Consider the following 144,179-nt stretch of genomic DNA (forward strand, 5'->3'; position numbering starts at 1 on the left):
CCGAAAGGCCCACGCATTCCTCACACCGATCTTCCAATTGACAGGTTTTACCCCGACAATTGGAACAAACAGTGTGAGGGTCAAAAGAAGCCTTTGGAAGACGCCTATGACAGTCCCTAGCATTACATTTTCTGAACTTGGGAACTTGTGAAAGGTCAGCCATTTTGAATTAGTCAAGGGAAAATTCCAAAAAAACGATCTAAGTCATCAGCAATTAATCCGATCCAAAAAAGAGTTCAAGGATTTATTTGAAGAAAAACACCTGTACTGCGAAAGCTCAAACCAAATTAAAGTACTTCACCAAATATGATGTGAAAAAACTCCAGGTTCAACAGCGAGTAAAGTACGTCTTGTTGACACGTCAACAACCTGTACTGTATAGCGATCGCTGGCGAGTTTTTACTGTTTTTTGTCTGTCGAGCAACAGAGTTGCAGCTATTATATATTCACCGGCTAAGTTAAATATTTAAAAATGCAAATCTGGATCTGAATCATCTCCAAAATTTAATGGGATCGTCCATGACCTAAGATCTATCTGCGGTGAAAATTTCGTCAAAATTTGTCAAGTAGTTTTGACGTAATCCTGTCCAGACAGATACAGACAAAATATGTAAATCTGGATCTAGAATTTAAATCTAAATCTAGAATTCAGATCCAGAACTGAATCATCTCTAAAAGTTAATGGAGTTGTCCATGGCCAAAGATTATCTGTGGTGGAAATTTCGTTAAAATCCATCAATCTGTGTTAACGTTATCTTTAACATGGTGATAAATGCCAGTCTGGATCCGGATCATCTCCAAAATTCAACATTGCCGCCCATGACCCAAGATCTATGTGGGGAAAATTTCTTCAAAATGCGTCGGGTAGATGATGTAATCCTGTCCACAGACAGACGGAAACAGACAAACAAATAAATAAACCGACTAGATTTCATAACCACCTTGGCAGAGGTAAATATACAGTACTCCCTTTGCTTCTATAATGACTTTTTTTTTTTTTTTTTTTTTTTTCAAGTTGTTTAGAATTTTTTACTTTAGCACATCATCATCTTTGGAATATTGGTCAAGCAGACAAGTCTTTCTACCTTTTCAATGATATCCTTTCTTGGTTCTTTAGTGGTTCTTGAAACCTTCCTTATTGGCATATCACCTTTTAAGGAGACATTGTACTTAAAAACTAAACTAACTAAATTAATGAAAAACAGTGAAGAATGTTGTGTTGGTCTGAACTGGGCGAGAGCTACATGTAAAATGGATCCGTTGCCTTTGTCTCGGACGTGTCCTTCGCCTTGGCTAAGCGCCTTACACATAAAGGATCTTCCACAAAGTTGTCTGAATCCCAATTTCTTTTTTCAATCCCCGTGGCAAATGATGTTAGCAAATTTTGTTTGGTCACCAAATTGTTCAGGTTTTGGTGCAATCGATCTCTGAAACACAACTGTAATAAGTTTTTTCTTTAATATCTAGGCATTATATAATTGTGAATAAATACCAAAAAACTATTATTTTTAGGAATGGTAGGTCATTTTTGTAAATAACCAAATTTGCAAGTAGCAAAATCAGAATGGTAAGGTTTAACTGTGTAATGAAAATAAAATCCTAAGCTTACCACAAAAAGATATCATCCTGTCAACTTTTACACAATTTTTCACTGCCTAATATAATTTATATTCTATCCTTGCAGCAAATTAAATTCCCTCAAAATAAAATTATTGATAAATTAGGTATCAATATATGATAAAAACAGGTTTTATTATACTTTATAAGGTATACAATAGCAAATAGTTTTGCAATTTTCATAAATTAGTTACATTACAGTAATTTATTTTATAAATTTTCTGGCTACCAGTCAACTAACCTTGCAGAGCACTTGCCATTATCATCACTATATGTTAAAATTCATTAGTAATATAGACATTATTAGAGCCCCAACATTATCTATGAGAAAGTATGCTTAAACTCAATAAAATAACATGAAGAGTAGTACCAGGGTGCATTTCAACAACCTACTGATATTCAAGAAAATAAAGAGTAAAATTCCCATGGAAACAAACCCATTAAAATTAAATACGAAGAGGTTAGTGAACTAAAAATAAAGCTTTACTGCCCTCTACATTACAAAATTGGATAATAGTATTTTTGTATTGGATAAGTAAATGTATTTAGCATCCCGCTGGCAAACCAGCATGATGCCAAAGGCCAACAATGCCATTACTAGAAAAGAAACAAACTTGAAGAATAAAAGAAACAGACTTGAAGAATACCTATTCAAATAGCAAAGCATTACAAAAGTTAGCTGAATAGCACCCATAGAGTCCTGATGTGAAGTGTAAAAACTATATTTGCTTTCCTTTACAAGCCATTGGGATTTTCTTTATTAGTCATGGAGGAATTCACAACTAAATCTGTAAGGCTCCCTTTATTAGTGCTAAAAATATCATTATGACATGACCTGAAATGCAACTTCCTCCAAGAACTAGGAATAAAGAATGTGAAGAAGTGATAAGCTACTAATCAGTTTTCAATTAGTGCCACTAATTATAGGAACATTCCAACATTGAAAACATATCAACTGCTATATATCACATCCGAGTGTAAAAACCAACAAAAGTAAAGAGATACAGTACGGTAATGTACTATTCAATTTGTTATGTTTGAGTGTTAAGCTATGCAGCATATTAATAATTCAATAACTGCATGTTTTCCTGAAATGAAGTTTAAGTATTTCTTAAAATTAAAACTTAAGTGATTGAAGAATATACATCTCATATTAACTATTATATCATAATTAGAAATATAAATATCAAAAGTTAAAATTTGAAATTATCACAGGCTATCTAGCCTTTCTCATCAATATCTAGCTTCTGATTTTCTGCATCATAGATAATACAGCAAAACTTCAAACTACCAGGACTTAGGGCACATTAGATTACAGCTAAATATCCCCCAGAAAGATTCTCTTTTATCACCACCTTTAATTCAATTAATATAATGGACTCAATGTCTACTTTGTAAAATGCTGAACAGCACAATACAAAATTACAGAACAAGGATAAGGAACACGAAACTGAAGCATATACTGTACTAAGCATGAAAATTAATCTTCCCTACATTCAAAAGAGGGACCTCATGAAGTCTTCCAACTTAACACTAGGATATGAAAATAAATATAGTGATGGAAATTCAAATAATAGAATTTGAAGAGAGAAAACCAACAACTATACAAGTCTAAGCATTACCTTGCCAATATGCTTCACTTGTGGATAATGTACACTAATATGTCAGAGCCACCATGATTAACTTTAGATATGAAAGGTTGAAAACTTATCACAACAACCATCTTCCAAAATATTTCAATCTTGAATTTCATTTTACCCATAGGCAATAACAGCAGCCAGACCAATTTGGCGTTACAAGCTACTGTACTTTTAAGGCATGAAACAGAATACAGAGAAAATAAATGAAGAAATAAGACCGACTGTACATCAACCAAATCAACTTTAAAAGTTGCTTGAACAAGCACCTTCTAAAGAATTAATAGTACAAAAAACTGAAATATATAGTAATTATAAACATTGTTAATCTCATGAAATAGGAACAGAATCCTGCTTATCCAACACAAGATTATTTGTATTAAATTACAGTCTAATTTCCTATCAAAATTTGTACACTTTTTTTTTTTTCTTTTGATTTATAACAAAACATACAGTATGAATTAGTGATGTTTCCAAAATCTAGTTTTCAGCAAGATTTACTATACAGTATAAGACTGAAGTTTTCCATCTCTATATCTCATAAATCCAAGACTAAAGAAATATTACTGACTAGGATGCCTGAGTGTATTATCCCATGTAAACAACTTTGAAGCCCAATGGCATTTAGAGAAAAAGTTTAAAGGAGAAAACTCTTAAAAATTATTAGTACACTAACCTTTCCAAAGAAAAACTATTCAAGGTTCTGTTACTGACTTCACTAGATTGTTCTAAAAAGAAAGGCATAATCTGAAAGTGTGCAGAAATTAACAGTGAGTTAGCAATTTGAGGTGGGCAGTCATTTCTTATACTTAAAAAAATTCTTGTAATCAGTCACATTCACAGGTAAATATAGACTTTTGATCTACATGAAATTCATGACTTTAAAAAGATATTTAAATAACTATTTATCTCTTTTAACACCCCTCACATTCATAATTCCCATTTACATTACAGTGATGTATCGAAGTGTGTTGGTCATAGCCTCCTATTCCCAAAATAAAACCTCATTTCTGCCCCAAAACTATAAAAAAAAATTTTGTTTATACAATACACAAGTATTTCTAAAAATTCTTGTGTACTGTATACAATATAAAAGTACTTCTCATAAAGACTACTGTTATATAAACTACCTATCCAATTTTGAACCAACTATGGGATTGAATGCTTACGTGAATTTTAAACGTACTGTATATTGACATAACTGACACCTAACTTGATGAAAGACCAAAAATAATTTTCTCATTGGCCCAAAAGAAGTCCAAATCCACAACATCTAAATTTCTTGAAAAAAATGTTTTTAATATCTATACTAGTAAAGCTTAAATGATGCTCGAATCCTATTAAACTGTGGTACATTTGCTTTTTGATACCTGATATCTGACATGCAAGTCATTAAATATACTTTTTCTGCAACTGTATTGTAAAGATTTTGACATCTCGGCACATACTGTTCGCTAAACAGTTTTTAGCACAGTTTTCATAGCAATGTCTCCTATCTTTTGTACTTCTCTTAATCATTTTAATTTTGCTTCAGATAATCCAAAGTGCCTCATTTAACACCAGTTTAGAGCAACCCAGCAGATGCTAGTTTATCTCTTTCTCTGCTACCGGTGATGAGGTCACTATTGAGTACGGGGAGGGCATTACACAGTACATGTATTTACCAATCAAGAGATTTACTACTGTACTACATAATACCAAAAATACACTTTCTTAACTTGCTCCTACTTTTGGTACAGCATGGATACTGATCAATTATATAACAACACTGCTTTTGCATAATTAATCATGCTTCACTAAACCTTTTGAAAAACTTAATTGTAATAAAGATTATGATGATGAGTTAAGTTAAATTCCGTCATGTTCTAAGTGTCAAAGTTTTGGTCTGATGATATAAGGTAAATCTACATACCCTGAGCATGACTGAACTAAAGGCTGCTGCTCTACTAGACAGCTTCTGTTAAATAAAAGATAGCCTGTTCTGGAACCTTGCAATATGTAAGACTAATACTTGAACTAACTGAAATGGGTGTTGGTTGCCATTCTTTGTATAGATAATTAAATTTTCTTCCTCAAATTTTGCAAATAGTATTGTATAAAACAGCATAGACTCCATCCTGTCCCTCGTAAACTAATAAAGAAAAACATAGAAAACTGAATTACAGTATTTTAATTGTTTTGCACTAAACAGTCCTCCCTGATATCTCAGACCAGCCATCAATATTTCCTTTCAAGTTGAAAATAAAATGAATCATTGATTAACAGCAGTCTTAAAAATGCAATGAATGGTACATTATGGGACTAAAGTACCTTTAAAGTTATCACAATACAATCAAACAACTAAATTTGAAAAAAAATCTTATCTTATGTAACTGGAAAATTACCCGATATATATTTCATATCTCATATACTTTTCATTGCTTTCCAATAACAAAACAAAATAAAATCCAAAAAGAGATGTGCTGTTCTACTCCTATAAAAGGAATTTACTTAAGAAGAGACAAATATATTCTGAAGATGGCAGCTAAGTAACATACCTAATGCACAACTGTCAGACTGTACAGCATACAGTCAGTGAAACATCACACAAACACTTCTCTTCTCCAGATGCTATAATTACCATCTTCCCTGTAATAATTTATGATCAGTCACCAGTACTGTAAAGTTTTACCATATAATTACCATGACAAATTAAGTGGAAAGCAGAAATCCAGTCTGCAAAGCAACTGCAAGAGAATACACGTTGTGCATTCACTTAAATTTGTATCACACCTAACTAGACACATGAATGCTACTACATGGTAAAAGAGGCTGAAGTTCTATTCGGTGCAATATCAACCACCTTCAAAATCACCACATACAGCTTTCATGAACTTAAATTTAAAGAGCAAACATCTGGTCTTTGTCATCACGGGCCAACGTTCTTTGTCTTTGCCCAGAAGAGCCTGTGGCTGCCTGTATAGTTGGTAAGGAGTCAGCAGCTGCTGCTCTCTCTGCCAGGAAACGATCAAAGTCAGAGGACGAAATACTTTCTTCTCTTGGACCAGCACCAGCCCCATTTTCAGTAGACTGAAAATAAATGGAGGAGTTAAAAAGTATTTCATAATATTCTACGACTGGAAAATTAAAAATAAAACTACAAATCAAAGAATGGAGTGGTTTCAACATAAAACCAATTTCTTCATTCAAATCCATAAATCATAATTGGCCTAGTTTGCAATGTTCTCTCAGACATTTCTTACAAGTCTTATAAAAGAGAAGAAGTAAAAAGCTATTAGCCACAGCTCATGCACAAATTAAGGATTATTACACAAAAACGCATACAGTACATAATGAAAGCAATACGACTTGATAATGCAAGGACAATGAAGTCCAAACAATCATTCAAAAGTAAAAAGGTTACAATTACATACAGTATCAATTAGTATAGGAAATCCAGCTTAGCTCTTCATCTATAGAACAACTACTAAAGTACATATATCCTACCTAAGTTATCTAATGTTAGTGAGAATCTCCTTTAGAGCACATACTAAAGTAATTAACCACTTATTAGTTTAAATGAAATAAGCACTAAACCTAATTTGCTAATACCAAAAGAATATTAAAGGTGAAAAATATGCAAAATCCACAGAGGGGATGGATGGGATTGTTGCAAAAAGAAAAAAAAAACAAGGTCAAGCAGGTATCTGGTTCAAGTCAGGAATTATCACTGAGTAAATACAAATCATATGGCTTGAAAACACTTTTCAAGGGACCGTACCATATAAGACAAATCCCCAAAATATTGTTTCAAAATAGTTTAACCAGTACAGTTAGTTAAAATTCTCAACTCTTGTTGTCATAGCTCAAAGAGTTTGTTTTCAGTGAACTTGCACTTTATCTAGTACAGTATAGTATTTACCAACCCATTGAAAATTCAATGGCATAATAAAGATTTTCAAAGTTCAAGATTCTGACAATTAGCAAGGGTTTGTTTCCAATACTGTACTTTATATACGTTGTAGATTGAAAATGGGACACAGTCAGATATCATGTTTGATTGTAGGTGTTAATTTGTAATGTCTGCATTCTGGGATTAAGTTATAATGCATATTCATTAAATAGCCATGGGCTATCTGATCAGTGTCCGTTTAATTATTCTATAATGTCTGCAATTTATCTATAATGATGGATTTTAAATTCAGTAATAAATTACTGACAGAAAAAGGTGTTTTTTTATCTATTCATACTAATTACCAATCTTAGTGCTTTAAGAGCATCTATCTTTATTTCCTGAATAGTTATACACACACTTCTATGGGCCATGGTGATTCAAAACTTTGTCTCCATGGGATCTAAACATTTCTGCAGCTATTTCAATACTGTGTACCATCAGTATAGCTACCAAATGCCCAAGTGAAAATATTCAACGTACAGTAAATGAATAGACTTGTGCTCGAAGGGAACAGACAAATGCACATACTGTAAACTCTCCAAGAAGTAAAGACAATGCAATTATTTAAAAATTTTAAAGAGACTGTAACTCTTCTTTAAGGTGGATACTTTTCTGGGTGTAAATTAAAACCTATCACAACTAATCTCTCTCAGAAATGGCCAGGCATTAGCAAAAGTATGCATATATTTTCTTCCTGTTTATGTTCACCACAACAAAGTTGTGTTATGGGGTCCTTTGACTGGTCAGACAGTACTACAGTGGATCCTTCTCTCCGGATACAGTTCTTTCCCTTTGCCTGCACATACACCGAATAGTCTGGCCTATTCTTTACAGATTCTCCTATGTCCTCATACACTTGACAACACTGACATTACCAAACAATTCTTCTTCTCTCTTAAGGGGTTAACTACTGCACTGTAATTGTTCAGTGGCTACTTTCCTCTGGGTAAGGGTAGAAGAGACTCTTTAGCTATGGTAAGCAGCTCTTCTGGGAGAAGGACACTCCAAAATCAAACCTTTGTTCTCTGGTCTTGGGTAATGCCGTAGCCTCTGTACCATGGTCTTCCACTGTCTTGGGTTAGAGTTCTCTTGCTTGAGGGTACACTCAGGCACACTATTCTATCTAATTTTTCTTCCTCTTGTTTTGTTAAAGTTTTAATAGTTTATATAGGAAATATCTATTTTAATGTTGTTACAGTTCTTAAAATATTTTATTTTTCCTTGTTTCCTTTCCTCACTAGGTTATCTTCCCTGTTGGGGTCCCTGGGCTTAATAGCATCCTGCTTTTCCAACTAAGGTTGTAGTTTAGCAATTAATAATAATAATAATAATAATAATAATAATAATAATAAAATTTACACCCTTTTATCAATTGAGGCTATGGAACTAACAAATGAAGAAATCGGTGAACTTTAAGATGGAAAAATCAATACTGTACCAACTAGGAAACAATGGTAAGTGTTGAGATACCTTCAGGATCTCATGGCTTCCTTATAATGATAAGACGATATGGGAAACTGGATATCGTTTAAAAAAATCAACATTTAGTAAAGTGGAGCCAGTGTTTTAAAAAAGTTGTGTGTGCTTGGAAGAGAGAGGTGAACATGATGAAACTTTAACTGATTTGTCAATGGAAATTGAAGAGGATTAATAATTAATAACCGTACTTCTGTACCATCCCTATTCTCACCTTCCAACGATTAGTTTTTCGAATTTACTCATCCGCAACATAAATATCAGCCAATTGTGAATTCTACAGAAAAATGTACTTGTGAGTACAATACGTAGGGTACGACATGCACTGCACGAAGGTTAAGCAATGAACTTCTTTTTCTTTACTAAAAGTCATTATTTTGGTAATTAATGTAAACGCTTATGTAAATGTTTTATATTTGAATGGGATATCTAACGACAGTTGCTGATCACAGTTAATTGAAACTATGCATACTGGGATTAGTTTAATAGAAGGTCTCAGTTTAGAATATTTTTGGCTTACACTGTGGGTTTTCTGAACAGAACTTGATCTTAAGAATATCTGTATCAGAAAATAAGTGTAAATATCAATTAAATGTTTTATTAGTAAACAAATTCTGACCGCAGTTAAAGGGTATGAATCTCCTAAGGAGTTGGTACAGCCAAGTCACCAAGCAATATCAATAGTTGTTAGTGAATCTACTAAACAATATTTTGTAATTCTGATGTATTATAACTTACGTTTAGTCGGTTATACTAAACAAAAACAAATACTATAAAAATCATTGAATGATTTTTTTTGTCCGGAACATGCAATGGTATGGCAAAATATAGAAAAGGAGGACTTGCGATTGTTACTTCAATGTAAAGATATTGTTAAGGACATAAATTGATTAGCTGATTGGAAATTTGTTTAATACAATGACTGGTGTGTTGCAGTAAAAACCTTGGGATCATCATCAGCATCATCATCATTACTTATTATTATTATTATTATTATTATTACTATTATAATTGTTATCATTATTATTTGCTAAGCTACAACCCTAGTTGGATAAGCTAGATGCTATAAGCCCAAGGGCTCCAACAGGGAAAGTAGCCCAGTGAGGAAAGAAAATAAGGAAATAAATAAATAAGCTAAAATGAACAATTAAAATATTTCAAGGACAGTAAAAACATTAAAATAAATCTCTATAAAAACTTCAAATTAACAAGAGGAAGAAAAATATATAGAATAGTGTGCCTGACTGTATCCTCAAGCAAGAGAACTCTACCCCAAGACAGTGGAAGGCCATGGTACAGAGGCTAGGACACTACCTAAGACTAGAGAACAATGGTTTGATTTTGGAGTGTCCTTCTCCTAGAAGAGCTGCTTACCATAGCTAGAGAGTATCTTCTACCCTTAACAAGAGGAAAGTGGCCACTGAACAATTACAGTGCAGTAGTTAACCCCTTGGATGAAGAGGAATTGTTTGGTAATGTCAGTGTTGTCAGGTGTATGAGGACAGAGAATGTGAAAAGAATAGGCCAGACTATTCGGTGTATGTGTAGGAAAAGGAAAAATTAGCCATAATTTTTTTTATTTTCCTTAGTTATACATAACCATGACCCTTTTATATACTACACTTTGGTATGAAACTAGGTACAGGTAGTTTCAAGATGGGGGAATGAGTAGGGGTTGCCATACAATGCTGCCACTGAACAAACCTCACTTGGACCTATAAAGGGTGGTGATGGGGTAGCTAGTTAAAAGGACTTTGGTTTGTACAGCTATGAAAAAATCAAACAAAGAATTTGTGATTTGTTCACACCTGGTAAAAAATCCTCATCCTTTCAATATAGGAGATTCACCTATGAATTGTACTGCAAGGTTCTTTCCATTTTTGGTAATGTGCTTAACCTGGTCATGATAAAGAACAAGGTTATTGACTCCAATCACCTAATTGGAAATTGATGCGAGATGAGGTAGCTGTTAGGGCCTGAGCCGAGGTTCGTTTGGTAAAACGTCTTGTTTAGACAGATGACAAAGGTCAATTGACGGTGAGCCCCACATCTTAAAAGCCTTTATGCTATGTAAATATCAAGAGACTCCTCCGTCATCACAACCTGGGACTGGCAGCAGACATGGTCTGCCTATTTATCCCTTTTGCCTCATCATGTTGTGGGAAAATTTATCCCCTGCCATCAAACTTACAAGCCCTACGCAAAGCGTCACATACCGAAAGACCTACACACCGCAATACACCTCTTCATGTGCACAAATGGTCTCAAGCCACTGCTAACACCTCCACACACAGCAAGGGAAGAACTCTTCCCTCCTGTAGGAGAGTGAGCTCATCAGTGTCAACACCTCAAAAGGACATATGAAAAAATGTTTAGCATATATAAATAATAGGTTTGAGTATACCCAATCTATCCTCTACTTTGATGCAAGAGGATAGTGGGTTGCTTTTTATAAACACTGAGTTTGTAAGAGACGAGCTCATGTGCATAGCTTACTTGCATTTCACACTTGGGGTAGCAAAAGGCTTGAATGCTGCATCCAAAGGGTGAGGGAAGAGAGAATAAAAATAGCCAGTCATTCTACCTTTTAGCCTAGTCTTAAGTCAAGAAATTACCTTGAATGAGATGCCTGTCTGTTCCTAGAGAAAGACCTTGAACTACACAACTTATTGAACACCCTTCACATTACCAATTAAGGAGGTGTCCAATGACTTGTGGGTTACATCTCTAAGGTAAAAGAGAGTTGATATTTTTGTCACTTCCATGTGCCAACCTTCAAACCTTATAAAGCGACATGTTCTGCACGAAGGCAAATGAAGGAGCAATGCTTCAGGGTAAACGACCTGGCAAGAGGGATGGACTCACCTCCTCCATTAGATGAGGCATAATCAAATTTATTTATTTTACAAAACAAGAGAGAAACTGCTCTTGCAACATTTTTAGTCAGGCCTGATGGGTCAAGTCCTCTTCAGGTAGTCCTGTACCAGCTTCACCTGAAAAAGATAACCCTATCGTCTTGATCATTACCAAAAAGATGTCAGAGGGATAGAATCAAGAAAGGCTTAAAATTAAAGTCGAAACCATAGGGTTATGGGTTTTTGCTAAGAACCCTGGAACAAAATGATGTACAAAAGTCCATGGAGTTTGCCTACCCTCTTTGCTGAAAAGCGAGTTAGTTTGACAACCTCCTTTAGTTTGAATGGTGGATAAATGAGAGTCCCCATTCCAGGGATTTGAGTTCCTCTGGGAATGATTGTTTGAAGCTTCTCATGAGCATCGATAACTTTCATAAGAAGAAATTCACACTCTAGGTTTAGCTCAAAGACAATCTGTGAACTTTCACAGCTGTGACAGAGAGGAGCCTCTCTCGGTTAAGTAGATGATGAAATCTGTGACATGTTGAATATTTACTTTGATGATGTACCATTTCTACAACACCAAACACTGAAGATAACCTACTTTCCTTAATAAACAGCTGCTGAGGACTATTGATGACATCAAGACATTTGCCAAGAACAGCAAGAAAAGCTTTTCATTCTTAATAGATGCTGAATAATCTCCAGCCATGAAGCACAAGTTTTTCCATGAATTGGTGGAACAACTGTAAGTGCAGAAGATGGAAAATAATGGATCAGAGTAATATCTCCCTTGGGACCTCAATGACATAGCAGATTGGGATACTAGTCAGTTTAGTGTCATCTGGGATCTATCAGGGTTATAGTGAGATTTAAGAATGACAATATCCAATTGATCATCCAGGGAAAAGACAGAATCGGGGAAAGACGTAAGCACTTAAGTTGTCACATGGATGCTTGAAGGCATCCTCAAATATAGCTCCAGGGTCTGAAATGGGGTATAGAACACCAACTTACTGTTTAGACAGATGACAAAGGTCAATTGACGGTGAGCCCCACATCTTGAAAGCCTTTATGCTATGTAAATATCAAGAGACTCCTCCGTCATCACAACCTGGGACTGGCAGCAGACATGGTCTGCCTATTTATCCCTTTTGCCTCATCATGTTGTGGGAAAATTTATCCCCTGCCATCAAACTTACAAGCCCTACGCAAAGCGTCACATACCGAAAGACCTACACACCGCAATACACCTCTTCATGTGCACAAATGGTCTCAAGCCACTGCTAACACCTCCACACACAGGCCCATTCCTTGTCATCCATCGTACTCCAAAACCTTTCCTCCTCAACATTTGTGGCAAAGAAGATAGGATTACAATTAATGTCTTAAAACCTGCATATCTACAGCAATACAACTCTTTAGGGTGGGTTGACCTCTTTCACATGCATGTCTGCTTCAGAGGGAGAGGGTGGGAGCCATGTAATGCATGTGCAATAAGCAATGAGTACAAATAAAGAAGAATGCTCTCTCCTCTTCTTCTATGTAGCGAGCATAGTAACTGCCATCCGACTCCAATTAACTTAGATGACAAAAGTCGTTAAATGCAACACACGCTAATTTCAACTCTATTTCTATTACTTTTATGACCTTGTTGATTTTTATGCCAATTTCAACCTTATTGACAAAGCTGCTAAATTTATACATGCAATTGACCCCTTATATGATCATTTTGGGGCAAATAGGTGTACAGTTTGCTAAATTAAGTTAAGTTATTTGGGAGCTCTTCATGGATTCATACCTCCTTCAGGAATGTCACAGGCTTTTTTTCTACTTATCCCTCTCCATTGTTTGGTAATATTACTGTGGCTTACATGCTATTCATCGTATGATGCTCAGTTACATACATACATGCATATAGCAAGGCACTTCCCCCAATTTTGGGGGGTAGCCGACATCAACAAATGAAACAAAAACAAAAAAGGGGACCTCTACTCTCTACGTTCCTCCCAGCCTAACAAGGGACTCAACCGAGTTCAGTTACTTTTACAATAATACTTTATACATTTGTATCACAAGACAGTTCACAGACTGGCTTTTATGGAAGTTTCAATACACACTGGAACTTCGATATGCAAACGTCTCGAACATCGAACAAATTGGTTTTCGACCAAAAAATGCCCCTGTTCTCCAACAAATATTTGGTGTTCGACCAGTGTGAGACAAAGCTCGCCAAGTAGAACGAACGCCATCAGTTATGCGTTGATGTGGTTGTGGACGAGTACAAATATGAGCTCTGTACACTCTGCCTCATTTTCCATGTTTCACTGTGCTATATCTTTGTTTTGGATCCTTTCTTTATCTATTTTAATTCATTAGCACTTAAATACGGGTACAAAGATGATTATGAGTGAAAGTGGTCAAGAAAAAAGGAAAACAGAGCGAACAACCATTGAACTGAAAAAGGAAATCATTGCCAAGCACGAAAATGGAATGCGTGTTTTGGATCTTGCTCTCGAAAACTCTATGGCTAAGTCAACAATATCAACCATCTTAAAGAATAAAGAAATAATAAAGGGAGCTAATGTTGCTAAAGGAGTGACTACTTTGATAAAGCAAAGACTTCAGATACTAGAGGAAATGGATTACTCTAACTTATTCTAATAAATGAGAAACAATTATGAGGTGATACCATTAGCAAGGCATTTATTTGCAAAAAGGTGCTAGAAATCTATGAAGATTTAGAGAAGAAAACCCAAGGTAAAAGTATTACCAGCAATTTTGTATTCAAAGCTAGTAGGGGGATGGTTTGAAAAGTTTAAGAACAGAAGTGGAATAAACAGTATAATAAGGCACGGCTAGGCAGCGAGTTCAAATAAGGAAGCAGTCAATAAATTTGTTGCCGAGTTTGCTAACTTACAACCAAAGGTTATAAACCTCAACATGTGTTCAATGCCGATGAAAATGGGTTTTGGAAAAAAATGCTGAAGAGAATCTTTATTACAAAAGAAGAAAAAGCATTACCAGATAAGCTTAGTCTTCTGCTGTGAGGTAATACAAGTGGAGATTTTAAGGTTAAGCCATAGTTAGTTTATCATGCCGACAACCCAAGAGTGTTCAAAAAGAACAATGTTATAAAGAATAGATTGCCTGTCATGTGGCATGCTAATTCAAAGGTCTGGGTGATCCGTCAATATTTCATTGAGTGGGTGCATGATGTTTTTGCACCGAGTGTGAAAGGCTATTTGCAAGAAAAGAACTTGCCACTAGAATGCCTTCTCTTGTTAGATAGTGCTCCTGCTCACCCTCTAGGCTTGAATGAGGATTTGGTTAATGAGTTGGACTTTATTCAAGTTAAATATCTGCTGCCTAACATAACTCCTTTGCTACAACGATGGATCAACAGGTTATATTTCTAATTTTAAGAAATTACATACAAAAGCCTTGTTTCGGAAGTGTTTCAAACCCACTAATGGCACTCGGCTAGCTTTGAAAGAATTTTAGAAAAATCCTTTTCATATTCTTAATTGCATTTAGAAAAATCTTTTTCATATTCTTAATTGCATTAACTTCATTGATAATGCATGGAATCAAGTGACATACAGCACTATGAATTCAGCCTGGAAGAAACTCTGGCCTGATTGTGTACCAGAGAGAGATTCTGAGAGCTTCAGTGACGAAATTGTGAATGACATTGTTTCCATGGGACAAAGCAGGGGCTTGGAGGTCGACAAGCTATTGGAAGACCACAGTACCGAGCTTACTACAGAAGAGTTGGAACACCTTCAAAATGAACAGCCAAAGACTTTGGCTGAGGATATGTCTTCTGGGGAGGAGGATGGGAAAGAGGATATCCCAAGTTCAGCCACGTATTAAAGAAATGTGTGCAAGGTGAGGTGGGGGGGAGTTCAAACTTTCGTTGAAAAAACCCATCCTGATACTGTAGTAACAAACAGGACTGTAAACCTTTTCAACGAAAATGTAAAGAAGGCAAAAGCAACTAACATTGGATAAGTTTATAATTAAAGAAAAACCAGCCCAAATCGACAGAGAAGGGAATAAACCCCCCGAACATCAATTACGAGAGGTTATTTTGGAAGGGGATCCGGCAATAACTCCTCCCTTCCTCCTCACACTGCCATCCATTTATGTCGTTATATCGCAACTAAAAAGGTAAGTTTTCTTAAATTAAAATGACTTAGGTTTTTAATTTCATTGAGATTTTTATGTGCTATTGTATTTAATGTTTGTGTCAAAACTACATAACTGCATCACTTTTTTATGCTAATATGTCATGCCACTAGCGAATTATTCACTTCTACATTATTTGCACTGGGAAATAACAATTCTGTATTCGAACGAATCGGTATTCGACCTCCTTTTAGGAACGAATTATGGTCGAATACCGAGGTACCACTGTATTTAAGAGGTAATTATCTAGCAATAACACTGATATTCTTTTATCTTTTTATTTTTTTTTTTTTTAATACGTAGAACCAAGACCAGTTTTCAATGTTAAAAGGAGAATTATAGTGGACTAGAGTTGGGTCATGTCTAAATTTTACTTTTCTCCACTTTTTACAGTAAAGCCCTACAGTTTTGATGTACAACATTGTACATTCTTTCCTATTATTTAAGGTTTTTCTTTCTGTAAGAAGTGGTGAAAATTCTGAGGGTTATCAGTACGTGAAGATCAAACCCAAAACTATAAACAGAGCCTGAGATCAAATTTCTACTAGCTCGACCAATGCAGCTACTTGAATTTCACATGTGAGGAGGTATCATTTAAAGATCAATCTGGAGAGTGCAAGGAGAGAAAATGGAGACAGTACGAAGTAACAGAGCCTATCAAATTTAGTTTACAGCAGATATTTATAGTTAAGTTATGAGTTGTAGACAGACACTCTCTGGGGGAAGCAAACTTTAGCGCACTTTAAATAATTCAACATACAAAAATACTGAAATAGAATTTTGTGAAAATAATAGTGTAATCTAGCACAACTTCACTCTGTTAGAATAATTTGGAAGCATAACCAATTCAATGTACAGTAAGTTTACTTTTTTCTAGTAAATGTGCTCACATTTAAGACTGGAGAAAAGATGCTTTATATATGAACTCAGCCACATAAAATCTTTCCATAAATTCATTACTGTACTATATTTGCACCTTGAATAATAAGACACAGCAGTCTGGTTAATCTACTAAATAATGTTGATAATAGGGTTAAATATTTAGAACCTTTGTTAAATGAAAAAGAAAGCAGTAAGTACTGTTCAATACATACCTGTTGATTCAACCACTTCTCCATCTCATCAAAGTCACTGTCCTTTTGTTGCTATAAGAGAAGAAAAAAATGATTAATTTTTGGATTCAGCTGTACAAGACTAATGAATGCTGTAGATTACACACAGTCCGATATGGAAATATTACACTTTTCAGCATTACATCATGAACATTTTATAGTAACCCTGTAATAAAATGTTACAGTTTTAAATGATTAATAAAGTTCTCAAATAAAAGTATTTTGACTTTTAAACAATATAAAGTTTAATTTTAGAACAATATTTTTGTTTTATCTTAAAAGACCCCCAAAACACAACCAAAGACCCTAGAATAAACATTGGCACAAAATATGTTGAGCACAGTATGACAATATGGCAAAATATATTTACAAGGTACCAAGGGGAAAATCATAAAGAAGCTTAAAAACTCAATAAATATTACAAAATCTTTAAAGAAAATGTTTTTAAAATAACAGCTGCTTACTAATTAACATGCTCATGAATCTTGTATAAGAATGTAGAATAGAACCTGTATCAACTTATGCAGTTAGTAATGGATTAATGAAATATGAGATAACTATTCTTTAACTAAGAACTAAGTTATTCTAGCATGCTCATAAAATTTAGCCAAGATAATTTAATCAGTACCAGATTTTTACATCTAAAATACACGGAGGTCATCTCCAATAACAAACAAAAACAAAAACTTTTAAAAGTTCTTGCATGTAGAAATCATGTTTCCCTGCATGAAGAGTTGCAATAAAATTGATGTCTTGGTCTTAAACATCATTTTTATTAAAACAAAACACTACTGTGCGTACTTCTGTCCTACTTTTGAAACATAGCTTTTTTTAAATTCTCTCAGAAAATCATATACTGAAAATAGTAATCTAAAAAAATATTCAAACTAATACCTAAATTTTTTTTCTAATCATTCCTCTATTCAGTATGGGCTTCTGGGGGTTTCAACGTAACTGAACAGTTTTTATTAAGGAAATTTTGTTTTCCATATAGACATCACAAGCAAATAATTACAGTACCCACATCTGCAGTATCAAATGTCCCCAGTCTCACATTCTTCAGTCTAACTGACTAAATGAGTAATGTATTTTCACAATGCTACATAAAATTACAGGTATGTACCATTCAGCTTCCAAACTTCTGTCTGTAGTTGGGAAATACGGCTGAAATATTCATGGGTTTGCATGAAAAAAAAACTAGTTTTCTATTGAAGGTCTTTCTGTTTCATCAAAGTCTTTTTCTGAATAGCGATTAAGACTACATCAGTGTAGAGTATTTGCATATATCTCAAGAACCAGGAAAGTATTTGGATATAGTTAGAAGTCGGGTAAAAAAGAGTAAAGCATGGTGCTTTTACTGGGGAAGTTTCCTAATTTTCAGTATAGAATCACCCTTACCATACATGTGCAAAAGAGATGCTAGCAATTCCAAAAATCTGTCTCAAGTTACCACAAATGAAAAATATTATCTGTTAGTGATTGCACTACCTTAAGTGTGACAAAGGTAATATCTGGTCTTGCCAAATAAATATAATTCCACCCATTCACACATTAAAAACTTGAGAAAATGTAAAAATTTTATAGAATACCTTTAAAATGCTGAAAAGCTCACTTGGCTATTTTCCCTGATGCAAAGAAGGATAATTCTTAAGAATAAAAAAACAACTTCTGTGCTTACAGTTTGCTATAACCAAGCAGCTAGAAAATCTGGGGAAAACATCAGTAACAAAGTACCTGCCAAGGTGCAAAAATTACTCTTCAATCACTTATTTATCACAAATAAGGAAAATGGATGAAGAAAATAGCAAATTAGCCAATGAAGAGAAATCTATGGGAATTATTCTGGGAAATGCAAATCATGCAAACAAGCATGGAATTTCAGGACAGTGTTAAAATCACTGAAGAATAAATATTAAATGAGAGGCTGATATAGCTTTAGGGTTTCAAGTGGCATATGCAGTATTAGACTGTCATACTTCAGTCTAGAGAGAAAGACTGTGAGAAGAAGGATATTCGAGACTGCAAATAAGGGCTGATATATGACCAATGGGTTGTGATGTCACATATGGAATTTTATTTTAACTGTCTCACTTAACAAATTATAACATTACACCCTTTATAATTATGAATCATACATGAAACTTCCTTATACATCTACCAATCAATTAGACTTCTTACTAAAAAGTACAAAATAGTAGCAGCTTTACTGTACATTGCCAGCATGTGATATCTTTCTACAAAATACTCAAGACCAAAACAATTACAAAACAACATAATTTACCACCAAATTTCTCTGCATCAGAGACTTCTATAGAAAGCTAATAATAATAACCTTGACCTACTCCCAAACAAGCAGAGTTGATTAAAACAAAACTAAATGATGGTGCTAATATCCAGACAAATACTAATTTCCCTACTACAAGGGTAAAAACTATTTCATGGTGGCAATGATAAGGAAAATCATCGTGGGTATAATATTCTGAATGATGTTACTCTTTTTTGAAAGAGTTACGGCCTTGCTACGTGGGTACTGTATAAAATTCTGAACTGTGGAACTATATTTCAAAGGGATCATCTTCCCCATTTCACTACAAAAATCAATTTACGGCATTCAGTACAGAATATTTTGTACATAGAAATACCAAAGGTATGTCTAAAGCTTTTTTAAAGCTCTACTAAAATCAGACTATATGCATATATACACTTCATACAGTGTCTGTAGCTCTGTTAGTTGCTTCTAAAGCATTTAAAGTTACAGTAAACTATAAGAATTTCTAAAGATTATATCTACTTACCTTTACGATGAAAGATACAAAGAACATAATTAAATAGTGCAAAGCCTCAAAGACATAATATTTTTGGCCACTGCAAACAATTATAGAAATATTCTATGTGATCTCTCAAGTGCTATGATAAAATCAATAATGCATGATAGGAGATGATGTACTCACCAGATGTTCATAAAGTTTATAATGCTTCTCTCTTGAAGATGGTTAGTTGTTGACAACTACCCTTAAACTGACAAAATCCCCATTTTCTTTCCTTATAATAGCCATGCCCTTATAGTGGAGTATGAGTTCATACGGTGGTGTATGGCAATACTTACTCATAGGTACAATATTATCTCCTTTGCCTTTTCAATCATGAAGTCAAAAGTTGTATAAAAACCTCTTGAAATCACTAATCAGTGAGAAGGTGAGAGGGGGAATTTTATAAACATGGGGCTCCCAAAACTTATTCTAAAAAAAAGATTCCAGGGGAAATTCAGAAAAGTAGCTGCGTTTTAATATTATGAAATCTTAATCTTCTAATCCTTCATTTGAATTTAATCAAATCTGTGAGCTTCTATCATTATTATAATTATTATAATGATTATAATAATCATTATTATAATTATTATTATTATCATTAAAAGCTAAGCTATAACCCAAGTTGGAAAAGCAGGATAATATAAGCCCTAAGGCTCCAACCAGAAAAAATAAAGTGAGGAAAGGAAATAAGAAAATATATAAACTTCAAGAGCAGTAATGAAAAATTTAAATCAAATATTTCAAGAATAAAAACATTATATTAGATATTTCACATATAACCTATAAAATCTTCAAAAAAGAGGAGGAAGAGAAATAAGATAGAACAGCATGCCGAAGTGTACCCTCAAGCAAGAGAATTCTAGCCCAAGACAAAAAAAAAAGACCAAGGTACAGAGGCTATGGCACTACCCAAGATTAGTGAACAATGGTTTGATTTTGGAGTCCCTTTCTCCTGGGAGAGCTGCTTACCATAGCTAATGAGTAGCCAGCGAACAATTACAATGAAGTAGTTAGCCCCTTGAGCAAAGAAGGATTGTTTGGTAATCTCTATTGTCAGGTGTATGAGGATGGAGGAGAAAGTGTGAAGAATAGGCCAGAATATTCGGTGTATGTATAGGCAAAGAAAAAATGAGCCGCAACCAGAGAGAGGAGTCCAATGTAGTACTGTTTGGTCAGTCAAAGGATCCTATAACTCTCTCGCAGTAGTATCTCAATTCATCAAAGCACGGTCTGACTCCTAAGAAAACTTTAAATTCTGGGCTACTTTAAACTCTTAATAAGAACCGACTCAAAATGCCTTGCAGAGGATGCCCAGGAATATCCAAAACAAATTAGGAACCTTTGCCCTAGTAGTCTCAGTTTTGTATGGATAAAACAAAGCTTAATAGCTTTCACGAGACAAAGAAATCTATTCTTGCACATATTACAAACTTTTGCCTCCAAAGAGGGAATGTGGAAAAACAGAGGCAAACTTTTCATCTTAAAACAATTTTTTTGTCTAAGACAGGTAAAAGACAAAATCATTTTCTTACCACACTAATAAGACCAAAACTAAAATTAAATAGATTTAGTCTAGAGATCTTTAAAGGATTTTCCAAAAGCTCAAAACAAGTCCTTTATATTTTTAAAAATTACATTTATATCTAATATTAGACTGAAAAAAGGAGGAGTAAGCAAAAGTGTGTTTTTGCCGGGAGAATAGGAGGGCCTTTGTGAGAGAGATCATATTTTGCATTCTGAAGGCCATCCGAGTTACATTATGAATCCTATTTTGAGCTAATATCAGACTCAAAAAAAAGAAGTAGGCATAGTGTGTGCTTTTGCCAATCAGACAGTTCTTCCTTATGCTTTACAAGAAAAATTTACAAACACTGCAGAAGCCTCAATAGACCCATCCATAGGTGTTCTATCTAGACAGGTACAGCATGAATTTCACTGCTATGCGAAACATGATCCACTCCTTATACAGCTGCTGTTGAAAAGAATTATTCAAAATCCACCTTTCCTGTTTCACAGGAACATACAATACGCTCCATTATTATTATCATTATTACTAGCCAAGCAACAACCATAGTTGGAAAAGCAGGATGCTATAACCACAATGGCTCTAACAAGGAAAAATAACCCAGTGAGGAAAGGAAATAGGGAAATGAAATTCTATATAAAATGTAGTAAACAACTAAAATAAAATATTTTAAGAACAGAAAAAAAACATCAAAACCGATCTTTCATATATAAACTATAAAAAGAGACTCGAGTCAGCCTGTTCAACAGGAAAATATCTGCATAGGTTTGAACATTTGAAGTTCTACCAATTCAACTACCCAATTAGGAAGACCATTCCACAACTAGGTCATAGCTGGAACAAAACTTCTAGAATACTATATAGTATGGAGCATCATGATAGAGAATGCCCGACTATTAGAATTAACTGCATACCTAGTATTAGGAACAGGATGGTACTGTCCGTGATGATCTGAATGTAAAGGATGGTCAGAATTATGAAAAATCTTATGAAACATGCATAATATACTAATTGAACGACGGTGCCAGAAATTGATATCTTGATCAGGAATAAGAAATTTAACAGACCATAAATTCCTGTCCAACAAATTAAGATGAGAATCAACAGCTAAAGACCAGACAGAAACACAATACTCAAAACGAGGTATAATGAAAGAATTAAAAATTTCTTCAGAATAGATTGACCACCGAAAATCTTACACAACTTTCTCAATATGCCAATTTTTTATGCAGTTGAAGATGACACAGACCTAATGTATTTCTCAGAAGCAGATTTGTTGTCGGTAATCATGACAAAAGTTTTAAGTCATACGAAGTAAGAGAAACATTATCAATGCTGAGGTCAGGATGTAGAACAACAACTATCCTCGACCTACTTGCAATCATAATTTGAGTTTTGGTTAGATTCAGCTTTATGCCCCATAATTAGCACCCTTCACTAATCTTAGCTAGATCTCTATTAAGGGATTCAGCAACCCCAGATCTATATTCAGGAGATGGAATTGATGCAAAGCAAAGAGAGTAGCACCATCTGCAAATGTGCTTATTTTTTCTAGGCCAAACCACATGTCATGTGTTTATAGTATGAAAAGTAATAGGCCAAGAACACTGCCCTGAGGAACACCAGATATCACATTTTATAAGTAGAAAGTTGGCTAGGGCACCAACCCCCCCGTTGAGATACTACCGCTAGTGTTATGGGGTCTTTGACTGGCCAGACAGTACTACATTGGATCCTTCTCTCTGGTTACAGTTCACTTTCCCTTTGTCTACACATACACCGAATAGTCTGGCCTATTCTTTACAAATTCTCATCTGTCCTCATACACCTGACAACACTGACATTACCAAAAAATTTTTCTTCGCCCAAAGGGTTACCTACTACACTGTAATTGTTCAGTGGCTACTTTCCTCTTGGTAAGGGTAGAAGAGAGACTTTAGCTATGCTAAGCAGCTTTTCTAGGACACTCCAAAATCAAACCATTGTTCTCTAGTCTTGGATAGTGCCATAACCTCTGTACCATGGTCTTCCACTGTCTTGGGTTAGAGTTCTCTTGCTTGAGGGTACACTCGTGCACACACTTTTATCTAATTTTGCTTCCTTTTGTTTTGTTAAAGTTTTTATAGTTTATATAAAAATATTTATTTCAATGTTGTTACTCTTCTTAAAATATTTTATTTTTCCGTTTCCTTTCCTCACTGAGCTATTTTCCCTGTTGGGAACCTTGGGCTTATAGCATCCTGTTTTTCCAACTAGGGTTGTATCTCAGCAGGTAATAATATACTAAATATGGTGCCCATCAAGAACTCCTCTCTGCGACCTATAACTGTACTTAGAATTTCAATAATGATGCTAAGAAAAGGCCCACCCACTCCCCACTGTTTTAGTTTGAAAACAAGGGCAGGACTAAAATCAAGACCAATCATACAAACTTCCTGACCACAATGAAGGATTTCTGTACAGCATTGGAGATTGTAAGAAGGGCATCACATGCTCCAAAGCCTTTATGAAAACCAAATTGCAAACTAGGGAACAGATAATTGCCTTCAGCAAACCTATTTAGACATTTTGCCAAAAGACATTAAAAAACTTTAGATAATATGGGTTATGGATATTGGGCGGTAATCAGTTGGACTTGAGCTACCATAAACATATTTACATAACGGAGTAACATTACAAGTTCTCCGACAAATACTAAAAGCTCCTCTTCTTTCTAGCTTGCACAAAATAACAGATACTCTGGAGCTAATAAATCTGCATTCTTTATAAAAAAAAAAAAAAAACAATACAAAAATACAATTTGGATCTACACCTCCATAAGCATCAAGGTCCATCAAGAAAACTTTAATTTCTTCAACCAAAGAGCTAAACTAGTTAGTTTAGCCTCAGGTAAACAGGAATGAGGAAGATCAAGTTTCTCATTACGATGCTTACTGTCAAAGACATCATCTAAAAAGGTTGCCTTTTCCTTTGGACAGTGAGCGACTGAGCCATCTGGTTTAAGTAGAGGAGGAACTGTTGCATCCACATCAAAGAGTGCAGATTTATGGGTAGCCCACCACTTCTGTTCTTGAGCTGTACCAAAAAGGGTTTCTTTTATGATTAAATTTTATTCCTTTTCAGTTGAAGCATAAACTCTTTGAGCAAAAGCTCCAAGATGAGTATAGTGATTTCAAGTCAAATCTGATTGGTTACCCTTTCACAGATGATAGGCCTCTTGCTTCTCCAAATAAGCATGTCCACAATCATCATTGAACCAGGGTTTGCCTTTCACTCGGTACTTTAGCACACAAGAAGGGATACGCCTATCAATTATGTTAACTAGATTCTCATTGACAGGAACAACAGCATCAACACAATTGTGACTAATTCAAGGCCAAAAATCCCTCAAAAGGCCATTCCATTCGGCTTGAGATTTTATATAAATCTTTCACGAGTATGATACATTAGGGACAGGTTGCTCAGACTTCAATACTAATGAAATCAAAGCATGATCACATGTCCCAACAGGAGATGCAAACTTACTTATTATGACGCCAGGGGAGTCGGTGTATACAAGGTCCAAGCAGTTACTAGACCTGAGTAGCTTCACTTATGATTTGCTCACAGTCTGATTCAGAGGCAAGGTCCAAAGCTCTTAAATCATGGCGATCTGTAGAAGAAACAATTTAACCACTACCTATAGTGAGCATTGAAATCACCAACAAAAACAAAAGAGGCCTTTCTATCATCTTCTTGTATCTTAGCCATAATGGTAAGAAGACAGTCAAAGATTGAATCACCCATGTCAGGACTCCAGTAGATCGAAGACACACAGTTGTTTTACCTGAATCTCATGACAGCCATATTCATAACAGGACTTATGAGAAGCAGGGTACTCATAGTCCTAATATACATCGCCAATCCCCTGGAACTAGGAATGACATTCCGTTTCAAAATTATTGGGTTCATAAAACCAGTTATAAGTAGCTCAGATGAGTGCCACATATTAGAAACCAAAGTTTCTGAGCACAAAAGAACATCATACTATCAGGACGCAACTGTAAGGTCCTGAAAATATGCATGCAGACCATGAATATTGCAATACAGTCGACGACACTAAGTCTAGGATATATTGGTCGAGACAGGATAAGAATTAATGGCAATAAAAAAGATGCATCATATTTACAAAATAAATTAACAATAATGATAAAAAAAACTATATACTGTACATGAATACAAATAAAGTGATTGATAAAACCCATAGACTATTGATAAAAAGTCAAGAGAAACTGGTCAACATAGCAGAGCAGATACACCATGCAAGGCTAAATACCTTCCAGGATAGCCACTTCAACTGAATGAAGGACAGTAAAGATGGTTTTGAAAAGAAAAAGAAACAGATAAGGAAAAAACCTCTTGATAAACCAACAGGCTTTCATGGCCCTTCTTTTCAGCCTGCCTGACGCACCAAAAAAAAAAAGAAAAAAAAAAAGATAGGATAGTGAGCCCGAGTGTACCATCAAGCAAGAAAATTCTAACCCAAAACAGAGGAAGACCACAGTACAGAGGCTATGACACTACCCATGACTAGAGAACAATGTTTTGATTTTGGAGCTGCTTACTATAGTTAACAAGTCTCTTCTGCCCTTACCAAGAGAAAAGTAGCCACTGAAAAATTAAAGTGCAGTAATTAATCTCTTCTGTGAAGAAGAATTATTTGGCAATCTCAGTATTGTGAAGTGTATGAGGGCACAGGAGAATGTGTAAAGAATAGGCCAGACTATTCTGTGTACATGTAGGGAAAGGAAAAATAAGCCGTAACCAGAGAGAGGGGACCAATATAGTACTGTCTGGCCAGTCAAAAGGACAAAATAACTCTCTAGTGGTATTATCTCAATGGGTGGCTGGTGGCCTGGCCAACCTACTAACCATAAATTGGTTAGTCAAAAGTACTTACTTCAGCAAACAGAGAGATACTGGGATCTAAACTGTCAGCCCAGTTTTCTATCTAGGAATCCGGTGGTCATACTATATAGAGCTGGCCGGATCACAAAAAGTGAGGGTTTTGCAATACGTACTTAAAGGACCTGAAGTAATTTGAGACAGAGAAGCTTAAGGAGACTATCAACTCTATAACGAGCTTGGTACTAACAATGCTGCCTTTACCCGAAGGCTTGCTGGTCTCCTTAGATTACACAAGCATTAAAACCAGCGATAAGCTATCAACCCCAGCAAGTTTAGTAATACAGAGTGGCATTAGCATCATCCTCCCCACTGTAATCAAGTAGCCTAGTCTTCTCTAGAGCTTCTTTAGAACTAGAAGTTAATTCCTTAAGAACAACTGTTAGTGAACTAGATTCCTTCCAACAGTTACTCAAACAACACTTTTGTCACCAGCATGGGGCACAAATAGAAAGAGGATCATTATTGTCCAGTAATAAATTCCATGAATAACCTATAGAAGAATGCATGGTAAATCCATAACATCTAGTAATCTGTCACTAAATAATCCCATACAAACAAAAAATCACAATCTGGAGCTCGGGTAATATCGATGCTTAAAAAAGGAACACGATTATAAACTGAAAAGACAAAAGAGATATGGCATACCCACCAGCAAGTATTACTATACACCACTATATAAATGCAATAATCCACTAGAGGGTGCCGGCTATTACAAAGCAAATGGAAAATTCTCTCGTTTTTAGGTAAGCATTCACATTTAAACAGCTTTGAGAGAGAAGCATTATGAATATCAGGTAAGGTTAGTAGAAATAAAGAACATTGCTATGTGAATAAATATCTGAAATCTCTTCAACTGGTTGAGTTACTTTCTCCTATAATTTCTATTTGGATTATGTATGCCCTGTAAATTTTACAATCTTGGGACAAGAGGAAACTTCCCAAAAATTAACAATACAATCAGAACTACAATGACAAATGACTAATACTGTATCATACTACTCATACAATGAATAATAGCTTAAAACACTAGCCATGGGTTGCTATTATGATAGAGGCTGATTCAAGGCTACATTGTCTTACCTACAGAAATGCTTTCCTTGTTTCAGCCTTTTCTTTATGTTACATTGTATGAAACCTTCTAAACCTATTCCTCATACAATCTAAACTCTTCTTCAATACAGCAAAGAACACATTTAAACTTCTTTTATATTTCTATTATGAGATATTCATAACTTTTTCCTTCAGTATGGTAATGCCGTAATGGTAACAATATTCTCTTAAATTTTCAGTTTATTATTTCCTTTTCTGAGATATATTTCCCACTGAAAGCCTAGAAGCCCAAGAGATAACTAAAGAGAAAATCTATCTTAAAAGTCACACACCAAAGACCAAGGTCAATTCTATATTCCTGTGCACCAATGTGGCTAGGCAATGGCCAATCTTCTTACTAGAATGAGTGTAAATCATCAGGGGGAATGAGAACTTCTTTTTCACTCTATTCTGTTTTATATACTAAGGTTTTCTGTGGAGAGCATATAAAGAAAGGGAATGGAGAAGTTAAGACAATGAGGAATTCACAATACTGTACATAGACCTGTTAAATGGGACTACCAGACTAAACCTGATATCCTATTTCTATCTGGACCATTCTTCAACCAAAATTTATCATAAAATGTATTCCTACTTTTGCTGAAAATTAATGAGAATATACAATAGTACATTTTTGTCATTCAGGAACAGAACAATAACAATAAGGTATTTCAATAAGGTATATATATGTAAAACAAAGATCTAAATGTATCTCATGCACATCCAAGTGCCCTCAAAGGTAATTTCCCTTAATATCCTCTATGCTAAATTTGTATTTTAAAGTGGGTTTACCTAACTTTTAATTCCACTGCCTCGGATGTCCTTTGTCTTCCTGAGACATTACATTACAACACCAACTGTCTGCCATACCCATGGAAAAATCCACTCCCTGCACTGTTTACTTTTCTTTTTATAGATTTTAGCACAAGCTACCTGTCAGGTTCACTCATAAGATTATATAGTATTTATTTCCCTTGTCAGTATAATTCGGATCACAAAAAAATTAAAGGAAGTCTTTCACATATTTTGAAAAGTGTATGGAACTTAAAACTTCAGTTGGGTAGTCAATGTTAACCCTCAAAAGGAATTAAGGCTGTTGAATATTCTGGAATCAAGTGAACTTTATAATGGTATTCCTGAGGTGTTCAAAATTTACCATAAAAGTCATATGCTGTACTGTGAGTACATCTAACAAAAAGTGCTGGTGTCATTTTAACAATTTTATGAACACTTTATAATACTGTGCCAAAAACCAAAACATCCGAGTGCAAAACTCTTGAAGGATTCACTTGAATCAGATACACTTACTGCATACAGCCATATACACAAGCTTTCACATAAGTGTGCAAGGTGGCTACTAAAGCTATTAGCTATGGTAATTAACGCCATTTGTTATGGTGGTTACTGAAGCCGTTTGTTAGCAAAACTAAAAAAAAAAATTACATATGATGGAGGAAACCTTACCCACAGCTCCTCCTGTTCTTCCATAATGCCAGGGAACATGGAAAAAGGAACATCAGAAGCACTGGAATAATGACTGGTACAAAAAATGCCAAGGACCTTCTCTTCATCATGCTATATCTCTAGTTTAAAACTTTTGAAACAGAAATATCAAGACTTGCTTGGAATTTAGCCAGTGAGGGATCACATTTAGGTTACATTTATGTGTGCTGAGCAAATGACGCACATGCTACGAAATAATATGGAAAAAGCAATAAATAAATGGATAATCAAATAAGGGACATGGAACAGGTACTTAAAAGTGATGCTTAGAATGCCAAGTGAAAAACAAAAACAAATTAGAAATACCTTTGTATTTAGTATCTTACTGAATATCCTGGAAATATATCATCAATGTTTACTGCAATGCACTTAATTAGATTTTGCATAAACATTATGTACAGCGCTGAAACATTTTAAATATTAATAAGTACTTTAAATAAAATGCTGATTAAATATTTAGCTCAGTAAGGAGAGCTGAAAGCAATATCATTGGACCTGTAATCTCAGTACAGACCTTTCATCTAATGTTACATAAAGAGTGTAAAATCAAGTTGAACTTACATATCAAACTATACTTCTGGAGGCATTTATCCATTGATTACAATCAAATATATTTATATACCATGTAATTAAACTTGGAATTGCTAAATTCTAAATCAATGTTTGTAAAATTTAAGGCATAAATTAAAATTTCAGCATAATTTATTGTCTTAGATAATTTTCCCTTGTTAACAACAGTCTGGATATCACTTTCACATTATCTTAAAATATTAAGCAATTCTTGACCACTGGCACTGGAGTGCTTAACCTGATTCTTAACCAGTGACAACAGCTGCTTGAAAATATCTTATTAAATTCCTTTTTCAACAACTCAAAACAAAAATTTTAATAAACAGGGGACAATCACACTATGTACAATTTAAATTAGTACAACGAATTAACCAAAAATTAAAAGCGTGAGCCCTTGGCACAGTAAAAAACTGCAATACACAAAACTTAAATGAATCTGTATGAAATTTCGCATTCAATGATGAAAAATACTGTAAAATTATATATATGTTCCCCCAAAAGTTCATTAAGCTGTGACAAACCAAGACACAAATACCTTCCATAGCTCCAAGTAAAGTATGCTACATAATAAGAACATAACCCGAAAAAAAGGTACCATTAACATTTCAAAACACACTTAAAAGGGCATCAAATATACTGCAGCATCAGTCGTTAATTTCACAGATATGTAGTAGTAAGAAGTCATGCTTAATTTCAAAATACTGTAAAAGGAACACCAAAATGCATCAACTATATCACCAGCTGGGATTAGCTGTTTTAAACTTATTCAAAAGAGACAAATTTAAGGACACTATATATCTTATTGCAGAGCTGATGCAGCAAAAGTACACCACAACAATTCACTTTTGCATAAGATAGTTTATCATGAAACAGGCTCATCAGACTTCAGAATATACCAAATTCTAAAAGTAATTTGGATTTTACCTTGCAATAAAAACCTAATTCCTTTAAAATAAGGATATGTCTTCAGCGGCACTGAAGTGCTATTGAATCATTAAGTAGGTACTGTAATTGGTACTGACAAGTAGCCTAAGGGGAAAGCCATGCCCACGTGCCTGTCATAGATTAGCCACTGTTTTCCTAAAGAGGGGTGGTTGATTACGAAATTTAATTCGCATGAAGGCTAGAAAAAAACACTAATTTTTAAAATTAGTTATTTGTTCTTATGCAATTAGAAACCTTTCGTCCTTCAAAACAGGTAGACACTCATTGGTGGGATAAAAGTCTCCAAGAACCAAAATGGGTTCTTATCTCCCCTGAACAATTCATCCTTTCTGATCCCATATACGAGTGATAAATTTTACTCTAACAACATCCTGACAGCTAATCGTGACAAATTTGAAAGTAATTTGTACTGTAATTTCCCCAACTCTACCAACCAGAGGTCTTTACTATGAATACAGATGTTAGCCCAAGGTTGCAAATGTCCAAAAATATTTTAACAAGGTCTCCACGACTGTTTCGGTTGTTAGTAGTGGTAGCGGGAGAGGTACCACCCATCGCGCTGACTTATACAGTACCTTCTTCACTTTGATCGCAGACGGGACTTTCTCTGGCAGTAAGTGATGGCTGGTTAAGTATGAGTAACAGTTTAGGGTTTGCATAATAAGAAAAAATACAAATTACTTCCAAATTCGTTCTTGTTCCGAAACTAAGGCAAACCCTTTGCTCTTTACAATGAAAATTCACTTCTTAAGTGGTGAAGTCCCTTCAACTGACTGAAACTTTTTGACCTGGGATTGCTGCATCTGAACATGATAATGCAAGGTATGAGCATCGTTTAAATAATTTCACTCACTCACTCACTCACTCACTCACTCACTCACTCACTCACTCACTCACTCTCTCTCTCTCTCTCTCTCTCTCTCTCTCTCTCTCTCTCTCTCTCTCTCTCTCTCTCTCTCTCTCTCTCTCTGTATGTGAGGGACCTAGGGGAACCCAAACATAGAATAAGGCAATAAGGCTCTCTCTCTCTCTCTCTCTCTCTCTCTCTCTCTCTCTCTCTCTCTCTCTCTCTCTCTCTCTCTCTCTCTCTCTCTCTCATATTATAAGCACATATAGGAAGGAGTACATATCGTCTAAATAATTTCTCTTTAACTTATTCAATTCAAAATATCTTCATAATGAATATTACATCAGCACCAATATGTTAGAAGATATAGTTTTATTTTGATTTTTAATTCACTATAAAATCATATTTCTTTAGACATTAGCAATTTTTTTTGCATCATTACTTGATAACACATCGAAAGGAAATCACTTGATTTGCTACTCGCCTTCGCCAGAAATAGGACGCCATCAAGCTTTTTTTCTTAAATTTACATTAAATAGTACTATTCTCATAACTGATACGGACCACTGCAAAACTTCATATCGTTACTCAATGTTTCAACGATGGGAATACAGTAATAAGATTACTCGGTAACGCACCGAAAGGAAATCTTTCAGTTTTCCAGCTCGTCTTCCACCAGAAATACGATGTCACAGTATGTGACATGAACTCGACAAAGAATGACTTGCAAAATATGTAAATCCCTTTTCTTTTTTCTTGCAAGAAATGAAAGAAAATACCAACTTACAAAGCAAAAGTATTAAATGTTTATATTGTAAAAAAAAATATTTCTAAGGAAATATTTGTCCACTTAGTGTACTTTCATTAGATAAATTTCGATTTATCAGAGATGAAATCGGTCTCAGTGACCTTAGATGTCAGGATGCCAAAAAACAGTACGTACTCAAAACAACTGATACAGACCTGCGAAATACTTGTATTGTTACTCCATTTCTCGATTAATGGAATACTAATACTAATGGTTAGCCTATTGGAAGGAAATCGCACGATACCCGCTCGGTTTCTGCTGGAAATATGAGATCACCAGACCTATATGAACTTGAAAGATGTTAAAACTTTTCTTAATGTATTTTTACTAAAAATGGATACTGTATATTATCAATAAAAGATAATACTAACTTACCAAGATAGAGGTTAGTTCACTTTTATACAAGAAAATAGATTATTACCAATGAAATATTTGTCCTAATACTGTACTGTTTCCAACATACTTGCAACGTCATCACAGTGAAAAAATTGGTTGCAAAGTCGAACAGTTGTAAGTCGCATAGGTCGTAAATCAACGACTACCTGTATAAAGTTAGGCAGAGCCAGTGTCTGCCAAATGGTTTTAGATTTGTATCTTCTCTTTTACTGAATACACGATTACAATCGTGCATTCAACTCTATCTTAGTGAAAGCAACAAGAATTCATACATGCTCATGTAAGACAGTAGCCTTCCCAGAGTTTAGAAACAATAGGACATACTAGTCCAACGGTAAAGTGAACGTTCGCCTAACATTACGCATCACGAGATCTATCCGACTCTGGATCGTATTACCTTTTATACATTTCCTCACTCGCATCCAGTTTTCTTGAAAGCTTTATGCATGGAGATTTCTTTTGAATGAACTATTGTTTATATATCAAAAGTTAGCTGTATCAGGGAAGTAGATGTCAGTTAATAAGGATCAAACGAAAGAAAACAGGAGTGTTTTATTTTGTTTAAGTATGTAGTCTTTAAAGACCATCCAGTTGGATGTTTGATGAATACTCCTAGAGTTAAACGGCCCTTACACAAGGACAAAGAAATTACAATAGTTGAGCACTATTGACTTTTCTTCTTAAACAACCCTTAATTACGATCTTTCCAGCCACTGCCACTCTTGCTCCAACAGAGCAAACGTTGGATCAACACCCAGAGACAAGCAGCTCCAGAAAGTTTACACGCAACAGATGTTACGACTTCAGAATGTTTTTGACCTGTGCTTGTTTTCACCGATCTATTTCTCATTTTTTTAGTAGCTCTTTCCCTAGTTTGATCTCTCAGTAGAGCTACACTAGATGGACTGCTAGGGATTCGCACGGTTTTAAGAGAGTGGCACAACATGAACATTCGTAAGTTGTATTCCCTCCCCTTTCTGCCCATGGGAGACACATCTTACACCTCAAAGTGGGTTGGTTAGTGGATGAAAAGTATATGAATCCTAAATATACAGATCTGAGGAGGTACTCAGGTTAGTACTGCATTATTATAAATGTATTTACTTTCCAAAGGACTCTAACAGGCAGTGTGCCAACATACTGTAGTAACACCTGCAGATCCTCTTCCATTCGAGGATCTGCTATTAAGTTCTCACAAGAACGGTTTCCCCATTATACCCTCCTCTCAGAACGAGTGCATTCACATTCCTCACCCTTCTTTCAAGCCAGCCATCCTGCTTCGGACCCCAGCATGAAAGACAGGAGGCTTTATGAAGAGTCTTACAGGACTTTTTATGATTAGTCTTCCTCTGAGAAGAATTATCAGTATTAGAAGGAAGAAGAAAACGCCAAGGAGGATAACTTCAAACGGCATCATATCCTTACCCTCAATCTCTTAGGAGTTGGTGTTCTGTCCAGAAGGACCAATCACCAGATACTAGTGCAAAAAGTGGACATTATTGCACCAGTTTCACCTATGATAGTGAGAACATTTCGTTGCGGCTTGAAAGTGAAAAGCGATAATGGTTACCCCAAACATATGATCACTAATTGACCCCACAGGTACCAGCAGGCATGAGAGCTTCAGTTTGTACTCTCCATAAAAGGATGAATAGTACCATAGATGATATCCATATTGTAAACAATACCCATATCGGTATACCAAATGGTGCTGGAGATCGGTCTTGTTAGAACCATTAACCTACACCTGATGAAACAGCAGTGGCTGGCACACCAGGCTCACGATTCCTAACCGACACCAAGGGTACCAGTAAACAAGTGAGCTCAGTATCAGCATGAGGCAGATGCGTAAACGACACCCCTATTAACCTACCATACGTTGCTGTAGATCAGTCCAGGTAGAACTGTTCACCTGCAACTAATGAAATGGGTGGCTGTAACACTATGCTCACTATTGCTAAACAAAACTGAAGGTAATGGGTGGTGGGAAAGTTTCATATAGGATAAAGCATGAACAAGGGTAAAGAACAATCCTCCATGTCGCAATACGAACGAGAAAGGTGTGTGCATACACTCCCACCATCCCCTGACCTACATGTTGATGTTCGGTCCAAATAGGACAGTTCACCTACACCTGGTCAAAAGCGCTAACTGTAACACCAGTTCATGCTTGCTTGACTGACCCTCAGGGTACCAAATAGGTGAGTACTATCACACCCTCCCAAAGAAGGAGAGCAATTGCTTTAAGTTTTAGGAACTTTAGGAGAATGCTTTCCCCTGCAACTACTGTATCTTCCTCGTCATTGTCTTCTCAAAGAAGAATTGTCTGACAAAGGGAAAGGAGGAGGGAGAAGAGATTGGAGATTAGTTAGAGATAGGGTTTCCTCTCCATTCCCATGCCAGTCATTTTTCCTTCATAGAGAATTCATGGTCTGGGCGACAATAATGTCTGAGTTCTCTCTGAGAATGAAGCCGCAAGAGCTCCCTCTGAAATGGAGGTAACATACCTTCCTCCGCCACAACACAAAGCACTATACTGTGGGCTTTGTCACAATGCGCACTGGAAACTCTCAATGACAATGCAACACAGGAATCACCATACGGGGAACAATATCGGCATCAGGTGACCCCTTCAAAGAAATATTTTCATTAACGGGCATGCAGCCAAGGCGAAACTCACTCCATGATGGGTAATTTCCTCCCGAGACAGAAAAACTAGAGTGAAGCAAAATGAGTTACCATCTTAGTTCATCATCTCTCTTATCATAAGAGCAAGAACACAACTCAAAGGGAGTTGCTGCTTAGAGTCACCCTTTCAGAAAGATACACAACACATAGGGTTTCCAAGGTTGTATCCTCATTAGAAGGAAATTAATTTCATTCCACTCTTATCCTTTGGTGTGATTCTGCTTAAAAGTGAAAGGGCTCTCGAAAATAATAATAAAATCAGCACTCATTAGAAACAATTGTGAGAAAAGATCCAACAGTCGAGAGAGAAGCACAATGGAACACCTGCATCTTTTGTGGACAAAGACAAAAATGGGCTTTATGTTACAAGTGGGTAGGCAGGGCTTGCCACCTTGTGCTACCTGTCGTAAACCTACTACCTTGTTAGCGATTCAATGGCTGTTCCAGCACAGCTGAAGACATCCTTATTTAAAAAACAAAAGGTTTGTATATGCGTAGGAACAAATTATGCTGATGCTTACAATTTTCAGTCCATAAAATCTAAATCTTATAATTCAGCAATAACTTGCACATACATTTTCAAGTTGAAAAACTGAGACTGGTATATCAGCTGCACGCTGAATAAAATTTGTAAGGATTAGAACTTACTCTGATTCCTTCACTGGCTTTTCACCTACTTTATATCTAGTGCAACAAATAAAAACTTTCAAAATCATAAACATGCAATAACCATCAAAGCTGAAACTAAATTATTTCTCAAAAGTCTATTAAAAAAAAAATTTAAATTTAAAAAGGCCACTTTGTTAACAAAATTAACTAACACATCATCTTCAAAACATGCAGTACTGTACAGTAGTGGCATGAGCAAATGGTAAAATTCTTACTAAGATCTGCATGATATAATGTTCACTACAAGAGCACAATTTACCCAAATAATAACTAATTTGTAATCTATTCATTATACAAACCATTCCTAATTCCAAAAGAAAAAACTTATATAGGATATGAAAAGGGAAAAAGTAAAATTCAAAAAGATTGATAAATACTTTCACAAACAAGTCCATTATTTCATAGTAGCCTTTTATTTTGTTGCACAATGTCCCAAACATAAAATTTCTGTGGGAAGAAGAGCTATTTCCTACTGTATATGACTACACCACTGACTCTGATTCTTAAACCCTTTAACCCCCAGGCTATTTGGAAATTTCCAACCCTTAACCTCCAGGGTTATCTTTTTCCCAGCACATTTTGCAGTATATTTTTTTAAAATTGCTCTAACAGCCTTAATTTTTGTCATAGAGAGGTCAGGTTGGTCTCATTCTCTTGTAAAATGCCTTAATTTTTTCAGAAAATTATCAAAAATATGAAAAAAGAAATTTTTATAGCATTTTTTTGCAAGGACGTACCGGTACGTCCATGGGGGTAAAGGGATGGCTTTTTTGAAACGTACCAGTACGTCCTTTGGGGGTAAAAGGGTTAAGATGGCAGTGAAGTGGTTCTAGTTTGGCTACAAGTAAAACCACACATAAGAAATAAGGGAAACTGATTTAGTTAATCTCTATGGGTAAGGCAGCTAAAAGTACTGCTCTGATCATAGATTAGATCATTCTGTTTCAGCAGCAATGGTAATTGTAGAGCGGAATCCTCTCTTCTTTGGACAACAGAAACAGAAGATAAACTTGTGGATCAAGTAAAAGTGTTAGGAGTGACAACAGGGTGCACTGGTGATAGCCAACCTTGATCTAAGTTGATGTATCATTGAAGGAGTGGTACTTCTTAAGGCAATTGAAGAAGACCAGTTTAGGAAACTGGCAGCAGAAATATAACTAATACCAAAATAGGATATTTCTTTCTAAATAGATTCTTCTATATGTGATTTATACCTTTGCACAACTTGTGTATAGCCTTCAAGCTTTCTGCAGATTGAGAAGTTGAATTGAGCGAACAAGTCCACCATTGGCAAGCATAACAAGTCAAGAGAGTTTATGTTTGTAAGATACATTTTCACTAATACCCTTAAGACACTTTACTACGGCAAATTTAAATAAATAAATAAAATTCACATAATGATTAAACATTAATGGAAAAAATTTTCATATGTAGTGGATTATCCCAAAAAGCAAAATTTTTATCTGTGAAGAAACATGCAAAACAAAACTTTTACCATGATATATTGTTAACAAAAAAAAAAAAAAAAAAAAAAAAAAAAAAAAAAAAAAAAAAAAAAAAAAAAAAAAAAAAAAAAAAAGGTCAATAATGACAAAGCTTGCTCCATACCTAACATAGAAAACAGTACACACAAAAATCACGAATAACTAAAAAAGTTCACAACAACAAGGTCAACAAAATTATCAAGAGCAATAAGAGAAGTTTGCTTACTTCTCAGACTTAAACCTAGAAAAACCAGAAGATAACAAGGACTACAGTTGGTGAAACTATCAAGTGGATGCTAAATGCTACAACACCGCAAAACAGATAGCTTGCTTTAACAGCAGAATCCAGCACTGTTAATAAAAGCTAATCCAACTGGAAAATCAACAGGTGATCTCGACTAAATAGATACTATTGATCTCATACTCTTGACGCTACCGCCGTTAAGTTAATCAACACTAATGACTAAATCAGAACAATTGAACATATGATTCAAGCACAGAAAGCAGTAATTAGGGAGTGATATTAAATGCACAAATATCATAGCAAAAAGGCTAATGTAAAAGAAAGTGAAACAAAAATGCATGAAAGTTGATGAGGACATAGCTGGACAAATTGAGGAAATAACGATGGAACAGCAAGACAAAAAAATGAAAAAAGAATCTGGATGATAGTAGGAACTCATGATTCATTCAGCTTTTGCCTATTGAAAGTATGTCTTCTTCCTTCAGAAAATTTTGGCTGGAACATTTAATGATGAACAATGTGGACAATTTAAGCAACTGGTTTGTGAAACTAATGAACTATGGTAGAGATGATGACTATTACTCTACTACCCACTCTTCCTACACTGTCATTGAAAAAAAAAAATGAGGGAAGCATTTCCTTACTTGCTGCATTAAGGAAATACTACTGATACACAGTAGCGTTACACCTAATACTGTACAGTACTGTAAAGCAGACTCATTCATATACAAGTAACTCTTGCTATAAAACTGACCAATAAATGATTTATAGTTTACTTTATATTAAATTTTCTCTGCATATAATCTATATTAGATCCACCTTCGACAATACTATCGCCACAATTTTATTTTCCATGTCAGAATTAGAAAACAGTAATGTATACTGTACTAAGCTATGATGTAGTTGCCCTGTCTTCTAAGATACTTCTATGTACATGTATTGTATCTTATCAGTATCATTATTTTGTCATTATTATTATGGGATCTGTTTTTCCGTATACTGTGCTGTACAGTACAAAATTTCATAAACTGTAATACTATAGTGTACACTACTATACACTTACAGCAGTAGAGCTTAAGAGTTGTGATCTTGTTAACCTTGTGGTATTTGTAAATAAAAGACATGACATTTATTTTCAAGTACTATACCCCAACTTATCCTAAAAGTTAATTCCTATGAAATAAACGACAAAACTAAGATAAATCACTAATTATAAACGAGAAAAGTGTATCCCCTGCAAACTCAAAACATATTTGGTGTTCAGCATGACTATAAACAATGAATGCAAAATTATACTTTTCATAGTGTTAATAAAACTAGCAGTAAAATGCTCCACTCCAACAAATGAAACCATCACTGAAAGGCTAAACAAAACATATACGAACCGGATTATGCCTTAGTTGTGCTGTGCGAGCCAAGGAAGACGAAGTCACATCCACTTCACTGTTATCTTGGTAAGTACTTCCACTTTGAAAAATGTATAAAATTGGATCAAGTTATGATAAACATCTTATAATCTTTACCATTAAATGAAAATAGAGAACAAATTATTAACATATATTTACTACAATATTAAATTATCACAAATTAATAAGAATATGGTTCAAGTTAAAGTCACAGTAATACTAAAAAAAAAAAAAGAGAGAGAGAGAGAGAGAGAGAGAGAGAGAGAGGAGAGAGAGAGAGAGAGAGAGAGAGAGAGAGAGAGAGAGAGAGAGAGAGAGAGAGAGAGAGAGAGAGAGAGTGTAAACATACTGTATATAAAATTGTCCTGACCTGGTTTTAGAGTTTTCATAGGTAGCTGTGCGAGATTGCGCAAACATATCAAAATCGGCATCTTCATTTTTCTTGGCTTTGGGCGAATTTCCCACGGCTGTAACAGGTCAAAAGAATAAACAGTACTGTATTAGATTATATATACAAGGCCATTACACAACACTCTACTTTGTTAGTTTAGATCACAGTTCTGATTTTAATCCCTCGGATTGTTGGCCGAAAGGGTTCATTTTAATTGGAAGGTGAAAAGAAGATTAAGAGGGAGGCAGATAATTAGATGGCAAGATAAAGCGAAGGATGCTATGGAGAGAAGAGGTTTGATGGAAGAGGATGCCTTTGATAGAAGGCATTGGAGAGGGTGCATCAGGCAACCAACCCCTTAATGTAAGGATAACAGTGGGCAAGAAGGTGAAAATAAGAGCAAGAAGACACATCCAAAAATAAAGATTTGAGTGAATGCACCTCACAACTAGAGGTACAGTGTATATGAAAATGGTAAATAAAAATGTCCAATTAATAGAGAGAACAAATATTTATGATGTGTACGCAAGGCTTGCATTACTCTATGCAGTAGAAATGGGTACTGGCAAAGAAAATGTAGGATATGTTGATAAAGCGTTACCTTATACTATAATGCTAAGACCCATGGAGTAGGGTAAGAAGTAATATGGACAAGCAATTACAGGAAAAGATGTGGTGTCCAAAAGCTGTCCAAAAGCTGTTAAAAAAGGTAGAAAACTCAAATACTGAGATCATTAGGACATGAAATGAGAAGGGATGAGGATAAGTTAGTCATAAAACAGTAAGTATAAAATTATTTAAAAGGGATTTGTATTTTTTCTAGCTATAGAAACCTGAATCCTTTAAAATAAAGGTCTTCAGTGGAGCTGAAACGGCTGATGAAATCATTGACAAGGTAGTTAACGGCAGGTGGTGAGTGTGGGCGCGTAGCCCTGACCACTCTCCTGTCAAAGACTTCACTTTTGACCTTTGGCTCAGGACTTGGAAAGATGGTTGGGGTGGGAAGTTTAATTTAAGAGGCCTCAGGTTTGTATGGATAGGAAGAATAAAAATCTCTTTCAAAATTTGTTATTTGTTCCAACATGTATAAAAACCTTTTGTTCTTTAAAATGAGGAGAATCATTTATTTGCAAGTAAGAAGTACCCCTAGAACTGAAGTGGTTGCCTTTTTTCTCCCCTGGCAATGCAAATCTCCCTGGTCCCAAACAAGAATGAGGAAGATGTCTCCAGCAACCTTCTATCATCATATCATAGGAATGACTAGGCTGATAAGGCTTGGCTAGAACTTGGTTATATAAAGTACCTAGTACTAGTCAGTGAAGGACTCTGTCCCTCAGATGGGAGACGCCATCCTCACCTTCACCCTCACAAGGGAAGGTGAGTAAGAACTACTACTAACAGATCTAGTCTATAAGAATGGTTCTTAGAAATATGTATTTCCAGCATCAATATCAGATCAAGCGCATAACTGAATGAATAAATCATCCCCAAGGGAGGGGAAGAAAAAAAAAGCAGAAGAGTAAGCTATTTTACCTTTCATACAGACTTATATCAAGCACATTACAAGAGACAAGATGCTTCCTGTCCTGTATGGGAGCTTAGCTGGCTACACAAGGCCAAGAAAAAAAAGAAGTTTTGAGGGGCTTGTAGGTATACTCCATAGAAAAGAAGGCTGTGAAATATGTTAGGAGCTTCCAGGCTACTTCATCACATGTCTGACTAGAAGATGGAGTAAAAAATTGGATCACTACCAGACATCATGAGTGCTAGTTCAAGCTGGTACCTTGACCGCCTCAAAGATTGAAGCCTATGCTCTTGACAGTCTCATGAAGCCAGAAAGAGACTGTTCCAGACCCCACCTTGGTTTTGCCAGCGCTAAGGAGCAGTCGCTGATACTTAAGCCTGAGATGTTAAGACATCTTCAAGTAGCACCACAGACCTCTTATGGGATACAAAAGCATATCCTTTTGATTATAACCAAACTCTTCATGATTCGAGATGATGGAGGTCTTGAACTTGGATCATGTGTTGACGGGATGAGTAATTGGCTATGAATTTGGGTCCAAAACTAAGAGACTTCTTCTAACATACTTAGATAAACGAGAGTCTGCAATTCACAAACTTTCTCCACCAGAACTCTTATCTGATAATCTTCTCAAAGGCTCATACGGGCCACATGTAAGAGACCTGAGAACATGGAAAACATCCCACTCTAGGGCCCTTGGGTCCCGAGGTGGGCAACACTGCTCAAAGCTTTTCACAATGCAAAGACAAATTTCAGGAGGAGGAGAGATTTTAGATCAAAGCCGAGGAGTATTCTTCCACAACTGTGGCTGTGAGGCTCTTCTTGATAAAGGTCAATGATTAAGTCTCCAATCTGACCTAAGGATGCTAATAGATCAGGATACCACTCAGCTTGTGGCCATCTACGAGCAACCGGGTTCATCTCTGACCTGGCATGCAATACAATCAGTTGGTCAGCTGTCAAAATAGACTGAAAAGGGGAAAAGGTATAGGCTTCTGTTGATGTACCTGGTTGACAGCTCTTCAGCGTGATTCGCCGACCAAATGTGCTTTAGCTTTGACAACTTGCTATGAGGTGGGGAAACCGTGCATCCTTGCTTGTTAATGTAAGCTACTGTGTCAATGTTGTTGTTGTTTATCGAGACTGCCAAGTGCTTTCTCAATCATTCTTGGAATGCATATACCACCAAAGTGATGATGCAGATGCACTTCTGCTAACCAACCACTTGACAAGACCAGTTCTATGCCCCATCCCTCCCACGATACATCTGAGGACTGTTGCACATCTGGTGGTGGGGAGTCAACAGTTGAGATTTCTTTTGACGAGCCACCAGGAAAGATCAGCTAATACATCTTTTCCTAACTAGAAAAAGATAGAATGGGGAATGGGGAATCTCTTGAGGCCTACCAGTGATCCTCAAACACCACTAAAGGAACTTTATTGGAGAAACCAGTGACTCCCGAGGAAAGAGCTTCTCTAACGAAGAAGGGTACCTAGAAGACTTGCTAATGGAATGGTCACTCTCTCTCTCTCTCTCTCTGAGCTTGCTGATGTGACAGTCTGATGGAAAGGCTCTTGATGCTACCATGTCTATCAACATGCTTCGATACTTCCATCCCTGCTTGGGTGTGAGATTTGACTTCTTCCAATTTATCACGAACTCCAGATCATGACAAAAGGCAAGAAGGTTATCTCTGTCCTGTAGCAAATGCCTCTCTGAGGAGGATAGGCTCAACCACTCTCGGGATATATCAATAGTAGTATCCCGTACCAGAGAGGTCCAAGCTGCAGTCAGCATAAACAACTGATTGAACACTTAAAAGCAGTATACAGTTAAAACACTGAGTCTTGAACTGATAATCCATTCCAGTGATGAAGCAGCAGAGGAATTTCCGAGAGAAATAATAAACGGGTACTCTAAGTGCTCATTCTTCAGATCTACTGAAAGCCTGAAATCTTCTCCTCTGATGGAACTCGTACTGTTCCCTCCTGAACCTGACTACAGTACATACTGGTTCAGTGGAGACTAGTTAATGACCAGTCTCCACTTGACTTCTCCACCAGTTAAGAGTCTAATGGAAAATTCCAGATATGTCTCTGACATCTCAGAATGTAATCCTCTCTTATATCTCCTTTTGCCTCTGCAACAATACTAAACCTTTCGGTGATATTGGAGGACAGTTACAATCGCTAAAGATCTCAAAGACAGGAGCAGGCCCACAGTCCAAAATAAGTAGTAAGTACCTGTCCCAACAGGACACTCGCTACCTATGGTTCGGTCCTGTTCTTTGCTAGGTTGCCCAATGGTATGCCAGGACTCCCCAGACTTGCAGCAGTTGTAGAGGGGGGAAATTCCCTTACTGAATTGGTCAGGCTGGAGGCCTTTAAAGGGCTGTATAGGATCCTTTTGTTTGGAAGACATTCAAAATAGTCCCTTCTGAGTGGAATTTTAAGGTGGTCCTAACAGGGGTCAACAGATGGTTAAGGCAAACTTCTTCCCCACTCATCTGGCATGAATGGCTGTACCTGAATGTGTGTCTGCATATGCCCTCAAAGAGCCAGAGCCATTGAAAAGCAATAGCCCTTGAAGTAGATCAGGGAGTTCTGCAGAGCACATCTCTGCCACTTGTTGACGACTCCTCGACAAGAGTAATATGGCTGCGTCCACATGAAGTTTTCATGTAAAACCTTGCTATCCTAATGTGCATGGTGGGAGATCTTGGACTGACAGGAAGAAATATTTCTCAGATCAAAAGAGGAGTGATATCAAGAGCCCTATTCTAGCAACTACAACTGGTCTTCCTGGACTTTTCCTTGTCCGTCTTGGAAGATGGGGTCAGACTCTGAAGAGGAAGAGCTGGAAGAGAAAGATGAGTGACACTCACTTCTACCTCTTGCCAACGTTTGAATAAGGTTCTGCAATCAGAGAAGTCATCTGAACAACCTTCGATGACAAAGCTTACGAAAGGGGTTGCACCAACAGGAACCAAAACACTGCGACACTGTCGCAGGAAAAATGTGTGACCTTTGAGCTAATGGACCTGTACCAGGGCGATCATACTCGCAGGTTTACTGTCCGAGCCTTTTTATGCTCTTTCAGCTCTCGCACTTCCCCTTCCACAGTAGCAGAAGCCTTCTTAACTCCCTTTTGGCTTAGGCTGCAATGTGCGGATCACCACAAGGATCACTAGCATTGGGGACAAAGTAGCCTTAGCTACCTACTCCCTCAAAATGACATTGAAGCCTACCTGCAAGACATAAAGAAGGCCAAGCTTTCCTTAGGTCACTCATTGTCAGTGATCTGAAAGGAATAGGTTCCAGAACGTGTTGTAGTGCAGCGATCACCTCACACACTACTAACCCGGGAAAAGCTCTCCAATATAGATCCAAGTTATCCCTGCTCCTAAAGCACACTCCCACAGACCAAGTGAGGGGCATATATCCAAAAGCTTAAAGGAAGGGCAAACTCAATGAGGGGAGTAAAGTATTGTCATGGGCATTGCCAAGAATGATGCTGGAGAAGACTTGGCATTACTGCCCTACAAAGAATATGACTGCCTTTAACGGGAAGCCTTGTTCTACACAAAGAATATGAAGATAATTGCAAACAACCATGCCATAGTGTGCAGAGTAAGATCTATCGCTGGTTTACCCCCCAAAAACTTATGTCATGTCATCCTTCACTCGAATGCCTGCTTTTTTTAATAATCATCACAAAGCCAATATCAACTAGAAAGTATGAAAATATTATCAAACAGCCTTGGGTAGGACACAAAAAAAACAACCATATTAGTTGCGGTTGAAGACAAATGATGAGCCTTTGCCAAGAGAGAGGCTGAGGCTACTCACCCAAGCTCACCACCTGTTATCTACCTTGTTAAAGATTACAATGGCTATTCCTTTGTTAAAGACATTCCAATCTTAAAGGACGAAAGGTCTGTATATGTATATGAATAAATGAAGGGGCAAGACAGTAAATTGAGGACAATGGTGATAGACAAAGACCTAATCCTGACAGGAAAACACGATGGAAGAGAATTGAAGAACTTTTTCTATGTTGGACTCCTTATTTTGGGGTTACTTCAAAGTCCTACTATCATTTTGTATTTTGGAAATTTCCTTGGCATTTTTATTTTTTCATATGTATCATTTTATCAATGTATACAAGTACCTTTCAAAGGTGACTATTTTTTTGTCTCTTTGAAAAGTGAATGTACAGATTATAAGCTACAAAGCTATAAGATCCCTATATTTTAATGTTTGAATGACAAAACTCCATCCATATAAAAACGTAATAGAAATGTTTCTCTGGAAATTTCATGTTTAGAAAAATTGGGTTTCAAAGTTCTCTCTGTGGAGATAGATAGAATAGATTTTAGTATGCAAAAGTATGCGCTTTTATCAGTAATTTTTCTTGCCACTGAGGGTTATTTACTAAACAGTGGCAAGTCCTTTTCCTCAAATCCAGAAATATATATGTTACATTTACCAAATGAGCACAAAAGAGCAAGACATGGCTAATATGATATATACCATCCTCGTCCACTTATTTTTCAAGGAAAATTGTACTTTTCACATATTCATTATCTCTGATACTCTATGCATCTTTTGGCATAATCATAACAGAGATTGTAAATATATTAATGAGCAGATAAAGAAATACTGTACAATTAATATAACTAGAGAGATCTGTAGCAAACATTTATTTATATTACCAAAGAGAATATATGAAAACTGATATCTATTCCAAAGTTAATTATAGAAAACAGTGGTGATACTGTATATAGGACACTAAAATATTTTTCCCTGGAATTCTTGAAGAAAAAGTAAATAAATAGGTACCCAGGTCAGAAAAGGGTTGCATACGGGACAGGAAACAATTGAGCAAATATATAAAAAGGAGTTTTTAAACATGAAACAAATTGTTTTTTTTATTTAAAAAAACTATTTGAAACATGAAATAAGGATGTTCACGCATTTCCAAAATTCCATGAGTCACACCCTACTTACAGGAGCAGACGTAAAGATATTTATGATGATGATGTATGAGGTAATAGTTTGATTAAGTCCTACGAGGAAATAGTGGTCTTGGTAAACTACAGTATTTTATGCTAAAATAAAATGGATAGTGGAAAGAACTTTGTCACTCCCCACAGTGCTTTTCACAAAGTATATTGTAGGTGATATACTGTACCCACAATGACTACACAACTCCATGGCAATGAATTGAAACATTTGGCGAGTGGGTGTGTATAAGGGTAATAGAAATTTCATCTTTATTAGATTTTTCAGAACTCCACAACAAAGACAAGGTGAATTATAATACTGTATTGAAATACTTAAATAGGGTAAGGGGTCATTTGGCATAGAATTATAATGTCTTTTGATTTAAATGATAGCAACAGTGCCGAAGGTTCTTATTGCTTCAGTATTTAGAAAGTATGGAAGACTAAGGCATTATTGATTAAAATAAACAGTTCTTATTAAACACTCATTAAAACCTAAAACATTAAAATTTTATCATCCCAGACAAGATACCATATAAATAACAATTGTACAAAATGCATATTAAACTTACACAGATTTGCTAATTGAGCTGATGGAGATTCATCTTGGAAGTCTATCAAGGAAACTTCTTGCGTTGCCTGCCTCTGAGGTGGTGGTGGCTGAACCTGTGGCTGCGCTTGTGACTGGGGAGAGTTTTCCTGCTGTGGAGATTTGACTGGACTACCAAGCCCTCTCACTTTGCCCATATGACGATCGTACCTAAAACATTTGAAGGCCTTAAATTATCATATGCTATACAAAGTATGTAAAGATATATCAGTTACTAAATCTTTCCTAAAATGTTATTTTCATTAGTAAAATAAATTTTTGAATATACTTACCCGATGATCATGTAGCTGTCAACTCTGTTGCCCGACAGAAATCTATGGTCGGGATACGCCAGCGATCGCTATACAGGTGGGGGTGTACTGTACACAACAGCGCCATCTGTGAGTAGGTACTCAAGTACTTCTTGTCAACAAGAACTCAATTTTCTCCTCGGTCCACTGGTTCTCTATGGGGAGGAAGGGCGGGTCCTTAAATTCATGATCATCGGGTAAGTATATTCAAAAATTTATTTTACTAATGAAAATAACATTTTTCAATATTAACTTACCCGATGATCATGTAGCTGATTCACACCCAGGGTGGTGGGTGGAGACCAGCATACATGTTAACAAAGAAGCTAAGTATCCCGTATCTTATTTTAGCCGTTATTCAAAAATAACAAACATAAAATAAATAAGTACCTGGTAAGGAAGTCGACTTGAACCATTACTCTGCTTTTTTTAAGTACGTCTTCCTTACTGAGCCTAGCGATCCTCTTAGGATGCTGAGCGACTCCTAGGTGCTGAAGTATGAAGGGCTGCAACCCATACTAAAGGACCTCATCACAACCTCTAATCCAGGCGCTTCTCAAGAAAGAATTTGATCACCCGCCAAATCAACCAGGATGCGGAAGGCTTCTTAGCCTTCCGGACAACCCAGAAATATTTCAAGAGAAAGATTAAAAAGGTTCTGGAATTAGGGAATTGTAGTGGTGGAGCCCCCCCCCCACTACTGCACTCGTTGCTACGAATGGTCCCAGAGTGTAGCAGTTCTCGTAAAGAGACTGGACATTCTTAAGATAAAAGACGCGAACACTGATTAGCTTTTCCAAAAGGTTGCGTCGAAAATATTTTGCAGAGATCTATTTTATTAAAAGGTCACGGAAGTTGTGACAGCTCTAACTTCGTGTGTCCTTACCTTCAGCCAAGCTTGGTCTTCCTCATTCAGAAGGGAATGAGCTTCTCGTATTAACAGTCTGAAAATAATAGGATAAAGAATTCTCTGACATAGGCAAAGATGAATTCTTAACTGAACACCATAAAGCTTCAGACGGGCCCCGTAAAGGTTTTTAAAATAGAACTTAAGAGCTCTTACAGGACATAATACTCTTTCTAGTTCATTTCCAACCATACGATAAGTTTGGAATAACGAACGATATTGGTCAAGGCCGAGAAGGCAGCTCGTGTTTGGCTAAAAAACCAAGATGTAGAACATGTAGCCGTTTCGGATGAAAATCCGATGTTCTTGCTGAAGGCATGAATCTCACTGACTCTTTTAGCTGTGGTTAAGCATACCAGGAAAAGAGTCTTAAAGGTGAGATCTTTCAGGGAGGCTGAAAGAAGTGGTTCGAACCTGTCTAACATAAGGAATCTTAGAACCACGTCTAAATTCCAACCAGGTGTAACCAAATGATGCTCCTTCGTGGTCTCAAAAGACTTAAGGAGGTCCTGTAGATCTTTATTGTTGGAAAGATCTAAGCCTCTGTGACGGAAGACTGATACCAACATGCTTCTGTAACCCTTGAAAGTGGGAGCTGAAAGAGATCGCTCTTTCCTCAGATATAAGAGGAAGTCAGCTATATGAGTTACAGAGGTACTGGTCGAGGATACGGATACTGACTTGCACCAGTTTAGGAAGATTTCCCACTTCGATTGGTAGACTCTAAGGGTGGATGTTCACATTGCTCTAACAATCGCTCTGGTTGCCTCCTTCGAAAAACCTCTAGTTTTCGAGAGTCTTTCGATACTCTGAAGGCAGTGAGACGAAGAGCGTGGAGGCCTTGGAGTACCTTCTTACGCGTGGTAGCAGGTCCACCCTTAGGGGAAGAGTTCTGGGAACGTCTACTAGCCATCGAAGTACCTCGGTAAGTTATTCTCTCGCGGGCCAGAGGGAAGCAACTAGTGTCAACTTTGTCCCATCGTGAGAGGCGAACTTCTGCAGTACCTTGTTGACAATCTAGAACGGAGGGAATGCATCTAGATCTAGATGAGACTAATCTAGTAGAAAGGCATCTAAAAGAACCACTGCTGGGTCCGGGATAGGTGAGCAAAGTATTGAGAGCCTCTTGGACATCGAGGTTGCGAAGAGATCTATGGTTGGCTGGCCCCAGGTGACCCAAAGTCTCTTGCATACATCTCTGTGGAGGGTCCAATATGTTGGAATTATTGTCCCTTCCTACTGAGACAAACTGCTAAGACATTCAAGTTGCCTTGGAAGAAATTTGTAACTAGTGAAAAGTCTAGACCTGTTGAACAGGAGAGGAGGTCACTAGCGAACTCGCACCATGTCAGAGAGTAGGTCCCTCCTTGCTAGGAGATGAACATCAAAGCAGGGAGTTGTCCGTGTTGACCTCCATTACTTTGTCTTGAAGGAGAGACCTGAAGCTTTTCCAGGTCAGACGTACTGCCAGAAGCTTCTTGCAGTTAAAATGCATTGTCCTTTGACTCGAGTTCCATAATCCCGAGCATTCCCTACCGCCTAATGTCGCACCCCAGCCTACGTCCGATGCGTCTGAGAAGAGAACGTGGTTGGGGGTCTGAACAGTCAGGGGAAGACCCTATAAAAGGTTGATAAAGTCCTTTCCTCAGGTTAGACCAGACTTATCTTCCGGAAACCGGGATCGAGACCGCTTCTAGCGTCTCATCCTTTTCCAGTGAAGAGCTAGATGAAACGGAAGAGGACGGAGGTGAAGTCTTCCAAGTGACACCAATTGAACCACGGATGACAGTGTCCTAACCAGACTCATCCACAGCCTGACAGGGCCGTATTCCTTCTTCAGCATCTTCTGGATGGATAGCAGGGCTGGGGATTGATCTTCTTGTTCAGCCATGTCCTCATCAGAGGGTTCCTCATCCGAAACTGATGAGGAAACGGCAACGGAGTGGGCAACGTCTGACTCGCTGAATCCGGTCGCACTGGTGGATGCGTGACGGAGCCGGACACAAGATCATGGTACTGCTGCACAGTCTGTGAACTGTCAACCATGGGGATGCGAGGAAGTACAGCGACAACCTGAAACTGTCTAGACTGTCTGGGTAGTACAGACAACCCCTTATCGGGTTGCTGAGGTTGCCGCACTGCGTCACAACAAGTCACCCTGCTGGTTGTTGAACGTCTTCCCAGTGAAACACTGAACGTCCACAACCACCTCCGAGAGTAGCTTAACGTCAACGTGCGACTGGCAACCCACACTGGGTCGCACCGGTGGAGGAACCATCTCAACTGGCGGACGTGAGTAGGATACCTCAGCGTCAACAGGGCGTACAACCAACCGGTAGGAAGGTCGTTGGCAAGAAGGTTCTTCTCCGTAAAAAATCCTCTATCAAGGACTAAGCTTGGACTGCATGTCTTGCAACAAAGCCCAAGGTCTATGGGAGCAGGTGTGGCAACAGACGGGGTTAGCGACTGAAGCGGAACCATTTACCCTCCCTGGAAGCATGTTATGCTTAAATTAAAGTCCATAGGAGGCTAAGCAGCTTAAGGCTCCTCTCCAAATGACAGAGTCCTCAAGGGAATATCAGAAGGAGGGAGAACAGCACTTTCTCATCTACAGGAACCATATCCGAGAAAAGCTAGGTTCTCTCAGTGAGGGTTTCACTGGTGCAAAAGCAGCAGACCAGAAGGCAACGTTATGAAACTGCTTGACAGTCTGTGAACTGTCAAAAACTGAACTGTCAACCACAACAGGAGCGTGAGGACATACAGCACTGGTGTATAAGTAGCAGACCAGAAGGCAACGTCATGTAACTGTTTGACAGTCTGTGAGATGGCAACAACCAAAGTTGTGTGGGGAAGCCTCAACTCCTGACTGACTAGTTTGCTGCGGGCGAGTGGCGGTAACCACAGTGTGTTGCGGAGGCTGACACACCGTGTCAAAACACGGCAGCTTGTGGTAGCTCACGCACGGCAACGGAGTGCTCCGTGTGTGGGAGTCATCATACATCTGGCAGGGTTGACTGTGCATGGGTGGAGGAGCTCTCACAACAAGAGTGTGAGAGCAGGAAGCCATGCCGAGTGCACAACCGTGGGAGGTGTAGGCCCACGGGTGCATCGTCAACCTTCTCCGCAGTCGGAGTGTGGGAGCTGGCAACAACAAAAGCAGAGTGCTGGAGCGTGGGAGGGGCTGCGGTGGGTTGCGGAGCATGCTGTATGGTATGCGGAGCATGCTGCATGGGTTGCGGAGAAAGCCGCATAGTGCTGGAACCCGGCAGCTCTACAGCACCTTCCCACTGCTGATGCGGAAGCTCACGCATGTCAACGGATGGAGCAGCAAGAACATGCGTCTGGCAGGGTGGACTGCGCATCGGTGGTGGAGCTCTCACAGGTGGAGTGTGGGAGCAGGCAGCCGCAGTATCTGCTGAGCGCACAACCTCGGCGGGTTGTAGGTTAACAGGTGCAGTGTTAACCTTCTCAGCATGATACTCCTGCATGAATGCCGCAAGCTGAGACTGCATAGTCTGCAGCATGGACCACTAGGGTCAATGAAAGACAACAACAAACGGAGCTACTGTCCGTTGTGACTGAGGGTCTAAAACAGTTGGTGCGGCAACAGACGGAGTTACTGCCTGTTGCGGTACCACCTTGCCTCTCTTGGGAGGTGTGCAGTCGTCGGATGACTGGAGCGAGTCCGAACTGACCCAGTGGCTACACCTAGGCCGTTGGACTTGCGCGGAAGGGACCGACTTGCACTTAAAAGCTGCAAGATTTGGTCCATGGTTTCTGCGAGAAACCTCTTCCGCAGACGAGGAATAAATGGGCTCTCTCGTCTTTGTGTGGGTGGGGTGATCACGTCGGCAACGTGTGTAGATACACCCGAAACCACGGAGGGAAAAGTCTGTTCGTATATCAAGCCTGTGGAACCCATAAGTCCTTCGACATTACTTCTCCCCTGGGCTTGGGAGCTTGTAAGAGGTATCGGACAAGGTGAACAACTGGCACGAACAAACGAACCCTCGAACGCAACACTGTAACACTTTGCGCATATCACTTTATCACTTTTGATTTTCTGTTTGCACTTATTTCACTGAACTCGAAACTTTAAGTGATTTGTACCCGAAACAGGCAATCCTATCCTTCATTAAAAGGTAGTAATTGCGAAAACAGTTTTACAATGTAACAGAAAAACATAATGAAAGATAAAGAATTCAGTGGCTGGAAAAGAGACTAAACACTAGATCAAATAAACTACGTTTAAAATCTCTCACCGCATAAAGCCTGGGAACAAGAATAAAACTCTAGAAACGTTTTACCTTCTTCCCCTATAGCGACTAGGGAGAAGAGTAAAAAACGAGAACAACGTTACCCGCTTGAACGAAAAGTTTATCCTCCTCTCTCTCCCTCCGTCTCCATCTCTCTCTCTCTCTCTCTTGACTTAGAACCTGAGAGAAGAGCCCAATTATATATCGTTAAAACATATTATTTGTTAAAGGAAAAAAACTGAAAGGTTTCCCAAATAAAAAGTTCCTTTATTAGAATTAAAACCATTTAAGCTAAGAAAGAATGAACAAAACGCTAGAATCGGTTTACTCTTACTGCAACGTGAAACCGTGAAATACTCTCTCTCTATCGTAACGATAGAGCGCAAGTTGAACGTTCTGAACGTCAACAACTGCGGAGACTAAACTAAACGTTAGTTCATCTTTGAAAACAGTACGAGACTATCAAAGAAATTCTTTCAAAAACATTAAAATTAAAAAAGCATAAATTCTTAACAGGAAATACGATATGACGGGCTCAATGTTAATTAACTTCGGTTCCAAGTAAGGACCGCCTACTATTAGGAAAGGTCGCATATAAACAAACATAAAAATTAATTTTTATAAGTTTATAATAAATGGAAAGTTAATCGAAGAGGCCTATAAATGGTGGAGAGATATAAAATAAATCTATAACTTTGTAAAGCAAAATTACCAAAAACCTAAACACACTTCCGTCTAAGGGAAGGGTCGGTCATTAAAAGTGAAAGAGAGTCTATACTCTCTTCGACACCAACACTTCCGTCTAAGGGAAGGGTCGGCCATTTAAAAGTGAAAGAGAGTCCATACTCTCTTCGTCACCATAATTAAATCTATCCAAAACGAGTTCAAGTTTTGAAATGAAGATAAAACCCCTGCATAGCGAAAGCTCAAAACTGGAATAGTGTACTTCACCAAAAAGTTGTGAAAACAAATCCAGTTAGGGACGGCGTATTAGTAGGTCTTGCCGGTGGCACGACAGAGGAAAAATTGAGTTCTTGTTGACAAGAAGTACTTGAGTACCTACTCACAGATGGCGCTGTTGTGTACACCCCCACCTGTATAGCGATCGCTGGCGTATCCCGACCGTAGATTTCTGTCGGGCAACAGAGTTGACAGCTACATGATCATCGGGTAAGATTAATATTGAAAAAGAAAAAACACCAGGCAGCATAAAGTCATTATGGGATTATCTGTAAAAAGCTTTTAACTACAGAAGGTTTAACTTCTGTACCTATGAATCCAAAGTTAAATTGACCTCTCATATAATGGGAAAAAAAAAAAAAAAGAGAGCATTGTGCTATTATTCCAAAACTTTATTTGTTGGATGTTGACCATGTGCAGATGAGCTACTTTCTTGATTTGAATAGGTTGGTAAAATTGGGGTTCTGTGGTATGAAAGCAAAGCAAAATGAGGAACAGCTTTGTACAAGATATGTGTTTAATGTGAGAGTAGCACAATTATTCAACAGAAAATTATGATTATCAAACTATCCCTAAAACAATATTCTGTAATTGAAACAAAATAAACAGAAGACTCTACCTGAAGAGAACTAAGGTACTGTATATAATTACTAATTATAGAACATTTCTACAAAATACACAAAAATTGAATTTTCCTACAAAAATTATTTCTATACTCTCCTGAGGTTTACACTATTTCCTTTTCGAAGCTTGTTAAATGTTGACAGTGGATACTACTGCTGAAGAGTTATGGCATAATATGACTGGCTAGACAGTATTACATTGGATCCCTCTCTCTGGTCACGGCTTATTTTTCCTTTCCCTTACATACACCGAATAGTCTGGTCTATTTTTTCCACATTCTCCTCTGTTCTCATACACCTGACAACACTTGAGATTATCATACAATTCTTCTTTGCTCAAGAGGTTAATTACTGCATTGTAATTTTTAGTGGCTACTTTCCTCTTGGCAATGGTAGAAAACTCTTTAGCTATGGCAAGTGGCTCTTCTAGGAGAGGGACACTCCAAAATCAAACCATTGTTCTCTAGTCAGGTGTAGTGCCATAGCCTTTGTACCATAGTCTTCCACTGTCTTGGGATAGAGTTCTCTTGCCTGTGGGTACACTCGAGCACACTAGTCTATCTTATTTCTCTTATTGTTATTTTGAAGCTTTTATAATTCATATGTAATAGATTTATTTTAATGTTGTTATTATTCTTAAACTTCTCTTATAGTATATTTCCTTATTTCTTTACCTCGCTGAGCTATTTTTCCTGTTGGAGCCCCTGGGCTTACAGCAGCCTGCTTTTCCAACTAGGGTTGTAGCTTAGCAAGTAATAATAACAATAATAATAATTTACCATAAAATCTAAAATTTCCCACTTTCTTTCACTAATTAGCAATGCCCATCTAGTGGAGTATCATATTTATATGACAGTATATGGCAATAAGAGCACTTGGAAAAGCCAAATAATAACAGTCACTTGAGTTTTAAAATCGAAACATGTTCAACATCCTCTTTACTTGAGTCAGGAGGCAGAGAGGCAGGATATGATCAACACTGATGACGCCAATTTTTTATGGAGTTTGGATAGTGAAGGAAAAAAGCAGTCAAACTAATAATCAAACCTAAATAATCATATCAATTAATCGAGACTCATCTTTGATAAACATAAGCTATCTATAATTCTCTAATAATTAAGATAAAACCCAGCTGTAATATCATATCTATCCAAAACTAACTAGCAGTACAATGGTTGTGTGAATTAAAAAGCATACATATACTATATTCTAAATTTGCCCTGAAACTAGTAGAGGTGTTAGACATCCACTTTCACTCTTAGAATAACACCTTAACCCTTTTACCCCCAAAGGACGTACTGGTACGTTTCACAAAAGCCATCCCTTTACCCCCATGGACGTACCCGTACGTCCTTGCAAAAAAATGCTATAAAAAATTTTTTCATATTTTTTGAGAAAATTCAGGCATTTTCCAAGAGAATGAGACCAACCTGACCTCTCTATGACAAAAATTAAGGCTGTTAGAGCAATTTAAAAAATATATACTGCAAAATGTGCTGGGAGAAAAATAACCCCCTGGAGGTTAAGGTTTGGAAATTTCCAAATAGCCTGGGAGTAAAAGGGTTAAGAGTTGAGTCATGATCGGAGAACTGAGTAGCAGTAGTATGAAGCGCTCCTTTTCAAGAATGGTACTGTGCAAGAACTACGCTCCAAGGAGGTAGTCTAACTTCTGTTTGGGGGGACCAGTAGGCTCGACGCTCTGCATAAGGAAAGAAAGTTTCTTAGAGGAAACATCCACCATATTCAAATGAAAGACGAGGCTAAAAGCCTAGCGGTATTCTGTTATAGTCGAGACCGAACAGGGTCTTTTCCCGCGAGGTACAACAAGCTTCGCTGTCCCAGGGAGAGAAATATTAAGTGGTGCCAGGCTTCTTTCCACACCTCAAACTTAGCAGGTAGACCACTTCTCCTGATAGGAGCCAAACGACAACCTTCAGTATAGGGGTAGCCAGCCATCCATTTTGTTATTGCTTATAAAAAGCCTCTCGGAGAGATGTTGAACACCCTCCAGGTGAGAAGTCGTAGGGACACAACTGACAATGGTGAATCTCTGAGTGAGGTTGTAAGAAAGGTTTGGCAAAGGAGAGAACAGCTCTCTCAATACCTCTGCAGGCAGAAATAGAGAGACTGGGTGCTATTCTGCCTGCTGCCACTGCGGAGCTATCAGGGTTATTGACCGATCTGTTGATGCCCTTCTTACTTTAGGTCATGAGTCCTCCAAGACAAACATCTTGTCCTCAACACCAACCAGGGTCAAAACTTAAGAGGCTAATTGTAGGAGAGAAAGGTTCCTTGAGGACCATTATCTGAGTTCACCTGCTCATAATGACTGGTAGGAAGTTTTCCTTGCCCAAGCTGAATAGGGTTGTAGAGGGGAATTGAGTTGTCTCACGCCCAACTCCATCTTCTAATGGCTAGATGAAAAGTAGTCATGCATAGAATATCCTTGTCTGGGTATTCTACCACCATAGTTCTTTGATAAAAACACTATGTTGTGACAAGAAGAGAGTTATTGGAAGAGATTAAAAGCATGCAACACTATACTTAAATCCAGGAAAAATTGTGTGGCATGGCTGATTGTTGTTGGAACATAGCTTAAAGGCCATAAGTCATGACAGGTGAGCGGCCCCCCCGCCCCCTTCCCCTTTCCTTTCTTTTGATCTTTTGATGTATCGCCAAAGAGCATTGAATGTGGGGAAGGAGAGAGAAGGTTTGCTCCACTGAGGAGGTTGGTAATTTACCTGCAAATTCGGGACTCTCTTTTGCTTTTATCTTGGAAGATTCGTTAGTCCGCAGAATCCTGCTAACATAAAAAGGTTTTCAAATGTCACTGGAGGGAACTAAAGCTATGACTTTCGCCAGGGGCCAGAAAAACTCGGAAGTTCAGGTACCAATGCAAGAGCGGCCATCAGTGCACCCGTAAGAAGTCTCGCTTGAGGAAGGGACATACTGTATCCCTGAGACTTTATTTCCTAATTAGAAGGAGCAACTTTGTCTCTTTTAGAGGTTATTTGCCTTTCTAAATATGCCACTTCTCATGGAGGTTGCCAGGATGAATTCTAGCGGACTTATCGCAAACGAGGCAAAACCCAAAAGGTTGACTCGGTGTCGGAGAAACCTCCACTGTGTCTGCTAGAATCAACCACTTGTATATGGGATGAGGAGGGCGGATGCATTGGCATTGACCCCAGTTGCAACTAGAATGAACATTCTTGTGAATACTTGAGGGGTTGAGTGTATACAGGAGTCTCCCACCCAGTACTGGCAACTGGCAAATCATTTCTCAAAGGATGACTGTGGGTATATCATTGGCAGATAACTTCCAGTGAGAACCAGTAATCGAAACCACTGATGTCAAGTCAACGGAAGCATAGAAAAAAAGAAGCGGGACTTGTCACCTCGAGTGGAGGATTAGGGCCGTGCAAGTATCAGACTCTATGGTCTCTCATTTATCCCCTGCTTCCGTGGCATTCTCCCCCAGCAAGATGGGCGAGAGGAATACCTTTCCCAGAGGGAGCAATCCCAACTTCCACTTGCCCTTAGTGCAGATAGTCCCACTGACTTAACTCCTTAGTGTGCAATCCTAGCATGGTATAGCTCGTATCATGACTCGAGGAATTGGGAGATAGGTTGTAAACGCAACCCTTTTAGGTGAAAACTAGAGTTCTCTTCTGACTCCATTGGAAACTGGGACAGGCGACTGAGTACTCCCCAAAACTCCGCAGTGTTTTCAGGCTACCTGGTTAGTCAACTACTGTACTCAGCAGGGCAGCTAGCACTGCCCGAGGATTGTGTCTGTTGAAAACCTTGAAAGGTCGCATGGTTCAACAGAGGAACAAGGATCATTTGACTCTTAACCAAAAAGCCAACTCCCATCTGAGTAGCCGAGGGCGCCGAGAGGTTGCTTAACAGCTAAAATTTCAAGTTGATCGCCAAAGAAAATAAGTGATGTCATATCACCGGTGTGTGTGTGAGCGGGGTGGCTGGTCTACCCCTGTTAATCAGTGGTGGGTTGTTATACCTTGCTAAAAAGCTTTAGGGCTAGTTTCAGCTTTGCCGAAGAAATATATCCATAGTAGAGAGAGAAATGGTTTGTATTAGGTGTTGGAACAACTAAACATTTAACTCAATTCTTAAGTATAAAATATTGACATGAATTACAACCATCAAGTCTACCTCAGATATGTAAGAATGGCTAAAAGATAAAGAAGAATTCCATTATTACTGTAAATCAGATTTGGTATTAAACTGGAACTACAGTACATGATAGGCTTTGGGTGAAATTTATTATCAATGAAGCTCTCATTAGTTGCAATATCATATCCAGAATTCAGATAAGGGCTTTGTTTACAGAAGTTGCTACAAAATTAACAAAATTCTTTTTACATAATAAACAACCATCCAACACTTACCTAACGAAAATGTTGTTGAGATTGTCATTGATTCGCAAAATGTCAGCAGTAAGTAAGTCGTCATTTACTCTCCCAACTAATTCAACTATGCGGTCCTGCATTACCCCACAAGTTGCATGTAGTTCCTGCAAAAAACGATAAATCCAAGTTACAGTCTATCACATTAAAATCAATATTTTTACAAAATAAAAATTTTGCAAATTTCTAACATGAATGCATCTTAGTACAATACTCAACCTGAAGCAACTGAAGATCATCAGGATGTTCCTTTCCTGGACTTAATTCAGACAGCATATCCGCCAACACCTTCGCATTTGATTCTACTACATCAAGTTCACTGTGTAGCTTTGCTCGTTGTTCAGCTGTTAATGCAACAGGAGCAACTGGTGCGGGAGCAGTTTGGTGAGAAGCCTGACGTCGGGGTGAGGTAGGTCCACACGGGCGAGGAGGTCGTGGTTCTGGAGTGGTCACTGTCTATGAATAAAATTCAAAATTAATTGTCACGGATTAATGTCGTCCTCAAAATTTTCAATCATCACCTAAACAAGATAGACAAAATGGTATTACAAGTTACTTTATTTTGTAGTAAAGTATAATTAGATTAGGAGTTCAAAAGTTTGTAATTGTAAAAGAAAATTTAAGGCAACATAGACCAGCACTACAGTACTGCTCACAAAACATACCCTAAACTAAAATGTATGTACAATATTGTTAATACGACTTCACATAAACAATAACATTGAAAGAATAAACACTGAATGCTTGACATCAAGTTATGGGTTTCATACAGGTACCATGAACACCATGAAATAATATATGAAAAGAGTAAGCAAATAGAGAAAAAAAAATCTTCCAGGAACAGAGATAGCAAATGCAAAATATTAAACAAATAGTAGAAAATTATGTGCCGAGGCAATGAAAGTGTCAAACTAAGGCCTGTGAAGGATAACTAAAAAATAAAAAAGGAACTTCGAGGCATATTTGATACTAACCTACTATCACCAGGGGTCTCAGGGAATTAGTCTAAAACAATTTGTTTAAAACGTAATACATGTAAAATAATTTGCCTAAAACGGCTTGGCTAAAGTGCAATTCATCTACAAGCAAATTGTCCAAAATACAGTTTATTTAAAATTTGTTTGTATCAGCCGTATATACACTACATAAACATGGTGCCGCCAGAGTTTCTTCCCAGTATGATATTTACAGACAAAACTTGTTAATGGTGGAAAGGAATAATTATGTACTCTTTACTATGCTACCGGGTATAAAACTGATTGGAATGCATTTATTGTTGATGTAGCCTGATGACGTATTTTTGACACAATTTCTTTTGCTGAAACTTCAGCCGCATATATTATATGGTTGTGATCAGTAGAATACAGTATTTAACAATTTGATTATCTGAAGTAATTATATGAGCATGGCATTTTATCATAGGATATTTATTGCATGTCTAATAAACACGTTTTCTACTTTCACCATTCTCATAAAACATACGACCTTCATAAACTAACTTCTTTCAAACCTTTTCTGATTCCACAAATTCAAGAGGCATTGTGGCCCTGGTATAAGCACTTTGAATGTATCTAGAATAGCAGAAGTGTTTTTAAGTAGCTTGAATAGTTCCAGAATAAGGGAAGTGTTTTTCAAGTAAGGTGAAGCAAATAATTGTATTTTAGAATGCAAAAAAAAAAAAATTATAAAAATCAACAATTATAATAAACGACCATTACAACAGCCAACATTCTAACAAGACTTGATCTTAAAATTCTTCAATAGGAACATCTTTAATGTCTTCAGTAGCATCCTCAAATGTGCTGTGGTATTCGTAATTTACACCCATAAAAGTATTTAAGTTCTTTCAGTAAATTATATATCTTTTTTGCATTAAGAATTTAATAATCTAAATGTATATATAAATAACAGAGACTTACCAATTTTTATCATTGGTTGTATATATTCAAATTCATCAAGTCATACAGTAAATAGTAAACAAAGTTTTATTCCTAAAAGTACAGGACAACTAGTTCTGTTCCATATATTATATAGCAAACAACTATTTATACTCAATAGCATAGGTAAAGCGAACGTAACTATTCCCTTCCACTGTTAACAAGTTTTCTCAGTATATAACACACTGAGAAGAAATTTTGGAGCCATCATGTTTATATATATGGGACTAATACAGATAAATTTTAGACAAATTATATTCTAGACAATTTGCTTGTAGATAAATTGTACTTTAGACAAATTGTTCTAGACAAAATGTTTTGAACAAATTCACTGGATACCATCACCAGATATGACAAAGAAATTTTACTACTAAAGGGCATGAGATTTTGTACAAATGAAGAAAAATTAACATCCCCACAGTGAGCAGGCATGTTTGCGTACTGTACAACAAATAATCATTCTCAACAGAATCACACTGTACATCCAGACATTCATTATGTTAACCCAAACTGAGACCACATGGGGACACAACCTAAATAATATATCATAGAATTGACATTTATACGATTACTCTTACCCGTTGTGGTGTAATAATAGGAGCCATGGTGTCAAGATTGGTCATTGGGAATTCAACTCCTTTGTGTTTTAAATCTGCATAAACCTGAAATAGTTGATAAAATATTCACATTATACAAATACTGTACATAACATTTGATGTACATTCTGTACATCCATTGACATTCAAATTGAAAACAATTGCAGTACATCCATTGTTATTAAAATTGAAATCAATTGCAGTACATTCTGAGAGAGAGAGAGAGAGAGAGAGAGAGAGAGAGAGAGAGAGAGAGAGAGAGAGAGAGAGAGAGAGAGAGAGAGAGAGAGAGAGAGATATATATACCTGACTAACTCCAGAAAGCTCTGGTTGGTGACGGAATGCATCGGCCCACGCTTGGATGAGAGATAAGACTTTCTCTTGGACTGCAGCTGGGGGCTCGTTCTTGGGACCTAAATACAACAATAAATATGTATAATGACAACCAAATTACAACAGTATCTCACACTTAAATCCAACAACTGGGTTACATTTCTAGACTCTCACAATGCAGACCTGAAGGAGAAATAACCAATGATTTTCAAACATTCGAGACCAAGGAAAACAGGTGATAAATTAAACTGAAAACTATACAGGTGTAGAACATAACGATACTGCTAAGTTCTGTGAAAACATTGACAACAGATCAAATTGTAAAAGGTAATCACTTTATATCAAAGTAAACTATACAACTTCATTAACCTTCATGGAAGTTATCGTACTCCAGCAATAAACTAGAGTTCAACAATTCTCACCAATTTTCCTTTTATACCCAACTAAAGAACACAAAGTAAAATTTCATTTTTAAGAATAAACTTACTATCATTTACAAAATTATTTTTTAATTTATATTGAGCACTTGTGCATCTCCTTCAAAACATCATCTCCATTAGATAATAACTTCCTGAAATATTAATTATTCCCTAATAACCTTTTTAAAGAATAAAGTATATAACAATGAAATGCGTAGAGCTATATTTGTTTTAACCCATCTTATTCAAATTACCTACCACCCTCCAAATCTTACCAGCTCAGCAAAAAAAAAAAGTATTATGGAAAAACAAAATACTGTAACACAAATGAGCAACCAAAGTACAAATTGCTTTATCAATAGTACTTTCATAGCAATATGATACACCTAAAGTACTTTCTTTTAGATTTAAGTGTTATTCTGGGATAACTCTTTTATACTAAGTGAACAGACATGATTAGCAAGAAGCAAAATATATATTATTCTTAACACAAGTTTTTTCCTGCCAACTAATTAAGCAGTCTATGGCTTAGGAAATACCCAGTCACACCATGATTGCATCAGTAAAGATTAAGAAGCCACACCAACACATAATCAATCTTTCGTATGGTACCAATCAAGCAGTTGTCCATTGTTTTCATCAATATTCTCAACTTCACAATGACCTGTCCAAAATGAGAACAAAATTATACAATGGCAAGCAAAAAAGCAGCAGCAGTTTGCTGTTCATGAACAAAGCAAACAGACTGACAAGTGGAGTTTGTCATTTTTATATGAGGCACTAAGTAGTAGGTTGGCCAGGGCACCATCCACCCATTGAGACACTACTGCTAGAGTTTTTGGGTACTTTGCCTAGCCAGATAATACTGCATTGGATCCTCCTCTGGTTACGGCTCAATTTTTCTTTGCCTTCACGTTCAGTACACTGAATAGTCTAGTCTATTCTTTACACACATTACTCTTTCTTCATACACCTGACAACTCTAAGCTAACCACACAATCTTTCTTCGCTCAAGAGGTTAACTACAGCATTGTATATGTTCAGTGGCTACTTTCCACTTGGCAAGGATAGAATAGACATTTTAGCTAGGGTAAGCAGTTCTTCTAAGAGGACACTCCAAAATCAAACCATTGTTCTCTAGTCTTGGATAGTGTGCCATAGCCTCTTTACCAAGGTCTTCTTGTGGGTTAAGGTCTCTTGATTGAGGGTAACACTCAGGAATACTATTTCCTTTCCTCACTGGGCTATTTTCCCTGTTGGTGCCCTTAGGCTTACAGCATTCTGCTTTTCCAGCTAGAGTTGTAGCTTAGCTAATAATAATAATAATAATAATATTAATAATATAGGTTGAAAGAAATACAGTACACTTGGCAAGAAAATCAGGGATGAAACCCCAATATTTTGACACAAAATGTTATTTTCCTTAGTAAAATAAATTTTTGAATATACTTACCCGATGATCATGTAGCTGTCAACTCTGTTGCCCGACAGAAATCTAAGGTCGGGATACGCCAGCGATCGCTATACAGGTGGGGGTGTACACAACAGCGCCATCTGTGAGCAGGTACTCAAGTACTTCTTGTCAACAAGAACTCAATTTTCTCCTCGGTCCACTGGTTCTCTATGGGGAGGAAGGGAGGGTCCTTAAATTCATGATCATCGGGTAAGTATATTCAAAAATTTATTTTACTAAGGAAAATAACATTTTTCAATATTAATCTTACCCGATGATCATGTAGCTGATTCACACCCAGGGTGGTGGGTGGAGACCAGCATACATGTTAACATTAGAAGCTAAGTATCCCGTATCTTATTTTAGCAGTTATTCAAAATAACAAACATAAAATAAATAAGTACCTGGTAAGGAAGTCGACTTGAACCATTACTCTGCCTTTTTACGTACGTCTTCCTTACTGAGCCTAGCGATCCTCTTAGGATGCTGAGCGACTCCTAGGTGCTGAAGTATGAAGGGCTGCAACCCATACTAAAGGACCTCATCACAACCTCTAATCTAGGCGCTTCTCAAGAAAGAATTTGACCACCCGCCAAATCAACCAGGATGCGGAAGGCTTCTTAGCCTTCCGGACAACCCAAAAATATTTCAAGAGAAAGATTAAAAAGGTTCTGGAATTAGGGAATTGTAGTGGTGGAGCCCCCACCACTACTGCACCACCACTACTGCACTCGTTGCTACGAATGGTCCCAGAGTGTAGCAGTTCTCGTAAAGAGACTGGACATTCTTAAGATAAAAGACGCGAACACTGATTAGCTTTTCCAAAAGGTTGCGTCGAATATATTTTGCAGAGATATATTTTGTTTAAAGGTCACGGAAGTTGTGACAGCTCTAACTTCGTGTGTCCTTACCTTCAGCCAAGCTTGGTCTTCCTCATTCAGAAGGGAATGAGCTTCTCGTATTAACAGTCTGAAAATAATAGGATAAAGAATTCTCTGACATAGGCAAAGATGAATTCTTAACTGAACACCATAAAGCTTCAGACGGGCCTCGTAAAGGTTTTTAAAATAGAACTTAAGAGCTCTTACAGGACATAATACTCTTTCTAGTTCATTTCCAACCATACGATAAGTTTGGAATAACGAACGATATTGGTCAAGGCCGAGAAGGCAGCTCGTGTTTGGCTAGAAAACCAAGATGTAGAACATGTAGCCGTTTCGGATGAAAATCCGATGTTCTTGCTGAAGGCATGAATCTCACTGACTCTTTTAGCTGTGGTTAAGCATATCAGGAAAAGAGTCTTAAAGGTGAGATCTTTCAGGGAGGCTGATTGAAGTGGTTCGAACCTGTCTAACATAAGGAATCTTAGAACCACGTCTAAATTCCAACCAGGTGTAACCAAACGACGCTCCTTCGTGGTCTCAAAAGACTTAAGGAGGTCCTGTAGATCTTTATTGTTGGAAAGATCTAAGCCTCTGTGACGGAAGACTGATGCCAACATGCATCTGTAACCCTTGAAAGTGGGAGCTGAAAGAGATCACTCTTTCCTCAGATATAAGAGGAAGTCAGCTATTTAAGTTACAGAGGTACTGGTCGAGGATACGGATACTGACTTGCACCAGTTTAGGAAGATTTCCCACTTCGATTGGTAGACTCTAAGGGTGGATGTTCTCCTTGCTCTAACAATCGCTCTGGTTGCCTCCTTCGAAAAACCTCTAGTTCTCGAGAGTCTTTCGATACTCTGAAGGCAGTGAGACGAAGAGCGTGGAGGCCTTGGAGAACCTTCTTACGCGTGGCAGACGTAGCAGGTCCACCCTTAGGGGAAGAGTTCTGGGAACGTCTACTAGCCATCGAAGTACCTCGGTAAGTTATTCTCTCGCGGGCCAGAGGGAAGCAACTAGTGTCAACTTTGTCCCATCGTGAGAGGCGAACTTCTGCAGTACCTTGTTGACAATCTAGAACGGAGGGAATGCATATAGATCTAGATGAGACTAATCTAGTAGAAAGGCATCTAAAAGAACCACTGCTGGGTCCGGGATAGGTGAGCAAAGTATTGAGAGCCTCTTGGACATCGAGGTTGCGAAGAGATCTATGGTTGGCTGGCCCCAGGTGACCCAAAGTCTCTTGCATACATCTCTGTGGAGGGTCCAATATGTTGGAATTATTGTCCCTTCCTACTGAGACAATCTGCTAAGACATTCAAGTTGCCTTGGAAGAAACTTGTTACTAGTGAAAAGTCTAGACCTGTTGAACAGGAGAGGAGGTCACTAGCGAACTCGCACCATGTCAGAGAGTAGGTCCCTCCTTGCTAGGAGATGAACATCAAAGCAGGAGTTGTCCGTGTTGACCTCCACTACTTTGTCTTGAAGGAGAGACCTGAAGCTTTTCCAGGTCAGACGTACTGCCAGAAGCTTCTTGCAGTTAAAATGCATTGTCCTTTGACTCGAGTTCCATAATCCCGAGCATTCCCTACCGCCTAAGGTCGCACCCCAGCTTACGTCCGATGCGTCTGAGAAGAGAACGTGGTTGGGAGTCTGAACAGTCAGGGGAAGACCCTATAAAAGGTTGATAAAGTCCTTTCATCAGGTTAGACCAGACTTATCTTCCGGAAACCGGGATCGAGACCGCTTCTAGCGTCTTGTCCTTTTCCAGTGAAGAGCTAGATGAAACCGAAGAGGACGGAGGTGTAGTCTTCCAAGTGACACCAATTGAACCACGGATGACAGTGTCCTAACCAGACTCATCCACAGCCTGACAGGGCCGTATCCTTCTTCAGCATCTTCTGGATGGATAGCAGGGCTGGGGGTTGATCGTCTTGTTCAGCCATGTCCTCATCAGAGGGATCCTCATCCGAAACTGATGAGGAAACGGCAACGGAGTGGGCAACGTCTGACTCGCTGAATCCGGTCGCACTGGTGGATGCGTGACGGAGCCGGACACAAGATCATGGTACTGCTGCACAGTCTGTGAACTGTCAACCATGGGGATGCGAAGAAGTACAGCGACAACCCGAAACTGTCTAGACTGTCTGGGTAGTGCAGACAACCCCTTATCAGGTTGCTGAGGTTGCCGCACTGCGTCACAACAAGTCACCTCTGCTGGTTGTTGAACGTCTTCCCAGTGACACACTGAACGTCCACAACCACCTCCAAGAGTAGCTTAACGTCAACGTGCGACTGGCAACCCACACTGGGTCGCACCGGTGGAGGAACCATCTCAACTGGCGGACGTGAGTAGGATACCTCAGCGTCAACAGGGCGTACAACCAACCGGTAGGAAGGTCGTTGGCAAGAAGGTTCTTCTCCGTAAAAAATCCTCTATCAAGGACTAAGCTTGGACTGCATGTCTTGCAACAAAGCCCAAGGTCTATGGGAGCAGGTGTGGCAACAGACGGGGTTAGCGACTGAAGCGGAACCATTTACCCTCCCTGGAAACATGTTATGCTTTAATTAAAGTCCATAGGAGGCTAAGCAGCTTAAGGCTCCTCTCCAAATGACAGAGTCCTCAAGGGAATATCAGAAGGAGGGAGAACAGCACTTTCTCATCTACAGGAACCATGTCCGAGAAAAGCTAGGTTATCTCAGTGAGGGTTTCACTGGTGCAAAAGCAGCAGACCAGAAGGCAACGTTATGAAACTGCTTGACAGTCTGTGAACTGTCAAAAACTGAACTGTCAACCACAACAGGAGCGTGAGGACATACAGCACTGGTGTATTAGTAGCAGACCAGAAGGCAACGTCATGTAACTGTTTGACAGTCTGTGAGTTGGCAACAACCAAAGTTGTGTGGGGAAGCCTCAACTCCTGACTGACTAGTTTGCTGCGGGCGAGTGGCGGTAACCACAGTGTGTTGCGGAGGCTGACACACCGTGTCAAAACACGGCAGCTTGTGGTAGCTCACGCACGGCAACGGAGTGCTCCGTGTGTCTGTGGGAGTCATCATACATCTGGCAGGGTTGACTGTGCATGGGTGGAGGAGCTCTCACAACAAGAGTGTGGGAGCAGGAAGCCATGCCGGGCGCACAACCGTGGTAGGTGTAGGCCCACGGGTGCATCGTCAACCTTCTCCGCAGTCGGAGTGTGGGAGCTGGCAACAACAAAAGCGGAGTATTGGTGCGTGGGAGGGACTGCCGTGGGTTGCGGAGCATGCCGTATGGGATGCGGAGCATGCCGCATGGGTTGCGGAGCATGCCGCATTGTGTCAAAACACGGCAACTCTACAGCACCTTCCCACTGCTGATGCGGTAGCTCACGCATGTCAATGGAGGGTGCAGCATGAACATGCGTCTGGCAGGGTCGACTGCGCATCGGAGGTGGAGCTCTCACAGGTGGAGTGTGGGAGCAGGCAGCCGCAGTATCTGCTGAGCGCACAACCGTGGCAGGTTGTAGATTAACCGGTGCATTGACAACCTTCCAGCACGATACTCCTGCATGAAGGAGCAAGCTGAGACTGTATAGTCTGCAGCATGGACCACTAGGGTCTATGAAAGACGGCAACAAACGGAGCTACTGTCCGTTGTGACTGAGGGTCTAAAACAGCTGGTGCGGCAACAGACGGAGTTACTGCCTGTTGCGGTACCACCTTGCCTCTCTTGGGAGGTGTGCAGTCGTCGGATGACTGGAGCGAGTCCGAACTGACCCAGTGGCTACACCTAGGCCGTTGGACTTGCGCGGAAGGGACCGACTTGCACTTAAAAGCTGCAAGATTTGGTCCATGGTTTCTGCGAGAAACCTCTTCCGCAGACGAGGAATAAATGGGCTCTCTCGTCTTTGTGTGGGTGGGGTGATCACGTCGGCAACGTGTGTAGATACACCCGAAACCACGGAGGGAAACGTCTGTTCGTCGATCAAGACCTGTGGAACCCATAAGTCCTTCGACATTACTTCTCCCCTGGGCTTGGGAGCTTGTAAGAGGTATCGGACTAGGTGAACAACTGGCACGAACAGACGAACCCTCGAACGCAACACTGTAACACTTTGCGCATATCACTTTATCACTTTTGATTTTCTGTTTGCACTTATTTCACTGAACTCGAAACTTTAAGTGATTTGTACCTGAAACACGCAATCCTATCCTTCATTAAAAGGTAGTAATTGCGAAAACAGTTTTACAATGTAACAGAAAAACATAATGAAAGATAAAGAATTCAGTGGCTGGAAAAGAGACTAAACACTAGATCAAATAAACTACGTTTAAAATCTCTCACCACATAAAGCCTGGGAACAAGAATAAAACTCTAGAAACGTTTTACCTTCTTCCCCTATAGCGACTAGGGAGAAGAGTAAAAAACGAGAACAACGTTTCCCGCTTGAACGAAACGTTTATTCTCCTCTCTCTCCCTCCGTCTCTATCTCTCTCTCTCTCTCTCTCTTGACTTAGAACCTGAGAGATGAGCCCAATTATATATCGTTAAAACATATTATTTGTTAAAGGAAAAAAACTGAAAGGTTTCCCAAATAAAAAGTTCCTTTATTAGAATTAAAACCATTTAAGCTAAGAAAGAATGAACGAAACGCTAGAATCGGTTTACTCTTACTGCAACGTGAAACCGTGAAATACTCTCTCTCTATCGTAACGATAGAGCGTATGTTGAACGTTCTGAACGTCAACAACTGCGGAGACTAAACTAAACGTTAGTTCATCTTTGAAAACAGTACGAGACTATCAAAGAAATTCTTTCAAAAACATTAAAATTAAAATAGCATAAAGTCTTAAAAGGAAATACGATATGATGGGCTCAATGTTAATTAACTTCGGTTCCAAGTAAGGACCGCCTACTATTAGGAAAGGTCGCATATAAACAAACATAAAAATTAATTTTTATAAGTTTATAATAAATGGAAAGTTAATCGAAGAGGCCTATAAATGGCGGAGAGATATAAAATAAATCTATAACTTTGTTAAGCAAAATTACCAAAAACCTAAACACACTTCCGTCTAAGGGAAGGGTCGGTCATTAAAAGTGAAAGAGAGTCTATACTCTCTTCGTCACCAACACTTCCGTCTAAGGGAAGGGTCGGCCATTTAAAAGTGAAAGAGAGTCCATACTCTCTTCGTCACCATAATTAAATCTATCCAAAACGAGTTCAAGTTTTGAAATGAAGATAAAACCCCTGCATAGCGAAAGCTCAAAACTGGAATAGTGTACTTCACCAAAAAGTTGTGAAAACAAATCCAGTTAGGGAAGGCGTATTAGTAGGTCTTGCCGGTGGCACGACAGAGGAAAAATTGAGTTCTTGTTGACAAGAAGTACTTGAGTACCTGCTCACAGATGGCGCTGTTGTGTACACCCCCACCTGTATAGCGATCGCTGGCGTATCCCGACCTTAGATTTCTGTCGGGCAACAGAGTTGACAGCTACATGATCATCGGGTAAGATTAATATTGAAAAAAGTAAGTTACTAATATTATCAGGTACAGTAGTCTAACCAGTTTTGTGAATCACTTATTCAAAGAAGCATATTACTGAAAAAAATCTAATTTAAAATAAAAACACCAGAGGTATAAAAATGATAAAAAATCAACTCAGTACTATATTGAAGGCAATCTACAGCGTATTTCTCTGTTTTTGAGACACCCAAGTTGATTGGGTTTGGGACTCCTTTGTGAGTGTACTGGTATTCTGGAAGCTTTAGATGCTCTTGCGAGGAATGTAACAAAATGAACGGCGGAACTTTTGCATATTCTAGTATTTTGGTTTACGTTGATTTGGCTTATTAGTTCTGACTTTACGTTGGCCATTCTTAAATAACAAAGGGAAAAATAAAATACGTGTTACAACATTTTGTACGAGCTTACGTTGGTCTGAACGTTGAACCATTTTAATTTTTTTTCAATTCTATTCATTAAATGTGTTTTTTATAGAATGGTATCAGGTTGCATGTACTTTTTCATCTATATTAGATGTATAGGGAGCGTATAAGTCACTATATAGGGATAAAATCTGACCTATAACAAATATTGCCTTACGTCAGGTCTCTTAGAACCAATTAGAAAATTAGGGCGGAGTATTACTATACTGCCAAAACGCACCAAGAAGTTTCATGTATTTGTGTTAGTAAAAGGTGAAGAAAATTGGGGTAATATGTGCAGACATTTACATTGGCCATTTTAAACAATTATCATATGAATGAAGTGCAGCAATCATGTTGAATGTTGGAGTTTTCAATATAAAGGATATACACGTGGTAAATCTAATGCCAGTATGGATCTTAATTAGTGCTTAGAACATTGAGATATCTTATGATAAAGATGTGTGTATAACATACAGTAGTTGGAAACATAATTGCCAGAGAAATAAAGATGCCTCTATTGAGTGATCAATAATTTGTAGTATCACATGAATAACTCAATTATATTATCATTATGTTATACAAGTTATATTTAGGTTTTGGCGTAAGACATCTGTGTGAAATCTAATACTCTAAGTTTATTGGATTGAGGATTAATGATATTTATTACACATTAAGTTCTGTTTTTTTTATATTTCACTCTGTAAAATATAGGTGTAATAGCTGATCTATAAAGTTAGTATGGAGGTCAATCTAAAGTAATATTTGAGGTAAAACCCTGGGTTTACTACGAATGAATTGGAATTGTACATGAATAAATAACAGGATTAAGTAGAAAATAAGTCAAAGTGCTTGATTCTGGTCAATAGTGCCCCATACACACCATAACATTAACATATCGGACTTTTCTTCCAGCTTCCTTCCTCAACCTTTAACGACATCTCCACCAACTCATCTCCCTAAACTGGTTAGTGAAAGGTGGGATTGAGCCTGACAAGGGATCCAGCCTAATGTCTCAAGGTTGGTTTAGGTGAAACTGTAAGGTTTTCAACCTCAGTCTTGTATGAGGGAAGAGCTTTTCCATGGATGCAAATGTCCCCAGAAGGCACATTCACTTGTGGGCTAAGAGCTCCTTGGCCCTTTTGAATTCTTTCAGCAGACTCATAAACACATAGATCCCTCTTACTGGATGATAAAACTCAAAAGAAATTAAGGCTAAAGAATCAACTTAACTAGATAAAAGAGACTTTTTGAGGTTGATCATATCCCCCAAATCCCTTGAAAGTTTCAAGAGCCAAACATCAATAAGAGGACCCTTATACCTAACAGATACAGCCACCTTCCCATAAGTGCAATAACTATTGTAAATACATATTGTGCTATACTTACACCAAAGCAAAGGCCCACAAACTGAAATAGCTTGCTCTTGCATACGAACCTTAGAATCAGAATGTAGGGATACATGAAAGTACTATAAGTATCAAAAACATACCGTTAACCTTGCAAACAGTTGCTAGGTCAGACTATATGGGGTTTCCCTGGAGAACGTTCTGACCACCACGAACTAGTTGAGTCTGAAAACATTTAACACTGAAAGCATTCACCCTAACAATTCTGAAACCAGAAACAGGTGATAATAAAATAATAGGGAAGATGCACCTACTTCTTCCACTTCCCCCTTTGCCACCAAAATTTGGACCTCCTGTACTTTCCTGGTAAGATTGCAGAACAATTGCGTAATGGAACAAGAGAGGGTGCAAGTTGAATGCCAGTCGGTAGACCTCTCATATCCAAAGTTGAAACCATTACTTGTAAACTTAACTGATCCAAACTTGCTAAATTGCATCAGGTTTGATTGAACAGTCTTGTTTCTTGCCTGATCTTGGCCTATAAAAGACCAGTAAAAAAGGCTTGATATTGAACAAAAAAGAAGTCAAGAATGAAGACTTCTACAAGTGCATTGTTCATCCTCTTGGGTAGGTGGTTAATCTGCAGAGTGGAAAATGTCCTTGACTGTGAAGAGGTAGGTCTTTGTCAAAAAGGCTTTAGTTATTTTTGAGACTATTCCAAGAAGAAACCTATTCTGTAACCTTAGCACTTTGCTTCAAGGACTAATACTAACAATGCCAAGATTATTAGAACTTATTTCTAAGCATGTTTGGTGGAACTACTCAACAAAAAGCACACATGGTCGTATTCCTTCAGTACACAGCTGCAGTAGATCTGTGTCAAGTCTGTGGTGCAAAGTAAGGTCCAAACACTTCAGATATTCTAGTGTAAAATGTTATTTTTATTAGTAAAATAAATTTTTGAATATACTTACCCGATAATCATGTAGCTGTCAACTCCGTTGCCCGACAGAATTCTATGGAGGGATACGCCAGCTATCACAATACTAGAAGGGGGTGTATTTACCAGCGCCACCTGTGGCCAGGTACTCAAGTACTTCTTGTTGACACCTCCTCAATTATTCCTCGGTCCACTGGTTCTCTATGGGGAGGAAGGGAGGGTCGATTAAATCATGATTATCGGGTAAGTATATTCAAAAATTTATTTTACTAATAAAAATAACATTTTTCAATATTAAACTTACCCGATAATCATGTAGCTGATTCACACCCAGGGGGGTGGGTGAAAAACCAGTGTACAAGACTAAAGGATAGCTAAGTATCCCGTATTTCATATAATCAGTTATCCACAATAACAATGAAATAATAAGTACCTGGTAAGGAAGTCGACTTGAACCGTTACTCTGCCTTTAATAAGATCGTCTTCCTTACTGAGCGCAGCGTTCCTCTTGGGAGGCTGAATCAACTCAAAGGTGCTAAAGTATACAGGGCTGCAACCCATACTAAAGGACCTCATCACAACCTTTAACCTCGGCGCTTCTCAAGAAAGAATTGACCACCCGCCAAATCAACAAGGATGTGGAAGGCTTCTTAGCCGACCGTACAACCCATAAAAAGTATTCAAGAGAAAGGTTAAAAGGTTATGGGATTATGGGAATGTAGTGGCTGAGCCCTCGCCTACTACTGCATTCGTTGCTACGAATGGTCCCAGGGTGTAGCAGTACTCGTAAAGAGACTGGACATCTTTGAGATAGAATGATGCGAACACTGACTTGCTTCTCCAATAGGTTGCATCCATAACACTCTGCAGAGAATGGTTCTGTTTGAAGGCCACTGAAGTAGCCACAGCTCCCACTTCATGTGTCCTTACCTTCAGCAAAGCAAGGTCTTCTTCCTTCAGATGAGAATGTGTTTCTCTAATCAGAAGCCTGAATAGTAAGAAACTGAGTTCTTAGAACTTGGAAAAGAAGGTTTCTTGATAGCACACTATAAGGCTTCTGATTGTCCTTGTAAAGGTTAAGACCTTTTTAGATAGTACCTAAGAGCTCTAACTGGGCAAAGTACTCTCTTCAGATCCTTCCCCACCAAGTTGGACAGGCTTGGGATCTCGAACGACTTAGGCCAAGGACGTGAAGGAAGCTCGTTTAGCAAAAACCGAGCTGCAAGGAACATGTAGCCGTTTCAGATGTGAAAACAATGATCCTGCTGAAGGCGTGGATCTCACTTACTCTTTTAGCTGTTGTCAAGCACACGAGGAAAAGAGTTTTTAATGTGAGGTCCTAAAAAGAGGCTGATTGGAGAGGTTCAAATCTTGATGACATAAGGAACCTTAGGACCACGTCTAGATTCCAGCCTGGAGTGGACAACCGACGTTCCTTTGAGGTCTCAAAAGACCTAGGGAGGTCCTGTAGATCTTTGTTGGTGGAAAGATCCAAGCCTCTGTGGCGGAAAACCGCTGCCAACATACTTCTGTAACCCTTGATCGTAGGAGCTGAAAGGGATCTTACTTTCCTTAGATATAACAGGAAGTCAGCAATCTGGGTTACAGTGGTACTGGTTGAGGAAACTGCATTGGTCTTGTACCAGCTACGGAAGACTTCCCCTTGAGACTGATAGATTCTGAGAGTGGATGTTCTCCTTGCTTTGGCAATCGCTCTGGCTGCCTCCTTCGAAAAGCCCCTAGCTCTTGAGAGTCTTTCGAAAGTCTGAAGGCAGTCAGACGAAGAGCGTGGAGGATTGGGTGTACCTTCTTTACGTGACGTAGACTTAGAAGGTTCACTCCTAGAGGAAGAGTCCTGGGAATGTCGACCAGCCATTGCAGTACCTCTAAGAACCATTCTCTCGCGGACCAGAGCGGAGCCAACCAACGTCAGCCGTGTCCCTTAGTGAGAGGAGAACTTCTGAAGTACTCTGTTGACAATCTTGAACGGCGGGAATGCATACAGGTCGAGATGGAACCAATCCAGCAGAAAAGCATCCACGTGAACTGCTGCTGATGCGTCCGAGAGGAGACGGCGGTCGTGTTTCTGAACAGCCAAAGGTAGCCTTCCTTGAGAAGAAAGCTGTTCTTACACCACGCGAGAGAAGACCTCCTCTCTTCGGAAATAGGAACTGAGACCGTCTCTAGCGTCATGTCCTTTATCCAGTGAGCAGCTAGATGATACTGAAGGGGGGGGAGGTGGAGTCTCCCTAACACGATGAACAGGGCCAGCGATGAAAGTGTCCCTGTTAGACTCATCCACTACCTGACTGAGCATCGGTTCCTTCTCAGCATGCTCTGGATGCATTCTAGGGCTTGGAAGATCCTTGGGGCCGACGGAAAAGTCCGAAAAAGCTCGACTCTGAAGATCCATACCCAAGGAGACAATGGTCTGGGATGGAACGAGCTGAGACTCCTCAAAATTGACCAGGAGGCCCAGTTCCTTAGTCAGATCCATAGTCCATTTGAAAATCTCCAGACAGCGACGACTTGTGGGAGCTCTTAAAAGCCAGTCGTCTGACGGAGCCGGACACAAGATCATGATACTGCTGCACAGTCTGTGAACTGTCAATCATGGGCAAGCGAGGAAGTACAGTGACAACCCGAATCTGTCTAGACTGTCTGGGTCGTACAGACAACTCCTTAACGGGTTGCTGAGGTTGCCGCACTGCGTCACAACAAGTCACTTCTGTTGGTTGTTGAACGTCTTCCCCGTGACACATTGACTCCGTAAACAAAAAATCCTCTAACAAGGACTAAGCTTGGACTGCATGTCATGCAACACAGCTCAAGGTCTAAGGGAGCAGGTGTGGTAACAGACGGGATTAGCGACTGAAGTGGAACCATTACCTTCCCTGGAAGCATGTTATGCTTAAATAAAAGTCCATAAGAGGTTATGCAGCTAAAGGCTCCCTCCAAATGACAGAGTCCTCAAGGGAATATCAGAAGGAGGGAGAAAAGAACTTTCTCATCTACAGGGACCTTATCCTAGAAAAGCTAAGTTCTCTGAGTGAGGGTTCACTGGTGCAAAAGCAGCAGACTAGAAGGCAACGTTATGAAACTGCTTGACAGTCTAGTGAGTTGGCAACAACCCAAGATGTGTGACTGAGAAGCATGCGGTAAGGTATGCAGAGCATGATGTATGCAGAGTATGCTGTATGCAGAGCATGCTGTATGTAGAGCATGTTGTATGCAGAGCATGCTGAATGCAGAGCATGCTGTATGCAGAGCATGTTGTATGCAGAGCATGCTGAATGCAGAGCATGCTGTATGCAGAGCATGTTGTATGCAGAGCATGCTGTATGCAGAGCATGCTGTATGCAGAGCATGTAGTAAGCAGAGCCTGCTGTAAGCAGAGCCTGCTGTAAGGAAAGCAGAGCGAGTGCATGGCGTTTAACATTTCTCAGAAATTCCATGACCAGTGCTAGAGTGCTTTATGCATGCTTGCATGGGGTTTAAAAATCAACATAATGTTTACCTTACATTCATAACTCATGATTCATATTTTTGCCATGGTTTGAAAATGGAGGTAAGGTATGCAGAACAGCAGAGTCAGAACGAGCTGGAACAACAATAGTTGTGGTTTCCTCTTCAAGACTCTGTTGAGGGAACACCTGAGGCTCAGTCTGCAAAGGCTGAATAAAAGACAAGCAGAAGGAAGGCGCATGGGTGGAGGAGGCTGACTCCTAGCATGAGTGGTTGAACCCAAGGGTTGCGCTTGCTGAGCGGTTGGCGGAAGCGGAGTAGCAAGTTCCAGTTCCTGTGGTGTGAGCGGAGCGCGATGAGGAAGAGGCTGCGCAGAACAAGGTAAATGTCTCGCAAGCTGAGGCTCCTGAGGCGCAAGGCTAAGGTGTTGTGGTGCTTGCCTTGTGGAGGGTTGAGCTCGCTGCAGCGAGAGCTGAGGAGACTGACTCATGGACGGGAGAGGTTGTTGTACCTCAACCGAGTGTTGCATCACTGGTGGAGCAGCAAGTGGAGGCGGAGGAAGAGAGGTATAATCCTCCTGATCCCATTGTAAAGGTTGCTTAAGGAAGGCGGAGGCTGAACACCACAGGGAACAGCCAACTCAGCACGTGGCTCAACATCGTACGCCTGGCAGGTGGTACTGCGATCAGGCGGAGCGAGCGTAGGCGGAGGGAGTGTAGGCGGAGGCGGAGGAGCAACACTCTCAGCCCGACACTCACGCATCAAGTCCGAAAGCTGTGCTTGCATGGACTGTAGTAGAGTCCACAACATCGTACGCCTGGCAGGTGGTACTGCGATCAGGCGGAGCGAGTGTAGGCGGAGGGAGTGTAGGCGGAGGCGGAGGAGCAACACTCTCAGCACGACACTCACGCATCAAGTCCGAAAGCTGTGCTTGCATGGACTGTAGTAGAGTCCACAACATCGTACGCCTGGCAGGTGGTACTGCGATCAGGCGGAGCGAGCATAGGCGGGGTGAGTGTAGGCGGAGGCGCAACACTCTCAGCCCGACACTCACGCATCAAGACCGAAAGTTGTGACTGCATGAACTGCAGAAGAGTCAACTTGGGGTCGGCAGACACTAAGGTCTGCTGAGGTAAAGCCTTAACAGCAGAGATCTGTTGCGGCAGAACCTTACTCCTCTTAGGCGGAGTGTATTCAACTGAGACTGAGGAGAGTCAGAGCTAACCCAATGACTGCATCCGGGTTGTTGAACTTTAACTTCGTACGTCTGGCATAGGTCTGGACTTTACGTTTAAGAGGTCTTGAGACCTGAGACCAGCGTTACTCTGCCTTTATTTTCTCCCCTAAATCTCTTCTGCAGACGAGCAAAATAAGGGCTCAATCGTCTGCGGGTGGGAGTGACGGTCTCGGTAAGACACGCCCACAACCACCGAGGATACTTCTGTGCGCCGATCAAGGCCTGCTGAACCCTTATGCCCTTCGACATTGCTTCTCCCCTGGGCTTGGGAGCTTGCAAGAGGTCCCGGACTGGGAGGACGACTGGCGCGCACAAAAGTACCCTCACGCACAACACTGACATACTTTGCGCTAATCACTTATCACTTTGATTTCTGTTTGCACTTATTTCACTGAACTCGAAACTTTAAGTGGTTTGTACCTGAAACACGCAATTCTATCCTTTCTCAAAAGTTAGTAATTGCGAAAACAGAATTACAATGTAACAGAAAAATCTAATGAAAGATAATTCAGTGGCTGGAAAGAGACTAAACACTAGATCACTCTAGAAACGATTAGTTTCTTCCCCTAAAGAGACTAGGGAGAAGAGCAAAAACGATAACGACGTTACTCGTACGCCTGGCAGGCTTGAATGAAACGTTTATCCTCTTTCTCCCTCCGTCTCTATCTCTCTCTCTCTCTCTCTCTCTCTCTCTCTTGACTTAGAACCTGAGAGAAGAGCCCAATCATATATATCGTTAAAACATATTATTGTTAAAGGAAAAAACTAAAAAGTTCCTTTATTAGGATCAAAACCATTAAGTTAAGAAAGAATGAACAAAACGCTAGACACGGTTACTCTTACTGCAACGTGAAACCGTGAACAATCTTTCTCTATCGTAACGATAGAGTGCAAGTTGAACGTTCTGAACGTCAACAACTGCAGAGACAAAACAAAACGTTAGTTCAACTTTGAAAACAGTACGAGACTATCAAAGAAATTCTTTCAAACTCTGTGGCGGAAATAGCATAATATGTTAACAGGTAAAACCGAAATGACGGGCTCAATGTTAATTAACTTCGGTACCAAGAAAAGACCGCCTACTATTAGGAAGGTCGAATATAAACAAATATAAAAATTAATTTTAATAAGTTTATAATAAAAGGAAGTTAATCGAAGAGGCCTATAAGAGGCTGAGAGATATAAAATAAATCTATAACTTTTGTTAAGCAAAATTAAGAAAGAGAGTCTATACTCTCTTAGACACCAACACTTCCGTCTAAGGGAAGGGTCGGCCATTGAAAAGTGAACGAGAGTTCATACTCTCTTCGTCACCATAATTAATCAAATTAATTGCAAAAGCTAACTAAGCTAAAATAGAAGATTCCAGTAAAGCGACAGCCGAAATCAAAGAGAAATACTTCACCAAAGTCGTGAAAATACTCCAAGAACATAAGCGTATCCCAGAACGTCTTGCCGGAAGCACGACAGAGGAATAATTGAGGAGGTGTCAACAAGAAGTACTTGAGTACCTGGCCACAGGTGGCGCTGGTAAATACACCCCCTTCTAGTATTGTGATAGCTGGCGTATCCCTCCATAGAATTCTGTCGGGCAACGGAGTTGACAGCTACATGATTATCGGGTAAGTTTAATATTGAAAACTTTATATTTGTCATCTCCTTATGTATCTCAGCAGATTCCTTCTAGATTTCAAATAGGAATCTAGCCTGCAAAGAAGTGATTTCAAAGCACTGACCTAAGCTATAGATCACACACTTGGTCTTTGTTGTTAATAAAGAGAGACAATGTTCTAACATCAGTTTCCTATAGGGATCACCCAATAAATCAAGATAGGCAGTCAGGGTGAAATCCATCCCAATACTGGGAAGATCCTTTGTCTGGAAAGCTGAAACACTCCTTAACTTAACAGGAAGCATCAAAAAGAGAGGAGAGTAACACAGTAAAAAGAAACCAAAAATATAAGGGGAAACGACAAAACCAAAGAGAGACAAACAGTGTAGGTGCGAGTCCATTAGGCAAAAAGAAGAGAACAACTAGCTAGAATTAAAGAACCCTCAAGTTTGCCCGTCACTACCATAAGGAGACGATACATGCATGTATGGCTTAGGTAGCATTAGTGGAAGCGGGAATAATGTACCAGATAAGGAAAGAGTTCATTTTTCCTTTCAAATTAAGAAAGATTTCCAGAAAAGAACTTGAAGTTTTATTGAAATAAGTAATATCTTATACTATTTTAAAATTCAGTTAACTGCGTTACAGATATATGAGAATTGTATATCATATAAGGCCCAATCACAGAGAGTGTAAAACTACCCGACTTCCATCTCTTTCAGCTTACTTCGTAGCTTTTATGAAAATTTTGTTCTCTTGTGATATACACTGTACACTGATCATGTCAAGTCATCCAAATTCTATTTTTAAAAAAAGTAACTGTTAAAATTTAATACATAAGGAAAATCTTAAAATATGTATAATTACAAGCATGATTTACAAAAATACTTTGTCTTTTAGTAGGTTGCGAAAAAAAAAAAGAAATAAAAAAAAATTCCTTAACCCTTTTACCCCCAATGGACGTACTGGTACGTTTCACAAAACTCATCCCTTTATCCCCATGGACGTACCAGTACATCCTTGCAAAAAAACTGCTATTTACACTTTTTTGCATATTTTTGATAATTTTGTGAGAAACTTCAGGCATTTTCCAAAATAATGAGACCAACCTGACCTCTCTATGACAAAAATTAAGGCTGTTAGAGCAATTTAAAAAAAAATATATTGCAAAACGTGCTTGAAAAAGAAAACGCTTGGGGGTTAAGGGTTGGAAAGTTCCAAGTAGCATTGGGGGTAAAAGCGTTAAGCAACAACGACCTGTCAAGTTTACATTATTACAAAATAATTCAACAAATCTCAGTATCCTCCGGGCACCAGATAAAGTTACTGTATTTTATCATGCATTATTTTTCTGACTTTACCAACACAAAAAATAATAAACCATGAACATGTAGATATATAATTTTCTATAAATTTCAACAATTACCTATCTAAATAAGATACATACCTGTCAAGATTATTTTTCTAACAAAATACAGTACCAAGCTGTAAAAATACATTAAAAAAATTTAGCAAGCCGATTATGCTCTACAATCTTATTCAATTTCTACAAAATTCCAATATTTCAGGCTTTTATGAAATATTCTGACTTTTACACTAAGATCAAGAGCAAATTAGCACAACAGTAGATCTGTAAGTAAAAATATAAAAAGAGCAAAACATAAACTTCACACATACCTTAACTTAAATAAACACAGGCTAGCAACAATCATTCATGCAAAAATGGTTGCAATTAAAAGCAAAACCTATCATACACTATTCCATCCAAATCTGAGCTCCCTTTGTAAAGCAGTAAATCCCCAAATAAAATTAAAATCAAATTAAGAAAATACAATAACCACAATATATATATGGTATTGTATATAAGGTACCACAACACCATTTCTACTCTCAATATTCTCAAACGCTCGGAGAACAGAAAAATATAAAATAAGTGCATGACTAGGGTACTTACCAATGAGTTTTACTAGTTCTTGCACAAAGTCTTTACTGCAAGCAACAATGTGAAACCTCTTGCCACAATTTTTTACACAAGTTTCCAGTACCTGAAAATAGGTACACTGCTGTATGCTACAGAACTAGTATATATGATTTTCATGAAATCTAAAGGGAAGTGAAACAATGTGCCATTTGTAAGGTATTAGCTATGAAATGCTTAAGATAAAGTTGCTTATGGAAATATTTGAACATATATTGTACTCAAGGAAGGTTAACAAAATGTTCCTAGAAAGACTTCAACATTGAATAAGCGTGGTTCTGTGACATCAGTGGTTTAGGCACTTGTCTTCTAGTACTGCAGGATTTCCAATATAAAATAATTTCCTTTTAATAATTGTAAATCCCATTAATACTTCACCAAACAAGAAAAGACAAATATAACAAAGTCAACTCACTAAAACAAACTGTACAGTATTGTAATACTGTAATTTATTTAAGAAATATACTGTTCTCTCTCACTTAGTCACACTATTAAATCTAAATTGGCAGAATGGAGTGCAATGCTATATCCTATCCTATACTATAGTCCTATCCCATTAAGCTACACAAGCTTCCCTCATATCTTAGCCTAACTTTGGAATTTACTTAGCCTACCCCATCTACACTCCCAATTATGAATCAAAAGATAAACAATATCAACTTGTGTAAATTTCAATGTATCTGAGTAATGAATGTGGGTGTGAAAACTTGGCACACACATTGACAGAGGGATGTGATAACCCCACTGGCCACCTTTAAAAGATGCAAGCATACTTGGGTGATGTTGGGGTCGAGTAGTACAGAACTAGGATTTGAATTGCTAGGTCTGTGAAATGCTCCTAGTTTACAGCCCTTTAGTTCAAAGAGCTGTAACTGGGTACCAGCATCTGCTAAGGTAAAGAAAAAGGGTGTATATAGCAATTTCACACCTACAGACTTTCTTAGACAGGAAAGCTATACTCTTCTAGTGAAAATCCTACCAAAGGAGAAAGGCAAAGGCAAAAAAAAAAAAAAAAAAAAAGGCATAAAAAAGCCCAGCAACATTGGGTGTAGTTAGTACTCTGATGTAAGACCAACAACAAAAAACAAATACAAGCCAAATACTGTTAGTAAATAAGTCCCTAGAACTTCCAAATAGCAGGGAATAGGACCAGCAATCTCACTCCATAATCCATTGCGCAGAACAGAAGCGACAAAGTCTTCTGATGCCACCAACAAAGATAAAATTACACAAGTCACTTTCACATCCATACTTTAACTACAGAACTGTGGATTATATTCAGTGCAGATATTTTCCACATTACTAAGTACTTTACATAACTGCCCAAAAAGCTCATTAGAAACATACCAAACCACCTTCATCTCTCTAGCAAGCAGTCTCTCTGTTTCCTGGATATTGGGGCCATTCCCTCCCATTACCTACTTCATGTTATCTAGCTAACCATTTCTAAACCTCCCTCTCCTTTCTTCTAAATCTTCTTTATTATACCCTATATATAAGTGTTAACAATGAATGTACAGCAACTCACGATTACTAATACTATCACTCAGAAGTGCCTAGATATTTTAATTCCTATTGCTGACTTCAGCTAAGTGTGTACAAACCAGTGATGTCAAATTTTCTGTAGCCACTGATGACTTTAATCAACCTAGAGGTTAGAATGTTACTGCAATACTAAAATAAGCTTTACAACCCAACAAACATTGTAAATATATTAAAACATTGACAAAATGAACAGTTTCCTGATAATTCATGCTGCAAATAAAATTATGTATTTCACTTCCCTTTTAAGTATTTAATGGCTATATTTTAAAGGCAATAGCACAGAATTCACTTAAAGATAGCCTACTAAAACTATACATATATCAGTTATTAGCAGAAGTAACTTATTAACATTTACAATTGTCAGCAAGTTAGAAAGCAGTTTCTAAAGAAGCATTATATTGTATAATCAGCTCACATAAGCTCATTGGTAGATAACTCAATAAGGCCAGTAAGTTTATAAAATTATGAAAAACTAATACATACTTTGCACATAACCATAAAACAAATTCTGAATGGAAAGGAATTGGAAATCACAATAAAAATTGAGACTTTAATAAGTACCATGTATGTTTCTGGGAGTGGTAATACTTGACTCAAGACCCAACACTGGACAGCTTATTTTAGTGATGTTTCATACTATAGCCCAGAATCATGAAAAACTGGGACAACTCCAGATATAAAGTGTAAAAGGATAGCCCTTAGTTTATACATTGGGACCTAAAGTATGATCCACATAAAAATTAGCCACTAAAGTAACCTTGATATACTGTTAATTACTTTTTATCCAGAAGCTGATCAAGAGCATATTGCTTCCAAGCACTTAACATGAACTTTGCATTATATTCAAGCATTTAGAATGAACAGTGGCTGCAATATAATTTCAATTTGGGTAACTATCTCCTGAACATTGTTAGTAGCTTAAAATGTGAGCATAACACACAAATACAGTAATGCAGAGAAAGACATAATTACCGTTAAAGAATACATAACAACAGTATAGTTCTTAGGCTGACTAGTTAACCGTTTCCGGATAGCTTTAATTGCATCACGTGGGCCATCTTCGGATTCATTGATGAGGTCACAAATCTCCAAATTTAATCCCCAATCTTCTGATGCTAGCGTCTCTGAAGTTGCTTGTTCTGGAAAGAAAGATTGGAAGATCTTATTTGCACATTTATCTACATGGGACAAGTAGGCTTTCATAAATAGAATATCCAAATGTGATAAGAATGATCAGAAAAAGTCTGAGCAAAATACAATTGATCAGAAATTCTTTGAAAAATAACAAATGTTTAAAGTAATTTGTATTCTTTTTAGCTACACAAACCTGATTCCTTTAATAGGGACATTGTTTCAGCAGAAGCTGAATACGGTCGTTAGAGCTGTTTAACGAGTAATTGAACAGTTGACGGAGATTGCAGGCAAGAAACCCCACCCCTCACCCGTTTGAAACCTTCACTTTTGACCTTTCAGTCTAGAACTGTGAAGAGTGGTTGAAGAGGAAAGTTAGGTTAAAGGACCCAGGTTTATATAGCTAAGAAAAATACAAATTACTTTAAGGCCTACAGTAACAGGAGAAAACTCCTGCTGGGACATCGCCCAGGGGGTTCATGGTACGGGTTCCTGCTACATGGCTGCTATCCAGTCCCCTTAAAGAGAGGTAGCATTGAAAAGAACCCTTTCATTACAACTACAGCTGCCTCTCTCGACTTCCTTAACCTCTTCCTCAGCTTCACTTTAAAAGAATCAGAATCAAAGTTGGAGGATGAAGAGGACAATGTGGAAGAACAGCGAGCACTCTTCTTACCCTTCCTGACTCTCACTCTAGGCTCTAAAAGCTGAGGAGTGAGGTATGAGCAACCAGCAATTACGCTCCCTTGCGGAGAGAAACCACAAGGGTTGCTACACCAGGAGCCACAACACTGGGACACACTGTCACAGGGGGGAGAGAAGGTACACTCACAGCTAGTGGGCCGAAAGCACAACCACAGACGCAGAGGGAGCAAAAGTTACAGGCCAAGGACACCAAGGGGTCAGTGTGAAGGGCAAAGGGGAAGGGGGTGGAACACACGGGCTGGGTCAGGGAATGGGGTAATCCTAGGCACAGGGGTAACACGCAATTTAATAGACTGCAAGTTCTTTTCCAGCAAATTAAGATAAGTTAGCAGTTGAAGACAAGACAGGAGAACAATACTCTAAACAAGGAAGAATTCAAGGATCAAAACATATCTTCAGAATAATGTAGACTGACCACTGAAAATCTTAAAAGACTTTTTCAATAAGCCAAATTTTTGTGCAAGTGAAGAAGAAACAGACAATGTGTTTCTCAAAATTTAATTTGCAATCAAGAATCACAGCTAAAATTTTAGTTCTATATAATTAAACAAACATTATCAATACAGAGATCTGGATGTTGATGAGCCACTATCCTTGACCTACTTACAATCATACTTTGACCTTTGTTAGGGTTCAGCAACAAACTTTTAAAACCTAATGGATACTTTCGTCTTAAAATCAACTGACCCTACGGTAAAAGCTATAGAGATCAATACAAAATCAAGTCTGTGATTTATGATTCAAACATACAGTAAAGAGTAAGCTAAAGATGGACACTTAATCATTCAGATTAAAAAAAAAAAAAAAAAAACATTTAAAACTCACGAAAAATCATTACAGCAAGATCCTTAACACCATAATAGTAAATGCCTGGTAAGATGATAAATAGAATAGGCCTACCTGTACTATATATCTAATAATATCGATCTAGGTAAAATTAGTGCATAGTGCAAATTATGGGGCAGGAATTTGAACCCTAACAAAACTCCAGTATGATTGTAAGTAGGCCGAGTAAAGAGGCTCTTTAACATCCAGATCTCTGCAATGATATTTCTTTAACTATATAAGACTTAAAATTTTAGGTGTGATACTTCACTGTATACTGTGCTACAGTATATTTACTTTTGAGAAACACATTTAGTCTGTTTCTTCTTCAATTGCACAAAAAAATGGCTTATTGAGAGTGTCTTTTATGATTTTCAGATATCAATCTATAGTAGAATTCTGAAGAAATATTTTAATTCTTTCATTCTGCCTTGTTTCGAGTATTGTTCTCCTGCCTGATCTTCAACTGCTGAATCTCATCATAATTTGTTGGACAAAAAATTACAATCTAGTAAATTTTTCATTCTCGATCTAGATATTAATCTATAGCACTGCCGTTCAGTTAGTTTGTTATGCCCGTTGCTAAAGTTTTTTCATAATTCTGACCATCCTTTGTATACAAAACTTCCCAGACTGTACCACCCTGTATGTAGTACTAGGTATGCATTTAATACTAACAGTCATGACTTCTCCATCATAACGCTTGATACCAACGCTTGATACCAAACATTATAGAAGTCTTATTTCAGCTGTGACCAGATAGTTGAATTATCTTCCTAATCAGGCAGTTGAAACGGTGGAGCTTCAGCAGTTCAAAATTCCAGCAGTTCAAAATTTCAAGTTGAACAAGTCAACATGAGTCTCGCTTCCTTGTTTATATGTGACAGATCTATTTTAATATTTTTACTGATCTCAAGACATTTTATATACATTATTTACTACTTCTCATGTAGTTTATTTATTTCATTATTTCCTTCCCTCACAAGGCTATTTTTCTCTTTTGAAGCCAACAGGCTTATAGCATCCTGCTTTTCCCACTAGGGTTGTATAGTAGCTAGTAATAATAAAAAGGAAGAAATTTACTTTATACTGATAAGAAGTATATAGCAAATAACCAGCCATATATCATTAATAAAAAAATAAACTACTGTAATCATTGCCAAAAAATGTGAATGTTGCCAACTTGAAATTCCTTTTATCATATAGAAGTAATGTACCCAAAGTAGGAAAAATTGTTGGGATGATAACAGTCACCAGCCAGTAACTACTGACACCTCATTACGAATTTCAGCTATGCTGATATCATACTCCTAGAAAAGACATTGGTTTGTATACAAGTAGGAACAAATAGGGTAAGGTTTCCAGTGGCACTGGAATATATGGTAAGTATTCAACAAGGTACTATAGTTGGTTAATGGCAAGTGACATGAGGGGGAAGCCCCGCCCACCAGCCTGTCACATAATAGCCACTTTAGTCCCTAGTTCTAGGACTAAGAGGGGTAATTGATGTAGGAAATTTAATTTAAAAGACTGTGTGTATTGCTATGAAAAATACAAATAACTTTTAAAATGTTATTCTTTCCTATGCAGATATAAAAATTTTGTCATTCCAAGAATTGACACGCGCTCATTGACTGAAAATCCCGTAGACCCAGAGAGGAAAAGTTCTATTCTTCCCTGAATATGTCGTCCGTTCAACTCCCGTATGGAGCAAGGAGGGCAACTCCAACAACTGCATGACAGCTAATTATAGGATGCAAAAACTGTTGGGGCCTTGCCTTAGCTAGGCATCACCAGTGTTAAACCAGAAACATCAACGGAAATGATTGGCGAGATATCGATCTATTTTACCACTTTCCGGGAGGATGAAGAAGTTGCTTCTTGGTAGATGTATGCAAGAAAAATGCTTCATCGTATAATTCACCAACATCAAACATGCAAACAGCACTGTGGAAAATCGAGTCATTCAACCTTTACTTAATACCAAAAGCATTACCTAACATACCAAGTCCCATGAAGGACCAGGGAGTGTTATATAACTAATGAGAAGCCTGTTCAGTACCCAATAAAAGGGGCTCTAAGGGTGTGAGGGCAACATCCATAAAATCCACAGTGGCAAAAGTTGGCTAACATCTTCAGAACCTCCGTCCACTTTGTGCATGACATGTTATAATACCCGTAATGGTTTGTGTGAAAAACTTCATTAGTTTTTTTGTTTTTGTTTAAAGAGCTTCGAGCCCCTCCAACAAAATGTTGTAATATGTTTTTCTGATTTTATTAACAGGTAATTGACATCGTGCCGTACACTCAATAGGGATTCAGGTAGATGTCGAGCACAAGACAGTTTGCTCTTATCCATTATTCATAGTGTATTAAGAAAATAGTTTGATTAATGCCTGTCAACACACAGTACTCAGGGCAACCTTTCGGAGATTAGAACTACAGGACCTGAAATTACTCCTTTTGTTAAGGTATTTGTGATGGTGCAAGGAAGTCTTCCAGTAGAGATTCTATGAAATTTGTGAAGTGACTTGCCAGAGGTTGCCATGTGAAGGGTGCATTAATGATTGATGTGTGTAAAGATTTCAAGATTGTAATCATATGATTTGAGTTTTTTTAGTGGGGAGGATTCTTGGGATACTATTGCAATAGACACTTAAATGAAATTAGCCATATGTTGGTGTTTACTTTATCAGTAGGTATTCGGAAGAGGTGAGACTAAAAAAAACATTTTTATAGACATATTTATTAGATTTATGAGCATCATGACTTAAATGTATAGGGATACAGTTTTTCATTATTTACCTGGCAAGAGGGCTCTATTTTAAACCTCAATTCCAAAAGGTTTAAATTCTGTTCACTGTTCTTTGGTCTGCAGCCCTGTTAAAAGTGGCATACCGAACCATCCACATTGTATATTCTATTATAGGATAACCAGTTGTAACTTCATTATAAAATTGTCCAGAAGCTAGCATTGGTATATAGATAGCTATCTTTAAATTATGCTGATTGTGAGATCAATAGCTTTATTGTTATGGGAGTGTCCAATGTGTGGGCAGTTTTTAATTCTTTTAATTTTTTAGTCTAGCTATTGTAGGACTTTATAATTCCTTTACTTTATATTTTCATTTTGAAATAAATATTTTTTATTTTTGTGAACAGTAGTAAGCATTTCCTTTCATAAAATGTCTCCTAAAATAATAGGGAAGTTTTAAGGTTCTAGCTGGATCCCCTTGCCCAGTATAAAATCAAAGGGTGGTGGCCCATTTCTTCTTGACTGTTTACCTTTCGCCCAGATCTCTGGGTATTCCACCATATTTTTAGTGTAGTGAAAAGTTGGGGCATGGTCGGAATTCGGACACTAAACAGTCAGTGTTCTACGTCTGGCCGCAGTCTGCAAACCACAGCACTGTAAACCAGAAGACTACTGACAGGGCTGGGCTTGAGAATTCTTCCTTAAGATAACAGAGTTATACAGTGACCGAAGTCACATTAGCTAGTGAACAGCTTCACAAAGGCGGAAATTACACCCTGGTTAGGAACAATCCTCCATATCACGATAGGAACGAGAATGGTGGGCACGCAAGCTCCCAGTCTCTCCTGACCTACGGTGATGATGTTCAGTCCGAGTAAGATGGGTCACCTGCTCCTGGTGTAAAGGCAGTAACTGACCCCGAAAGGAAGAGAGCAACCACTATAAGTCCTAAGGAGCTTTTAGTGAAAGGCATTCCCATACAACTATCATCCTCATCTTCTCATGGAAGAAATGTCCGACGAAGGGAATTTAGGAGATTCCTTTGCCGCAACATAAGTCACTATACAAAAGGGGAGTAATGGGTACACTTAATGACAACGCATAGATCACTTCCCAGGGAACACTGTTGGCACCAAGTGATCCCGCCAAAAGAAATATTTTCACTATTACACATGGAGGTTAGGCAAACTCACTCGCAAAAGGGTAACTACTTCCCAAGAGAGGGGAAATAACAAGAAATCAGCATCCTGATCAGAAGAGCAAGAACAACACTCAAAAGAGGAGGGGGGGGGGGAGTTGCTTAGTAACCCTTTCGCAAAGGTAGACAATAAATTGAGTTTTGAAGGTTTGTATCCTCCAAGGAACAAAATTCGCCTACCTTTTGGCGACTTTCATGTACAAGCAATAACACCAAGATTCAAAAGTCAAGAAAGTATGACAGTACATCTGTACCCATTGTAGCCCGAGACAAAAGTGGCTATTCTGTGACGGGCAGATAGGCAGGGCTTCCCCATCATACCACTGTCATTACACAACTAACTTGTTAACAATTCAGTGGCCTTTCCAGAGCTACTGGAGATATATCCTAATTTCAAAAACCATAAGTTTCCCATACCATACTTTGGTTTCATTTCAAGCATTAATTTTCTATATGGAATAGCCAATGAATAAGAGGGGCCAGTGAATTATAGCTTGCACATCAATCAACATAAATGTCAACCACAACACACTGAGGTTTTTTAAATCCTTTTTTAAATTCTGAGAATATAATTGTGGCTTATTGTGCACACACCACTGTCGAAACCTGTTGGACTATTCTTTTATTTTTTCCCTGACATAATTACAACCTAATTATTCGAGGCAAGTAAAACATTTAAAAATGTTAGCGGTGAATTTCCCGGATGTTTTCATATTAGCCATTATCTATTGACAAGCTCTTCAGGTAATAGATGGATCCTGTAGAAAGAGGACGACGGCCCAGATGGGAGTTCAATCTATTTTGATCATTTATAATACTTAGGTAAATATATAAAGTACTTTAATTACACATACTAGCAAAACTGGAATTTGTTATAGGAAACGGGTGTCTGCTAGCTAGTTTGGCATTTTTTTCTGCAAGTTTAACGGGGGGCGATTCATAACTTAAGTATCGGTCGATTAAAATGTGGTCTATTTCTGATTTTGTCTACTGTTTACATTTAGGAGACAGATGGTGGATTATTGCGCATGTGTTGTTTACATTCACTTTTGCCAGCTGTTCTGTTTTTGTATGACGTAATCATTACCTGGCCTTTTTAACCATTTCAGAGCATCCAAATATTTATGCACAAAATTCCCGGATACTGTTCTACATCAGCCACTTTTCCAATCGCCCCTTTAGTTTCAGCATGACTACCATCACAAGAAGATGTCTCCAAAAGAGAAGTATAATACATTTTGAAATTTAAGTGTAATTTCGTCTACCTTAGCAATGTTCTGTTCAGTACACAGGTGTTGTTGCTCATGTCAAAGTAGAAAATATCCCAGAAATAACGACCACCGTGACTGGCGTGCGCAGCACATCCATACTCCGCTTGCCAGAACAGAGGATCAGTGAGGTAATGTTAATTTTATGAGCATTGCGAGCCCAAGCGGAGTAAAAAACATATGGCGTAAATTATAGATAACTATGATATTTTAATTTCCGGCCACTTACATGAACCATGTATTTTTCCAACTTTTTAAAATTATCAAAATTATTATTGACCATTATTACTTCAAATCATTCTTTTAATTAGTTTTCTCCCAACCAAAACTCTAAATTCACACTGTGATCTCCTATAATTGTTTTTATAAGGGGTGGTAGGAAAACTCATGAACGGGTGGTTTGCCCTAATATTCATGGTCAGAAATTCATAAAACTAATAGCGAGTAGGAAAAATATATATGTGTATTTAGCTAGACATTAAAGTATCCTATATTTACCCATACAGATGACTCTCTCCATTTACCAAAATACTGGCATGTGAGTAATCACCAGAATATCTGTTATCACAAAGTTTTATTAATACTATGTGTTATATATTTCTTAAGACTGCCTAGCCCATAGGCGGCATAAGTCATATTAGGAAAGAAGGGGCTTGCAGTCTCCTCTCCATGTAAATAAGGAGGAAAATCCAGGCATTATGTAAGGTTAGGTGGGTGTGGTTGTTACAAAATATTCCTGTTTTTCCTCGCCCAATATACAACCTGGTTTCCCTCAACACATGAGCTATGTATTAGTATAACTGTTTTTAGTATGATTTAAGTATATCTACCATCAGTGAACTGTGTAATACAATAGCTTTTTGTGTTTTTCCTGTGCACACAAAACCAAGTTCCCACTGGATTCAATCTAGATGTTCTATATAGCAGTGTTCGGAAACATGAATGACTGGTGATAAAAATTATATAAAACAAGATAAGTTGGAAAATTATGTGGTTCACACAACTACCATGGAATTAAAGTTTCATATTACTAAATTGGGAAAATATACAGTAGTGTAAATGAGTTTGGAACGAAATCAGTGCACAAAAACTTATTTCTCCATTTCAATATTTTTGAGTTCAGACTATTCATCAATTTCGTAACATGATCCATTCCTATCTTGGCTGATCTAATATCTGGATTATCATTGAATAAACAAACACATAACCAATATTTCTTAGCTTTCCATTCAATCAAAACATTTCTTGCATTGTTATGTATTTCGGTACTCTCGGTAACCTAACAATAAAAGGCATAATACAAATCTACGGTATCGCCGGTCATTTAACTAAACAAATCTAGATATAACTATAAATATCAAGGCCAGACTTTCATCAATTATTTGAAGCCTTACTAAGGCGATACACAGTACTGAATAGGCTACTAGCCTACCGTAGCCTAACTAGTTCAAAGTTCACATTCTAACTATTGCACCGTCAACGAGGGTATTTCCATTCTGTTACTTACTCATCAAGACTAAACGAAAATAATGAAATTTCTAACATGACAGTCATGACGAAGACCACAGTACGACTTTTTTTACTTCCTATTTTGACAATTCATGTCAGCAGACGACATCAGCTGACTCACATGACAGCTTGAGATGTGTAAACAACACATTTTTCCACATCTTCCTTTGTGAAATCGCTTATAATTCCATTACGATCTGTTTCACGGTTCCTTGGTGCTTTAACGAACGTATGCAAAAACGTAACAAATGCTGACAACTCGTCATACAAACCAATTTTCTGTCCGATTGGCGTAGCAAAAGGGTTTCCTCCAAAGAACGACATCTTGTTGTGTGACGTCACAGTCACTTACTGGTGATGGTGCTGCTGTGTTGCTGGTGTGTGGATGAATGAGTGAGCGACTTTCTCCCTAAATGACCTTCTCTGGTAATTTCGAACAATATTCTTTTCCTTTGAATGACTCACTTTCTCATAGGTATTTATCATAAAGATAATAATTATTATATATTCGTTTTTATCGAGATGAAAGGGGACACAAAGAGAGACGTGTGATAATTCTAAACCACCACCAAAAGCAGACTAGTTTGGTCCGCACGTGACAAGCCCGGTCGTTATTTCGTATGAGAGCATTGGAGATAAGGGTGTGTGGGATTTCGAAATGATTCGTGCTGTTCCTGACACGCATTGTAATTCATTTAAGCGACCACCGACGTGGAATTGGGATCGTTAGGTGAATAATTAAAGCGTGAACATTCATACAGTTATGCCTGATACTCTATTTGTTATCGAAGTACACATATACTGTTTAAGGTAGATTCCATGCACCCACAATTATTCATATATTATGTAATATAGATATCTATTTACATATAAGTAGAAAAGGTGAAAGAATTCAAAGATACGCGATAAAGATGCATCAAATTACTTACAATCAGCATAAGTAGGCATACCATAGTTCAAAATACCTGCATTCAATGTAGGTTAGTTAATGGCTGTTTGTGAACAATTTCAACAGGTACAAATAAAGTTGCCTACTGTACTTTTGAAACCAAACAAATGTTGAGTCAGACAGCTGCAAGAGTTGGTGGAAATGATTCAGGGTAGATATATTAAATGGATTTTCTAGATGTCATAACGCGTGTGATAGTTTGGAGGCCATCGCTAAAAATAGTTCATTAAAGAGAGAATGGAGATTAGAGCGACAAAATTACAGAATGTGATTCTAAACATTATGAATACTAACCAATTTACAGAAAAAAAGTTGAAGAATAATTTTCGCTCAAAACGGAAAAGGATTAGAGTTAGGGTAATTATCATTTGAAACAAAGGAAGACTCATTCAATGAGGCGATGAAGCTTAAATTTTCCAATAGACCTACCAATAAGATAATCAGCTACTTTAATATGTCTTATGATGAGGTGTGAAATGGGAGTTATATTGAAATGAGGCAAACCACTACTTTATTTCTATGTACAAATATGCAAGAGATATGAGAAAAAAATTCTTATCAACAATTTCAATAGAACATATGGGACGTCAACAGGAAAATTACATATATACAGATACGTAGCCTACATGTCGTTTGACATACTCAACTGTAGGCCTGTGTTCGATGATTAAATTGCAAGTCACAATTCGAAAGACGTAGATGACTCGGTTACCAAAGATGTTTGTGTGATAGAGTAAAATTATCAGTATCTTCTTTAGGAGAGTTCTTGCTCACCAATTATAATACTTTCGTAAAGCTTGCCGGTTTAGAATATTCCATATTTCAATATTTCATGCTAAATCATCTTCATTCTTTATAAATCATTATGGATCTTAAAATACATAGATACATACGAAATACACAAACAATATATAATATATATATATATATATATATATATATATATATATATATATATATATATATATATATATATATATATATATATATATAAATATATATATATATATATATATATATATATATATATATATATATATATATATATATATATATAGTGTGTGTGTGTGTACACAAATTCAAATTTCATTGTAACGACAAAAGTTCAATATTTAATCACGGATAAACAGTGGAATATCAAGTGCCATGCCAACTCTACAATTCTAGCCTTTGATCGCGGATATTTCAGCTAAATTTCATAGCTGGACGATTTACTATATATAAGATTGGAGGTTGTAATTTTGACTTTCACTCCAGCTAACAAAACCTTTCTCCCCTGCTTTTCCAACTAGGGTTGTACCTTAGATGATGATAAAACTACTACTACTACTACTACTAGCCTACTACTACTACTACTACTACTACTACTACTACTACTACTACTACTACTACTAATAATAATAATAATAATAATAATAATAATAATAATAATAATCACCAATCTTCATATTTAAGGGATATAACTTTTTTTACGCAAGGTTGTAACAACACCTGATGCGTGAAGGACAACAGTTGATGGAGCATGATGGGAAAAATGTGGTTGAAGTCTCACTTCAAGGTACGAAGATTTTGAAGGAAAATTAATAGTATTTAGAGAAAGTTCAGCTGTGAATGATGAAAATTATATGACAATGGATAAGGTAGAAACAAGGTTTTAATAAATTATGGCATATAAAATTAACGAATTTCTCCATAATTTGCTTAATTGTTATTATTATTGTACGCGGATAAATATTTAGATATGCATGCACATACAAACACACACACACACCCATTCAATCTTATTATCTCCCTCTCCCCCTACCCCAGGTACAGGGAGAGAGCGTGTTGTTATGTTTGACAATACCGCTCAGCGTGACAGCTAGGCCAAAATTAATAGAAGGTTAAGCATGTGATGGATGGCTTTGGGAAAACAAAATGAGATTATGTCAGGTAATATGCCACTTTCTCTTAAAAGAAAAGTATTTAATGAAATTGTCCTACCAGTTTCAATTTATGCATCAGAAACCTGGAGCCTTATTAAAGCCTTAGAACATATACAAGTTACAACTCTAAGGGGTATGGAAAGAATAATGATGGGAATAACATTGAGTGATAGGAAAAGAGAAACATGGATACGAGAGCAAACCGAAGTAGACACATAATGGGAACGACTGACAATAGATGGACGTTAAGAATAACAGAATGGGTTCCTAGATATGTATAAGAAGCAGGGAAAGGAAGAAAAGACAATAGATTGACGAACTGATAAAGTTTGCAAGGTGCAGATTGGCAAAGAAAAGCCCTAAACAGACGCACGTGGTAGGAAATGTCTGAGGCCTTTGTTTTGCAATTGACTAGTAACGGCTGATCATGATGATGATGATGATATACTCGTGTATGTATTGATATATATATATATATATATATATATATATATATATATATATATATATATATATATATATATATATATATATATATATATATATATATATATATATTGAGACACCTGCTCTTTATTATAAAGGGGAGATTATTATTATTATTATTATTATTATTATTATTATTATTATTATTATTAACCAACACCAGTTGGGAAAACAGAAGGCTTTTAGCCAAAGGGGCCCAATAGGGAAAGTGTTCACTCAAAATAAACGTAACGTGCTTAAAAGAGTTTTGCAATGATGGCAACAACTGGAATGTGTTCCTTAAACAATTTGCTCTAGATTTAATAAGTTACATTCAGATAGTTTTGAAATAAACAATAATTTATTTTAAAATATAATTGTTATCTAGAGGACCATATTTTTTTTTACAGTAATTTATATATTATTTCAGAATCTGTTATTACACATTCTCGCAGAATATTTTAGCATGATTTTTATGATCACGACTTCATGTGAAAATCTGATTTATTACAATCATGAATGTTGGTAATTGCTTTTGAGGAAATATAATTAGAAAAAAATGAAAGTGAGAAACAATTCATAATTTTATGTGATAATTAAAGTATTGTATTATTATTATTATTATTACAATTTTCCTTATAATTATCATTATTATTATTTTCATTATAATTATTATTATTATTATTATCATCATCATTATTATTATTATCATCATTATTATTATTATTATTATTATTATTATTATTATTATTATTATTATTATTATTATTATTATTATTATTATTATTACTTGTTAAGCTACAACCCTAGTTGGAAAAGCAGCATGCTATAAGCCTGAGGAGTTTTTCATATGATTACATTCGAGGAAAGTTGATTCTAAGAGAGAGAGAGAGAGAGAGAGAGAGAGAGAGAGAGAGAGAGAGAGAGAGAGAGAGAGAGAGAGAGAGAGAGAGATGTATAAAAATCATAATCATAATAATCCAGTATAATGATGAATGACATCTAATAATTCTCTCAATCGAGCCATTGGAGAAAGTATTCTAAAACTGATTTAAAAGTAGCACAAATGCTGCACGTATCTATGGGGTTTCAGTCACGTTATATACGCAATGTTACGTGATTGTGAGTGGCATGAAATGGAGAGAGAGAGAGAGAGAGAGAGAGAGAGAGAGAGAGAGAGAGAGAGAGAGACTAAGGCAAATATGGAATACCCAAGCAATTATTATTATTATTATTATTATTATTATTATTATTATTATTATTATTATTATCAGCTAAGCTACAACCCTAGCTGGAAAAGTAGGACGGTACAAGCCCAAGGGCTACAACGTGGAAAAATAGCTCAGTGAGGAAAGAAAATAAGGCAATGGATTATCTATATAAGACGTTACGAGTAAAGAACGATAATTACCCTAAGATCAGTAACAACGCAGAATAGATCTGTCGTTTATAAACTATGAAGAGATTCATAAAAAAAAAAAAAAAAAAAAAAAAAAAAAAAAAAAAAAAAAAAAAAAAAAAAAAATAAATATTCGCTTCATGGCGGAACTTGGTAGCAATAATAGTATTAATAACCGTAGTAGATAATATTGGCCTTATGTCAGGATGCTATGAAGACCTGAAGGGGCGAAGTGGACTGCAAGAGGATTAAAATGGTCAACTAAAAGGGCAAATCGTTCACTTCCGAGGCGTTGGAGTGACCGTAATCTTCTTATATCGACTTTACTTTTCTATTGGACACATTTTTTTTTTTTTTTTTTTTTTACCTTCTGCTGGTAGGTTTGGAAGAAATGTGGATATTTCTTAGTTCCTCTCATCACTCCAGGGAAAAAGAAGAAAAAAAAAAAGATTGAAACAATATGGACCAGTCTCTCTCTCTCTCTCTCTCTCTCTCTCTCTCTCTCTCTCTCTCTCTCTCTCTCTCTCTCTCTCTCTCTCTCTCTCTCTCTCTCTCTAATTTACGAATTCTCTTTAAAATTGCGAAGGAAAACTTATTCCCGTTTGATAATACAAGAACTAAAACTTAAAAAGTTAAAATTCTGTCGTTTCATTGAAAGCTTATCTGCCTTAAAATTTTCATCGCCGACTCTCTGTTCTTATCAAAGCGGTAAATCATTCAGCAAATCTTTTAAGATCGCAATTGCCTGAAGTATATCCATTAATCAGATAAGCAAGTATCAAAGGAATATCGCCGTACTATCAGTACTGACTTTAAATCAAATCGGAATCTACTAGATTTAGTTCAGTATGAATGGTAGGTTATTTATGAACGGGCAATAGATACGTACGGAGGTTGTATTAACTCTAGTATTTTATTGCAGCATTACTTCAAGCTTTAGGATTTTGGATATATTGAACGTGTTTGTATTATTTGAATAATGTACGGAATTTAATCGGATTTTATTATTACAAATTTTTATGCATTGGTATGTATCTTTTTATATATTGTCTCTCATATTGTTGCCCCGGTCTTTAAGCCAAGCATCAGAAGGCCGGGCGGTTAAGCCAAGCATCAGAAGGCCAGGCGGTTAAGCCAAGCATCAGAAGGCCGGGCGGTTAAGCCAAGCATCAGAAGGCCAGGCGGTTAAGCCAAGCATCAGAAGGCCAGGCGGTTAAGCCAAGCATCAAAAAGCCAGGCGGTTAAGCCAAGCATCAAAAGGCCAGGCGGTTAAACCAAGCAGCAATAAGCAAGGCGGTTAAGCCAAGCATCAGAAGGCCGGGCGGTTAAGCCAAGCATCAGAAGGCCGGGCGGTTAAGCCAAGCATCAGAAGGCCGGGCGGTGAAGCCAAGCATCAGAAGGCCAGGCGGTGAAGCCAAGCCTCAGAAGGCCAGGCGGTTAAGCCAAGCATCAGAAGGCCAGGCGGTTAAGCCAAGCATCAGAAGGCCGGGCGGTGAAGCCAAGCATCAGAAGGCCAGGCGGTGAAGCCAAGCCTCAGAAGGCCAGGCGGTTAAGCCAAGCATCAGAAGGCCAGGCGGTTAAGCCAAGCATCAGAAGGCCGGGCGGTGAAGCCAAGCATCAGAAGGCCAGGCGGTGAAGCCAAGCCTCAGAAGGCCAGGCGGTTAAGCCAAGCATCAGAAGGCAAGGCGGTTAAGCCAAGCATCAGAAGGCCGGGCGGTTAAGCCAAGCATCAGAAGGCCGGGCGGTTAAGCCAAGCATCAGAAGGCTGGGCGGTTAAGCCAAGCATCAGAAGGCCGGGCGGTTAAGCCAAGCATCAGAAGGCCGGGCGGTGAAGCCAAGCATCAGAAGGCCGGGCGGTTAAGCCAAGCATCAGAAGGCCAGGCGGTTAAGCCGAGCATCAGAAGGCCAGGCGGTTAAGCCAAGCATCAGAAGGCCAGGCGGTTAAGCCAAGCATCAGAAGGCCGGGCGGTGAAGCCAAGCATCAGAAGGCCAGGCGGTGAAGCCAAGCCTCAGAAGGCCAGGCGGTTAAGCCAAGCATCAGAAGGCCGGGCGGTTAAGCCAAGCATCAGAAGGCCGGGCGGTTAAGCCAAACATCAGAAGGCCAGGCGGTGAAGCCAAGCCTCAGAAGGCCGGGCGGTTAAGCCAAGCATCAGAAGGCCAGGCGGTTAAGCCAAGCAGCAATAAGCCAGGCGGTTAAGCCAAGCAGCAATAAGCCAGGCGGTTAAGCCAAGCATCAGAAGGCCAGGCGGTTAAGCCAAGCATCAGAAGGCCAGGCGGTTAAGCCAAACATCAGAAGGCCAGGCGGTTAAGCCAAACATCAGAAGGCCAGGCAGTTAAGCCAAACATCAGAAGGCCAGGCGGTTAAGCCAAGCATCAGAAGGCCAGGCGGTTAAGCCAAGCATCAGAAGGCCAGGCGGTTAAGCCAAGCATCAGAAGGCCAGGCGGTTAAGCCAAGCATCAGAAGGCCAGGCGGTTAAGCCAAGCATCAGAAGGCCAGGCGGTTAAGCCAAACATCAGAAGGCCAGGCGGTTAAGCCAAACATCAGAAGGCCAGGCGGTTAAGCCAAACATCAGAAGGCCAGGCGGTTAAGCCAAGCATCAGAAGGCCAGGCGGTTAAGCCAAACATCAGAAGGCCAGGCGGTTAAGCCAAGCATCAGAAGGCCAGGCGGTTAAGCCAAGCATCAGAAGGCCGGGCGGTTAAGCCAAGCATCAGAAGGCCAGGCGGTTAAGCCAAGCATCAGAAGGCCAGGCGGTTAAGCCAAACATCAGAAGGCCAGGCGGTTAAGCCAAGCATCAGAAGGCCAGGCGGTTAAGCCAAGCATCAGAAGGCCAGGCGGTTAAGCCAAGCATCAGAAAGCCAGGCGGTTAAGCCAAGCATCAGAAGGCCAGGCGGTTAAGCCAAACATCAGAAGGCCAGGCGGTTAAGCCAAACATCAGAAGGCCAGGCGGTTAAGCCAAGCATCAGAAGGCCAGGCGGTTAAGCCAAGCATCAGAAGGCCAGGCGGTTAAGCCAAACATCAGAAGGCCAGGCGGTTAAGCCAAGCATCAGAAGGCCAGGCGGTTAAGCCAAGCATCAGAAGGCCAGGCGGTTAAGCCAAGCATCAGAAGGCCAGGCGGTTAAGCCAAGCATCAGAAGGCCAGGCGGTTAAGCCAAGCAGCAATAAGCCAGGCGGTTAAGCCAAGCATCAGAAGGCCAGGCGGTTAAGCCAAGCATCAGAAGGCCAGGTGGTTAAGCCAAGCAGCAATAAGCCAGGCGGTAAAGCCAAGCATCAGAAGGCCAGGCGGTAAAGCCAAGCATCAGAAGGCCAGGCGGTTAAGCCAAGTATCAGAAGGCCAGGCGGTTAAGCCAAGCAGCAATAGGCCAGGCGGTAAAGCCAAGTATCTTAATTTCCTTACAACAATAAACTAAATAATTTCAAAACTTCACTGAAACTTATGCTAAAATAAAATTTTCCACTTTTTTTTTGTTTGAAAAACTGAAACTTATTCTAAAAAAAGTTTTCCACTATATATATATATATATATATATATATATATATATATATATATATATATATATATATATATATATATATTTTTTCATTTTTGTATTTTTTATTTTTTTTTTCATTTTTGTATTTTTTTATTTTTTTTTTATTTTATGTATTTTTTTGTTTTTTTATAAGCCAGGCGGTTAAGCCAAGCATCAGAAGGCCAGGCGGTTAAGCCAAGCATCAGAAGGCCAGGCGGTTAAGCCAAGCATCAGAAGGCCGGGCGGTTAAGCCAAGCATCAGAAGGCCGGGCGGTTAAGCCAAGCATCAAAAGGCCAGGCGGTTAAGCCAAGCATCAGAAGGCCGGGCGGTTAAGCCAAGCAGCAATAAGCCAGGCGGTTAAGCCAAGCATCAGAAGGCCGGGCGGTTAAGCCAAGCATCAGAAGGCCGGGCGGTTAAGCCAAGCATCAGAAGGCCGGGCGGTTAAGCCAAGCATCAGAAGGCCAGGCAGTTAAGCCAAGCATCAGAAGGCCGGGCGGTTAAGCCAAGCATCAGAAGGCCGGGCGGTTAAGCCAAGCATCAGAAGGCCGGGCGGTGAAGCCAAGCATCAGAAGGCCGGGCGGTTAAGCCAAGCAGCAATAAGCCAGGCGGTTAAGCCAAGCATCAGAAGGCCAGGCGGTTAAGCCAAGCATCAGAAGGCCAGGCGGTTAAGCCAAGCATCAGAAGGCCAGGCGGTTAAGCCAAGCATCAGAAGGCCAGGCGGTTAAGCCAAGCATCAGAAGGCCAGGCGGTTAAGCCAAGCAGCAATAAGCCAGGCGGTTAAGCCAAGCATCAGAAGGACGGGCGGTTAAGCCAAGCATCAGAAGGCCGGGCGGTTAAGCCAAGCAACAGAAGGCCGGGCGGTTAAGCCAAGCATCAGAAGGCCAGGGCGGTTAAGCCAAGCATCAGAAGGCCAGGCGGTTAAGCCAAGCATCAGAAGGCCGGGCGGTGAAGCCAAGCATCAGAAGGCCAGGCGGTGAAGCCAAGCCTCAGAAGGCCAGGCGGTGAAGCCAAGCATCAGAAGGCCAGGCGGTTAAGCCAAGCATCAGAAGGCCAGGCGGTGAAGCCAAGCATCAGAAGGCCAGGCGGTGAAGCCAAGCATCAGAAGGCCAGGCGGTTAAGCCAAGCATCAGAAGGCCAGGCGGTTAAGCCAAGCATCAGAAGGCCAGGCGGTTAAGCCAAGCATCAGAAGGCCAGGCGGTTAAGCCAAGCATCAGAAGGCCAGGCGGTTAAGCCAAGCATCAGAAGGCCAGGCGGTTAAGCCAAGCATCAGAAGGCCAGGCGGTTAAGCCAAGCATCAGAAGGCCAGGCGGTTAAGCCAAGCATCAGAAGGCCAGGCGGTTAGCCAAGCATCAGAAGGCCAGGCGGTGGAGCCAAGCATCAGAAGGCCAGGCGGTGGAGCCAAGCATCAGAAGGCCAGGCGGTGGAGCCAAGCATCAGAAGGCCAGGCGGTGGAGCCAAGCATCAGAAGGCCAGGCGGTGGAGCCAAGCATCAGAAGGCCAGGCGGTGGAGCCAAGCATCAGAAGGCCAGGCGGTGGAGCCAAGCATCAGAAGGCCAGGCGGTGGAGCCAAGCATCAGAAGGCCAGGCGGTGGAGCCAAGCATCAGAAGGCCAGGCGGTGGAGCCAAGCATCAGAAGGCCAGGCGGTGGAGCCAAGCATCAGAAGGCCAGGCGGTGGAGCCAAGCATCAGAAGGCCAGGCGGTGGAGCCAAGCATCAGAAGGCCAGGCGGTGGAGCCAAGCATCAGAAGGCCAGGCGGTGGAGCCAAGCATCAGAAGGCCAGGCGGTGGAGCCAAGCATCAGAAGGCCAGGCGGTGGAGCCAAGCATCAGAAGGCCAGGCGGTGGAGCCAAGCATCAGAAGGCCAGGCGGTGGAGCCAAGCATCAGAAGGCCAGGCGGTGGAGCCAAGCATCAGAAGGCCAGGCGGTGGAGCCAAGCATCAGAAGGCCAGGCGGTGGAGCCAAGCATCAGAAGGCCAGGCGGTGGAGCCAAGCATCAGAAGGCCAGGCGGTGGAGCCAAGCATCAGAAGGCCAGGCGGTGGAGCCAAGCATCAGAAGGCCAGGCGGTGGAGCCAAGCATCAGAAGGCCAGGCGGTGGAGCCAAGCATCAGAAGGCCAGGCGGTGGAGCCAAGCATCAGAAGGCCAGGCGGTGGAGCCAAGCATCAGAAGGCCAGGCGGTGGAGCCAAGCATCAGAAGGCCAGGCGGTGGAGCCAAGCATCAGAAGGCCAGGCGGTGGAGCCAAGCATCAGAAGGCCAGGCGGTGGAGCCAAGCATCAGAAGGCCAGGCGGTGGAGCCAAGCATCAGAAGGCCAGGCGGTGGAGCCAAGCATCAGAAGGCCAGGCGGTGGAGCCAAGCATCAGAAGGCCAGGCGGTGGAGCCAAGCATCAGAAGGCCAGGCGGTGGAGCCAAGCATCAGAAGGCCAGGCGGTGGAGCCAAGCATCAGAAGGCCAGGCGGTGGAGCCAAGCATCAGAAGGCCAGGCGGTGGAGCCAAGCATCAGAAGGCCAGGCGGTGGAGCCAAGCATCAGAAGGCCAGGCGGTGGAGCCAAGCATCAGAAGGCCAGGCGGTGGAGCCAAGCATCAGAAGGCCAGGCGGTGGAGCCAAGCATCAGAAGGCCAGGCGGTGGAGCCAAGCATCAGAAGGCCAGGCGGTGGAGCCAAGCATCAGAAGGCCAGGCGGTGGAGCCAAGCATCAGAAGGCCAGGCGGTGGAGCCAAGCATCAGAAGGCCAGGCGGTGGAGCCAAGCATCAGAAGGCCAGGCGGTGGAGCCAAGCATCAGAAGGCCAGGCGGTGGAGCCAAGCATCAGAAGGCCAGGCGGTGGAGCCAAGCATCAGAAGGCCAGGCGGTGGAGCCAAGCATCAGAAGGCCAGGCGGTGGAGCCAAGCATCAGAAGGCCAGGCGGTGGAGCCAAGCATCAGAAGGCCAGGCGGTGGAGCCAAGCATCAGAAGGCCAGGCGGTGGAGCCAAGCATCAGAAGGCCAGGCGGTGGAGCCAAGCATCAGAAGGCCAGGCGGTGGAGCCAAGCATCAGAAGGCCAGGCGGTGGAGCCAAGCATCAGAAGGCCAGGCGGTGGAGCCAAGCATCAGAAGGCCAGGCGGTGGAGCCAAGCATCAGAAGGCCAGGCGGTGGAGCCAAGCATCAGAAGGCCAGGCGGTGGAGCCAAGCATCAGAAGGCCAGGCGGTGGAGCCAAGCATCAGAAGGCCAGGCGGTGGAGCCAAGCATCAGAAGGCCAGGCGGTGGAGCCAAGCATCAGAAGGCCAGGCGGTGGAGCCAAGCATCAGAAGGCCAGGCGGTGGAGCCAAGCATCAGAAGGCCAGGCGGTGGAGCCAAGCATCAGAAGGCCAGGCGGTGGAGCCAAGCATCAGAAGGCCAGGCGGTGGAGCCAAGCATCAGAAGGCCAGGCGGTGGAGCCAAGCATCAGAAGGCCAGGCGGTGGAGCCAAGCATCAGAAGGCCAGGCGGTGGAGCCAAGCATCAGAAGGCCAGGCGGTGGAGCCAAGCATCAGAAGGCCAGGCGGTGGAGCCAAGCATCAGAAGGCCAGGCGGTGGAGCCAAGCATCAGAAGGCCAGGCGGTGGAGCCAAGCATCAGAAGGCCAGGCGGTGGAGCCAAGCATCAGAAGGCCAGGCGGTGGAGCCAAGCATCAGAAGGCCAGGCGGTGGAGCCAAGCATCAGAAGGCCAGGCGGTGGAGCCAAGCATCAGAAGGCCAGGCGGTGGAGCCAAGCATCAGAAGGCCAGGCGGTGGAGCCAAGCATCAGAAGGCCAGGCGGTGGAGCCAAGCATCAGAAGGCCAGGCGGTGGAGCCAAGCATCAGAAGGCCAGGCGGTGGAGCCAAGCATCAGAAGGCCAGGCGGTGGAGCCAAGCATCAGAAGGCCAGGCGGTGGAGCCAAGCATCAGAAGGCCAGGCGGTGGAGCCAAGCATCAGAAGGCCAGGCGGTGGAGCCAAGCATCAGAAGGCCAGGCGGTGGAGCCAAGCATCAGAAGGCCAGGCGGTGGAGCCAAGCATCAGAAGGCCAGGCGGTGGAGCCAAGCATCAGAAGGCCAGGCGGTGGAGCCAAGCATCAGAAGGCCAGGCGGTGGAGCCAAGCATCAGAAGGCCAGGCGGTGGAGCCAAGCATCAGAAGGCCAGGCGGTGGAGCCAAGCATCAGAAGGCCAGGCGGTGGAGCCAAGCATCAGAAGGCCAGGCGGTGGAGCCAAGCATCAGAAGGCCAGGCGGTGGAGCCAAGCATCAGAAGGCCAGGCGGTGGAGCCAAGCATCAGAAGGCCAGGCGGTGGAGCCAAGCATCAGAAGGCCAGGCGGTGGAGCCAAGCATCAGAAGGCCAGGCGGTGGAGCCAAGCATCAGAAGGCCAGGCGGTGGAGCCAAGCATCAGAAGGCCAGGCGGTGGAGCCAAGCATCAGAAGGCCAGGCGGTGGAGCCAAGCATCAGAAGGCCAGGCGGTGGAGCCAAGCATCAGAAGGCCAGGCGGTGGAGCCAAGCATCAGAAGGCCAGGCGGTGGAGCCAAGCATCAGAAGGCCAGGCGGTGGAGCCAAGCATCAGAAGGCCAGGCGGTGGAGCCAAGCATCAGAAGGCCAGGCGGTGGAGCCAAGCATCAGAAGGCCAGGCGGTGGAGCCAAGCATCAGAAGGCCAGGCGGTGGAGCCAAGCATCAGAAGGCCAGGCGGTGGAGCCAAGCATCAGAAGGCCAGGCGGTGGAGCCAAGCATCAGAAGGCCAGGCGGTGGAGCCAAGCATCAGAAGGCCAGGCGGTGGAGCCAAGCATCAGAAGGCCAGGCGGTGGAGCCAAGCATCAGAAGGCCAGGCGGTGGAGCCAAGCATCAGAAGGCCAGGCGGTGGAGCCAAGCATCAGAAGGCCAGGCGGTGGAGCCAAGCATCAGAAGGCCAGGCGGTGGAGCCAAGCATCAGAAGGCCAGGCGGTGGAGCCAAGCATCAGAAGGCCAGGCGGTGGAGCCAAGCATCAGAAGGCCAGGCGGTGGAGCCAAGCATCAGAAGGCCAGGCGGTGGAGCCAAGCATCAGAAGGCCAGGCGGTGGAGCCAAGCATCAGAAGGCCAGGCGGTGGAGCCAAGCATCAGAAGGCCAGGCGGTGGAGCCAAGCATCAGAAGGCCAGGCGGTGGAGCCAAGCATCAGAAGGCCAGGCGGTGGAGCCAAGCATCAGAAGGCCAGGCGGTGGAGCCAAGCATCAGAAGGCCAGGCGGTGGAGCCAAGCATCAGAAGGCCAGGCGGTGGAGCCAAGCATCAGAAGGCCAGGCGGTGGAGCCAAGCATCAGAAGGCCAGGCGGTGGAGCCAAGCATCAGAAGGCCAGGCGGTGGAGCCAAGCATCAGAAGGCCAGGCGGTGGAGCCAAGCATCAGAAGGCCAGGCGGTGGAGCCAAGCATCAGAAGGCCAGGCGGTGGAGCCAAGCATCAGAAGGCCAGGCGGTGGAGCCAAGCATCAGAAGGCCAGGCGGTGGAGCCAAGCATCAGAAGGCCAGGCGGTGGAGCCAAGCATCAGAAGGCCAGGCGGTGGAGCCAAGCATCAGAAGGCCAGGCGGTGGAGCCAAGCATCAGAAGGCCAGGCGGTGGAGCCAAGCATCAGAAGGCCAGGCGGTGGAGCCAAGCATCAGAAGGCCAGGCGGTGGAGCCAAGCATCAGAAGGCCAGGCGGTGGAGCCAAGCATCAGAAGGCCAGGCGGTGGAGCCAAGCATCAGAAGGCCAGGCGGTGGAGCCAAGCATCAGAAGGCCAGGCGGTGGAGCCAAGCATCAGAAGGCCAGGCGGTGGAGCCAAGCATCAGAAGGCCAGGCGGTGGAGCCAAGCATCAGAAGGCCAGGCGGTGGAGCCAAGCATCAGAAGGCCAGGCGGTGGAGCCAAGCATCAGAAGGCCAGGCGGTGGAGCCAAGCATCAGAAGGCCAGGCGGTGGAGCCAAGCATCAGAAGGCCAGGCGGTGGAGCCAAGCATCAGAAGGCCAGGCGGTGGAGCCAAGCATCAGAAGGCCAGGCGGTGGAGCCAAGCATCAGAAGGCCAGGCGGTGGAGCCAAGCATCAGAAGGCCAGGCGGTGGAGCCAAGCATCAGAAGGCCAGGCGGTGGAGCCAAGCATCAGAAGGCCAGGCGGTGGAGCCAAGCATCAGAAGGCCAGGCGGTGGAGCCAAGCATCAGAAGGCCAGGCGGTGGAGCCAAGCATCAGAAGGCCAGGCGGTGGAGCCAAGCATCAGAAGGCCAGGCGGTGGAGCCAAGCATCAGAAGGCCAGGCGGTGGAGCCAAGCATCAGAAGGCCAGGCGGTGGAGCCAAGCATCAGAAGGCCAGGCGGTGGAGCCAAGCATCAGAAGGCCAGGCGGTGGAGCCAAGCATCAGAAGGCCAGGCGGTGGAGCCAAGCATCAGAAGGCCAGGCGGTGGAGCCAAGCATCAGAAGGCCAGGCGGTGGAGCCAAGCATCAGAAGGCCAGGCGGTGGAGCCAAGCATCAGAAGGCCAGGCGGTGGAGCCAAGCATCAGAAGGCCAGGCGGTGGAGCCAAGCATCAGAAGGCCAGGCGGTGGAGCCAAGCATCAGAAGGCCAGGCGGTGGAGCCAAGCATCAGAAGGCCAGGCGGTGGAGCCAAGCATCAGAAGGCCAGGCGGTGGAGCCAAGCATCAGAAGGCCAGGCGGTGGAGCCAAGCATCAGAAGGCCAGGCGGTGGAGCCAAGCATCAGAAGGCCAGGCGGTGGAGCCAAGCATCAGAAGGCCAGGCGGTGGAGCCAAGCATCAGAAGGCCAGGCGGTGGAGCCAAGCATCAGAAGGCCAGGCGGTGGAGCCAAGCATCAGAAGGCCAGGCGGTGGAGCCAAGCATCAGAAGGCCAGGCGGTGGAGCCAAGCATCAGAAGGCCAGGCGGTGGAGCCAAGCATCAGAAGGCCAGGCGGTGGAGCCAAGCATCAGAAGGCCAGGCGGTGGAGCCAAGCATCAGAAGGCCAGGCGGTGGAGCCAAGCATCAGAAGGCCAGGCGGTGGAGCCAAGCATCAGAAGGCCAGGCGGTTAAGCCAAGCATCAGAAGGCCAGGCGGTTAAGCCAAGCATCAGAAGGCCAGGCGGTTAAGCCAAGCATCAGAAGGCCAGGCGGTTAAGCCAAGCAGCAATAAGGCCAGGCGGTTAAGCCAAGCATCAGAAGGCCAGGCGGTTAAGCCAAGCATCAGAAGGCCAGGCGGTTAAGCCAAGCATCAGAAGGCCAGGCGGTTAAGCCAAGCATCAGAAGGCCAGGCGGTTAAGCCAAGCATCAGAAGGCCAGGCGGTTAAGCCAAGCATCAGAAGGCCAGGCGGTTAAGCCAAGCATCAGAAGGCCAGGCGGTTAAGCCAAGCATCAGAAGGCCAGGTGGTTAAGCCAAGCAGCAATAAGCCAGGCGGTAAGCCAAGCATCAGAAGGCCATGGTTAAGCCAAGCATCAGAAGGCCAGGCGGTTAAGCCAAGCATCAGAAGGCCAGGTGGTTAAGCCAAGCAGCAATAGACCAGGCGGTAAAGCCAAGCATCTTAATTTCCTTACAACAATAAACTAAATAATTTCAAAACTTCACTGAAACTTATGCTAAAATAAAATTTTCCACTTTTTTTTTTGTTTGAAAAACTGAAACTTATTCTAAAAAAAGTTTTCCACTATATATATATATATATATATATATATATATATATATATATATATATATATATATATATATATATATATATATATATATGTATATATATATATATATATATATATATATATATTTTTTTTTTTCATTTTTGTATTTTTTATTTTTTTTTTCATTTTTGTATTTTTTTATTTTTTTTTTTATTTTTGTATTTTTTTGTTTTTTATAAGCCAGGTGGTTAAGCCAAGCATCAGAAGGCCAGGCGGTTAAGCCAAGCATCAGAAGGCCAGGCGGTTAAGCCAAGCATCAGAAGGTCAGGCGGTTAAGCCAAGCATCAGAAGGCCAGGCGGTTAAGCCAAGCATCAGAAGGCCAGGCGGTTAAGCCAAGCATCAAAAGACCAGGCGGTTAAGCCAAGCAGCAATAAGCCAGGCGGTTAAGCCAAGCATCAGAAGGCCAGGCGGTTAAGCCAAGCATCAGAAGGCCAGGCGGTTAAGCCAAGCATCAGAAGGCCAGACGGTTAAGCCAAGCATCAGAAAGCCAGGCGGTTAAGCCAAGCATCAGAAGGCCAGGCGGTTAAGCCAAGCATCAGAAGGCCGGGCGGTTAAGCCAAGCATCAAAAGACCAGGCGGTTAAGCCAAGCATCAAAAGGCCAGGCGGTTAAGCCAAGCAGCAATAAGCCAGGCGGTTAAGCCAAGCATCAGAAGGCCGGGCGGTTAAGCCAAGCATCAGAAGGCTGGGCGGTTAAGCCAAGCATCAGAAGGCCGGGCGGTTAAGCCAAGCATCAGAAGGCCAGGCGGTTAAGCCAAGCATCAGAAGGCCGGGCGGTTAAGCCAAGCATCAAAAGACCAGGCGGTTAAGCCAAGCATCAAAAGGCCAGGCGGTTAAGCCAAGCAGCAATAAGCCAGGCGGTTAAGCCAAGCATCAGAAGGCCGGGCGGTTAAGCCAAGCATCAGAAGGCCGGGCGGTTAAGCCAAGCATCAGAAGGCCGGGCGGTTAAGCCAAGCATCAGAAGGCCGGGCGGTTAAGGCAAGCATCAGAAGTCCGGGCGGTTAAGCCAAGCATCAGAAGACCGGGCGGTTAAGCCAAGCATCAGAAGGCCAGGCGGTTAAGCCAAGCATCAGATGGACGGGCGGTTAAGCCAAGCATCAGAAGGCCGGGCGGTTAACCAAGCACCAAGCATCAGAAGGCCAGGCGGTTAAGCCAAGCCTCAGAAGGCCAGGCGGTTAAGCCAAGCCTCAAAAGGCCAGGCGGTTAAGCCAAGCATCAGAAGGCCAGGCGGTTAAGCCAAGCATCAGAAGGCCAGGCGGTTAAGCCAAGTAGCAATAAGCCAGGCGGTTAAGCCAAGCATCAGAAGGCCAGGCGGTTAAGCCAAGCAACAGAAGGCCGGGCGGTTAAGCCAAGCATCAGAAGGCCGGGCGGTTAAGCCAAGCATCAGAAGGCCAGGTGGTTAAGCCAAGCATCAGAAGGCCAGGCGGTTAAGCCAAGCATCAGAAGGCCAGGCGGTTAAGCCAAGCATCAGAAGGCCAGGCAGTTAAGCCAAGCAGCAATAAGCCAAGCATCAGAAGGCCAGGCGGTTAAGCCAATCATCAGAAGGCCAGGCGGTTAAGCCAAGCATCAGAAGGCCAGGCGGTTAAGCCAAGCATCAGAAGGCCGGGCGGTGAAGCAAAGCATCAGAAGGCCAGGCGGTGAAGCCAAGCCTCAGAAGGCCAGGCGGTTAAGCCAAGCATCAGAAGGCCAGGCGGTTAAGCCAAGCATCAGAAGGCCGGGCGGTTAAGCCAAGCATCAGAAGGCCGGGCGGTTAAGCCAAGCATCAGAAGGCCGGGCGGTTAAGCCAAGCATCAGAAGGCCGGGCGGTTAAGCCAAGCATCAGAAGGCCGGGCGGTGAAGCCAAGCATCAGAAGGCCGGGCGGTTAAGCCAAGCATCAGAAGGCCAGGCGGTTAAGCCGAGCATCAGAAGGCCAGGCGGTTAAGCCAAGCATCAGAAGGCCAGGCGGTTAAGCCAAGCATCAGAAGGCCGGGCGGTGAAGCCAAGCATCAGAAGGCCAGGCGGTGAAGCCAAGCCTCAGAAGGCCAGGCGGTTAAGCCAAGCATCAGAAGGCCGGGCGGTTAAGCCAAGCATCAGAAGGCCGGGCGGTTAAGCCAAACATCAGAAGGCCAGGCGGTGAAGCCAAGCCTCAGAAGGCCGGGCGGTTAAGCCAAGCATCAGAAGGCCAGGCGGTTAAGCCAAGCAGCAATAAGCCAGGCGGTTAAGCCAAGCAGCAATAAGCCAGGCGGTTAAGCCAAGCATCAGAAGGCCAGGCGGTTAAGCCAAGCATCAGAAGGCCAGGCGGTTAAGCCAAACATCAGAAGGCCAGGCAGTTAAGCCAAACATCAGAAGGCCAGGCGGTTAAGCCAAGCATCAGAAGGCCAGGCGGTTAAGCCAAGCATCAGAAGGCCAGGCGGTTAAGCCAAGCATCAGAAGGCCAGGCGGTTAAGCCAAGCATCAGAAGGCCAGGCGGTTAAGCCAAGCATCAGAAGGCCAGGCGGTTAAGCCAAACATCAGAAGGCCAGGCGGTTAAGCCAAACATCAGAAGGCCAGGCGGTTAAGCCAAACATCAGAAGGCCAGGCGGTTAAGCCAAACATCAGAAGGCCAGGCGGTTAAGCCAAGCATCAGAAGGCCAGGCGGTTAAGCCAAGCATCAGAAGGCCAGGCGGTTAAGCCAAACATCAGAAGGCCAGGCGGTTAAGCCAAGCATCAGAAGGCCAGGCGGTTAAGCCAAACATCAGAAGGCCAGGCGGTTAAGCCAAGCATCAGAAGGCCAGGCGGTTAAGCCAAGCATCAGAAGGCCAGGCGGTTAAGCCAAGCATCAGAAGGCCAGGCGGTTAAGCCAAGCATCAGAAGGCCAGGCGGTTAAGCCAAACATCAGAAGGCCAGGCGGTTAAGCCAAGCATCAGAAGGCCAGGCGGTTAAGCCAAGCATCAGAAGGCCAGGCGGTTAAGCCAAGCATCAGAAGGCCAGGCGGTTAAGCCAAACATCAGAAGGCCAGGCGGTTAAGCCAAGCATCAGAAGGCCAGGCGGTTAAGCCAAGCATCAGAAGGCCAGGCGGTTAAGCCAAGCATCAGAAGGCCAGGCGGTTAAGCCAAGCATCAGAAGGCCAGGCGGTTAAGCCAAGCAGCAATAAGCCAGGCGGTTAAGCCAAGCATCAGAAGGCCAGGCGGTTAAGCCAAGCATCAGAAGGCCAGGTGGTTAAGCCAAGCAGCAATAAGCCAGGCGGTAAAGCCAAGCATCAGAAGGCCAGGCGGTAAAGCCAAGCATCAGAAGGCCAGGCGGTTAAGCCAAGTATCAGAAGGCCAGGCGGTTAAGCCAAGCAGCAATAGGCCAGGCGGTAAAGCCAAGTATCTTAATTTCCTTACAACAATAAACTAAATAATTTCAAAACTTCACTGAAACTTATGCTAAAATAAAATTTTCCACTTTTTTTTTGTTTGAAAAACTGAAACTTATTCTAAAAAAAGTTTTCCACTATATATATATATATATATATATATATATATATATATATATATATATATATATATATATATTTTTTCATTTTTGTATTTTTTATTTTTTTTTTCATTTTTGTATTTTTGTATTTTTTTTTTTATTTTTGTATTTTTTTGTGTTTTTTTATAAGCCAGGCGGTTAAGCCAAGCATCAGAAGGCCAGGCGGTTAAGCCAAGCATCAGAAGGCCAGGCGGTTAAGCCAAGCATCAGAAGGCCGGGCGGTTAAGCCAAGCATCAGAAGGCCGGGCGGTTAAGCCAAGCATCAAAAGGCCAGGCGGTTAAGCCAAGCATCAGAAGGCCGGGCGGTTAAGCCAAGCAGCAATAAGCCAGGCGGTTAAGCCAAGCATCAGAAGGCCGGGCGGTTAAGCCAAGCATCAGAAGGCCGGGCGGTTAAGCCAAGCATCAGAAGGCCGGGCGGTTAAGCCAAGCATCAGAAGGCCAGGCAGTTAAGCCAAGCATCAGAAGGCCGGGCGGTTAAGCCAAGCATCCGAAGGCCAGGCGGTTAAGCCAAGTAGCAATAAGCCAGGCGGTTAAGCCAAGCATCAGAAGGCCAGGCGGTTAAGCCAAGCAACAGAAGGCCGGGCGGTTAAGCCAAGCATCAGAAGGCCGGGCGGTTAAGCCAAGCATCAGAAGGCCAGGTGGTTAAGCCAAGCATCAGAAGGCCAGGCGGTTAAGCCAAGCATCAGAAGGCCAGGCGGTTAAGCCAAGCATCAGAAGGCCAGGCAGTTAAGCCAAGCAGCAATAAGCCAAGCATCAGAAGGCCAGGCGGTTAAGCCAATCATCAGAAGGCCAGGCGGTTAAGCCAAGCATCAGAAGGCCAGGCGGTTAAGCCAAGCATCAGAAGGCCGGGCGGTGAAGCCAAGCATCAGAAGGCCAGGCGGTGAAGACAAGCCTCAGAAGGCCAGGCGGTTAAGCCAAGCATCAGAAGGCCAGGCGGTTAAGCCAAGCATCAGAAGGCCGGGCGGTTAAGCCAAGCATCAGAAGGCCGGGCGGTTAAGCCAAGCATCAGAAGGCCGGGCGGTTAAACCAAGCATCAGAAGGCCGGGCGGTTAAGCCAAGCATCAGTAGGCCGGGCGGTTAAGCCAAGCATCAGAAGGCCAGGCGGTTAAGCCGAGCATCAGAAGGCCAGGCGGTTAAGCCAAGCATCAGAAGGCCAGGCGGTTAAGCCAAGCATCAGAAGGCCGGGCGGTGAAGCCAAGCATCAGAAGGCCAGGCGGTGAAGCCAAGCCTCAGAAGGCCAGGCGGTTAAGCCAAGCATCAGAAGGCCGGGCGGTTAAGCCAAGCATCAGAAGGCCGGGCGGTTAAGCCAAACATCAGAAGGCCAGGCGGTGAAGCCAAGCCTCAGAAGGCCGGGCGGTTAAGCCAAGCATCAGAAGGCCAGGCGGTTAAGCCAAGCAGCAATAAGCCAGGCGGTTAAGCCAAGCAGCAATAAGCCAGGCGGTTAAGCCAAGCATCAGAAGGCCAGGCGGTTAAGCCAAGCATCAGAAGGCCAGGCGGTTAAGCCAAACATCAGAAGGCCAGGCGGTTAAGCCAAACATCAGAAGGCCAGGCAGTTAAGCCAAACATCAGAAGGCCAGGCGGTTAAGCCAAGCATCAGAAGGCCAGGCGGTTAAGCCAAGCATCAGAAGGCCAGGCGGTTAAGCCAAGCATCAGAAGGCCAGGCGGTTAAGCCAAGCATCAGAAGGCCAGGCGGTTAAGCCAAACATCAGAAGGCCAGGCGGTTAAGCCAAACATCAGAAGGCCAGGCGGTTAAGCCAAGCATCAGAAGGCCAGGCGGTTAAGCCAAGCATCAGAAGGCCAGGCGGTTAAGCCAAACATCAGAAGGCCAGGCGGTTAAGCCAAGCATCAGAAGGCCAGGCGGTTAAGCCAAGCATCAGAAGGCCAGGCGGTTAAGCCAAGCATCAGAAGGCCAGGCGGTTAAGCCAAGCATCAGAAGGCCAGGCGGTTAAGCCAAGCATCAGAAGGCCAGGCGGTTAAGCCAAGCATCAGAAGGCCAGGCGGTTAAGCCAAGCATCAGAAGGCCAGGCGGTTAAGCCAAGCATCAGAAGGCCAGGCGGTTAAGCCAAGCATCAGAAGGCCAGGCGGTTAAGCCAAGCATCAGAAGGCCAGGCGGTTAAGCCAAGCATCAGAAGGCCAGGCGGTTAAGCCAAGCATCAGAAGGCCAGGCGGTTAAGCCAAGCATCAGAAGGCCAGGCGGTTAAGCCAAGCATCAGAAGGCCAGGCGGTTAAGCCAAGCATCAGAAGGCCAGGCGGTTAAGCCAAGCATCAGAAGGCCAGGCGGTTAAGCCAAGCATCAGAAGGCCAGGCGGTTAAGCCAAGCAGCAATAAGCCAGGCGGTTAAGCCAAGCATCAGAAGGCCAGGCGGTTAAGCCAAGCATCAGAAGGCCAGGTGGTTAAGCCAAGCAGCAATAAGCCAGGCGGTAAAGCCAAGCATCAGAAGGCCAGGCGGTAAAGCCAAGCATCAGAAGGCCAGGCGGTTAAGCCAAGTATCAGAAGGCCAGGCGGTTAAGCCAAGCAGCAATAGGCCAGGCGGTAAAGCCAAGTATCTTAATTTCCTTACAACAATAAACTAAATAATTTCAAAACTTCACTGAAACTTATGCTAAAATAAAATTTTCCACTTTTTTTTTGTTTGAAAAACTGAAACTTATTCTAAAAAAAGTTTTCCACTATATATATATATATATATATATATATATATATATATATATATATATATATTTTTTCATTTTTGTATTTTTTATTTTTTTTTTCATTTTTGTATTTTTTTATTTTTTTTTTTATTTTTGTATTTTTTTGTGTTTTTTTATAAGCCAGGCGGTTAAGCCAAGCATCAGAAGGCCAGGCGGTTAAGCCAAGCATCAGAAGGCCAGGCGGTTAAGCCAAGCATCAGAAGGCCGGGCGGTTAAGCCAAGCATCAGAAGGCCGGGCGGTTAAGCCAAGCATCAAAAGGCCAGGCGGTTAAGCCAAGCATCAGAAGGCCGGGCGGTTAAGCCAAGCAGCAATAAGCCAGGCGGTTAAGCCAAGCATCAGAAGGCCGGGCGGTTAAGCCAAGCATCAGAAGGCCGGGCGGTTAAGCCAAGCATCAGAAGGCCGGGCGGTTAAGCCAAGCATCAGAAGGCCAGGCAGTTAAGCCAAGCATCAGAAGGCCGGGCGGTTAAGCCAAGCATCAGAAGGCCAGGCGGTTAAGCCAAGTAGCAATAAGCCAGGCGGTTAAGCCAAGCATCAGAAGGCCAGGCGGTTAAGCCAAGCAACAGAAGGCCGGGCGGTTAAGCCAAGCATCAGAAGGCCGGGCGGTTAAGCCAAGCATCAGAAGGCCAGGTGGTTAAGCCAAGCATCAGAAGGCCAGGCGGTTAAGCCAAGCATCAGAAGGCCAGGCGGTTAAGCCAAGCATCAGAAGGCCAGGCAGTTAAGCCAAGCAGCAATAAGCCAAGCATCAGAAGGCCAGGCGGTTAAGCCAATCATCAGAAGGCCAGGCGGTTAAGCCAAGCATCAGAAGGCCAGGCGGTTAAGCCAAGCATCAGAAGGCCGGGCGGTGAAGCCAAGCATCAGAAGGCCAGGCGGTGAAGACAAGCCTCAGAAGGCCAGGCGGTTAAGCCAAGCATCAGAAGGCCAGGCGGTTAAGCCAAGCATCAGAAGGCCGGGCGGTTAAGCCAAGCATCAGAAGGCCGGGCGGTTAAGCCAAGCATCAAAAGGCCAGGCGGTTAAGCCAAGCATCAGAAGGCCGGGCGGTTAAGCCAAGCAGCAATAAGCCAGGCGGTTAAGCCAAGCATCAGAAGGCCGGGCGGTTAAGCCAAGCATCAGAAGGCCGGGCGGTTAAGCCAAGCATCAGAAGGCCGGGCGGTTAAGCCAAGCATCAGAAGGCCAGGCAGTTAAGCCAAGCATCAGAAGGCCGGGCGGTTAAGCCAAGCATCAGAAGGCCAGGCGGTTAAGCCAAGTAGCAATAAGCCAGGCGGTTAAGCCAAGCATCAGAAGGCCAGGCGGTTAAGCCAAGCAACAGAAGGCCGGGCGGTTAAGCCAAGCATCAGAAGGCCGGGCGGTTAAGCCAAGCATCAGAAGGCCAGGTGGTTAAGCCAAGCATCAGAAGGCCAGGCGGTTAAGCCAAGCATCAGAAGGCCAGGCGGTTAAGCCAAGCATCAGAAGGCCAGGCAGTTAAGCCAAGCAGCAATAAGCCAAGCATCAGAAGGCCAGGCGGTTAAGCCAATCATCAGAAGGCCAGGCGGTTAAGCCAAGCATCAGAAGGCCAGGCGGTTAAGCCAAGCATCAGAAGGCCGGGCGGTGAAGCCAAGCATCAGAAGGCCAGGCGGTGAAGACAAGCCTCAGAAGGCCAGGCGGTTAAGCCAAGCATCAGAAGGCCAGGCGGTTAAGCCAAGCATCAGAAGGCCGGGCGGTTAAGCCAAGCATCAGAAGGCCGGGCGGTTAAGCCAAGCATCAGAAGGCCGGGCGGTTAAGCCAAGCATCAGAAGGCCGGGCGGTTAAGCCAAGCATCAGAAGGCCGGGCGGTTAAGCCAAGCATCAGAAGGCCAGGCGGTTAAGCCGAGCATCAGAAGGCCAGGCGGTTAAGCCAAGCATCAGAAGGCCAGGCGGTTAAGCCAAGCATCAGAAGGCCGGGCGGTGAAGCCAAGCATCAGAAGGCCAGGCGGTGAAGCCAAGCCTCAGAAGGCCAGGCGGTTAAGCCAAGCATCAGAAGGCCGGGCGGTTAAGCCAAGCATCAGAAGGCCGGGCGGTTAAGCCAAACATCAGAAGGCCAGGCGGTGAAGCCAAGCCTCAGAAGGCCGGGCGGTTAAGCCAAGCATCAGAAGGCCAGGCGGTTAAGCCAAGCAGCAATAAGCCAGGCGGTTAAGCCAAGCAGCAATAAGCCAGGCGGTTAAGCCAAGCATCAGAAGGCCAGGCGGTTAAGCCAAGCATCAGAAGGCCAGGCGGTTAAGCCAAGCATCAGAAGGCCAGGCGGTTAAGCCAAGCATCAGAAGGCCAGGCGGTTAAGCCAAGCATCAGAAGGCCAGGCGGTTAAGCCAAGCATCAGAAGGCCAGGCGGTTAAGCCAAGCATCAGAAGGCCAGGCGGTTAAGCCAAGCATCAGAAGGCCAGGCGGTTAAGCCAAGCATCAGAAGGCCAGGCGGTTAAGCCAAGCATCAGAAGGCCAGGCGGTTAAGCCAAGCATCAGAAGGCCAGGCGGTTAAGCCAAGCATCAGAAGGCCAGGCGGTTAAGCCAAGCATCAGAAGGCCAGGCGGTTAAGCCAAGCATCAGAAGGCCAGGCGGTTAAGCCAAGCATCAGAAGGCCAGGCGGTTAAGCCAAGCATCAGAAGGCCAGGCGGTTAAGCCAAGCATCAGAAGGCCAGGCGGTTAAGCCAAGCATCAGAAGGCCAGGCGGTTAAGCCAAGCATCAGAAGGCCAGGCGGTTAAGCCAAGCATCAGAAGGCCAGGCGGTTAAGCCAAGCATCAGAAGGCCAGGCGGTTAAGCCAAGCATCAGAAGGCCAGGCGGTTAAGCCAAGCATCAGAAGGCCAGGCGGTTAAGCCAAGCATCAGAAGGCCAGGCGGTTAAGCCAAGCATCAGAAGGCCAGGCGGTTAAGCCAAGCATCAGAAGGCCAGGCGGTTAAGCCAAGCATCAGAAGGCCAGGCGGTTAAGCCAAGCATCAGAAGGCCAGGCGGTTAAGCCAAGCATCAGAAGGCCAGGCGGTTAAGCCAAGCATCAGAAGGCCAGGCGGTTAAGCCAAGCATCAGAAGGCCAGGCGGTTAAGCCAAGCATCAGAAGGCCAGGCGGTTAAGCCAAGCATCAGAAGGCCAGGCGGTTAAGCCAAGCATCAGAAGGCCAGGCGGTTAAGCCAAGCATCAGAAGGCCAGGCGGTTAAGCCAAGCATCAGAAGGCCAGGCGGTTAAGCCAAGCATCAGAAGGCCAGGCGGTTAAGCCAAGCATCAGAAGGCCAGGCGGTTAAGCCAAGCATCAGAAGGCCAGGCGGTTAAGCCAAGCATCAGAAGGCCAGGCGGTTAAGCCAAGCATCAGAAGGCCAGGCGGTTAAGCCAAGCATCAGAAGGCCAGGCGGTTAAGCCAAGCATCAGAAGGCCAGGCGGTTAAGCCAAGCATCAGAAGGCCAGGCGGTTAAGCCAAGCATCAGAAGGCCAGGCGGTTAAGCCAAGCATCAGAAGGCCAGGCGGTTAAGCCAAGCAGCAATAAGCCAGGCGGTTAAGCCAAGCATCAGAAGGCCAGGTGGTTAAGCCAAGCATCAGAAGGCCAGGTGGTTAAGCCAAGCAGCAATAAGCCAGGCGGTAAAGCCAAGCATCAGAAGGCCAGGCGGTAAAGCCAAGCATCAGAAGGCCAGGCGGTTAAGCCAAGTATCAGAAGGCCAGGCAGTTAAGCCAAGCAGCAATAGGCCAGGCGGTAAAGCCAAGTATCTTAATTTCCTTACAACAATAAACTAAATAATTTCAAAACTTCACTGAAACTTATGCTAAAATAAAATTTTCCACTTTTTTTTTGTTTGAAAAACTGAAACTTATTCTAAAAAAAGTTTTCCACTATATATATATATATATATATATATATATATATATATATATTTTTTTTTTTTTTCATTTTTGTATTTTTTATTTTTTTTTTCATTTTTGTATTTTTTTATTTTTTTTTTTATTTTTGTATTTTTTTGTGTTTTTTTATAAGCCAGGCGGTTAAGCCAAGCATCAGAAGGCCAGGCGGTTAAGCCAAGCATCAGAAGGCCAGGCGGTTAAGCCAAGCATCAGAAGGCCGGGCGGTTAAGCCAAGCATCAGAAGGCCGGGCGGTTAAGCCAAGCATCAAAAGGCCAGGCGGTTAAGCCAAGCATCAGAAGGCCGGGCGGTTAAGCCAAGCAGCAATAAGCCAGGCGGTTAAGCCAAGCATCAGAAGGCCGGGCGGTTAAGCCAAGCATCAGAAGGCCGGGCGGTTAAGCCAAGCATCAGAAGGCCGGGCGGTTAAGCCAAGCATCAGAAGGCCAGGCAGTTAAGCCAAGCATCAGAAGGCCAGGCGGTTAAGCCAAGCATCAGAAGGCCGGGCGGTTAAGCCAAGCATCAGAAGGCCGGGCGGTGAAGCCAAGCATCAGAAGGCCGGGCGGTTAAGCCAAGCAGCAATAAGCCAGGCGGTTAAGCCAAGCATCAGAAGGCCAGGCGGTTAAGCCAAGCATCAGAAGGCCAGGCGGTTAAGCCAAGCATCAGAAGGCCAGGCGGTTAAGCCAAGCATCAGAAGGCCAGGCGGTTAAGCCAAGCATCAGAAGGCCAGGCAGTTAAGCCAAGCAGCAATAAGACAGGCGGTTAAGCCAAGCATCAGAAGGCCGGGCGGTTAAGCCAAGCATCAGAAGGCCGGGCGGTTAAGCCAAGCAACAGAAGGCCGGGCGGTTAAGCCAAGCATCAGAAGGCCGGGCGGTTAAGCCAAGCATCAGAAGGCCGGGCGGTTAAGCCAAGCATCAGAAGGCCGGGCGGTGAAGCCAAGCATCAGAAGGCCAGGCGGTGAAGCCAAGCCTCAGAAGGCCAGGCGGTGAAGCCAAGCCTCAGAAGGCCAGGCGGTTAAGCCAAGCATCAGAAGGCCAGGCGGTGAAGCCAAGCATCAGAAGGCCAGGCGGTTAAGCCGAACATCAGAAGGCCAGGCGGTTAAGCCAAGCATCAGAAGGCCAGGCGGTTAAGCCAAGCATCAGAAGGCCAGGCGGTGAAGCCAAGCATCAGAAGGCCAGGCGGTGAAGCCAAGCATCAGAAGGCCAGGCGGTGAAGCCAAGCATCAGAAGGCCAGGCGGTTAAGCCAAGCATCAGAAGGCCAGGCGGTGAAGCCAAGCATCAGAAGGCCAGGCGGTTAAGCCAAGCATCAGAAGGCCAGGCGGTGAAGCCAAGCCTCAGAAGGCCAGGCGGTTAAGCCGAGCATCAGAAGGCCAGGCGGTTAAGCCAAGCAGCAATAAGCCAGGCGGTTAAGCCAAGCAGCAATAAGCCAGGCGGTTAAGCCAAGCATCAGAAGGCCAGGCGGTTAAGCCAAGCATCAGAAGGCCAGGCGGTTAAGCCAAGCATCAGAAGGCCAGGCGGTTAAGCCAAGCATCAGAAGGCCAGGAGGTTAAGCCAAGCATCAGAAGGCCAGGCGGTTAAGCCAAGCAGCAATAAGCCAGGCGGTTAAGCCAAGCATCAGAAGGCCAGGCGGTTAAGCCAAGCATCAGAAGGCCAGGAGGTTAAGCCAAGCATCAGAAGGCCAGGAGGTTAAGCCAAGCATCAGAAGGCCAGGCGGTTAAGCCAAGCATCAGAAGGCCAGGCGGTTAAGCCAAGCATCAGAAGGCCAGGAGGTTAAGCCAAGCATCAGAAGGCCAGGCGGTTAAGCCAAGCATCAGAAGGCCAGGCGGTTAAGCCAAGCATCAGAAGGCCAGGCGGTTAAGCCAAGCATCAGAAGGCCAGGAGGTTAAGCCAAGCATCAGAAGGCCAGGCGGTTAAGCCAAGCATCAGAAGGCCAGGAGGTTAAGCCAAGCATCAGAAGGCCAGGCGGTTAAGCCAAGCATCAGAAGGCCAGGAGGTTAAGCCAAGCATCAGAAGGCCAGGCGGTTAAGCCAAGCATCAGAAGGCCAGGCGGTTAAGCCAAGCATCAGAAGGCCAGGCGGTTAAGCCAAGCATCAGAAGGCCAGGAGGTTAAGCCAAGCATCAGAAGGCCAGGCGGTTAAGCCAAGCATCAGAAGGCCAGGCGGTTAAGCCAAGCATCAGAAGGCCAGGCGGTTAAGCCAAGCATCAGAAGGCCAGGCGGTTAAGCCAAGCATCAGAAGGCCAGGAGGTTAAGCCAAGCATCAGAAGGCCAGGCGGTTAAGCCAAGCATCAGAAGGCCAGGAGGTTAAGCCAAGCATCAGAAGGCCAGGCGGTTAAGCCAAGCATCAGAAGGCCAGGCGGTTAAGCCAAGCATCAGAAGGCCAGGCGGTTAAGCCAAGCATCAGAAGGCCAGGCGGTTAAGCCAAGCATCAGAAGGCCAGGAGGTTAAGCCAAGCATCAGAAGGCCAGGCGGTTAAGCCAAGCATCAGAAGGCCAGGAGGTTAAGCCAAGCATCAGAAGGCCAGGCGGTTAAGCCAAGCATCAGAAGGCCAGGAGGTTAAGCCAAGCATCAGAAGGCCAGGCGGTTAAGCCAAGCATCAGAAGGCCAGGCGGTTAAGCCAAGCATCAGAAGGCCAGGCGGTTAAGCCAAGCATCAGAAGGCCAGGAGGTTAAGCCAAGCATCAGAAGGCCAGGAGGTTAAGCCAAGCATCAGAAGGCCAGGCGGTTAAGCCAAGCATCAGAAGGCCAGGAGGTTAAGCCAAGCATCAGAAGGCCAGGCGGTTAAGCCAAGCATCAGAAGGCCAGGCGGTTAAGCCAAGCATCAGAAGGCCAGGAGGTTAAGCCAAGCAGCAATAAGCCAGGCGGTTAAGCCAAGCATCAGAAGGCCAGGCGGTTAAGCCAAGCAGCAATAAGGCAGGCGGTTAAGCCAAGCATCAGAAGGCCAGGCGGTTAAGCCAAGCATCAGAAGGCCAGGTGGTTAAGCCAAGCAGCAATAAGCCAGGCGGTAAAGCCAAGCATCAGAAGGCCAGGCGGTTAAGCCAAGCATCAGAAGGCCAGGTGGTTAAGCCAAGCAGCAATAAGCCAGGCGGTAAAGCCAAGCATCAGAAGGCCAGGTGGTTAAGCCAAGCAGCAATAAGCCAGGCGGTAAAGCCAAGCATCAGAAGGCCAGGCGGTTAAGCCAAGCATCAGAAGGCCAGGTGGTTAAGCCAAGCAGCAATAGACCAGGCGGTAAAGCCAAGCATCTTAATTTCCTTACAACAATAAACTAAATAATTTCAAAACTTCACTGAAACTTATGCTAAAATAAAATTTTCCACTTTTTTTTTTTGTTTGAAAAACTGAAACTTATTCTAAAAAAAGTTTTCCACTATATATATATATATATATATATATATATATATATATATATATATATATATATATATTTTTTTTTTCATTTTTGTATTTTTTATTTTTTTTTTCATTTTTGTATTTTTTTATTTTTTTTTTTATTTTTGTATTTTTTTGTTTTTTATAAGCCAGGTGGTTAAGCCAAGCATCAGAAGGCCAGGCGGTTAAGCCAAGCATCAGAAGGCCAGGCGGTTAAGCCAAGCATCAGAAGGTCAGGCGGTTAAGCCAAGCATCAGAAGGCCAGGCGGTTAAGCCAAGCATCAGAAGGCCAGGCGGTTAAGCCAAGCATCAAAAGACCAGGCGGTTAAGCCAAGCAGCAATAAGCCAGGCGGTTAAGCCAAGCATCAGAAGGCCAGGCGGTTAAGCCAAGCATCAGAAGGCCAGGCGGTTAAGCCAAGCATCAGAAGGCCAGACGGTTAAGCCAAGCATCAGAAAGCCAGGCGGTTAAGCCAAGCATCAGAAAGCCAGGCGGTTAAGCCAAGCATCAGAAGGCCGGGCGGTTAAGCCAAGCATCAAAAGACCAGGCGGTTAAGCCAAGCATCAAAAGGCCAGGCGGTTAAGCCAAGCAGCAATAAGCCAGGCGGTTAAGCCAAGCATCAGAAGGCCGGGCGGTTAAGCCAAGCATCAGAAGGCTGGGCGGTTAAGCCAAGCATCAGAAGGCCGGGCGGTTAAGCCAAGCATCAGAAGGCCAGGCGGTTAAGCCAAGCATCAGAAGGCCGGGCGGTTAAGCCAAGCATCAAAAGACCAGGCGGTTAAGCCAAGCATCAAAAGGCCAGGCGGTTAAGCCAAGCAGCAATAAGCCAGGCGGTTAAGCCAAGCATCAGAAGGCCGGGCGGTTAAGCCAAGCATCAGAAGGCCGGGCGGTTAAGCCAAGCATCAGAAGGCCGGGCGGTTAAGCCAAGCATCAGAAGGCCGGGCGGTTAAGGCAAGCATCAGAAGTCCGGGCGGTTAAGCCAAGCATCAGAAGGCCGGGCGGTTAAGCCAAGCATCAGAAGGCCAGGCGGTTAAGCCAAGCATCAGATGGACGGGCGGTTAAGCCAAGCATCAGAAGGCCGGGCGGTTAACCAAGCACCAAGCATCAGAAGGCCAGGCGGTTAAGCCAAGCCTCAGAAGGCCAGGCGGTTAAGCCAAGCCTCAAAAGGCCAGGCGGTTAAGCCAAGCATCAGAAGGCCAGGCGGTTAAGCCAAGCATCAGAAGGCCAGGCGGTTAAGCCAAGTAGCAATAAGCCAGGCGGTTAAGCCAAGCATCAGAAGGCCAGGCGGTTAAGCCAAGCAACAGAAGGCCGGGCGGTTAAGCCAAGCATCAGAAGGCCGGGCGGTTAAGCCAAGCATCAGAAGGCCAGGTGGTTAAGCCAAGCATCAGAAGGCCAGGCGGTTAAGCCAAGCATCAGAAGGCCAGGCGGTTAAGCCAAGCATCAGAAGGCCAGGCAGTTAAGCCAAGCAGCAATAAGCCAAGCATCAGAAGGCCAGGCGGTTAAGCCAATCATCAGAAGGCCAGGCGGTTAAGCCAAGCATCAGAAGGCCAGGCGGTTAAGCCAAGCATCAGAAGGCCAGGCGGTTAAGCCAAGCATCAGAAGGCCAGGCGGTTAAGCCAAGCAGCAATAAGCCAGGCAGTAAAGCCAAGCATCAGAAGGCCAGGCGGTTAAGCCAAGCATCAGAAGGCCAGGCGGTTAAGCCAAGCATCAGAAGGCCAGGCGGTTAAGCCAAGCAGCAATAGGCCAGGCGGTAAAGCCAAGCATCTTAATTTCCTTACAACAATAAACTAAATAATTTCTAAACTTCACTGAAACTTATGCTAAAAAAAATTTTTCCACTTTTTTTTTGTTTGAAAAAAAAATCAAAACTTAACTGAAACTTATTCTAAAAAAAGTTTTCCACTATATATATATTTTTTTTTCATTTTTGTATTTTTTATTTTTTTTTCATTTGTATTTTTTTATTTTTTTTTTTATTTTTGTATTTTTTTTTATAAGCCAGGCGGTTAAGCCAAGCATCAGAAGGCCGGGCGGTTAAGCCAAGCATCAAAAAGCCAGGCGGTTAAGCCAAGCATCAAAAGGCCAGGCGGTTAAGCCAAGCAGCAATAAGCCAGGCGGTTAAGCCAAGCAGCAATAAGCCAGGCGATTAAGCCAAGCATCAGAAGGCCGGGCGGTTAAGCCAAGCATCAGAAGGCCGGGCGGTTCAGCCAAGCATCAGAAGGCCGGGCGGTTAAGCCAAGCATCAAAAGGCCGGGCAGTTAAGCCAAGCATCAGAAGGCCGGGCGGTTAAGCCAAGCATCAGAAGGCCGGGCGGTTAAGCCAAGCATCAGAAGGCCAGGCGGTGAAGCCAAGCCTCAGAAGGCCAGGCGGTTAAGCCAAGCATCAGAAGGCAAGGCGGTTAAGCCAAGCAGCAATAAGCCAGGCAGTTAAGCCAAGCAGCAATAAGCCAGGCGGTTAAGCCAAGCAGCAATAAGCCAAGCATCAGAAGGCCAGGCGGTTAAGCCAAGCATCAGAAGGCCGGGCGGTTAAGCCAAGCATCAGAAGGCCAGGCGGTTAAGGCAAACATCAGAAGGCAAGGCGGTTAAGCCAAGCATCAGAAGACAAGGCGGTTAAGCCAAGCAGCAATAAGCCAGGCGGTTAAGCCAAGCAGCAATAAGCCAGGCGGTTAAGCCAAGCATCAGAAGGCCAGGCGGTTAAGCCAAGCATCAGAAGGCCAGGCGGTTCAGCCAAGCCTCAGAAGGCCAGGCGGTTCAGCCAAGCCTCAGAAGGCCAGGCGGTTAAGCCAAGCATCAGAAGGCCAGGCGGTTCAGCCAAGTCTCAGAAGGCCAGGCGGTTAAGCCAAGCATCAGAAGGCCAGGCGGTTCAGCCAAGCATCAGAAGGCCAGGCGGTTCAGCCAAGCATCAGAAGGCCAGGCGGTTAAGCCAAGCATCAGAAGGCCAGGCGGTTCAGCCAAGCATCAGAAGGCCAGGCGGTTAAGCCAAGCATCAGAAGGCCAGGCGGTTCAGCCAAGCATCAGAAGGCCAGGCGGTTAAGCCATGCATCAGAAGGCCAGGCGGTTCAGCCAAGCATCAGAAGGCCAGGCGGTTAAGCCAAGCATCAGAAGGCCAGGCGGTTCAGCCAAGCATCAGAAGGCCAGGCGATTAAGCCAAGCATCAGAAGGCCAGGCGGTTCAGCCAAGCCTCAGAAGGCCAGGCGGTTAAGCCAAGCATCAGAAGGCCAGGCGGTTCAGCCAAGCCTCAGAAGGCCAGGCGGTTAAGCCAAGCCTCAGAAGGCCAGGCGGTTCAGCCAAGCCTCAGAAGGCCAGGCGGTTAAGCCAAGCATCAGAAGGCAAGGCGGTTAAGCCAAGCAGCAATAAGCCAGGCGGTTAAGCCAAGCAGCAATAAGCCAGGCGGTTAAGCCAAGCAGCAATAAGCCATGCGGTTAAGCCAAGCATCAGAAGGCCAGGCGGTTAAGCCAAGCATCAGAAGGCCAGGCGGTTAAGCCAAGCATCAGAAGGCCAGGCGGTTAAGCCAAACATCAGAAGGCAAGGCGGTTAAGCCAAGCATCAGAAGGCAAGGCGGTTAAGCCAAGCAGCAATAAGCCAGGCGGTTAAGAAAGCAGCAATAAGCCAGGCGGTTAAGCCAAGCATCAGAAGGCCAGGCGGTTAAGCCAAGCATCAGAAGGCCAGGCGGTTCAGCCAAGCCTCAGAAGGCCAGGCGGTTCAGCCAAGCCTCAGAAGGCCAGGCGGTTAAGCCAAGCATCAGAAGGCCAGGCGGTGAAGCCAAGCATCAGAAGGCCAGGCGGTGAAGCCAAGCCTCAGAAGGCCAGGCGGTGAAGCCAAGCATCAGAAGACCAGGCGGTTAAGCCAAGCAGCAATAAGCCAGGCGGTTAAGCCAAGCAGCAATAAGCCAAGCATCAGAAGGCCAGGCGGTTAAGCCAAGCATCAGAAGGCCAGGCGGTTAAGCCAAACATCAGAAGGCCAGGCGGTTAAGCCAAGCATCAGAAGGCCAGGCGGTTAAGCCAAGCATCAGAAGGACAGGCGGTTAAGCCAAGCATCAGAAGGCCAGGCGGTTAAGCCAAGCATCAGAAGGCCAGGCGGTTAAGCGAAACAGCAATAAGCCAGGCGGTTAAGCCAAGCATCAGAAGGCCAGGCGGTTAAGCCAAGCATCAAAAGGCCAGGTGGTTAAGCCAAGCAGCAATAAGCCAGGCGGTAAAGCCAAGCATCAGAAGGCCAGGCGGTTAAGCCAAGTATCAGAAGGCCAGGAGGTTAAGCCAAGCATCAGAAGGCCAGGCGGTTAAGCCAAGCAGCAATAAGCCAGGCGGTTAAGCCAAGCATCAGAAGGCTGGGCGGTTAAGCCAAGCATCAGAAGGCCGGGCGGTTAAGCCAAGCATCAGAAGGCCGGGCGGTTAAGGCAAGCATCAGAAGGCCGGGCGGTTAAGCCAAGCATCAGAAGGCCGGGCGGTGAAGCCAAGAATCAGAAGGCCAGGCGGTTAAGCCAAGCATCAGAAGGCCAGGCGGTTAAGCCAAGCATCAGAAGGCCAGGCGGTTAAGCCAAGCATCAGAAGTCCAGGCGGTTAAGCCAAGCATCAGAAGGCCGGGCGGTTAAGCCAAGCATCAGAAGGCCAGGCGGTTAAGCCAAGCATCAAAAGACCAGGCGGTTAAGCCAAGCATCAAAAGGCCAGGCGGTTAAGCCAAGCAGCAATAAGCTAGGCGGTTAAGCCAAGCATCAGAAGGCCTGGCGGTTAAGCCAAGCATCAGAAGGCCGGGCGGTTAAGCCAAGCATCAGAAGGCCGGGCGGTTAAGCCAAGCATCAGAAGGCCGGGCGGTTAAACCAAGCATCAGAAGTCCGGGCGGTTAAGCCAAGCATCAGAAGGCCGGGCGGTTAAGCCAAGCATCAGAAGGCCGGGCGGTTATGCCAAGCATCAGATGGACGGGTGGTTAAGCCAAGCATCAGAGGGCCGGGCGGTTAACCAAGCATCAGAAGGCCGGGCGGTTAAGCCAAGCATCAGAAGGCCGGGCGGTTAAGCCAAGCATCAGAAGGCCGGGCGGTTAAGCCAAGAATCAGAAGGCCAGGCGGTTAAGCCAAGCAGCAATAAGCCAGGCGGTTAAGCCAAGCATCAGAAGGCCAGGCGGTTAAGCCAAGCCTCAGAAGGCCAGGCGGTTAAGCCAAGCATCAGAAGGCCGGGCGGTTAAGCCAAGCATCAGAAGGCCAGGCGGTTAAGCCAAGCAGCAATAAGCCAGGCGGTTAAGCCAAGCATCAGAAGGCCTGGCAGTTAAGCCAAGCCTCAGAAGGCCAGGCTGTTAAGCCAAGCCTCAGAAGGCCAGGCGGTTAAGCCAAGCCTTAGAAGGCCAGGAGGTTAAGCCAAGCATCAGAAGGCCAGGCGGTTAAGCCAAGCATCAGAAGGCCGGGCGGTTAAGCCAAGCATCAGAAGGCCGGGCGGTTAAGCCAAGCATCAGAAGGCCGGGCGGTTAAGCCAAGCATCAGAAGGCCGGGCGGTTAAGCCAAGCATCAGAAGGCCAGGCGGTTAAGCCAAGCATCAGAAGGCCAGGCGGTTAAGCCAAGCAGCAATAAGCCAGGCGGTTAAGCCAAGCATCAGAAGGCCAGGCGGTTAAGCCAAGCATCAGAAGGCCAGGCGGTTAAGCCAAGCATCAGAAGGCCAGGCGGTTAAGCCAAGTATCAGAAGGCCAGGCGGTTAAGCCAAGCATCAGAAGGCCAGGCGGTTAAGCCAAGCAGCAATAAGCCAGGCGGTAAAGCCAAGCATCAGAAGGCCAGGCGGTTAAGCCAAGCATCAGAAGGCCAGGCGGTTAAGCCAAGCAGCAATAAGCCAGGCAGATAAGCCAAGCATCAGAAGGCCAGGCGGTTAAGCCAAGCATCAGAAGGCCAAGCGGTTAAGCCAAGCATCAGAAGGCCAGGCGGTTAAGCCAAGCATCAGAAGGCCAGGCGGTTAAGCCAAGCAGCAATAAGCCAGGCGGTAAAGCCAAGCATCAGAAGGCCAGGCGGTAAAGCCAAGCATCAGAAGGCCAGGCGGTTAAGCCAAGCATCAGAAGGCCAGGCGGTTAAGGCAAGCATCAGAAGGCCAGGCGGTTAAGCCAAGCATCAGAAGGCCAGGCGGTTAAGCCAAGCAGCAATAAGCCAGGCGGTTAAGCCAAGCATCAGAAGGCCAGGCGGTTAAGCCAAGCATCAGAAGGCCAGGCGGTTAAGCCAAGCATCAGAAGGCTGGGCGGTTAAGCCAAGCATCAGAAGGCCAGGCGGTTAAGCCAAGCATCAGAAGGCCAGGCGGTAAAGCCAAGCATCAGAAGGCCGGGCGGTTAAGCCAAGCATCAGAAGGCCGGGCGGATAAGCCAAGCATCAGAAGGCCAGGCGGTTAAGCCAAGCATCAGAAGGCCGGGCGGTTAAGCCAAGCAACAGAAGGCCAGGCGGTTAAGCCAAGCATCAGAAGGCCGGGCGGTTAAGCCAAGCATCAGAAGGCCAGGCAGTTAAGCCAAGCAGCAATAAGCCAGGCGGTTAAGCCAAGCATCAGAAGGCAAGGCGGTTAAGCCAAGCATCAGAAGGCCAGGCGGTTAAGCCAAGCATCAAAAAGCCAGGCGGTTAAGCCAAGCATCAAAAGGCCAGGCGGTTAAGCCAAGCAGCAATAAGCCAGGCGGTTAAGCCAAGCATCAGAAGGCCGGGCGGTTAAGCCAAGCATCAGAAGGTCGGGCGGTTAAGCCAAGCATCAGAAGGCCGGGCGGTGAAGCCAAGCATCAGAAGGCCGGGCGGTTAAGCCAAGCATCAGAAGGCCGGGCGGTGAAGCCAAGCATCAGAAGGCCGGGCGGTTAAGCCAAGCATCAGAAGGCCAGGCGGTGAAGCCAAGCCTCAGAAGGCCAGGCGGTTAAGCCAAGCATCAGAAGGCCAGGCGGTTAAGCCAAGCAGCAATAAGCCAGGCGGTTAAGCCAAGCAGCAATAAGCCAGGCGGTTAAGCCAAGCATCAGAAGGCCAGGCGGTTAAGCCAAGCATCAGAAGGCCAGGCGGTTAAGCCAAACATCAGAAGGCCAGGCGGTTAAGCCAAGCATCAGAAGGCCAGGCGGTTAAGCCAAGCATCAGAAGGCCAGGCGGTTAAGCCAATCATCAGAAGGCCAGGCGGTTAAGCCAAGCAGCAATAAGCCAGGCGGTTAAGCCAAGCATCAGAAGGCCAGGTGGTTAAGCCAAGCATCAGAAGGCCAGGTGGTTAAGCCAAGCAGCAATAAGCCAGGCGGTAAAGCCAAGCATCAGAAGGCCAGGCGGTAAAGCCAAGCATCAGAAGGCCAGGCGGTTAAGCCAAGTATCAGAAGGCCAGGCGGTTAAGCCAAGCAGCAATAGGCCAGGCGGTAAAGCCAAGTATCTTAATTTCCTTACAACAATAAACTAAATAATTTCAAAACTTCACTGAAACTTATGCTAAAATAAAATTTTCCACTTTTTTTGTTTTTGTTTGAAAAACTGAAACTTATTCTAAAAAAAGTTTTCCACTATATATATATATATATATATATATATATATATTTTTTTTTTTCATTTTTGTATTTTTTATTTTTTTTTTTCATTTATGTATTTTTTTATTTTTTTTTTATTTTTGTATTTTTTTGTTTTTTATAAGCCAGGCGGTTAAGCCAAGCATCAGAAGGCCAGGCGGTTAAGCCAAGCATCAGAAGGCCAGGCGGTTAAGCCAAGCATCAGAAGGCCGGGCGGTTAAGCCAAGCATCAGAAGACCGGGCGGTTAAGCCAAGCATCAAAAGGCCAGGCGGTTAAGCCAAGCATCAGAAGGCCGGGCGGTTAAGCCAAGCAACAATAAGCCAGGCGGTTAAGCCAAGCATCAGAAGGCCGGGCGGTTAAGCCAAGCATCAGAAGGCCGGGCGGTTAAGCCAAGCATCAGAAGGCCGGGCGGTTAAGCCAAGCATCAGAAGGCCGGGCGGTTAAGCCAAGCATCAGAATGCCGGGCGGTTAAGCCAAGCATCAGAAGGCCGGGCGGTTAAGCCAAGCAGCAATTAGCCAGGCGGTTAAGCCAAGCATCAGAAGGCCAGGCGGTTAAGCCAAGCAGCAATAAGCCAGGCAGTTAAGCCAAGCATCAGAAGGCCAGGCGGTTAAGCCAAGCATCAGAAGGCCAGGCGGTTAAGCCAAGCATCAGAAGGCCAGGCGGTTAAGCCAAGCATCAGAAGGCCAGGCAGTTAAGCCAAGCAGCAATAAGCCAGGCGGTTAAGCCAAGCATCAGAAGGCCAGGCGGTTAAGCCAAGCATCAGAAGGCCAGGCGGTTAAGCCAAACATCATTAGGCCAGGCTGTTGAGCCAAGCATTCTTAGGCCAGGCGATTAAGCCAAGCATTATTAGACCAGGCAGTTAAGCCAAGCATCACTAGGCCAGGCGGTTAAGCCAAGCATCACTAGACCAGGCGGTTAAGCAAGCATTATTAGGCCAGGCAGTTAAGCCAAACATTATTAGGCCAGGCTGTTAAGCCAAGCATCATTAGGACAGGTAGTTAAGCCAATCATTACTAGGGCAGGTAGTTGAGCCTTGCATTATTAGGCCAGGTATTTAAGCCAAGCATCAAAAGGCCAGGCAGTTAAGCCAAGCATCATTAGGCTGGGCAGTTAAGCCAAGCATCATCAGGCCAGGCAGTTAAGCCAAGCATCATTAGGCCAGGCAGTTAAGCCAAGCATCATTAGGCCAGGCAGTTAAGCCAAGCATCATTAGGCCAGGTGGTTAAGCCAAGCATCATTAGGCCAGGCAGTTAAGCCAAGACTCATTAGGCCAGGTGGTTAAGCCAAGCATCATTAGGCCTGGCGGTTAAGCCAAGCATCATTAGGCCAGGCGGTTAAGCCAAGCATCATCAGGCCAGGCAGTTAAGCCAGGCATCATCAGGCCAGGCGGTTAAGCCAAGCATCATCAGGCCAGGCGGTTAAGCCAAGCATCATCAGGCCTGGCAATTAAGCCAAGCATTATTAGGCCAGGCAGTTAAGCCAAGCATCATTAGGCCAGGCAGTTAAGCCAAGCATTATTAGGCCAGGCAGTTAAGCCAAGCATTATTAGGCCAGGCAGTTAAGCCTTGCATTATTAGGCCAGGCAGTTAAGCCAAGCATCATTAGGCCAGGCAGTTAAGCCATCCCTCCTTAGCCCAGATAGTTAAGCCAAACTTTCATAGGCCAGTCAGTTGAGCCAAACATCCTAAGCTGAGGCAGTTACGCAAAACTTCCTTAGGTATGGCCTCTAAGCCATATTTCCCAAGGCAAGGCATTTTCGCCATACAACCTTAGCCCAGGTAGTTAAGCCAAGCACCCCTATACAAATCAGGTAAGCCAAACATCCCTAGTCCACGCGTTCATGCCAAACATTTTAAGTCCAGTCACCTAGGCCCTTCTTTTTAGGCCAGCCAGTTAAGCGTTTCGGTTTTTTTCCGGACAGTTCAGCCACACATAAACCAAGTAGTTAAGCCAAACCTTCCTAGATAGGGCAGGTCAGCCAACACCCTTAGGCCAGGCAGTTAAGCCATACACCCTCAGACAAAGTAGTTTAGCCAAACCTCCTTAGCCCTGTCAGTTGAGCCAAACATCCTTAGCCAAGGAAGTTAAGCCAAGCACCATTAGGCCAGGCATTTAAGCCAAGCATTATTAGGCCAGGCGGTTAAGCCAAGCATTATTAGGCCAAGCGGTTAAGCCAAGCATCATTAGGCCAGGCGGTTAAGCCAAGCATCATTAAGCCAGGCGGTTAAGCCAAGCATCAGAAGGCCAGGTGGTTAAGCCAAGCATCAGAAGGCCAGGCGGTTAAGCCAAGCATCAGAAGGCCAGGCGGTTAAGCCAAGCATCACTAGGCCAGGCAGTTAAGCCAAGCAGCAATAAGCCAGGCGGTTAAGCCAAGCATCAGAAGGCCAGGCGGTTAAGCCAAGCAGCAATAAGCCAGGTGGTTAAGCCAAGCATCATTAGGCCAGGCGGTTGAACCAAGCATCAGAAGGCCAGGCGGTTAAGACAAGCAGCAATAAGCCAGGCGGTTAAGCCAAGCATCAGAAGGCCAGGCGGTTAAGCCAAGCATCAGAAGGCCAGGCGGTTAAGCCAAGCATCAGAAGGCCAGGCGGTTAAGCAAAGCATCAGAAGGCCAGGCGGTTAAGCCAAGCAGCAATAAGCCAGGCGGTTAAGCCAAGCATCAGAAGGCCAGGCGGTTAAGCCAAGCATCAGAAGGCCAGGCGGTTAAGCCAAGCATCAGAAGGCCAGGTGGTTAAGCCAAGCATCAGAAGGCCAGGCGGTTAAGCCAAGCATCAGAAGGCCAGGCGGTTAAGCCAAGCATCAGAAGGCCAGGCGGTTAAGCAAAGCATCAGAAGGCCAGGCGGTTAAGCCAAGCAGCAATAAGCCAGGCAGTTAAGCCATCCCTCCTTAGCCCAGATAGTTAAGCCAAACTTTCATAGGCCAGTCAGTTGAGCCAAACATCCTAAGCTGAGGCAGTTACGCAAAACTTCCTTAGGTATGGCCTCTAAGCCATATTTCCCAAGGCAAGGCATTTTCGCCATACAACCTTAGCCCAGGTAGTTAAGCCAAGCACCCCTATACAAATCAGGTAAGCCAAACATCCCTAGTCCACGCGTTCATGCCAAACATTTTAAGCCCAGTCACCTAGGCCCTTCTTTTTAGGCCAGCCAGTTAAGCGTTTTGGTTTTTTCCGGACAGTTCAGCCACACATAAACCAGGTAGTTAAGCCAAACCTTCCTAGATAGGGCAGGTCAGCCAACACCCTTAGGCCAGGCAGTTAAGCCATACACCCTCAGACAAAGTAGTTTAGCCAAACCTCCTTAGCCCTGTCAGTTGAGCCAAACATCCTTAGCCAAGGCAGTTAAGCCAAGCACCATTAGGCCAGGCATTTAAGCCAAGCATTATTAGGCCAGGCGGTTAAGCCAAGCATTATTAGGCCAAGCGGTTAAGCCAAGCATTATTAGGCTAGGCGGTTAAGCCAAGCATCATTAGGCCAGGCGGTTAAGCCAAGCAGCAATAAGCCAGGCGGTTAAGCCAAGCATCAGAAGGCCAGGCGGTTAAGCCAAGCATCAGAAGGCCAGGCGGTTAAGCCAAGCATCAGAAGGCCAGGCGGTTAAGCCAAGCATCAGAAGGCCAGGCGGTTAAGCCAAGCATCACTAGGCCAGGCGGTTAAGCCAAGCATAAGAAGGCCAGGCGGTTAAGCCAAGCATCACTAGGCCAGGCGGTTAAGCCAAGCATCACTAGGCCAGGCGGTTAAGCCAAGCAGCAATAAGCCAGGCGGTTAAGCCAAGCATCAGAAGGCCAGGCGGTTAAGCCAAGCAGCAATAAGCCAGGCGGTTAAGCCAAGCATCAGAAGGCCAGGCGGTTTAACCAAGCATCAGAAGGCCAGGCGGTTAAGCCAAGCAGCAATAAGCCAGGCGGTTAAGCCAAGCATCAGAAGGCCAGGCGGTTAAGCCAAGCATCAGAAAGCCAGGCGGTTAAGCCAAGCATCAGAAGGCCAGGCGGTTAAGCCAAGCATCAGAAGGCCAGGCGGTTAAGCCAAGCATCAGAAGGCCAGGCGGTTAAGCCAAGCAGCAATAAGCCAGGCGGTTAAGCCAAGCATCAGAAGGCCAGGCGGTTAAGCCAAGCATCAGAAGGCCGGGCGGTTAAGCCAAGCATCAGAAGGCCAGGCGGTTAAGCCAAGCACACAGAAGGCCAGGCGGTTAAGCCAAGCATCAGAAGGCCAGGCGGTTAAGCCAAGCAGCAATAAGCCAGGCGGTTAAGCCAAGCATCAGAAGGCCAGGCGGTTAAGCCAAGCATCAGAAGGCCAGGCGGTTAAGCCAAGCATCAGAAGGCCAGGCGGTTAAGCCAAGCATCAGAGGGCCAGGCAGTTAAGCCAAGCAGCAATAAGCCAGGCGGTTAAGCCAAGCATCAGAAGGCCAGGCGGTTAAGCCAAGTATCAGAAGGCCGGGCGGTTAAGCCAAGCATCAGAAGGCCAGGCGGTTGGGCCAAGCCTCAGAAGGCAAGGCGGTTAAGCCAAGCAGCAATAAGCCAGGCGGTTAAGCCAAGCATCAGAAGGCCGGGCGGTTAAGCCAAGCATCAGAAGGCCAGGCGGTTAAGCCAAGCATCAGAAGGCCGGGCGGTTAAGCCAAGCATCAGAAGGCCGGGCGGTTAAGCCAAGCATCAGAAGGCCAGGCGGTTAAGCCAAGCAGCAATAAGCCAGGCGGTTAAGCCAAGCATCAGAAGGCCAGGCGGTTAAGCCAAGCATCAGAAGGCCAGGCGGTTAAGCCAAGCAGCAATAAGCCAGGCGGTTAAGCCAAACATCAGAAGGCCAGGCAGTTAAGCCAAGCATCAGAAGGCCAGGCGGTTAAGCCAAGCATCAGAAGGCCAGGCGGTTAAGCCAAGCATCAGAAGGCCAGGCAGTTAAGCCAAGCAGCAATAAGCCAGGCGGTTAAGCCAAGCATCAGAAGGCCAGGCGGTTAAGCCAAGCATCAGAAGGCCGGGCGGTTAAGCCAAGCATCAGAAGGCCAGGCGGTTAAGCCAAGCATCAGAAGGCCGGGCGGTTAAGCCAAGCATCAGAAGGCCAGGCGGTAAAGCCAAGCAGCAATAAGCCAGGCGGTTAAGCCAAGCATCAGAAGGCCAGGCGGTTAAGCCAAGCATCAGAATGCCAGGCGGTTAAGCCAAGCATCAGAAGGCCAGGCGGTTAAGCCAAGCAGCAATAAGCCAGGCGGTTAAGCCAAGCATCAGAAGGCCAGGCGGTTAAGCCAAGCATCAGAAGGCCAGGCGGTTAAGCCAAGCATCAGAAGGCCAGGCGGTTAAGCCAAGCATCAGAAGGCTGGGCGGTTAAGCCAAGCATCAGAAGGCCAGGCGGTTAAGCCAAGCATCAGAAGGCCAGGCGGTTAAGCCAAGCAGCAATAAGCCAGGCGGTTAAGCCAAGTATCAGAAGGCCAGGCGGTTAAGCCAAGCAGCAATAAGCCAGGCGGTTAAGCCAAGCATCAGAAGGCCAGGCGGTTAAGCCAAGCATCAGAAGGCCAGGCGGTTAAGCCAAACATCAGAAGGCCAGGCAGTTAAGCCAAGCAGCAATAAGCCAGGCGGTTAAGCCAAGCATCAGAAGGCCAGGCGGTTAAGCCAAGCATCAGAAGGCCGGGCGGTTAAGCCAAGCATCAGAAGGCCGGGCGGTTAAGCCAAGCATCAGAAGGCCAGGCGGCTAAGCCAAGCATCAGAAGGCCGGGCGGTTAAGCCAAGCATCAGAAGGCCAGGCGGTTAAGCCAAGCATCAAAAGGCCAGGCGGTTAAGCCAAGCATCAGAAGGCCAGGCGGTTAAGCCAAGCATCAGAAGGCCAGGCGGTTAAGCCAAGCAGCAATAAGCCAGGCAGTTAAGCCAAGCATCAGAAGGCCAGGCGGTTAAGCCAAGCAGCAATAAGCCAGGCGGTTAAGCCAAGCATCAGAAGGCCAGGCGGTTAAGCCAAGCATCAGAAGGCCAGGCGGTTAAGCCAAGCAGCAATAAGCCAGGCGGTTAAGCCAAGCATCAGAAGGCCAGGCGGTTAAGCCAAGCATCAGAAGGCCAGGCGGTTAAGCCAAGCAGCAATAAGCCAGGCGGTTAAGCCAAGCATCAGAAGGCCAGGCGGTTAAGCCAAGCATCATTAGGCCAGGCGGTTAAGCCAAGCAGCAATAAGCCAGGCGGTTAAGCCAAACATCAGAAGGCCGGGCGGTTAAGCCAAGCATCGGAAGGCCAGGCGGTTAAGCCAAGCATCAGAAGGCCAGGCGGTTAAGCCAAGCATCAGAAGGCCAGGCGGTTAAGCCAAGCATCAGAAGGCCAGGCGGTTAAGCCAAGCAGCAATAAACCAGGCTGTTAAGCCAAGTATCAGAAGGCCAGGCGGTTAAGCCAAGCATCAGAAGACCAGGCGGTTAAGCCAAGCAGCAATAAGCCAGGCGGTTAAGCCAAGCAGCAATAAGCCAGGCGGTTAAGCCAAGCATCAGAAGGCCAGGCGGTTAAGCCAAGCATCAGAAGGCCAGGCGGTTAAGCCAAGCATCAGAAGGCCAGGCGGTTAAGCCAAGCATCAGAAGGCCAGGCGGTTAAGCCAAGCAGCAATAAGCCAGGCGGTAAAGCCAAGCATCAGAAGGCCAGGCGGTTAAGCCAAGCATCAGAAGGCCAGGCGGTTAAGCCAAGCATCAGAAGGCCAGGCGGTTAAGCCAAGCAGCAATAAGCCAGGCGGTAAAGCCAAGCATCAGAAGGCCAGGCGGTTAAGCCAAGCATCAGAAGGCCAGGCGGTTAAGCCAAGCATCAGAAGGCCAGACGGTTAAGCCAAGCATCAGAAGGCCAGGCAGTTAAGCCAAGCAGCAATAAGCCAGGCGGTAAAGCCAAGCATCAGAAGGCCAGGCGGTTAAGCCAAGCATCAGAAGGCCAGGCGGTTAAGCCAAGCATCAGAAGGCCAGGCGGTAAAGCCAAGCATCAGAAGGCCAGGCGGTAAAGCCAAGCATCAGAAGGCCAGGCGGTTAAGCCAAGCATCAGAAGGCCAGGCGGTAAAGCCAAGCATCAGAAGGCCAGGCGGTAAAGCCAAGCATCAGAAGGCCAGGCGGTAAAGCCAAGCATCAGAAGGCCAGGCGGTAAAGCCAAGCATCAGAAGGCCAGGCGGTAAAGCCAAGCATCAGAAGGCCAGGCGGTTAAGCCAAGCATCAGAAGGCCGGGCGGTTAAGCCAAGCATCAGAAGGCCAGGCGGTTAAGCCAAGCAGCAATAAGCCAGGCGGTAAAGCCAAGCATCAGAAGGCCAGGCGGTTAAGCCAAGCATCAGAAGGCCAGGCGGTTAAGCCAAGCATCAGAAGGCCAGGCGGTTAAGCCAAGCATCAGAAGGCCAGGCGGTAAAGCCAAGCATCAGAAGGCCAGGCGGTTAAGCCAAGCATCAGAAGGCCAGGCGGTAAAGCCAAGCATCAGAAGGCCAGGCGGTAAAGCCAAGCATCAGAAGGCCAGGCGGTAAAGCCAAGCATCAGAAGGCCAGGCGGTTAAGCCAAGCATCAGAAGGCCAGGCGGTTAAGGCAAGCATCAGAAGGCCAGGCGGTTAAGCCAAGCATCAGAAGGCCAGGCGGTTAAGCCAAGCAGCAATAAGCCAGGCGGTTAAGCCAAGCATCAGAAGGCCAGGCGGTTAAGCCAAGCATCAGAAGGCCAGGCGGTTAAGCCAAGCATCAGAAGGCCGGGCGGTTAAGCCAAGCATCAGAAGGCCAGGCGGTTAAGCCAAGCATCAGAAGGCCAGGCGGTAAAGCCAAGCATCAGAAGGCCGGGCGGTTAAGCCAAGCATCAGAAGGCCGGGCGGTTAAGCTAAGCATCAGAAGGCCAGGCGGTTAAGCCAAGCATCAGAAGGCCGGGCGGTTAAGCCAAGCATCAGAAGGCCAGGCGGTTAAGCCAAGCATCAGAAGGCCGGGCGGTTAAGCCAAGCATCAGAAGGCCAGGCAGTTAAGCCAAGCAGCAATAAGCCAGGCGGTTAAGCCAAGCATCAGAAGGCAAGGCGGTTAAGCCAAGCATCAGAAGGCCAGGCGGTTAAGCCAAGCATCAAAAAGCCAGGCGGTTAAGCCAAGCATCAAAAGGCCAGGCGGTTAAGCCAAGCAGCAATAAGCCAGGCGGTTAAGCCAAGCATCAGAAGGCCGGGCGGTTAAGCCAAGCATCAGAAGGTCGGGCGGTTAAGCCAAGCATCAGAAGGCCGGGCGGTGAAGCCAAGCATCAGAAGGCCGGGCGGTTAAGCCAAGCATCAGAAGGCCGGGCGGTGAAGCCAAGCATCAGAAGGCCGGGCGGTTAAGCCAAGCATCAGAAGGCCAGGCGGTGAAGCCAAGCCTCAGATGGCCAGGCGGTTAAGCCAAGCATCAGAAGGCCAGGCGGTTAAGCCAAGCAGCAATAAGCCAGGCGGTTAAGCCAAGCAGCAATAAGCCAGGCGGTTAAGCCAAGCATCAGAAGGCCAGGCGGTTAAGCCAAACATCAGAAGGCCAGGCGGTTAAGCCAAGCATCAGAAGGCCAGGCGGTTAAGCCAAGCATCAGAAGGCCAGGCGGTTAAGCCAATCATCAGAAGGCCAGGCGGTTAAGCCAAGCAGCAATAAGCCAGGCGGTTAAGCCAAGCATCAGAAGGCCAGGTGGTTAAGCCAAGCATCAGAAGGCCAGGTGGTTAAGCCAAGCAGCAATAAGCCAGGCGGTAAAGCCAAGCATCAGAAGGCCAGGCGGTAAAGCCAAGCATCAGAAGGCCAGGCGGTTAAGCCAAGTATCAGAAGGCCAGGCGGTTAAGCCAAGCAGCAATAGGCCAGGCGGTAAAGCCAAGTATCTTAATTTCCTTACAACAATAAACTAAATAATTTCAAAACTTCACTGAAACTTATGCTAAAATAAAATTTTCCACTTTTTTTTTTTTTGTTTGAAAAACTGAAACTTATTCTAAAAAAAGTTTTCCACTATATATATATATATATATATATATATATTTTTTTTTTCATTTTTGTATTTTTTATTTTTTTTTTTCATTTATGTATTTTTTTATTTTTTTTTTATTTTTTTATTTTTTTGTTTTTTATAAGCCAGGCGGTTAAGCCAAGCATCAGAAGGCCAGGCGGTTAAGCCAAGCATCAGAAGGCCAGGCGGTTAAGCCAAGCATCAGAAGGCCGGGCGGTTAAGCCAAGCATCAGAAGACCGGGCGGTTAAGCCAAGCATCAAAAGGCCAGGCGGTTAAGCCAAGCATCAGAAGGCCGGGCGGTTAAGCCAAGCAACAATAAGCCAGGCGGTTAAGCCAAGCATCAGAAGGCCGGGCGGTTAAGCCAAGCATCAGAAGGCCGGGCGGTTAAGCCAAGCATCAGAAGGCCGGGCGGTTAAGCCAAGCATCAGAAGGCCGGGCGGTTAAGCCAAGCATCAGAATGCCGGGCGGTTAAGCCAAGCATCAGAAGGCCGGGCGGTTAAGCCAAGCAGCAATTAGCCAGGCGGTTAAGCCAAGCATCAGAAGGCCAGGCGGTTAAGCCAAGCAGCAATAAGCCAGGCAGTTAAGCCAAGCATCAGAAGGCCAGGCGGTTAAGCCAAGCATCAGAAGGCCAGGCGGTTAAGCCAAGCATCAGAAGGCCAGGCGGTTAAGCCAAGCATCAGAAGGCCAGGCAGTTAAGCCAAGCAGCAATAAGCCAGGCGGTTAAGCCAAGCATCAGAAGGCCAGGCGGTTAAGCCAAGCATCAGAAGGCCAGGCGGTTAAGCCAAACATCATTAGGCCAGGCTGTTGAGCCAAGCATTCTTAGGCCAGGCGATTAAGCCAAGCATTATTAGACCAGGCAGTTAAGCCAAGCATCACTAGGCCAGGCGGTTAAGCCAAGCATCACTAGACCAGGCGGTTAAGCAAGCATTATTAGGCCAGGCAGTTAAGCCAAACATTATTAGGCCAGGCTGTTAAGCCAAGCATCATTAGGACAGGTAGTTAAGCCAATCATTACTAGGGCAGGTAGTTGAGCCTTGCATTATTAGGCCAGGTATTTAAGCCAAGCATCAAAAGGCCAGGCAGTTAAGCCAAGCATCATTAGGCTGGGCAGTTAAGCCAAGCATCATCAGGCCAGGCAGTTAAGCCAAGCATCATTAGGCTAGGCAGTTAAGCCAAGCATCATTAGGCCAGGCAGTTAAGCCAAGCATCATTAGGCCAGGTGGTTAAGCCAAGCATCATTAGGCCAGGCAGTTAAGCCAAGACTCATTAGGCCAGGTGGTTAAGCCAAGCATCATTAGGCCTGGCGGTTAAGCCAAGCATCATTAGGCCAGGCGGTTAAGCCAAGCATCATCAGGCCAGGCAGTTAAGCCAGGCATCATCAGGCCAGGCGGTTAAGCCAAGCATCATCAGGCCAGGCGGTTAAGCCAAGCATCATCAGGCCTGGCAATTAAGCCAAGCATTATTAGGCCAGGCAGTTAAGCCAAGCATCATTAGGCCAGGCAGTTAAGCCAAGCATTATTAGGCCAGGCAGTTAAGCCAAGCATTATTAGGCCAGGCAGTTAAGCCTTGCATTATTAGGCCAGGCAGTTAAGCCAAGCATCATTAGGCCAGGCAGTTAAGCCATCCCTCCTTAGCCCAGATAGTTAAGCCAAACTTTCATAGGCCAGTCAGTTGAGCCAAACATCCTAAGCTGAGGCAGTTACGCAAAACTTCCTTAGGTATGGCCTCTAAGCCATATTTCCCAAGGCAAGGCATTTTCGCCATACAACCTTAGCCCAGGTAGTTAAGCCAAGCACCCCTATACAAATCAGGTAAGCCAAACATCCCTAGTCCACGCGTTCATGCCAAACATTTTAAGTCCAGTCACCTAGGCCCTTCTTTTTAGGCCAGCCAGAAAGCGTTTCGGTTTTTTCCGGACAGTTCAGCCACACATAAACCAAGTAGTTAAGCCAAACCTTCCTAGATAGGGCAGGTCAGCCAACACCCTTAGGCCAGGCAGTTAAGCCATACACCCTCAGACAAAGTAGTTTAGCCAAACCTCCTTAGCCCTGTCAGTTGAGCCAAACATCCTTAGCCAAGGAAGTTAAGCCAAGCACCATTAGGCCAGGCATTTAAGCCAAGCATTATTAGGCCAGGCGGTTAAGCCAAGCATTATTAGGCCAAGCGGTTAAGCCAAGCATCATTAGGCCAGGCGGTTAAGCCAAGCATCATTAAGCCAGGCGGTTAAGCCAAGCATCAGAAGGCCAGGCGGTTAAGCCAAGCATCAGAAGGCCAGGCGGTTAAGCCAAGCATCAGAAGGCCAGGCGGTTAAGCCAAGCATCACTAGGCCAGGCAGTTAAGCCAAGCAGCAATAAGCCAGGCGGTTAAGCCAAGCATCAGAAGGCCAGGCGGTTAAGCCAAGCAGCAATAAGCCAGGTGGTTAAGCCAAGCATCAGAAGGCCAGGCGGTTGAACCAAGCATCAGAAGGCCAGGCGGTTAAGACAAGCAGCAATAAGCCAGGCGGTTAAGCCAAGCATCAGAAGGCCAGGCGGTTAAGCCAAGCATCAGAAGGCCAGGCGGTTAAGCCAAGCATCAGAAGGCCAGGCGGTTAAGCAAAGCATCAGAAGGCCAGGCGGTTAAGCCAAGCAGCAATAAGCCAGGCGGTTAAGCCAAGCATCAGAAGGCCAGGCGGTTAAGCCAAGCATCAGAAGGCCAGGCGGTTAAGCCAAGCATCAGAAGGCCAGGTGGTTAAGCCAAGCATCAGAAGGCCAGGCGGTTAAGCCAAGCATCAGAAGGCCAGGCGGTTAAGCCAAGCATCAGAAGGCCAGGCGGTTAAGCAAAGCATCAGAAGGCCAGGCGGTTAAGCCAAGCAGCAATAAGCCAGGCAGTTAAGCCATCCCTCCTTAGCCCAGATAGTTAAGCCAAACTTTCATAGGCCAGTCAGTTGAGCCAAACATCCTAAGCTGAGGCAGTTACGCAAAACTTCCTTAGGTATGGCCTCTAAGCCATATTTCCCAAGGCAAGGCATTTTCGCCATACAACCTTAGCCCAGGTAGTTAAGCCAAGCACCCCTATACAAATCAGGTAAGCCAAACATCCCTAGTCCACGCGTTCATGCCAAACATTTTAAGCCCAGTCACCTAGGCCCTTCTTTTTAGGCCAGCCAGTTAAGCGTTTTGGTTTTTTCCGGACAGTTCAGCCACACATAAACCAGGTAGTTAAGCCAAACCTTCCTAGATAGGGCAGGTCAGCCAACACCCTTAGGCCAGGCAGTTAAGCCATACACCCTCAGACAAAGTAGTTTAGCCAAACCTCCTTAGCCCTGTCAGTTGAGCCAAACATCCTTAGCCAAGGCAGTTAAGCCAAGCACCATTAGGCCAGGCATTTAAGCCAAGCATTATTAGGCCAGGCGGTTAAGCCAAGCATTATTAGGCCAAGCGGTTAAGCCAAGCATTATTAGGCTAGGCGGTTAAGCCAAGCATCATTAGGCCAGGCGGTTAAGCCAAGCAGCAATAAGCCAGGCGGTTAAGCCAAGCATCAGAAGGCCAGGCGGTTAAGCCAAGCATCAGAAGGCCAGGCGGTTAAGCCAAGCATCAGAAGGCCAGGCGGTTAAGCCAAGCATCAGAAGGCCAGGCGGTTAAGCCAAGCATCACTAGGCCAGGCGGTTAAGCCAAGCATAAGAAGGCCAGGCGGTTAAGCCAAGCATCACTAGGCCAGGCGGTTAAGCCAAGCAGCAATAAGCCAGGCGGTTAAGCCAAGCATCAGAAGGCCAGGCGGTTAAGCCAAGCAGCAATAAGCCAGGCGGTTAAGCCAAGCATCAGAAGGCCAGGCGGTTTAACCAAGCATCAGAAGGCCAGGCGGTTAAGCCAAGCAGCAATAAGCCAGGCGGTTAAGCCAAGCATCAGAAGGCCAGGCGGTTAAGCCAAGCATCAGAAGGCCAGGCGGTTAAGCCAAGCATCAGAAGGCCAGGCGGTTAAGCCAAGCATCAGAAGGCCAGGCGGTTAAGCCAAGCATCAGAAGGCCAGGCGGTTAAGCCAAGCAGCAATAAGCCAGGCGGTTAAGCCAAGCATCAGAAGGCCAGGCGGTTAAGCCAAGCATCAGAAGGCCGGGCGGTTAAGCCAAGCATCAGAAGGCCAGGCGGTTAAGCCAAGCATCAGAAGGCCAGGCGGTTAAGCCAAGCATCAGAAGGCCAGGCGGTTAAGCCAAGCAGCAATAAGCCAGGCGGTTAAGCCAAGCATCAGAAGGCCAGGCGGTTAAGCCAAGCATCAGAAGGCCAGGCGGTTAAGCCAAGCATCAGAAGGCCAGGCGGTTAAGCCAAGCATCAGAGGGCCAGGCAGTTAAGCCAAGCAGCAATAAGCCAGGCGGTTAAGCCAAGCATCAGAAGGCCAGGCGGTTAAGCCAAGTATCAAAAGGCCGGGCGGTTAAGCCAAGCATCAGAAGGCCAGGCGGTTGGGCCAAGCCTCAGAAGGCAAGGCGGTTAAGCCAAGCAGCAATAAGCCAGGCGGTTAAGCCAAGCATCAGAAGGCCGGGCGGTTAAGCCAAGCATCAGAAGGCCAGGCGGTTAAGCCAAGCATCAGAAGGCCGGGCGGTTAAGCCAAGCATCAGAAGGCCGGGCGGTTAAGCCAAGCATCAGAAGGCCAGGCGGTTAAGCCAAGCAGCAATAAGCCAGGCGGTTAAGCCAAGCATCAGAAGGCCAGGCGGTTAAGCCAAGCATCAGAAGGCCAGGCGGTTAAGCCAAGCAGCAATAAGCCAGGCGGTTAAGCCAAACATCAGAAGGCCAGGCAGTTAAGCCAAGCATCAGAAGGCCAGGCGGTTAAGCCAAGCATCAGAAGGCCAGGCGGTTAAGCCAAGCATCAGAAGGCCAGGCAGTTAAGCCAAGCAGCAATAAGCCAGGCGGTTAAGCCAAGCATCAGAAGGCCAGGCGGTTAAGCCAAGCATCAGAAGGCCGGGCGGTTAAGCCAAGCATCAGAAGGCCAGGCGGTTAAGCCAAGCATCAGAAGGCCGGGCGGTTAAGCCAAGCATCAGAAGGCCAGGCGGTAAAGCCAAGCAGCAATAAGCCAGGCGGTTAAGCCAAGCATCAGAAGGCCAGGCGGTTAAGCCAAGCATCAGAATGCCAGGCGGTTAAGCCAAGCATCAGAAGGCCAGGCGGTTAAGCCAAGCAGCAATAAGCCAGGCGGTTAAGCCAAGCATCAGAAGGCCAGGGGGTTAAGCCAAGCATCAGAAGGCCAGGCGGTTAAGCCAAGCATCAGAAGGCCAGGCGGTTAAGCCAAGCATCAGAAGGCTGGGCGGTTAAGCCAAGCATCAGAAGGCCAGGCGGTTAAGCCAAGCATCAGAAGGCCAGGCGGTTAAGCCAAGCAGCAATAAGCCAGGCGGTTAAGCCAAGCATCAGAAGGCCAGGCGGTTAAGCCAAGCAGCAATAAGCCAGGCGGTTAAGCCAAGCATCAGAAGGCCAGGCGGTTAAGCCAAGCATCAGAAGGCCAGGCGGTTAAGCCAAACATCAGAAGGCCAGGCAGTTAAGCCAAGCAGCAATAAGCCAGGCGGTTAAGCCAAGCATCAGAAGGCCAGGCGGTTAAGCCAAGCATCAGAAGGCCGGGCGGTTAAGCCAAGCATCAGAAGGCCGGGCGGTTAAGCCAAGCATCAGAAGGCCAGGCGGCTAAGCCAAGCATCAGAAGGCCGGGCGGTTAAGCCAAGCATCAGAAGGCCGGGCGGTTAAGCCAAGCATCAGAAGGCCAGGCGGTTAAGCCAAGCATCAAAAGGCCAGGCGGTTAAGCCAAGCATCAGAAGGCCAGGCGGTTAAGCCAAGCATCAGAAGGCCAGGCGGTTAAGCCAAGCAGCAATAAGCCAGGCAGTTAAGCCAAGCATCAGAAGGCCAGGCGGTTAAGCCAAGCAGCAATAAGCCAGGCGGTTAAGCCAAGCATCAGAAGGCCAGGCGGTTAAGCCAAGCATCAGAAGGCCAGGCGGTTAAGCCAAGCAGCAATAAGCCAGGCGGTTAAGCCAAGCATCAGAAGGCCAGGCGGTTAAGCCAAGCATCAGAAGGCCAGGCGGTTAAGCCAAGCAGCAATAAGCCAGGCGGTTAAGCCAAGCATCAGAAGGCCAGGCGGTTAAGCCAAGCATCATTAGGCCAGGCGGTTAAGCCAAGCAGCAATAAGCCAGGCGGTTAAGCCAAACATCAGAAGGCCGGGCGGTTAAGCCAAGCATCGGAAGGCCAGGCGGTTAAGCCAAGCATCAGAAGGCCAGGCGGTTAAGCCAAGCATCAGAAGGCCAGGCGGTTAAGCCAAGCATCAGAAGGCCAGGCGGTTAAGCCAAGCAGCAATAAGCCAGGCTGTTAAGCCAAGTATCAGAAGGCCAGGCGGTTAAGCCAAGCATCAGAAGACCAGGCGGTTAAGCCAAGCAGCAATAAGCCAGGCGGTTAAGCCAAGCAGCAATAAGCCAGGCGGTTAAGCCAAGCATCAGAAGGCCAGGCGGTTAAGCCAAGCATCAGAAGGCCAGGCGGTTAAGCCAAGCATCAGAAGGCCAGGCGGTTAAGCCAAGCATCAGAAGGCCAGGCGGTTAAGCCAAGCAGCAATAAGCCAGGCGGTAAAGCCAAGCATCAGAAGGCCAGGCGGTTAAGCCAAGCATCAGAAGGCCAGGCGGTTAAGCCAAGCATCAGAAGGCCAGGCGGTTAAGCCAAGCAGCAATAAGCCAGGCGGTAAAGCCAAGCATCAGAAGGCCAGGCGGTTAAGCCAAGCATCAGAAGGCCAGGCGGTTAAGCCAAGCATCAGAAGGCCAGACGGTTAAGCCAAGCATCAGAAGGCCAGGCAGTTAAGCCAAGCAGCAATAAGCCAGGCGGTAAAGCCAAGCATCAGAAGGCCAGGCGGTTAAGCCAAGCATCAGAAGGCCAGGCGGTTAAGCCAAGCATCAGAAGGCCAGGCGGTAAAGCCAAGCATCAGAAGGCCAGGCGGTAAAGCCAAGCATCAGAAGGCCAGGCGGTTAAGCCAAGCATCAGAAGGCCAGGCGGTAAAGCCAAGCATCAGAAGGCCAGGCGGTAAAGCCAAGCATCAGAAGGCCAGGCGGTAAAGCCAAGCATCAGAAGGCCAGGCGGTAAAGCCAAGCATCAGAAGGCCAGGCGGTAAAGCCAAGCATCAGAAGGCCAGGCGGTTAAGCCAAGCATCAGAAGGCCGGGCGGTTAAGCCAAGCATCAGAAGGCCAGGCGGTTAAGCCAAGCAGCAATAAGCCAGGCGGTAAAGCCAAGCATCAGAAGGCCAGGCGGTTAAGCCAAGCATCAGAAGGCCAGGCGGTTAAGCCAAGCATCAGAAGGCCAGGCGGTTAAGCCAAGCATCAGAAGGCCAGGCGGTAAAGCCAAGCATCAGAAGGCCAGGCGGTTAAGCCAAGCATCAGAAGGCCAGGCGGTAAAGCCAAGCATCAGAAGGCCAGGCGGTAAAGCCAAGCATCAGAAGGCCAGGCGGTTAAGCCAAGCATCAGAAGGCCAGGCGGTTAAGCCAAGCATCAGAAGGCCAGGCGGTTAAGCCAAGCAGCAATAAGCCAGGCGGTAAAGCCAAGCATCAGAAGGCCAGGCGGTTAAGCCAAGCATCAGAAGGCCAGGCGGTTAAGCCAAGCATCAGAAGGCCAGGCGGTTAAGCCAAGCATCAGAAGGCCAGGCGGTTAAGCCAAGCAGCAATAAGCCAGGCGGTAAAGCCAAGCATCAGAAGGCCAGGCGGTTAAGCCAAGCATCAGAAGGCCAGGCGGTTAAGCCAAGCATCTTAATTTCCTTACAACAATAAACTAAATAATTTCAAAACTTCACTGAAACTTATGCTAAAAAAAAAATTTC

The 144,179-nt window shown here is 43.3% G+C and overlaps 1 protein-coding gene across 4 annotated transcripts; it reads right to left on the bottom strand.

Annotated features, from left to right (window-relative positions):
• Positions 1 to 1,733: 1,733 nt before the first annotated feature.
• LOC137621530 (TOM1-like protein 2) lies at positions 1,734 to 91,375 on the bottom strand. Of its 4 annotated transcripts, none has more exons than XM_068351890.1 (12): positions 91,072 to 91,374; positions 82,381 to 82,547; positions 79,840 to 79,930; positions 60,594 to 60,700; positions 60,270 to 60,353; positions 57,974 to 58,210; positions 57,737 to 57,861; positions 46,248 to 46,435; positions 39,124 to 39,220; positions 38,733 to 38,814; positions 16,805 to 16,855; positions 1,734 to 6,323 (listed from the first exon to the last, which is right to left on the bottom strand). In XM_068351890.1, exons 1-12 carry the CDS (start codon positions 91,121 to 91,123, stop codon positions 6,135 to 6,137), a joined length of 1,470 nt encoding a protein of 489 aa, XP_068207991.1. In that variant the 5' UTR covers positions 91,124 to 91,374; the 3' UTR covers positions 1,734 to 6,134. The 4 variants fall into 4 exon arrangements, with proteins under 4 accessions (XP_068207991.1, XP_068207994.1, XP_068207992.1 ...); XM_068351893.1 differs by lacking the exon at positions 91,072 to 91,374 and adding an exon at positions 90,921 to 91,065; XM_068351891.1 differs by lacking the exon at positions 91,072 to 91,374 and adding an exon at positions 90,798 to 90,914.
• Between the last annotated feature and the right edge of the window lie 52,804 nt (positions 91,376 to 144,179).

The sequence above is a fragment of the Palaemon carinicauda genome, chromosome 28, assembly GCF_036898095.1.
Source record: "Palaemon carinicauda isolate YSFRI2023 chromosome 28, ASM3689809v2, whole genome shotgun sequence".
NCBI lineage: Eukaryota > Metazoa > Arthropoda > Malacostraca > Decapoda > Palaemonidae > Palaemon > Palaemon carinicauda.

What these genes read in the sequence shown, in the direction of transcription:
- LOC137621530 (XM_068351890.1), bottom strand. Translation starts at nt 91,123, where the DNA reads ATGTCGTTCTTTGGAGGAAACCCTTTTGCTACGCCAATCGGACAGAAA. An exon ending in ATGATCTTCAGTTGCTTCAG is followed by an intron (nt 57,862 to 57,973) that starts GTTGAGTATTGT and finishes CGTTTTTTGCAG; the next exon opens with GAACTACATGCAACTTGTGG. An exon ending in TATGAAAACTCTAAAACCAG is followed by an intron (nt 38,815 to 39,123) that starts GTCAGGACAATT and finishes CATTTTTCAAAG; the next exon opens with TGGAAGTACTTACCAAGATA.